Below are 142,895 nucleotides of genomic sequence, written 5' to 3'. Positions count from 1 at the left end.
ATAGAACTCTGGATGCTCTCCTTCAAACTAAAGCTCAACCCGGACAAAACAAAATTCTTTCTAGCCACCCCCAAAGACAAAATCAAAGACACCACAATCCAAGTGAAAGGATTGGTTTTCCCACTCGAACAAACATTAAAAATACTAGGAGTCACGCTTGACAAGCACCTATCCCTAGAAAATCACACCGACCTCACTGTCAAGAAAGGCCTTTCTGCACTCTGGAAACTCCGTACCATAAAGAAATACTTCGATGACACTGCATTCCGCCTATTAGTTCAATCCTCTATTCTCAGTATACTGGATTATTGCAATATCATCTACCTAAGCTCCACAAAGAAAATCACCAGAAGACTAAAACTGATTCAAAATACAGCTGTCCGCCTCATTTTCGGCCTGAACAAATGGGAACACATCACTCCCTTCTACCACCAACTGCACTGGCTACCTTTCGAATCCCGAGTCCTTTTCAAGTTCGCCTGCATCTGCTACAAGACAGTATTTGGTCTCTCACCAAAATACCTCTCCCCACATTTCACTATGTATTGCACCAACAAGAAATTCCGCAGAATCCAGTTGTTTACCTTCCCCTCCATAAAATTATGCCAGCTCAAAAGATTCATAGACAAAACCTTCGACTTCCAGGCGGCCAAGCTGAACCCTTGGCTAGCCCAAATGATGCTAGAGGCCCCGACCTACCTCGACTTCAGAAAACTTCTCAAAACACACCTCTTCCGCGAACAAGACCCTTAACCCTTGCTCCCCGCATACATTCCAACCACCCCCCTTCCTCTCCCCCCCCTCTCTTGGTTTCCCACCCCCTCCATTGTATCTTCCAACCCAACTATGATAAACATGTGCTAAAACTACATTGATTCCTTCCGCGCTACTTGCTATTCCGACAACATTTTTGTAAATCCGTGTTCAGACCGGATCCCAATGTAAATGATGTGAACCGCCTAGAACTCTTTGGGTATGGCGGGATATAAGAACCTAATAATAATAATAATAAAATACAAAAATAGAGTAAAAATCAATTATCGAAAATACATCAATAAGAAAACATTGAACACTTTGAAAAATAATTCTGAACTACTAGCCCAGCCCTGTCTTTCACTCGCCTTTCATGTGACGTTATCCTCCATTGTCTGCTTTGTTATTGTAATGAAAACTGAATTTCAGATTGTGTTTATTGGCCTTTCTTTCCATGCGTTGAAGTGAATTAATACAGCAGTCGCAGTTGTCTGCGATACCTTAGTATTTGCACAAAATCCTGAATTTTCTTTGCCCCAAATGATTAAACAGACACAAGGGCTCATTTACTAAATCATTAATTGTATATTAAAGACAGTTTTTAGCAGTGGGGGGGGGGAAGGAAACAGCTGCAATGTTAATGGCCATTAATGCAGTGACTTATAAAGCAAGTCCACCGATATATCGTATCTTTGGAAGCATACGGTAGTTTGTTTCCCCAGTAAAAACCTGTGTTGATGTGGATTATCGGGGCCTTGGCCTCGATCCCTGACCCTTTCTTAACTCCATTCTTGTGATTAGTTAGTTATTCAATTTTCTATACTGTTCTCCCAGGGGAGTTCAGAACAGTTTACATTCAGCGCACTTCTCTGCACTAAAACCCGCTATCACAGTTTTGTAAAAGAGGGGGATAGTTAAAGCATGGTAAAACGACAAAACATGGGTGGTTTAAAGTGGATTTTACACTTCTTGGCAATTTTGGAATGCATTTACCATAATAACATGCACTAAAGCCTAGTTAAACCTAGGACACAGTTTAGCAAACAGGCCCCTGATTAACTTTCTTTCTTTTTCCCAATGTCGGTGACGATCTTGTAGGACAGCTTAAATAACTGCTAGAATAAATGTGATAAAAAAAAGTCATTGTTCCTCCCACATTGTGCCTTTATCCAAATACAGTACTGTGAAGATTCTTGAGAATCTCTTTCAAGTTACGCAGGTAGGGTTGATCTCAGTTAGGGCTCTAGTCTTTGACCTGGGGGCCGCCACGGGAGCGGACTGCTGGGCACGATGGACCACTGGACTGACCCAGCAGCGGCAATTCTTATGTTCTTATGGATGGGATTATCTATAAATTTACTGAACTAATTACAAAGACTAAGGGGACACTTGATGAAGTTACAGGGAAATACTTTTAAAACCAATAGGGGGAAATATTTTTTCACTCTGAGAATAGTTAAGCTCTGGAACGCATTGCCAGGGGTTGTGGTAAGAGCAGATGGCGTAGCTGGTTTTAAGAAAGGTTTGGACAAGTTCCTGGAGGAAAAGTCCATAGTCTGTTATTGAGAGAGACATGGGGGAGGCCACTGCTTGCCCTGGATCGGTAGCATGGAATGTTGCTACTTTTGGGGTTTTTACCAGGTACTTGAGACGTGGATTGGCCACCGTGAAAAGGCGGGCTACTGGGCTAGAAACAGAGTGGCATCATCTTGACCAGCCTACTGGTTAGCCAAGGTTCAAAGTCCACTGCAACACCTTGTGTGCCCACCTTTTAAAATGGTCTTTAATAAAAGAAATATTCTTTTTAATATACCACCTTTCGGTGGTACAGTCAGAATGGGTTACAATTAAATGCAGGTGCTTTCTATCCCTACTGGGATCACAATATAAGTTTTATACCTGGGGGCAGAAACACGATTAGACAAATTCAAAAGTTTCCTTTTTAAAGACGCATTTGGGAGTTAAAGTCAGAGATAAACTTCAGATCCTTAAATTATACAACCAGCCTTTCTTAAGCCACCACTTAACCCTCCCTTACATTTTTACCCATTGTATGTTACTTTCCTATCACATTTGTAGTTCTACCTGCCTTCCTTTTTTTCCTGCAAGTGACTGACTTGGTTTTTGTTTGGTATGATTTAAGTGCGTGTTTGTTTTTATAAGCGTTTGATCAAATTTTCAATAAAACTTGGAGGGTTAAGTGACCTTCCCAAGGTCAGAAGGATTTGCAGAGGGTTTTGAGCTCAGTTCCCCTGGTTCTTAACCCGCTGCTGTAACCACCAGGCTACTCCGCCACACCAATTATGACTTAGTCTGTTCCCCCTACATCCCATCCTATGAGACAGAGCACAAAAGCCCCCTCTGCCGCCCTTGAAGAGGTGACAGTAGATTACATGCACTCCAAGAAACACATTTACCAGTCAAATCATAGTTCATAAATAAAAATTACATTACTAAAGGGAGCTCTGTGTAGGCTCAGCTCATTTGCATTTCCTGGAGGTTATCTATATCTAAACAAAAGTGTCAATTTTTCCACCATCCAGCTTCTCCCTAATGCATTTTTTATCTCCTATGGTAAAGGAAAAGTTGGGGGAGGGGTTGGGGGTCAGGTCACCTCTTCCCCTCCTCCAGAGTCCGTTTGTAATGCACCGTTTTTCTGTCACAGTAAAGCCCGATGTGACGGTGTCGCCCATGAAAACTGGGAGCTCCGGTGAACAGCACAGGCTGGCCTGCTACGTGAATGGTTTCTACCCCTCCGCAATCAAGGTGAAGTGGCTGCGGAACCAGGTGGAGGAGACCAGCAGCGTGGTATCCACTGAGCTCCTGCAGAACGGAGACTGGACCTCCCAGATCCTGGTGATCCTGGAGACGGAACTCCAGCGCGGAGACACCTACACGTGTGAGGTGGAGCACAGCAGCCTAAAGGAACCCCTCAAGGTGGATTGGGGTAAGAGGCTCCCTGCTCTTTACCTCATTAATTCCCCTATAGGAGAAATGGGAGGAGAAGTTAAGGGTGAGGCTCCTGCCCTCTGGTGTCAGAACTGACCCTGCTTCTCTTCTCGCTGTCAGGACAATGTAAGGATTGCTTTTTAGACATTCAGGGCTGGATTTTCTAACATGCCAATTTTTTTAGGTGCTGATAGGCACTCAAACTCAGTAAAAAATGCTAATGAAATAATGTTTTTAACACAGTTTCAAAGCACCTAAAAAAAACTGGGGCCGGAATTGCACTTATGGAGGCACAATTCACATTATAGGTAGGCGCCGGAAATGTAGACCAGAAAAACCCTGGTATAGAGCACTGGATCCCAACCCTGTCTTGAAAACCCAATTGCCTGGTGGTCCTGATGTGGATTGGGATACACTTACCTCTGCTTCCGGCAGCAGCAGGAGGCTATTAAACTCTATGAAAGGAGCTGGTCTCAAGCAACTGGTGTTGGACCCAACAAGGGATCAGGCAATACTGGACCTACTACTTACCAATGGAGAAAGTGTCACAGAGGTCTCGGTGGGCGACACATTGGCCTCCAGCAGTGGCGTACCTAGGGTATGTGGCACCCGGGGCCCATCATTTTTTGACACCCCCCCCCATCTATATGAAAAATATGATTTTTAGTACCAATCTACATATCGCACCACAAGAGTGTACCTAGGAAAAGGCTGCATCTTAAACACTGCAGTGAGCACTAGAACACCAACACATACATTGTAAAACTAAACAAGCCAGATCCCACACAGTCAATTGGTCCTGTAGTCAATGCCAACTGAAAACTATGTCTTTTTCATACACACAGAACAGAGATACACCCTCGCCCAAAATGGAATAATCACAAACTAAAAATAGAAATATGTAGACAAAAGTTAAACTGATCCGCCAAGAAACCAGACCCTGGATACAATGCAACACCACAAAAAACAGTAACACATGTCCTCTAATACAGTGCAAAATATAAAGACAGTAGATGTAAATTTGAAAAAACTGATACATAACAATCACCACTTTATAAATTAACAAATAAAAATAAAACAAATAATGAGAAATAAAAAAATACCATTTTATTGGACTAATCCCCGTAAGCTCGGTCCCCATCCCCGCAAACCACCTGATTCCATCCACACAAGCCTTGAATTGTTTATATTAAAGTATAAAAAGAAACAATATTCTGTACAATTGTCAATTTATAAATCAGCGTCTTCTCCCCACTCTCTTCCCCATTTCCCTTCAGCATCCTCAGCCCACTCTCTCTCCACTTTCCTTCAGCGCTCGCACATAAAAACAAGCAAGTAATTTTATATCATTTTCATTCTATTCATTCATAGAAATTAAAGTCTAGATAATGCCAGTCACATAACAAAACATGATTTTACAAAAATAATTCCCTGCAGTCAAGCCTGCAAGGATTACTAGATGTCTTTCAGCAGTTCCCCTCCCTCCCTCCCCCTTACCTTTGTGGCCAAGTCAAAATGATCTACCAACAATAAAATTTTAAAAACACAAAGCACGCTGTACGCAGAGAAAATGTTAATTATCATTTATATTCCGCGGGTTTTCAAAGAGGTCAAGGCAGATGACTTTATGCAATGTCACCTCAGTAACAACTATACAAAAATAGACAAATATTCCCCCTCCCTTTTTACTAAACTGCGATAGCGGTTTTTAGCGTAGGGAGCTGCGCTGAATGCCCCACGCTGCTCTCGACGCTCATAGGCTCCCTGCGCTAAAAAACTCTATTGCGGTTTAGTAAAAGGGGGCCATAGTGCAAAATATAGACAGCAGATATAAATTTTCAAAACGGACACATTTTGATCACTAAGTTGAAAATAAAATAATTTTTCCTACTTTTTTGTCTGGTGATTTCATGAGTCTCTGGTCCTTCTTCTGGTCCTTCTTCTTTCTCTCTCCCCCTCGCTCCCCTCTTTATTTCTGCCTTTCTTTCTCTCCCCTTGGTCCCCCTCTTTCTTTCTGCCTTTCTTTCTCTCTCCCCCTGACCCCTCTTTATTTCTGCATTTCTTTTTCTCTCCTCCTGGCCCCCCCTCTTTATTTTTTCCTTTCTTTCTCTCTCCCCCTAGCCCGCACAAAGCCATCGTGCCGATTTCTCCACTTCCACGATTCTTTCCCTACCCTCACCCCCAAGCCAGCAGCCGATTTCTCCCTGCTCCTTCTCCGATGTCCTGAACTTCATCGGGCAGCAGCAGCATTCACAATTCACTGCTGTTGCCCGCTTCAGGCCTTGTTCTCTGTCGGGTCCTGTCTTCATGAAAACTGGAAGTAGGCAGGACCCGGCAGAGAACAAGGCCTGAAGCCGGCAACAGCAGCGAATTGTAAACGCTGCTGCTGCCCGAAGAAGGTAATGGAGCACCGAGGCAGTCCGCTTCTCCCCCCTCCCAGCCGAACCCCCGCTGACCCTCCTATCTCCCCCCCCCCCCGTGAACCTTTCCGACCTTCCCAGCGAGAGCAGCAAACCTCCTTCGCGGCTTTCTCCTCTCTCTGCCGCGTTACTGATTACATCATCAGTGATGCGGCAGAGGGAGGATAAAGCCGACGCTACTGGAGGGAGGTTTGCTGCTTTCGCTGGGAGGGTCGGAAAGGTTCACTTGGGGGGGGGGAGAGATAGGAGGGTCAGCGGGGTTTCGGCTGGGAGGGGGGAGAAGCGGTCTGCCTTGGTGCTCCAAGGCCTAGCGCCATTACCTTTTTCGATAATGGCGCCGATGCTGCTTTCGCTGGGAGGGTAGAAGCGCGATAGGGACCGGGCCAGCTGTGCACCCCCCCCCCACTAAGGCGGCACCCGGGATGGACCTCCCCCTCGCCCCCCTTGGTACGCTACTGCCCTGGGGAAACAGCCTGCAACAAGATCGCGCGATGCCAGAGATCTTTGCCTGCTTCGGCTGTTTCCTCCGCCGCGGTCCCGCCCCTCCTCTGACATCAGAGGAGGGGCAGGACCGTGGCGGAGGAAACAGTCGAAGCAGGCAAAGATCTCTGGCATCGCGATCTTGCTGCAGGCTGTTTCCAGACGCGACACCCGGCGCAGGGGGGGGGAACTGGACCGGACCGGGAGCACCCCCTCAGGGCTTGGTACCCGGGGCGGACCGCCCCCCCGCCCCCCCCTTGGTACGCCACTGGCCTCCAGTGACCACAACATGGTATGGTTCAATCTTAGGAAAGGTTTCACTAAATCTACCACACTGACCAAGGTCCTCCAATTCAAGGATACAAACTTCAAAGAAATGGGAGACTTCGTTCACCAGGCGCTACAAGGACAAGCAGAAACCGATAGTGTGGAAGAAATGTGGTCGACTTTGAAAACCACCATACAGGAAGCGACAAACCGCTATGTTAAATTAGTAAGTAAACGGCGAAGGAACAATAAGCCGAAGTGGTTCACTGCGGAGATCTCAGCCCTTATCAAGGAGAAGAAAAAAGCATTCATCTCTTACAAACAATCAGGGAAACAGGTCTCTAGAGCAGACTACTTGACCAAATCAAAAGCCATCAAAACGGCAGTCAGGGAGGCTAAGTTTCACATGGAGGAGTCTCTGGCAAAAAACATCAAGAAGGGAGATAAATCCTTCTTTAGGTATATCAGTGACAGAAGTAAAAACTCAGGCGGGATTGTACGTCTTAGGAAACCAGATGGAGACTATGTGGAAAAGGATTCGGAAAAGCCTAACTATTAAATGAATACTTCAGCTCAGTCTTCACCCGAGAAGCGCCGGGACTTGGCCCTCAGCTACAGACAAGGGTTGGCTCAGTTGACCCGTTTAGTAACTTCGAGTTTATGCCCAGCAGTGTCTACAGTGAGCTATCAAGGCTCAAGGTTAACAAGGCAATGGGGCCTGACAACCTACACCCCAGGGTGCTAAGGGAGCTGTGTGATGTCCTGGCGGAGCCACTGTCCAAGCTCTTCAACCTCTTCCTTAGGAAAGGCTGCGTCCCGTCGGACTGGAGGACGGCTAACGTCATTCCACTCCACAAGAAAGGCTCCAAGATGGAGACAGCAAACTACAGACCGGTGAGTCTAACATCGATAGTGAGCAAACTAATGGAAACTCTAATAAAACACCAATTGGATAAGATCCTGGATGAGGAGAATCTATGGGATCCCCGTCAACATGGATTTACAAAAGGGAGATCGTGCCAATCCAACCTGATCAGCTTCTTTGACTGGATGACGGGGAAGCTAGATATTGGGGAGACCCTGGACATCGTGTACCTGGACTTTAGCAAAGCATTCGATAGCGTACCACACCGCAGGTTGCTGAGCAAGATGAGTTCTATAGGATTAGGTGACACATTGACGAAATGGGTTGGGAACTGGCTTGGAGGTAGACTTCAAAGGGTGGTGGTGAACGGCACACCCTCTGAAATGACGGAGGTGATCAGTGGGGTACCGCAGGGCTCGGTCTTGGGCCCAATCCTATTCAACATCTTTATAAGGGACTTGGCAGAAGGGCTTCGGGGTAAAATAACATTATTCGCCGATGACGCCAAACTAAGTAATGTAGTGGGCAAATGCACAATAGATGATGTTTCAATGCCCGACAACATGATGCACGACCTACTCCTACTGGAGCACTGGTCTAGGTCCTGGCAACTCAACTTCAATGCCAAAAAATGCAAAGTTATGCACCTGGGCAACCAAAATCCATGCAAGACTTACACCCTAAATGGAGAGATCCTAACAAGAACTGAAGCAGAACGTGACCTAGGGGTGATCGTCAGTGAGGACATGAAGGCTGCCAATCAAGTGGAGCAAGCTTCATCCAAAGCAAGACAAGTCATAGGTTGCATACGCAGGGGTTTCGTCAGCCGAAAGCCGGAAGTCATTATGCCGCTGTATAGATCCATGGTGAGGCCCCATCTGGAATACTGTGTGCAATTCTGGAGGCCGCATTATCGCAAGGATGTGCTGAGACTGGAGTCGGTTCAGAGAATGGCTACCCGGATGGTCTCGGGACTCAAGGATCTCCCATACGAAGAACGGCTAAACAAATTGCAGCTATACTCACTAGAGGAGCGCAGAGAGAGGGGGGACATGATCGAGACGTTCAAGTATCTCTCAGGCCGCATAGAGACGGAGGAAGATATCTTCCTTTTCAAGGGTCCCATGACAACAAGAGGGCATCCGTGGAAAATTAGGGGAGGGAAACTACGAGCTGACACCAGGAAATTCTTTTTCACAGAAAGGGTGGTTGATCGCTGGAATAGTCTTCCAATGCATGTGATCAAGGCCAGCAGTGTGCCTGAATTTAAGGCCAAATGGGATCGTCACATGGGATCTATTCACAGGGCGAAGGTAGGGGAGGGATCTATTTATAGGGCGAAGGTAGGGGAGGGACATTAAGGTGGGCAGACTAGATGGGCCTTGGCCCTTATCTGCCGTCTATTTCTATGTTTCTATGTCCTCCAGGACAGGGTTGGGACCCACTGCTCTCTATAAGTGTCCAATCTCGGCCCTCGACAGGTTGGATTTTCAGGATTTCCTAAGGTAAAGAGAACGAGAGGGCACTCTCTAAAGTTAAAAGGGGATCGATTCCGGACAATTGTAAGGAAATTCTTCTTCACCCAAAGAGTGGTAGAAACCTGGAACGCTCTTCCGGAGGCTGTTATAAGGGAAAACCCCCTCCAGGGATTCAAGACAAAGTTAGACAAGTTCCTGCTGAACCAGAACGTACACAGGTAAGGCTAGTCTCAGTTAGGGCGCTGGTCTTTGACCTAAGGGCCGCTGCGTGAGCAATTCTTATGTTCTTATGAATATGCATGAGATTTTTTTCCATACAATGGAAGCAGTGCATACAACTAGATCTCGTGCAAATTCATGGGGGAAATCCTGAAAACCCGACTGGATTGTGGCCCTCGAGGAGTGACGTTGGACAACCCTGCTCTGGATTGCATCATAGGTCAAACCTCAGATTCTTGGTATTTAGGTGTCTTAAGTGTTCATAAGCGTTTGCATCATTTCAAATACTCATTAACAATTTTTAAAAAATTAACAGTTCAAAAATTGTGCAGTTCTCTACAGTTTTCTTTTTATTATTTACTATGTATGTTACTATATTTGTCTAGATCAGTCTGTTTACTCCTCATTGGGAATTTTTTTCAGCTGAACTTCTTTGTCAAATAGCCACAATATATTCACCTATGTGTATTTGCTTCTCTTTATATCCTCTTGAAAAATGATCCTGTGTTGCTGGTGATTCCTGTACACACGTTTCACCACCAAAATCAGTAATAAAAGCCTTCCCTGCTGTTATCACTGTATCTGCTCTGATACCTTCATTACTCTAAGCGAAATACGCTTCCTTTTTATTGTGGACATTTTGGAAAATCATACTAGACCTCTCAATTTATATAAATTTTTTATTTTCTAAGAAACTTTTTTTGTAATCCAAACCAAATACATACCAACAAGACATCGTCATAAGCATAAAAGTAACTCAAATGCCTCAAAATCCACTTAATTTACATCAGTGGTTCCAAACCCTGTCCTGGGGAACCACTAGCCAGTGTGGTTTTCAGGCTATGCCTAATGAATATGCATGAGAGAGAGTTGCGTATAATGGAAGTGACAGGTATGCAAATCTGTCATATGCATATTCATCCTATATAATAAAACCCTAGCCGCGCATGCGCACTCCTATCTGCGTGCTTCCATGATCCGTAGGTCTGTGGCCGCAAGTCCCCAGCCTTACACCTACCTACACTCACCAGCAGGATTCGCCACCAGCGCTGGATTCCCTGCTTTACAAAGACGGGGGTCGTAGGAGGCCCGAAATCGCCCAAACTCACAGCCACATACCGGCACAAACCTCCCTCCAGCGTTGGCAGCCGCAGCACGCTAAACAGACTGCTTCGCGGCTTTTTCCTGCCGGTGAGTTTCCTGCTGGTGACGGCATCAGTGACGCGACAGAGGGACTCAACTGCAGGAGAAAGCTCCAAAGCAGCCTGTTAGCGTGCTGGAGGGAGGTTTGTTAAGGTCATGTCGCATGGAAGGGAGACATAAGAGAGTCTGCTTTAATTGAGGTTCCCTATCTGCTGCGCATTCCTCGCATTCCACAGCCTGGGCCCCCCTGTTAACGAGCCCACGTGCCCCCCCCCCCCCGAGTAGGCGGCTACTGTGATACTCGCAAGAGCCGGCTACTGCAGCTGAGCCGCCACATGCAGCTGGCCCGGGGACGCAGTTCCGCTGTCCTTGTTGCAAGGCTCTGGCTTTTCGGAGCTCGCTTCCCCAATCGCTCAAGTGGGACTGTGGGCCACCTTCTTATCGTAGGTGCAGTTCTGCCTGTAACCGTGGGGGGAGGAGGGCATTCCTCTACTCTGATTATGGCAATTGCAGCCTCTGGCCTAGGGTTGAAAGGCGTCTTTAAGATGTGATCCAAAGATACACCAATTACCTGTTTTATTTAAAAAGAAACATTAGAAATACCTCATAGAAATGATGAAACAGAGATGACTTTAGCTTATTTTTTAAAACCAATTTTAACAATTTGTGGAGAGAGACAGACAGAAAGACATACAGACAAAGGGGGCTAGGGAGAGAGACAGACAGACAGCGGCCAAGGAGAGCGAGAGACAGAAAGACAGACAGACAGCCAGCGGCCAAGGAGAGCGAGAGACAGAAAGACAGAGAGACAGCGGCCAAGGAGAGAGAGAGACAGAAAGACAGACAGACAGCGGCCAAATAGAGAGACAGAAAGAAAGACAGACAGCGGCCAAGGAGAGAGACATACAGAAAGAAAGACAGACAGCGGCCAAGGAGAGTGAGAGACATAAAGAAAGAAAGATAGACAGACAGCGGCCAAGGAGAGAGACAGAAAGAAAGACAGACAGCGGCCAAAGAGAGAGACAGAAAGAAAGAAAGAAAGACAGACAGACACATATATTCTAGCACCCGTTAATGTAATGGGCTTAAACACTAGTTAGGAATATCCTGAAAACCCGACTTGCTGATGGTTCCCCAGGACAGGGTTGTGAACCACTGATTTACACACTGACTTTCAGAGGTGAATGAGTGTGAGCTCTGGATGTTAGATGCCCACATAACAAATTCTCGGATTTTTCGGAGATGGCATCAGTTCATTGGTTTGTTGTCACACATTCTTGGCTACTGAACACGGGAACCCGCTTCTCAGTCTGCACAAATCCTGAAGGTTAGCCTGGTATGTGTCCCCCCTTGCTATACTGTATTTGTTACATCTCCAGTCTGTAAATGTTTACTCCTGGTGTTGTGGGGTTTGTTTTTTTGTTTTTGCAGAGCTTCAAACCTCAAAGTCTGCGAAGAACAAGCAGCTGACGGGAATAGTGGGGTTCGTGCTGGGGGCCGTGTTTATCATTGTGGGATTGATCATTTTCCTGAAGAATAATAAAGGTAACCCACACTCACAGCCACGTAATGTCACCGGTGAAGAATGGAGTAATTTAATAGTTTGAAGACACTGGGTTACAAGATCCTAGTCAAGATATATAGATATTTGGTTTTCATAGGAAAAGGCTCTTGCCAGACACTCCTGGTTTATTTAATATGTCATTAGTTTGAGGGGGTGCAGCAAATCTGGCTTATTTGTATTTGTGGAGAGTAACTTCAGAAAAGAAATAAAATACATACTTTTCAAGAAATTCCTGAAGCAGCAATAACATCACGACCTCTTAGTAACTCTAAAACTGACATTACCGCACTAACAATAACAAAAGAACCTCCACTGTGACCACCTATTAATTCTTTTACAAACCACCTCACCCACAACAACACGTTAAATGTTTATAAGATCTACAACTTACCTCTCTAGCTAATCATTGTAACTCTACTTTTTTAATTAACCTTTTGTAATCCGCCTTGAACCGCAAGGTAATGGCGGAATAGAAATCCCTAATGTAATGTAATGTAATGTAACTTCAAACCAAAAATATCCCATTGTTTTGACTAATATGCTGTCGGGTCAGGTTATGTTTCTGATTCCTTGGCCTCAAGTAATAGACAAATGGCATCTGAAGACTGTTTGTTTGCAAACGTAACAAGTTACATTTCACCCATCTCCCCCCCCCCAAATGCCTCCAATATTCAGTATATGCAGCAGCAACCAGGAAGAGATACTTCAGGCAGGACTTCAGACAAATGCGTTCACTAAATATGTGCACAATTAGTGAATGACACGGGGAAAAATTTTGTCCCCATCCCCATGAGCTTGGTTCCCGTTCCGTCCGTGCAAACCATCTGATCCCATCTTCACAAACCATCTCCCTTCTGTGTTCCTATCTTCCCCATTTCTAATATCTCCCCTCTGTATACTCCCTCCTGTGTCCTGCATTGCCCCCCCTGTATCCCTATACCATCCCCATGTATCTTCCCTTTATGTCTATGTCCCCATGCACAAATTTCCCCTCTGTTTCTGTTACCTTCCTGTGTTCAGATTTCCCCTCTCCTCTTCTACACCAATGTCTCTTTCTCTTCTCCAACCCCATCTAGCTTCTTTCCCTCTTTCTTCCCCCCCCCCTTTGCTTCCAGCATCTGGCTCACCTGCCTGTCCTCCCCTTTCGCTTTCCTGCTGTGGGTTCAATATTTGTCTCCTTCATCCACATGGCCCAGCATCTCTTTCCCTTTCACTTCCTCCTTCCTACTGTGAGGGAACACGTGCAGTCACAGATTGCACGGTCCAGCAGCCCCCTCCCGTCCGATCACTGCGTCCCACCATCTCCATCCCTCCCTCCCTTCCCCTAATCTTATGTGTGAATTTAATTGTTCTTCTTCCAGCAGCATGCTTTTCTTCAGTTGAATCTTCTCCTTTGACGCAACTTCCTGTTTCCGGTTGCGTCAGAGGAGAAGATTCAACTGAAACAGCCGCGTCCGCTCGCGACTTGTTGAAAGTGTGCCGCTGGGAGAACAATTAAATTCAGCACATAAGCTGAGGGTGAGGGAGGGAGGGAGATGGCCGGACGCAGCGATCGGGTGGGAGGGGGCTCCTGAATCGCACAATCCGTGACCGTATATGTTCCCTTCACTGCGGAGACAAGACCTTTCACTGCTCCACGGGGCGGTGAATGGCCTTGTCCCCGTGGCGACTACTATTTTTTTTGCTCCCCGTTTCGGCGAGTTACCCGTGGCTCCCTGCAGCTCAGCAACCGTGTCATTCTCTATGCGCAATGTCATAGAATTTAGTGGAACTGCCCTTAAATTACATGCAGGGATTTGTGCCAGGTTTCAGGTAGCGTTATCCTTGCGCCCAAAGTTGGGCGTGGATCCCAGCACTACTCACTGTTCTATACACAGCACCCAGCTCGGAGCGCCGTTTATATGAGGGTGATTTGAAAAGTTTGAAAATAAAAGGAAGTTAAACAAATATTTTTTAACATTTGACAAACCTATTTTTCCAACGGGATGGAAAAACTGGACACTTGCTGAACAATATTAACCTTTTCCTATCGTGTGTCCCGGATGACGGGACATTCCAAAAATGTCGTTGCCATCGTATGTCCCTTGGCATACAGTACACGACAGGAACACAAAATATTTGAATTTACAGACTTATGACTTATTTACGTTAAGTTTACAATAGCCGTAAATGATAACGGTGAATAATACAAAACTTTGCTAAAATAATTACGATTGGAACCAGTGTAACGTAAAATTTATTATGATAAGAAAAGGTTAAGAGATATAACTTCATTTTTTTTTATATTTAATTTGTTTTTTTACTGAACTTTTCAAACCACCCTCATCGAATAGCATTTAGTGTGGATTTTTTTTTTCAGTGCCCAAATGTGGGCACCACTGACTAAATCTAATCCGAAGTGTCAAACAGTAGTAGACACTCGTCTTGGGAAAAAAGGAGAGATTTGGTTTTCCTGGATGATTAGTTAGTTATAGGAAGGACAAGTCAAGAGATGTCCCGTCTTTGGAGTCGTCTGTCCTTTTGATGCAGTACTTTTCCATACAAAATAAAAGAAGTCGTATTTGATTGCAGTCCATAGATTTCAAGAAAAGTATTTCTGCCTTAGAAAACAGCATCTCTAATACGGAGTCTTAACTTCCAGGGAAATGTTAAAGTCAATATCTGCAGTACACAACGTTCTCAGATCGTTAGGCCCTGTTTAAATTAAGGAAAAAAAATGATCTAAGTTAACGTTTGTGGTACTGGTACATGCTGTGATATTTTAAGGCTTTGTTAAAGTCTTGCTGTGATTGGTTAGAACTCCAAGATGTAGTCACACTGAGGGGAGCTTGCTAATTGGCTGAGAGCACTTCCCGGGAGTGTGCAAATCTTTACACACACACACGCACACATGTTAGCTTTTAACTTCCTTTTTAAAAGAAATAGAGCTTTTTTTTCATTACATCTGTTATAAGTCATTGCATTCAATCTTACTATATTATCTACTGTATGTTGATATATGAAAAGATATTCTCTATTTGGACTATGTCGATTTAAGTGGAATAGAAATGCTCTGATTAGATTAGATTGGACAACTAACTCAGTGACTGGATTGGTTTGTTCTTTTTTTTTTTTTTTTCAGGTGCATCCCGACTTCAAATTCCTGTGAATGAAGGTAAATAATACCTGGGTAGAGAGGGAGAGTGACTGTACCTGAAGGTTTCCTTCTGGATGCAGAGAGCTGATTCAGGGGAGGGGGGAATGGAGAGTGACCTATGCAGAATACATCCATGCGAGGCCCACTATTAACTGGGATTCACCATTTGTCTTCAGAGCTTGAAAGAGATGAAATTTTTAGGTTATTAGATTATCCCTAATGAATATATAGGAGGTGGTTCTGTGGCCGACAGGATTTACTATTTTATTTTGACTGCGGCTGCTTTTTACTGCCCCTCCTTGAAACTCATGTCCTAGGCAACCACTTTGTCTTGCCTAGCGGTTAGGCTGCCACTGACATCATGAGAAAAGACAGAGGGACTTAGATCATGAGGGAGCGATGCAAAAATAGTGACCTCACCTTGCGCTAAGAAAGGATGGAGTGGGAATAGGAGGGCTTTGTAAGCCCAGGAGCTACTGAGGTGAGGGAAGGGCGAAAGATGCCATTGGGGAGATAGGCTGTACTCTTCTCATTTACAGCTCTCCCATCTTCTCTGCAGGTCTCCTGAATTAAGCTGATCTGTGAGAGATTGGATCCTCTCTAAGTAAAAGGAAAAGCAAATATTCCTCCCTCAAGTCCCCCTCGCAGCCAAAGGATCAGTGAAATGTCTCCTGCATCAACAGGTGGGCTGCAGAGGAGCCGCTGCTGTCTATTCCAACCCCTCGGGCTTTCCACCAGCGCTGAACCCCTTCCTTGAACCCACAGGGTTCAACCCCAGCTGTAAATGGCCACTGGACTATCTCTCCTGTAGCTCAAGATCTCAGCTAAATTCTCTTATATTGCGCTGAGAATCTGCTGTCTCACTTTGCCAGTCTGAAATATACTACTCTCGTAAATAAATGTCCCACACTTGATCAAGTCCTCCTTCTCAGCTTAAGTTTTGGGTTCTTGTTTTTTGGGATTAATTTGTTTTCAGCGTTTTGATATAGTTGTGTAAACTTACATTTAACACCAGTGATGATGTAGCTCTGAGAGACATAATCTGATCACCATAAGAGCAGTGTCTGGTCGCTGTACTTCAAGAAGGACATGGCGGTACTTGAGAGAGTCCAGAGAAGAGCAACTAAGCTAATCAAGGGTAAGGAGGACCTCTCATATGCTGACAGACTGAAGAAGCTGGGGCTTTTCTCCCTGGAAAAGCGGAGACTTAGAGGGGACATGATAGAAACCTTCAAGATCATGAAGGGCATAGAAAGAGTGGTCAGGGACAGATTTTTTAAATTATGGGGAACCACAAGTACAAGGGGGCACTCGGAGAAATTGAATGGGGGAAGGTTTAGAACAAACGCCAGGAAGTTCTTTTTCACCCAGAGGGTGGTGGACACATGGAACGCGGTACCGGAGGATGTGATAAGCAGGAGCACGCTACAGGGCTTCAAAGAAGGTTTGGATAGGTACCTGGAGGACAAAGGGATAGAGGGGTACAGATAGGAGTAGAGGTAGGTTATAGGGATAGGATTAGAGGCAGTTACAAAATTAGTCAGGGGCACTGTTCAGGCAATTAAGCCTGATGGGCCGCCGTGGGTGGGGACCGCTGGGCAAGATGGACCTCTGGTCTGCCTCAGCGGAGGCAACTTTTTATGTTCTTATGTCTCTTAGACTTGAATATACACGAGACCTTTTATATCGATGACCGATTCTCTCAGACATTAACAGTACATGCGGTAGTTACTCCTGGGTGAGGTATTTATCCACAGTTAAATCATAGCCATGCAACAGTGATTCATCCCAGATAAGTCGGTATAGGAAACCCAAGAAGGCCACAGAGCCTGTCACCTCTAGTGTCCGTCCGTGGACTGGATGGCTCGAATCCTATGTTAAGGAATATGCATGGAGAAAAAAACCCCTTTCACCTGTAAATCACAGGGGATGGGCACCGGGATACAAAACCTTTCACTTCTAGGGCTCAGGGATGGATATTTTGGCAGATCTACAAACTGGAGAGCACATTGGACCAATGGGGCTGAGTGATTCAGAGCTTTAAATATTAGGGTGTCGTGAGGGCATGTCCTGAGTGTAATACTGGGGTATTCTGACTTCTGTCTATAGCTTGAACTTTTTATTTAAAAAAAAGTTTGTTGTGATTTAATTCTGCTGAGATAAAGGATGGCTATAGCTAGTTACAGTAGGATGTTTAATCTTTGAATCAGAATCGCACTGTAAATCTGTAACTGATACTTTATGTTGTACCCACTCGGTGACAATAAAATGAACATGGGACAGCCTGTTTTTATTTCTGGGGTTTTGTTTTGATCATAGTAGTTTTGAGGTGCCCGTTTGAATGGGTGTTGCACTAGTATAGCGCTCCACACGTCTGTGGGAGACTCATTGCAGTTGGGCAAGAGGCCTTGAGGGTCGATACATGCTCATGGTCTGCTGTGTCTTGGTCCCTCCAAATTTCCTGTTACAGTAGGGTTGAGATGCATCAGGTCTTGAACATGTGTGAATACTCAGGCCTCACGCTGACCATCTTGAGTCTTCTGTAGAAACGCTAACTGCTATATCCAGTTGTCCTATAAGAGGACAGGGAAGATGCTAGACAATGGGGGAGGGAGTAGGAAAGGGAAGATGGGAGAGGAGGGAGGCCTTTGAGTCACCCTTTAGTGAGGGAACGACAGAGCTGAGTTCTTTGCCTAAGATGTCAGACTCCCTCAGGCCCTCCCTCACTGCACTGGTGACCAATGAAGCTTTGGCTACTGATGGTCCAGTCACCAGATTTTTCATTCAGATTTACATGTGTTTATACAAATGTTATTCTTAATTATGTAATTACTTGATCAAACAAACAAAAAGAACTTTAATTTTTTTTACATGTATTAATGGCTGATTAAACACTGAGGGCAATTTCCTTTTGTAAGCAAAACCACTTCCTGCATTTAAAAATTGAAGCATGTGACCCCGCTTTCTTCACGACTACTGCACTGTTTCACAGTTTGACAATGGCTGGCTTTATAGAGCTTCCGAATGTGACGTTCTCTGATTGGTAGAAACGTGAGCGCTTGTTAGAAGTTGGTTCCTATTGGATGAAGGACAGAAATTCCAAATATGATTTGCTCAGCTGTGGCGGCCTGAGTAATTCACTTCATAGAGTGTCATCCAATCAGGTTTATTTGTAGGTTAATAGTGGAACGGTTCATATCTCAATAAATGTGAACTTTTATTTTTCTTGAGAAATAAAATACATTTATCAGGGCCAGTTTCCCCAAAACACTTGAAGAGGGCTCTGCCCTTGAAAGCCTGTCAAATCATGTATCATGTTAATTTAATACAAAAATGCATCCATTTATTTTCCTTGGTATTAGCTTATATTTTTATTAACCTTTATTTCTCTGTAAAGGCTTTACAGTGAAACTAATGCTTATAAAGGGGGAGAAAATACCACACCCCAAATCCCTAAGTATTCATCTCCCAACTCCATCCAAATTACTGGGCCAGAGTAACTTATGTTGTCCTCCAGTCACACCACAGATATGACTGACCGTCTCTCTGTCCCACAGGTGACTCTACAAAACTGGAGTTAGACATGGTGGTGTCAGGGTAGATATTAGGAAGGATGCCCCCACAGTGTCTTCTTCAGCTTTAGGCAGGTTTGGAGGTCTCTGTGGCTTGGCATGAGGACCCAGGTCAGTTTCTGACTACACCTTCCAATCTTGCCCAAATGCTAGATGTGGGCAGTTGGCATTGACTGCAGCCGCCTCTACACCACTGGAAAGCCCCAACCTCCTTTAACATCCCTGCTTTCCCCCTGGGGAGGAGGGATGTAATGCTTCTAATGTAGCTCCTTGAATGCCCACACAAAATCTCTCCCAAGATCCATTAGCTCCCGGACAAACACTAACAGTTACAGCATAAATGTTGGGGGAGGGGAGCATTTGATGACAATCAGTACAGCAGCACCCCTGATTTAGACTCATAACTGATTCGGTAGATCTTTCTATAGACTTGTCCTAATAGAGAAGCTGGAAAGTACCATGATTTCCCTTTACAGCTATTGGTTATTGAATGAGATTGTCTTCCTACCAACCAGTGACTGTGTGCCGTTCTCTTTTCTGATTGGTTCTCAGCTCTTCCTTTTGGCTCATTGTCGCGTCCCATTTATTTCTGTTTGCTGCTGTTATGTAATCTCTCTGCAGCCTGCAGTTCATGTTTCAAATGAATCAAAGAGCCTGAAAACAAAACATGCTTCTCTCGCGCTCACAGAAATTGATTCCACGGCTTGTGTCCCTTTGGCAACCCCCATACAGGGGTCCAAGTCCCATTGGTTTGTCTTTGGCTTCTAAGCTGCTCTAAGTATCCCATCTCTAGAAGTAGCAGTGACATATCCTAATGACTGAATAAATGTGTTATTTTTCTGTCTTTGGGAGCTCCTTTCTGTTTACAAATATAATTTATTGATCTGTCTGGACCTGCAATGCAAATGAGACTATATATAACATTTTAATCAATGATATAGCAAATAGCATTAGATAATCATTTTAACACATCTTGAACTTCATACTCTATGAACTCTCTGCAGTGACTCAAGTGTAATAAGATGTATTGGGGGGGGGGGGAGGCAGCTGATTCTTTTTTTCCTATTTCTCAGTTAAACATTGATCTGGGATCTTGGGTCAGGATAACTTGATTTAATGTCTGTAATGGTTTCTGGTGCGTGCAGATCTGTTCCAATGGGAATTCAAAGTCCTGTCATATCACGATAGCCACCCCTGCCATCCTCTACCCAGTCTTAGTGACATTCTGAAATATTTGCTCTCTTTTCTGTGCTGCAGCAGTCTCGCATCTCTTGTCCTCAGATGCATCTCTTCAAAAAAAGGGAGGATGGATTGAGACATCCGGGTTTTACTTTCAGTGGCAATAAAACCCAGATTTCTCAATCCACCCTCCTTTTTCTGGAGCCATACATAAGGTGACCATACGTCCCGTTTTCAATGGGACAGTCCCGTTATGGGACTGACCGTCCCTTTGTCCCGACTCACCGCTTTGGGATGCCGAAATGTCACGTTTTCAGGGACAGCGTCCCGAAGCTGTGTGTGGGGACAACGGACCGGCGATCACTTCCCCTCCTGCGCTAAAGCCTGCCTCCCTCCCTCCTTCCCTCCCTACAGCGCCAAAATGGTCAGGGGGGCTTCCAGGTCCGAAATCACCCTCCCTTTTCTCAGGGCTGGCATTAGGGGGATGGCAAGGGGGCCCTGCGATCCAGGGAGCTCACTTAGCTGCCATCAGCCCTGCCTTCGGCTGCGCCGGTAATGCTAAACTGCACGGTAAAACCAAAGAGAGAAGCCGCGGGACTTTCCCACTTGCCTGCATCGCTCGAAGTTCTGCCGCTCTCGATCCTGCCCCCTCAAAAACAGGAAGTCACTTCAAAGGGGGGCGGGATCAAGAGTGGCAGAACTTCGAGCGATGCAGGCAAGTGGGAAAGTCCCGCGGCGTCTCTCTTTGCTTTTACCGTCCAGTTTAGCATTACCGGCGCAGCTGAAGGCAGGGCTGATGGCAGCTAAGAATCGCCTCCAGTCTCGCAGCAGCACTAGAACACTCGCCTCTAAATTAAGCTAAGGGCTGATTCCCTGTGGGTAAAGAGGGGAAGAACTGGAATGTGTATGTGGGAAGATGATGGGTTGGCTGGGTCAGGAAAGGGGAGAAAGCTGCTAAATCAGATAAGGAAGCAAAAAAAGGAACACAGGAAGATGCTGGACATGAAGGTTTTAGGGTGAAGGAAAAATTATCTAGTAAAGCAGCATAGGAGTACCGCCGCTTTGAGCCCCAACGGGAACCCGTTTTGCCGCTAGCAAGCGTTAAAACCCGTATCTCTCATAAATCCTGAGGAAGCTGCTTGCTAGCGGCAAAACGGGTTCTCGTTGAATGCAATACATGGGGCTCAAAGCGGCGGTACTCCTATGCTGCTTTACTAGCTAATGTCAAGCTGAAAGATAAGTGCTTTGCTAAGGTTGTAAAGTTTTTTACATAAGTTATATTGCCTTTTGCACAGCTATTTTACACAATTTTGCATTTTTGCACTAATGTTATTGCTATTTGCACAGTTTTGAATTTAAAGGCTAAAAAAAAGCAAAAAAAGTTAAAAATAAGCTTAAAAATCAAATCTAAATTATTGAGTAGTGAAGTTATAAATTTATTATTGAATGACGGAGTAAGTCAAGTTAATATATGAAGGTTTTGGATCAATGAAAGAAACCCTAGCCACAATTCCTTATATGGATGATAGTATTATGATCCTTGGAGTGGCAATTCTGAGATTCTTTCCTTCATTTTGGTAGTAATTAAACCATTTATTTATATGGTTTTTTTCTCTCTCTCTATTTTGATTAACCTTTTGTGGATCTGACTAATAATTACGCCAGGTGTACACCTGGCGGGGCCTCCGCGTGTGCGGATCGCCGGACTTGATGGACCATGGGTCTGATCCGGAGATGGCGCTTCTTATGTAAGCTTGATTATATTTGCATACAAAAATAGATATGCTTGTTACTTACATCATTATGAATATCCTGGAATCCTGGCTAGTTTACTGCCTTCCAGGACTGCAATTTGACACTCCTAAAATCTCACCTTGGCTTCCAGGGCCAGGTTAACTGTTAATCAGCCTGGGCAATCAGGGCTCCTGAAAGCTCCACAGGTGAAACATGGAGCAGGAAGGAAGTGCTTCTGTCCTAGTGACTGCTCCCACCTCCCTTTATAGCCTGTTGACTGGAATAGCTGACCAGTAGGATACAGGAGGAAGAGAGAGCTACTGGAAGCAAGGATAAGCCATATCCTGCCTGCAGCTGTCAATGGGGGTAAGTGAATCGCAAGAGGTTATTTCCCAGGACAGAGAAGTCTTCAAGAAAAGAAGATGTGAGAGGTGATGAAGTGGAGCTGGGGGAGAGAGATAGAGGGGTTAAGAAGGGATTAAGGAACCATAAGGGGAGAAGGGCTGGGTGATGGGGACAGAGGCTGGGGGTGCAATAGGAAGGGGTAAGTGAATTGCAAGAGATTATTTCCCAGGAGAGAGAAGTCTGCAAAGAAGAAGAGGTGAGGGGTGATGAAGGCAGGGACAGAGGGGTTAGGAAGGAATGCTGCAAGAAAAAGAATGGGGAGAAGGGTGACTTCTCTATCTATGTCTGAGTCCCTTTGAAGTTATAGCTGAATGTTTTTGCTTTTCTTTCCTATAGTTATGGAATTCTTTTTCTTATCTTTATAAATGCTAAAACTGTAAACTGACCAAGACATTTGCTGGGATTGGAGGGAGAAGATTAGGAAGGGTTTACTGGCTGGGAAAAGGAAGGCAGGAGTTGGCAGAAAGGACATAAGAATTTGCCTCCACCGGGTCAGACCAGAGGTCCATCGCGCCCGGCAGTCCGCTCCCGTGGTGGCCCATCAGGTCTATGACCTGTAAGTGATCCCTTATATCCTTCAATTCCTTTTATCCTTCCTTATCTATATCCTTCTAACTGTACCCTTCTTCATCCTATATCTTCCATATCTATATCCTTCAATAACTTCTTTCAAGAATTTATCCAATTTCTCTTTGAAACCCTTTAAAGTACTCTGTCCTATCACACCCTCTGGAAGCGCATTCCAGGTATCCACCACCCTCTGAGTGAAGAAGTACTTCCTGGCATTGGTTCTAAACTTGTCCCCTTTTAGTTTCTCCGAGTTCCCTCTTGTTCTTGTAGTTCCCCACAGGCTGAAGAATCTGTCCCTCTCCACATTCTCAATGCCCTTCATGATCTTATATGTCTCTATCATGTCTCCTCTGAGTCTCTGCTTTTCCAGGGAGAAGAGCCCCAGTTTCTCTAGCCTGTTGCGTATGAAAGATTTTCCATACCCTTTATCATACGTTTAGCTCTTCTCTGGACCCTCTCAAGTATCGCCATATCCTTCTTCAGGTACGGCGACCAGTACTGAACACAGTACTCCAGATGCGGTCGCACCATCGCTCGATACTGTGGCAGGATGACTTCCTTCGTTCTTGTTGTAATACCCTTCTTGACGATACCCAACATTCTGTTTGTTTTCCTTGAGGCTGCTGCGCATTGTGCCGTTGGCTTCATTGTGATGTCCACCAAGCACTCCCAAGTCCTTTTCAAGGTTACTTTCCCCTAGTACCAACCCCCCCTTTTTGTAGCTGAACCTCGGGTTCTTTGTCCCTACATGCATGACCTTGCATTTCTCCACATTGAAGCTCATCTGCCATTTATTTGCCCACTCCTCCAGCTTGTTCAGATCCCTTTGTAATTCTTCGCATTCCTCTACTGTTCTTACCCTGCTAGAGTTTGGTGTCATCCGCAAATTTTATAACTTCACACTTCGTCCCTGTTTCTAGGTCATTAATAAATACATTGAACAGCAGCGGTCCAAGTACTGACCCCTGCGGAACACCGCTTGTGACCTCTCTCCAGTCTGAGTAGTGGCCCTTCACTCCCACCCTCTGCTTCCTGCCTGCCAACCAGTGCTTAACCCATCTGTGTATGTCGCCTTCCACCCCGTGGTTCCACAGCTTCCTAAGCAGCCGCTCGTGGGGTACCTTGTCAAAGGCTTTTTGGAAGTCAAGATAAATGATGTCCATGGGATCTAAGATGTAAGAAATGTAAGAGAAGCTGGGTGATGGGGTCAGAGAATGGGAGCTGTGAGTTAGAGATAGAGGGAGCAAAAAAGGGGTAAAGGGACCTGAAAGGGATCATTGCTCAGGAGCCAGAATGTTGCTGTAAAGAGCTGGAAGTGTCTATAAGTTTAGGAATAAAGAAGGTTCTACTACTATTAATTATTTCTATAGTGCTACCAGACACACGCAGCCCTGCATAGAATCACAAAGAGTAAAAAAACAGTCCCTGATCCAAAGAGCTTACAATCTAAACAGGCAAGACAGACAAACAGGATGTCATGGATACAGTTAAGGCAAATAGTTGGAGGGCAGCCTCTTGCTCCAAAAGCATGAACACTTTCCTCTAGGCCACCACTTACCCAGTGACTTTTGCATTGACTTTTCTCTCCCTTATACCTTTCTCTCTCTGATTTGATTTTAAAAATAGATAAAAGACATTTATTCACTGAGATTTGAACCCTTCACCCCTTGTTCCAAAAACTGTACCACCTTCCACCACTTACCTAGTGATATTTGGGTTGACTTTTCTCTCCCTTATACTTTTCTCTCTCTGATTCGCTTTTAAAAATACATTTATTCATTAAAGGAGTTGAACCCTCACCCTCTTGCTCCAAAAACAGGAGCCACAAGGCCACTACTTACATTTGTCTTGCGTGGATTTGACTTGCCACCCAGCATTACATGTGCTTGGGGGAAGGAAGCGTTTGATGACAATCAGTACAGCAGCACCCCTGATTTACTTAGATTCATAACTGTGATTCGGTAGAATGGCAGTTTCATAAAACTCTGTGTAAACTTATCCTCTTAAAGAAATTGGAAAGTACCATAATTTCCCTTTAGAGCTTCCAGTTTCTGTATGAGGCTGTCTGCTTTTGTTATTCTTCCCAACAACCAATGGCTCTGGGCTGCTTTCTTTTCTGATTGGTTTTTAGCTCCTTTCTTTGGCTCAATTTCCCTGAGCATCGCGTCCCATTTGTTTTTTCTGTTTGTTGCTGTTATTTAATCTCAGTGCAGCCGGGAGCTCACATTTCAAATGAATCAAAAAGCCAGAAAACAAAACGTTTCTGTCTTGCTCACAAAAATGCCTCCCATGGCTTGTGTCTGTTTTGTGATCCCTGTGCAGAGCATCTGATTCTCACTGGACAGGCTTTGGCTTCTAAATTGCTTTAAATATCCCATCTTTGAGAGTAGCAGTGATGTGAGGCTTTAATAGCTGAGCATGGCCTTTGCTTCATTATATGCTATTTGCTGGAACACATCCTGAACTTAATACTCCATTGTCTCCTTGCAGTAGCTGAATGCAATAGTGTGTAGGGAGGAGCAGGTGATTTTTTCCCCTCTTTAGGTTTTCAGCTCAGTTGAATTTTGAGCTAGAATCCTAATCCATCTGCCTTTCCCAAATGGCTGGTACCGCACTTGGATTCCTTCCAGAACTCTGCCATATATCCACTAGATGTCGCTATTGCACCACAATTAACTCCCTCTGGCCTCAACAAAGCAGAATTGAAACCCTGAGCTAGAGAATGACATGGGGACAAATTTTTCCCTGCCCCTGTGAGTTCTTTTCCTGTCCCTGCCCCATTCCTGCAAGCTCCGTCCTTATCTGCACAAGCCTCAAAAACTTAAAATCATAAGCGGTCAAAGGCATGTGCACTTAAGGCAGAGCTTACAGGAATGGGACAGGGACAGCGGCAAAACTCATGGGGGATGAGAAAATGAGTTTCCGCGGGGACGGGACAAGTATATCCCCACCCAACCAGTCTCATCCCATCATCCTTTTAAAAATAAGATTCACAGAACTAGTGTTTAGAGCACCCCTCGCTCATGACCGTGGAGAAGTCTCATGTTGCCCTTTGGATTGTAAGCTCTTTGGGGAAGGGGCTTATCACCATTGTACAGAGCTGTGTATGTCCAGTGGGTCTATAAAAATAAGGATTATTATTATTAACTTTGATGCATATTTTAAAAAATCTGAGGTACACTTGTACATATACTTATTGGGGTACACTGGGAATCAACAATTTTGTCCATAATTAATGAATTCCAATAATCTCTGGCCTTAAAGTCATGTGATGACAAAGCTAGACCCAATCAGAGGGATAAATTTCTGCTGCTGGTGAGTCTCTATGTGGGGCAATTTCTCCAAATGGGTTAGTTTTGCACATACGGCAGAACAGAGTAAGGTTTAAAAAAAAAAAAATAGATGACTCTTTGCCAGGGGATACATCTAGTGGCGTAGCGAGGATGAGAGGCGCCTCTCCCCCACACTTGGCTCCGCCCCCGCTCCCCCCTGCCACATACACCCTCTTTCCCTTCCCCGTACCTCTGATTGTTCACCACCGTGAGCAACGACGTCAACATGGTCCTCGCGACCCTGTCAGATCAACTTCTGATGTCACTTCCTAGGCGTGGCACCTAGAAGAGACATCAGCGGGAGAGCCGGCGCGGTTGCGAGGAGCACATTGCAGGGAGGGATGTGATGCGGTGGTTGAAGCTACAGCCTCAGCACCCTGGGGTTGTGGGTTCAAACCCCGTGCTGCTCCTTGTGACCTTGGGCAAGTCACTTAATCCTCCATGGCCCCAGGTACGTTAGATAGATTGTGAGCCCACCGGGACAGAGAGGGAAAAATGCTTGAGCACCTGATTGTAAAACCGCTTAGATAACCTTGATAGGCGGTATATAAAATCCTAATAAACTAAACTTATGGGGGAAGGGGGGGGCACACATGTGGCAAGAGAAGGCGTGGGATGAGGTGGGGCAGAGAGGAGGAGAGGTGCTGGTGCCCCCGCCACCATAGTGCCCGGGGGCAGACTGCCCCTCCTTACTATGCCACTGGATACATCTTGAAGAAAACTTTATTGAATTTCCGAAGAACCCAACATGGAAGACTTCATCAACAATAATATATAGACTGGAAAAGGTCAAGGAAATCAGAGTGTGGTATATCATTAGAAATAGCACATAACCACCCCCTCCCCACTTTTACAGAGATGCGTTAGGTTTTTTATATCGCCGGCCATGGAGGTTAAAGCTCCAATGCTCATAGAATTCCTATGAGCATTGGAACTCTTACCACCACTGCCGGCGATTAAAAAAAAGCCTAAACGGCTTCGTAAAAGGGGGAGAAAGTGTTGAAATGTATTATTATTTGTTACCACCTGTCAATGGAGGTTGTCTACGCAGTTGACATTCAGGTACTCAAGCATTTTATCCTATCTGTTCCGGCGGGCTCACAATCTATCTAACGTACCTATCCCCTGAAAAAGTGTGCCACAGATTGGGAGACGCTGGTGAAGATGATATGTTTCAACATGTTCCCCCCCCCCCTCTTTTACAAAAGCCGGCAGCGAGGGAAGGTACGGAAAATGCGATGACGCTCATAGGAAAAGAATGGGTGTGAGAGCATTTGCCGTGAGTCACTCGGCTGCGTGGCTTTGTAAAAGGGGGCCTTTATGTGCCGTTTCTGATCATATACCACACTCTGGTTTCCATGACCTTTTTCAGTGTATGTATTATTGACTCCTGATGAAGGCATCATTTTTTCCGAAACGTGGATCCATGTTGAGTTCTTTGGAAATTCAATAAAGTTTTCTTGAAGACGTATTCCCAGGCAAAGAGTCACCTTTTTATTATTATTTATTAGTAAAAGTGGGTTCAGGGGCTACAGCAGATCCCAGGGATAGTCAAATATTCAGGATACTCATGACATAAATGAGCATATCTTGAAAACCTGACTGGCTGTAGGGCTTCCAGGACAGGTTGAGGAAGTCCTTCTTGGTGTCCTAGTGCTGCCTTTGTCCCTTGGCAGAGCAGGTGACAGAACATCAGCTCTCTGGACAGGGCAGCCTCGGAGCACAGCTTATATCAGGAGTCAGCAAGCTCTGGCAGCCTCAAACGATCAGATGTTATTGCATACCTGGCTGCATTTGTGGCTTTGTTCCAAACGCGATCGATTGCCTCTGGACCTGGTTCAGGAAATGACAGGGGGGAAACCTCAGAAAATAGCTGGTCAGCAGTGCAGATTCTACTTTTGAAGGTAATATATAGCAATAATAGTCCACTTTTGAAGGTAATACAGGGTGCCCCCCAAAACACTCCTTGATTTTAAATGATTACAAAACCAAAACTTATTGGAATATGTTTATAAATAAGATGACAGCAAATACAAGTCCTTAAAAGCATGGGTTAGCAAGATCTTACACAATCGCTTGCACTTTCACCCTTATAATCTGCAATTAATGCAGAAGTTATAACCTTCAGACAATGCGATGTTCCTCAAGTGGCCCCCGAGATCACTGGACATTACTGTTTGTGACTTTTTCCTTTGGGGGTACGTACCTCCACTACCCGCAACTATGGATGATCTGCAGGAACGCATCACTGAAGCTATAAACGCGATCACGCCGGATATGCTTCGGAGAGTCTGGTCCGAACTCAATTATCGCGTCGATGTTTGCCGAGTAACAGGTGGGGCGCACATCGAGTGTATTTAATCCTCAGATGCCATATGAAACAGTAGCCTTAAAGGTGAAAGAATATTCCAATAAATGTTGGCTTTGTAACCATTTAAAAATCAAGGAGGGTTTTTGTGGGCACCCTGTATATAGAAATTTAAAAAAACCAAACCCATAAAGGAAATGAGATGATACCTTTGATTTTATTTGCTTTGACTAGCTTTTTTTTTTTTGAGAAACCAGATGTATGAAGTTTAGGCACACAAGCTGCTAGTTCTGATATATTACCTCAGATTGTATTTATAATTTGATAACTTTTTATGCAGAATGTGCAATTCTTTGTAACATATTTAACTCTACACAAAATTCTATGTAACAATATGCCACCTGTAACCCACCTAGAACTCTAATTAATGAGGATTTGGTGGGATATAAGATTGCACATATAATATAACCTAACATCTGGATTTCCCTATCAACAGGCACTCGACATCTGGTGGAACGTAGGGCGACAGAAAGATCTCTTCTACTTGACAACAAATTAGCAAGCAGTAAGGAATATTCCTATTGGCTCTGTGATGTCGGTTGGGTATCTGTTCACCAGTCAAATGCCAGCTAGAGTTAACAGTAAGGAGTTTGTCAGGCTGGCTTAGAGACGACTCAGTGCGGGTCTGCATGTTGAACTGGGCTGTATAGTGTGAGTGACTGTGCATAGGGGAGGCTCCAGCTGCATTTATATAGGGGATATTGTGGTCTGTGTATGCAAGTGACGCTGTAATTGAGTGCATGTGGGTGATACTCTTGGGTGTCTGTAGGTGACTCTGTCTGCAACTGAGTGTGGACAGGTGGGACTGCATCTGCACCGTTCCCCCAGATTCTCTCGGTCCCCGAAAGGAAGACCCCGACGCAGAGGATGGAGGTCTGCTTGTGGGTCCTGGCTCTGTCAGTCCTGACCCTGCCTCAGGGACAGGCTTTAGGAAAAGGTAGGTAAATATTTCCCTTCCCCCTTTACAGATAATACATGAAATAGAGCATGGCAGACTGGCACTTGGCTAATGTTCTAAAAGGGTTAAGTGACAGTCCACAAAGATAGAGAGTATCCACAGTGGTCTAATTCCAAATATTCCACCCAGGTTGCAATTTAAATCAATTCTCCTCTATGTAATCATGAGCCATTTATATACTCAATGGTATAACCAATGTCTTCATAGGATCACATTTGGACTGTCCCATGATCTTTGTTTTCTTATTTAAATCAGTATAATAAACTTATTAATGATGTATCTGATCTTTAGATCGTTGCAAGGGTCGCCTCTCCCGACACGACCGCATTATCTAGAAAATAGCACTTCTCTCCTTTAAATCTCTAGTTACTAAAGAACCGGCATAAGAATTGCCGCTGCTGGGTCAGACCAGTGGTCCATCCTGCCAAACAGTCCGCTCACACGGCGGCCCCCAGGTCAAAGTCCAGTACTCTAAATGAGTCCAGTCTCACCTGTGTATGTCCCAGTTTAGCAGGAACTTGTCCAGCTTAGTCTTGAAACCCTGGAGGGTGTTTTCCCCTACGACAGACTCCGGAAGAGCGTTCCAGTTTTCTGCCACTCTCTGGGTGAAGAAGAACTTCCTTACGTTTGTACGGAATCTATCCCCTTTCAACTTTAGAGAGTGCCCTCTCGTTCTCCCTACCTTGGAGAGGGTGAACAGCCTGTCCTTATCTACTAAGTCTATTCCCTTCAGTATTTTGAATGTTTCGATCATGTCCTCTCAGTCTCCTCTTTTCAAGGGAGAAAAGGCCCAGTTTCTCTAATCTTTCACTGTACGGCAAATCCTCCAGCCCCTTAACCCTTTTAGTCGCTCTTCTCTGGACCCTTTCAAGTAGTACCGTGTCCTTCTTCATGTAGGGCAACCAGTGCTGGACGCAGTACTCCTGGTGAGGGCGCACCATGGCCCAATACAGCAGCATGATAACCTTCTCTGATCTGTTCGTGATCCCCTTCTTTATCATTCCTAGCATTCTGTTCGCCCTTTTCACCGCTGATGCGCATTGCGCGGATGGCTTCATCGACTTGTCAATCAGAACTCCCAAATCTCTTTCCTGGGAAGTCTCTCCAAGTACCGCCCTGGACTTCCTATATTCATGCATGAGATTTTTGTTACCGACATTCATCACTTTGCACTTGCCATGTCGGAGCTTGATTATGCCACTTTGCAGATCTTCGCAATCCCCCTGCGTCTTTACTACTCTGAATAACTTCTTATCCTGCATGATCAGACATGAATCCTAAGATCTTCCTCGCAAAACCTTCTCCATATACCTTCATTGAAAATTATTGGCTTACGTTGGGCCACTTCTTTCGCAGTAACTAGAGAATGACAAGGTGGATGTTACACAATGCGGGTAACCCGCCAAAACGGTGGAGGGGAGAAAGGTGCTCACTGCAGATATGGGGACAAGGCCATCCACTGCCCCATGGAGTGGTGAATGGCCTTGCCCCCGCATTTAAGGGAGGGAACACGTCGGTCACCGATTGCGCACGGCCCACTCCCTTTTTCCTACCTACCCACCTGAATCTATTTATCTCCCTCCCTCCCCCTTACCTTCGCGGCGCATTTTAAGGTTTCAGTCTTGTTGAAAGCCACCGGAGCGTATGTGCAGTCACGCGTGTGTGAGCGGAAGCTTCTCTTCTGATGCAACGTCCGCCCATATACGCACGCGACTGCACGAACACTCCGGCGGCTTTCAACAAGACTGAAATCTTAAAACGTGCCACGAAGGTAAGGGGGAGGGAGATGCATGGACCGTGCGAGGGGTGCCGAAGGGCAGTGAGGTGCTGAGAGGGAAGGGTGGATGCGGGGACAGGGCGGCGAAGGGGACAGTGGGGACGGGGATGGGGCGGTGAAGGGGACGGTGGGGACGGGGATGGGGCGGCGAAGAGGACGGTGGGGACGGGGAAGGGGCGGCGAAGGGGACGGTGGGGACGGGGATGGGGCGGCGAAGAGGACGGTGGGGACGAGGATGGGGCGGCGAAGGGGATGGTGGGGACGGGGATGGGGCGGCGAAGGGGACGGTGGGGACGGGGCTGGGGCGGTGAAGGGGATGGTGGTCCGGTGATGTGGTAGTGACGGGGACAGATTTTTCCCCCCCTTTCATTCTCTAGCAGTTACAGTCCTCACGATATAGAACTCTTTACTTTTGTATATCAGGACGGAAAAAAACTTATCGAAATTTAAGGGATTATTAAAGACTTACTTTTTCCAAGAGGTGTATAACATCTAAAATTTTTTTTTACACATAGAGCCGCTCAATATTTATGATTGCCTCCCCTTCCTACTGTGGTCTTCCCTTTTTGTACACTTTACTTTTAATTTGCAGTTCTCCCAACTTTCCTAACTGTGTCTTGTCAGCCATGTCTTCTTAAGTGATTCTTTGTTAAATTTTTTCTCCCTTTATTATTATAAATTGTAAAACACGTAGAAATTCTGATTTGCGTTCAATCAAATTTTTAATAAACTTGATCTTCCGCAGAGTCGAGGTTCCTCACTAATTATAAAATTCTGCAAAAAAAAAAAAAAAAGGAATCCATTTTTAAAATATAATCATCCGAAGAGAACCACAGCAGAACAGAGAGAAACACTGTAACGCTGTAAATCTCACTTCCTTTTAGCCGGCATCTGAGCTCGTGTTAACGCCATCTTACAAAAGCTTCACTCTCCTTAAAAGGGTTAAGGGCAGGGGCGGGCACAGGAAGGCAAAGCCCTGAGCTATTAATTCTGCTATCAGGGTTTCTCTGAGCAGTATTTTCGAGAGGAGAATTTTTATCGCCTGTGTTTCAAGAACGTTCCGTTCAATAAGTGCACTGAACATCATGGACCCCTGAGGAAGAAGGGTTTTTCGAAACACGGACCGTGTCGGGTGCGTACCATTTAATATCAAGGACTTATTTTGGATATAAAACTTTTTATTTTATTGTCTCAAATAAAATTCCTGTACCTTGTACATGTCCTGCAGATCTTTTTTCTACTGAGCACCCCGGCCTTGAACCTTTGTAAAAGGCTAAACTGCATTGTTTATGGGGCACAGGAGAACTGGGAATTATAGAGCTGCCCAGTTACCCTCCAAACAGGGAACATCTAGACCAGTTCTGCTGTATTATAGAACCAGTAACATGTATTTTAATAGATACATCTTCACTGCTTTGGAAATAAAACACTAATTTAAAAAAAAGAAGCTTTTTTTTAAAAGAAATCAGTTACACCTCTTGCACTCATTTTGCTGTGGGAGTTACTGGAAGCAAGCAACATATCTGGAAAGGATTCTGACAGATAAAATCTGAGAGGATCGGAGAATTGATAATGGGGTGCAGCTTTAGAACAGCCTGTCGAATCCCAACCATAAAGGGATTTTAATAAATCAGCACGTGTAGAAGTTGAAACACAGACCCCCCCACAGAACTAAATGCACGTGGCCTTAAAAAGAAAGCGGCCGTGGTGTGGGGTCCCCAGGCAGTGGCCTAGTAAGGGTGAGCAGCGCCCTTCCCTGCCGCAAGTGCATAGGAAGTGACGTCGGAGGGAGAGCCGACTCTGGGATCGCACTTCATAGGATACAGCACAGACACATAAAGAGCGATAAAGAAGATATGTAAAGAGTTAAATAAGGTATCGTTGTATCTTTGGGATGGGAGAAAGGGCAGGCATTCATTTGTCAAGGGAAAAAGTGTCTTGATCCTGCATCTCATCTCTAGAGGGTCTTTTAGCCCAAGTGGGTTTCCGCATGCAACAAGTGCCAGCCATTTACATATATAAATATGTTTTTCCCTCAAGGACTCTCTCTTCTCTTTGGCTGTTTTTTTCCTCCACTGGTAATTAGCAATTTCTAGTTTGACCCCCCCCCCCCCAAAAAAAAAAAAAAATAAAATCTTGCATCCATTTCTGTTAACACCATCTCTTCTTCCTCCTTCTCCTCAGTGGAGCATATCATGGATCAAGTGGTGTTCTGCCAGACGCAGAGCCCGAAAGGGGAGTACACCCAGAATTACGACGACGAGGAGATGTTCCACGTGGATCTGGAAAAGCAAGAATCTGTCTTTAGACTCGCTGATTTCACCAAATATACCTCCTTTGATGCGCAGGGAGCCCTGGGGATAATGTCGACCTGTTACTACAATCTAAAGATTCTCATGGAGAGCTGGAACATCTCAGCTGGTGAAAACGGTAATGGCATCTTTTGTTTTTAACAAGTACCAGCGCAACTTGTGCGCGTTATAAATGTATCTTATAACAGGGCTGAGACACAGATAAATAATATGCAGTTCTGAAGCCAGACTACATTTCGTTGGTATTTATGGATCACTAATATTCCCCTTAAGGAGTCCTTTGCAATTTACATGAAGAAAAGATATTGGCCGTATCCAGGAGATTACACAGTTACATTCAGTGCTTTCTTAGGGGTTACAATCTTTGCATGGGGGTCGTGACATCTTGATATGTGGGAACGGAGTTTAATGTTTCTGTGTTAAAGCTGGTTTTTTCCTTGTGTTAGCTATTTTGTTAGGTTTTCAGTGCCTGCAAAAACAAGTCCATTTTCCTTTTCTCCTGTATGGGTAGAGTGTAGACAAGGTACGGCTGCGTTTGTGGACCCACCCTGATTTCCATTTATAAAAAAGCTTCTCTATCTCCAGCCCTTTAAAAACTGTAGGATGGGCTCCAGTTGGGATATTCTGCTGCAAAAAGTCACCGATCTCCAAAGACTTCTCTTTCTCATGTCTAACAATCCCCAAGACTAGCCAGGCTGAGCGCAAACATTGGTGAATAACTCTTCTTGTTTTCCTCTCTGCAGTGGCCCCCGAGGTTATGGTGTACCCTGAGGACCCCGTGCTGCTGGGGGAACCCAACACGCTGATTTGTCTCATGAACAAATTTTTCCCACCCGTGATCAACGTCACCTGGCTGAAGAATGGAAAGCGTGTGGTAGAAGGGGTCGGGGAGACGGATTTCTACCCCGTAAGGGATCAGACTTTCCGGAAGTTTCACTACCTGACCTTCGTTCCAGATGTGAAGGACGAATACGCCTGCTCCGTGGAACATTACGGGCTGGACAACAGTCCTCTGGTGAAGCTTTGGAGTAAGTGAAAAGCACCCTAAGGGACAGCGTTGTCTCACATACTACCCTTTCTTCCTTCCCCTATCAGACTCTGCACTCGCCCTTCCAGGCTCTGCCCTCCCTGCCCTATCTTCATACCTCTGCAGATCTGGTGGAGGTGCAGCGGGCTGGAGCAAGCTTTCCAAACTCCTGCCCTGCTGCTAACCGGCTGCGTGATCTAATTCCTTCATATGAGCAGCAGCGTGATTTGGTGTTGCTTCTCGGCGCTGAGCCAGTAAGGAAGTTGCTCAGCGCCGAGAAGCAGCGCCAAATTGCTCAGATGCAGAAATTGGATCACGCAGCCGGTTAGCAGCAGGGCAGGAGTTTGGAAAGCTTGCTCCTGCAAGCTGCACCTCCACCAGCGATTGGCAGAGGACCCGCTGCACCTCCACCAGATCTGCAGAGATATGAAGATAGGGCAGGGAGGGGGGACAGAGGGCAGAGTCTGATAGCGGAAGGAAGGAAGGAAGGGTGCAGAGCCTGACAGGGGAGGGGAGGATGGAAAGGTGCTGGGTGTAGTGTCTGACAGGGGAGGGAAGGGGGCTGGGTGCGGAGCTTAGCAGGGAGGGGGCTGGTGCAGAGCCTGACACTTGAATATTAAGTCACCCGACTTATATTCGAGTCAACCATTTTTCCTCCTTTTTGGGGGGGGAAGGGGGTGTCGACTTATATTCAGATCGACTTATATTCAAGTATATACGGTAATTATTGTACTATAATGCCAATATACCGCACATTATAAAACATCTTATATAGACAGCTTAGGGTGAAGGTGGAGGTGGAACGTAGACAGATAAGATAGAGAAATAGGAGTTAGAGATAAGGGGACTAACGAGTAAAAATTGCACGTCAAGTCAGAAATGGTGCATGAAAATGGTCTCAGCTAGGGAAGGAATGCTTGTGTGTGTGGCTAGATGCTTATCTGCTTCTTCCATTAAAGGCTAGTGGGGACGGGGAATGTAAACAGGGGTCCACTAAAGAGCCTTATTCTCTGGCTGAATCGCATCTCTACTGTTTATATACCACGTAGCTGGACTTCCTTTCATCTCAAGCCTATTCTTGATCCACTTCAACTTGGCTTTCGCCCACTCCATTCCACGGAATCTGCCCTTGCTAAAGTCTCTAAAGGCCTGTTCCTGACCAGATCCAACAGCCTCTCCTCTCTCCTCATCCTTCTCGATACATTTGCAGTTTTGAATACTGTTGATCACCACCTACTCCTCGAAATGCTGTCCTCGCTGGGATTCCAGCTTTCCTGGTTTTCTTCCTATCTCTCCCATCGCACTTTCAGTGTATGTAATGGGGAATCCTCCTCCACTGCTGTCCCGCTGTCAATTGGTGCTCCTCAAGGCTCTATCTTGGGCCCTCTCTTTTTCTCCATCTATACCCACTCCCTCGGTGCACTGATCTTTTATCATGGTTTTCAATATCACCTCTATGTTGATGACTCCCAAATATCTCCAAAGGAATCCAGGTCCGAATCTCAGCCTGCCTGGATGTCTACCTGGATGTCTCAGCCTACTGGATGTCTCATCACCACCTAAAACTGAATACGGCTAAGACTGAGCTCCTTATCTTTCCGCCCCTCCCCCCAACCTCTATTTCTGTGGCCAACACTCTCCTCCTCCATGTCCTCTCCGCTCACAACCTTGGGGGTCTTCTCTCTCCTTCTCCATTCAGATCCAACAAACTGCTAAAGCCTGTTGCTTCTTCCTCTCAGTGGTGTAGAGGGGGTGGCACCCCTCTCCCACTCTCTTGCCGCACGTGTGCGCATGCATCTTCCTCGTACCTTTTTATCTTTGGCATGAGCAGCCATGAACTTGCCGCTTGGGTCAGCTTTGGCACACTCTCTGATGCCACTTTCTAGGCGTGGGTCCTGGAAGTGATGTCAGAGAGTGCACTGAAGCCGACACGAGCAGCCAAAGTTAAAAAGGTATAGGGGAAGGGTCATGCGCACATGGCAGGGGGAGGAGTGGGAAGGGGGGGCAGAGAGCAAGGGGTTCAAACGCCCCGAGGAAGACCATGCCCAGGGTGGACCGCCCCTCTACTCCCCAGCCCCCTGTTTCCTCTATAATATTACCAAAATCTAACCTCTCCTTTCCGAGCACACTACCAGAACCCTTATCCCACTTTCATCACCTCATGCTTAGACTATAGCCAAGGTCCAAACCTGTCCTTAGAATCTGTGTTCTTGTGTTATTTTCTCTAAAACTGCTGCTGAGATTCCTGTGTAATGACTCGGACAAGAATGTGGGATTCCTGCATCTTTATGTCTTGTCACTCTACTTCTACAGATGCTGAGGTCCCCTCTCCTCCCTCTGAAATGACTCAGACAGTGGCTTGTGCCCTGGGAATGGCTGTTGGGATCATCGGGATAATTGTGGGGACCATCCTTATAATCAAAGGGATGAAACATAACAGACAGCACAGGAGAGGCATCAACTGAGTGAGCGTAAGTAGAAAGAGGGGGGCGTGTCATAATCAAACCATGCCCCCAACTCCAGCTCCGCCCACTTTCAGCACTTTAGCCATGTTGAAAAGGAAGCAGTTCGCAAACACTGTGTTTCCACAATTAAACACTTGTTAACCCAGGTAAAAGTTTTCACAATGTCCCCCATAAACACTTAGGGCCGGATTCTGCAACTGGCGTCGGTATCAGCCGGCACCTCCAAAACCAGCACTGGTCAGACCAATGGTTCATCTAGCCCAGCATCCTATCTTTACGGAAGCCAATCCAGGTCCCAAGTACCTGGCAGAAACCCAAAGAGTAGCAACATTCCAGAGCTGAGATTGTGATGTCATAATGCCTCATTCCACCAATACCTAAGAGCCAACCTCATCAGTGATGTCACAATAGCTTGATTGTCCTATAATTGGCTCACATAAGAATAGCCTTACTGGGTCAGACCATCTAGCCCAGTATCCTGTCTTCACGGAGGCCAATCCCCCCAAAAACCCACAACATTCCTGTGGCAAGCGTCACTACAAACCAAATAAGTGCTTTTTGAATATCGGACCCTAAGGATCTAAATTGCAGTGGTCTCAGTCTGTTTGTTGTGGGGGGGTGGGGGGAGGCGGCACCTTTGCATCCACCAGGGGAATATTCTTTTAGTCACTGGGTTTTCTCCTGCAGCCAAAATATGAATTCTCTGTTTAAAAAACTCCTGGTGGCTTACTGGCTAGTAAGAGTCTAATATAAACCCTAACATTTCCTTTTTTAATTTTTTTTTCAGATTGAACCTTCCAGAGAAGATTTCCTGTGAACTTTGCCTGAAACTCAGCCCTGCTTGAGGAACCGTTTCCTCCAACATCATCCGAGCTGCTTTTTCCTCCCTACGCTGCGTTTTGATCTATTGTGTGACCGCTTCAGAGCGAATGCAGATGTAAAAGTGTGAACAATAAAAACTTGCCTTGCGAATTCCCAGAGGCGGCCGCAGCTGGATTAGTTTAGAATTTTGGGATTCCTCGGGATAAAGCCTTAACCTCGGCTCTGTCTTTATATGATTTGTGGGGTGCAGCTTAGCATCCTGTCAGTGAGGTGATGCAACTCTCTCAGATTCCTTCTGCCCTTTTGAGGGGGCTCCTGCGGCATTTCTTATTGGGGTGCAGTTTGGAATCCTGCCCCTTGTGATGTCAGTGAGGTGACAAGGTGATTAGAGAGTTGCGCGGGGACAGAAATCCCACCCATCCCCGCCCGTCCCCAACAGGATCCTCTCCGTCCCCGCCAGGATCCTCTCCATCCCCACTCATCCCCGCAAGGAATTACCTCCATCCCTGCCCGTCCCCATAAAAAGCAGCAATTACTTCTGACAGGATCATCAATTCCACAGTTAAGCACAGTTACTTACCGTAACAGGTGTTATCCAGGGACAGCAGGCAGATATTCTTGACTGATGGGTGACGGCACCGACGGAGCCCCGGTACGGACAATTTTAGAGTGATTGCACTCTAAGAACTTTTTAGAAAGTTCTAGCTCGGCCGCACCGCGCACGCGCGAGTGCCTTCCCGCCCGACAGAGGCGCGCGGTCCCTCAGTTAGTATAAGCCAGCTAAGAAGCCAACCCGGGGAGGTGGGTGGGACGCAAGAATATCTGCCTGCTGTCCCTGGATAACACCTGTTACGGTAAGTAACTGTGCTTTATCCCAGGACAAGCAGGCAGCATATTCTTGACTGATGGGTGACCTCTAAGCTAACAAAAAGAGGGATGGAGGGAAGGTTGGCCATTAAGAAAACAAATTTTGTAAAGCAGATTGGCCGAAGTGACCATCCCTTCTGGAGAATGCATCCAGACAATAATGAGATGTAAAAGTGTGAACTGAGGACCAAGTAGCAGCTTTGCAGATTTCCTCAATAGGAGTGGAACGGAGGAAAGCTACAGATGCTGCCATTGCTCTGACTCTATGGGCCGTGACAGAACCTTCCAGTGTCAGTCCGGTCTGAGCATAACAGAATGAAATGCACGCTGCTAGCCAATTAGACAACGTACGTTTAGAAACAGGACGTCCCAATTTATTCGGATCAAAGGACAGAAAAAGCTGGGGAACTGATCTGTGGGGTTTCGTACGCTCCAGATAGTAAGCAAGAGCCCTTTTACAATCCAAAGTATGCAGAGCTTGTTCCCCAGAATGAGAATGAGGTTTTGGAAAGAAAACCGGTAGAACAATGGATTGGTTGAGATGAAATTCAGAAACAACCTTGGGGAGAAACTTTGGATGTGTACGCAGAACCACCTTGTCATGGTGAAAAACCGTAAAAGGTGGATCTGCAACCAGTGCATGAAGCTCACTGACTCTCCTGGCAGAGGTAAGAGCAATAAGGAAAAGTACTTTCCAAGTGAGAAATTTGAAAGGAGAAGTAGCTAAAGGTTCAAATGGAGGTTTCATTAAAGCTGAAAGAACCACATTGAGATCCCAGATAACCGGAGGGGCTTTAAGAGGTGGTTTCACATTGAAAAGCCCATGCATGAACCTGGACACCAGGGGATGAGCTGAAAGAAGTTTTCCATGGACTGGCTCATGAAAAGCTGCAATGGCACTGAGGTGGACCCTGATGGAAGAGGACTTCAGGCCAGAGTCAGACAAAGAAAGAAGATAATCCAACAACGTCTCCACTGCTAGGGAAGTGGGATCAAAATGATGAAGAAGACACCAGGAAGAAAATCTCGTCCACTTTTGATGGTAACATTGTAGAGTGGCTGGTTTCCTGGAGGCATCCAGAATGGAACGAACGGGCTGAGACAAAAGAGTATCAGTCGAGTTCAGCCCGAGAGATACCAAGCCATCAGGTGTAGAGACTGGAGGTTGGGATGCAGAAGGGTTCCCTGCTGTTGGGTAAGCAGAGAAGGAAACAGAGGAAGAAGAAAAGGTTCCCTGGAACTGAGTTGAAGTAGAAGGGAGAACCAATGTTGCCTGGGCCACCTCGGAGCAATCAGAATCATGGTGGCTCGTTCCCTCTTGAGCTTGAACAAGGTTCTCAACATGAGAGGCAGAGGAGGGAAGGCGTACAGGAACAGATTCGACCAGTCGAGGAGAAAAGCATCTGCTGTTAGACGGTGTGGAGAGTAAAGTCTGGAGCAGAATAGGGGCAGCTGATGATTGTGAGGAGCTGCAAAGAGGTCTATCTGAGGAGTGCCCCATTGATCGAAGATAGACTGCAGAGTCACGGGATCGAGTGTCCACTCGTGAGGTTGGAGAATTCTGCTGAGTTTGTCCGCTAAGGAATTCTGTTTCCCCTGAATGTATATAGCTTTCAGGAAGAGATGGTGATCTATGGCCCAAGTCCAGATCTTCTGGGCTTCCTGGCATAAAAGGCGAGAGCCTGTCCCACCCTGTTTGTTGATGTAGTACATCGCAACCTGATTGTCTGTGCACAACAGAAGGACCTGAGGAAAGAGAAGGTGTTGGAAGGCCTTGAGGGCGTAAAACATCGCTCTGAGTTCCAGGAAATTGATTTGATGCTTCCTTTCCTGGGCTGACCAAAGACCTTGAGTCTGGAACTCGTTCAAGTGAGCTCCCCATGCGTACAAAGAGGCGTCGGTGGTGATGACTAGTTGATGAGGAGGCTGATGGAACAGAAGACCTCTGGATAGATTTGAGGATACCAACCACCATTGAAGAGACTGACGAAGAGATGATGTCACAGATATGTGTCGTGAGCAAGGATCCGACGCTTGGGACCACTGGGTAGCAAGGGTCCATTGAGGAGTGCGCAGGTGAAGACGGGCATGAGGTGTGACATGAACTGTGGATGCCATGTGCCCCAAGAGTACCATCATTTGTCTTGCTGAGATGGACGGCAGAGGAAGCACCTGGTGACATAGAGACTGAAGAGTCTGGAGACGATTGGATGGTAGGAAAGCTCTCATTTGGAGTGTATCTAGGATCGCTCCAATGAATTGAAGCCTCTGAGTGGGAATGATATGAGATTTGGGTAGATTGATCTCGAATCCCAGAAGTTGTAGAAACTGGATGGTTTGGTTGGTGGCCAGAAGGACTGCTTGAGCGGAAGTGTCTTTGATCAACCAATCGTCCAGGTAAGGAAATACATGCAGGTGGTGAGAGCGTAGAAATGCCGCTACCACAATGAGACATTTGGTGAATACCCTTGGAGATGAGGCAAGACCGAAGGGCAGCACCTTGTACTGGTAATGACAATGATTGATCATGAATCGGAGATATGGTCTTGAGGTTACATTGATCGGTATGTGAGTGTAAGCCTCTTTGAGATCGAGGGAGCATAGCCAGTCGTTTTGATTTAGAAGGGGATAAAGGATGGCTAAAGAAAGCATCTTGAATTTTTCTTTTACTAGATGAATGTTGAGATCGCGAAGATCCAGGATAGGTCTGAGATCTCCTGTCTTTTTGGGAACTAGAAAGTAACGGGAGTAGAATCCCTGCCCCTTTTGATCTAGAGGAACTTCCTCTATAGCGTTCAGAAGGAGGAGGGATTGGACCTCCTGAATAAGGAGGGCCGATTGAGGACTGTTCAAAGCAGACTCTTTTGGCAGGCTTTGAGGTGGAAGAGTCTGAAAGTTGAGAGAGTAGCCGTGGCGGATGATGTTGAGGACCCATTGGTCCGATGTGATTACCTCCCACCGGCTGAGGAACAGAGAAAGTCGACCTCCTATAGGCTGAGGCAGGAGAGCAGGAATAGGGATACTGGCTATACTGTGGAGAATGAAGTCAAAAGGGCTGTGACTTCTGCTGAGGAGGTTGTTTTACAGCTTGTTGCTGCTGCTGCTGTCTGGGAGGCTGACGTTGTTGTTGCCTCTGACGCCTAGGTTGCTGAGCAGTGGTAGTCAATGGACGAGCTGTGAAGCGGCGTTGATAGGCCGATGGCTGCCTGTATGGTCTTGGCGGAGGAGGCTTCTTTTTATTCTTGAGCAGGGTATCCCAGCGCGTCTCATGAGCAGAGAGCTTCTGTGTGGTTGAGTCCATGGAATCCCCAAACAGCTCATCCCCTAGGCATGGGGCATTGGCTAACCGATCTTGATGGTTAACATCTAGCTCGGATACCCGAAGCCAGGCCAAATGACGCATAGCTACTGACATTGCTGTCGCTCTGGATGTAAGTTCAAAGGTGTCATATATGGATCTAACCATAAACTTACGTAATTGTAGAAGAGACGACAAGCATGTGTGAAAAGCGGGATGCTTTCGTGAAGGAAGATATTTTTCGAAAGAAGCCATGGTGGTAAGGAGATGCTTTAAATAAAAAGAAAAATGAAAAGCATAATTACTAGCCCTATTTGCTAACATAGCATTTTGGTAGAGCCTCTTACCAAATTTATCCATGGCCCTTCCTTCTCTGCCAGGAGGGACAGATGCATATACACTGGCTCCTGAAGTCTTTTTAAGGGTGGATTCGACAAATAAGGATTCATGTGGAAGTTGAGGTTTGTCGAACCCAGGAATGGGAATTACCTTATATAGAGAATCCAGTTTACGTGGGGCCCCTGGGACAGTTAAAGGAGTCTCTAAATTCTTATAGAAAGTTTCCCTCAAGATGTCATGAAGGGGAAGTTTCAAAAATTCCTTTGGAGGCTGGTCAAAATCAAGGGCATCCAAAAAAGCTTTAGACTTTTTGGATTCAGCCTCCAAAGGAATGGACAAGGACTCACACATCTCTTTCAAAAAACTAGAGAAAGAGGAAGTGGCCTGTTTGGAGGATGGGTCAGGGATAGCCGAATCCTCCTCCTCTGAGGAACATTCGCCTTCAGAAAGAAAGGGTTCCTCTGAGTCTCCCCACAGATCAGGGTCCCTGACATGGGAAGAATGGTCCCGAGACTCAGGTGTCGACGTTTGCATGTGTCGGGTTTTGCGCACCGACTTACCCGACCTCATCGATACCGAGTCAGGAGAAGTTAGCGGTCGCACTGGTGCCGAAGTCTGCACCGATTGATGGTGAGCTCTCGGCTCCGGTGCAAGGACTGGCATTGATACCGATGAGGTTAGGTGAAGCGGTACCGAGACAGTGGAAGCGGGTAACACGGGTTCCACAATCGGTATCGATACGGGTTGATCCACAACCGGTACCGGTGGCTCGGTGCGGACTGGCACCGGAAGGTTCGGTGTCATGATAGCAGGAAGGAGTCGTTCTAATTGCTCCTTAAGCTGCACCTGAAGGATGGCCGTAATGCGGTCATCGAGGGATGGCACCGGTACCGCTTTTTTCTTCTGCGGTACCTGCGGTGCCGCTCGACGCCCCGGAGATGAGGAGCCCGATGTCGAGGGACTCACCTCTATAGGGGCGGAGCGCTTCCGCTGGCGTCTTACAGGCGGCAGGATTGGACTCACTGCACTCGAGGCCGGAAGACGTTCCAGCGGGGAAGGCTTCTTAGCCGGCTTACCTGACTGTTGAGATGCCGGTGTGGAATCACGCGGCGTCGAAGACGAGGGTGCCGACTGAATCGGTGCCGAAGCCGGAGTCGAAGGAACGGGGTCGGACATCTCGGCACCGAATAACAATCGCTGCTGAATTTGGCGATTTTTCAATGTCCGTTTTTTTAAAGTAGCACAGCGGGTGCAAGAAGAGGCCTGATGCTCAGGACCCAAACACTGTAAACACCAGTTGTGTGGGTCCGTGAGAGATATAGGCCTAGCACACCGCTGGCACTTTTTAAAACCCGGTTGAGGGGGCATGAAAGTAAAAACGGCTTCCGCCAAATCGAAGGCCGAGGCTTCGATGGTGGCAGAAGGCCCCGCCGGGGAAAACCGAAAACTGAAGAATAAAAATAAAAGTTTTTTTTTTTTTTTTTTTTTTACAAATGAAAAGATAAGAAAAAAGGCAATTTAAGCCAAAACGTTTACGCGAGCGGGAAGGCAAGTTAGGAGAAAATTTCAACAGCCGTTGAAAACGCGTCTTCTTAGCTCCGCGGAAACTAAGAAACTGAGGGACCGCGCGCCTCTGTCGGGCGGGAAGGCACTCGCGCGTGCGCGGTGCGGCCGAGCTAGAACTTTCTAAAAAGTTCTTAGAGTGCAATCACTCTAAAATTGTCCGTACCGGGGCTCCGTCGGTGCCGTCACCCATCAGTCAAGAATATGCTGCCTGCTTGTCCTGGGATAACTTTTGTGTTTGCGCTGCTGTTTTCCTTGTGGAATCTCTTTGGTGGAACCCTTTTTGTTTTCTGTTCATGTAATTAACTTATAAATCCCCTCTTTTACTAAGGCTGACGTGTCCATTATATTATATGGACAAAACCTGCTTCCAAAGCCTTCCATCCCTGTGGGAGTCCCGTGGGTTAGGGGGATTCCCGCGATCCCCATTCCCGTGCAGACCTCTAAAGGTGATGCTCCTCTGGCGCTCCCTCTCTGAGGGGCAGATTGTGGGGTGAGGGGGGGGGGGGTTGGGTGCTTTCATAGCAGTGCTTAGCACTTCTTCAATGTATTTCTTGCTCCACTCTTTACCTTAAGCCAATCCATAGGTTTTACACCCTATGTAGATGACATCCAGCTATTGCACCAAATAGATACAGGAAATCCAAACCAAATTTAAGAAATAAGCGAGAAAATGGAAAAAAAATCAACCTGTGGCTGAGGGAAAATATGTTGACACTAAACATAGCAAAATCCAAAACCCTGCTATTTACCTGGAAGGAAGGAATATCTCTACTGACACAAATTCAAATTGACAGTATTCCCTTAGAAATGGTCCACAACATTAAGGGCTCCTTTTACGAAGGTGTGTTAGGGCCCTAACATAGAAACATAGAAATAGATGGCAGATAAGGGCCATGGCCCATCCAGTCTGCCCACCCTAATGACCCTCCCCTACCTTTACCTTGTGAATAGATCCCACGTGTCGATCCCATTTGGCCTTAAAATCAGGCACGCAGCTGGCCTCAATCACCTGAAGTGGAAGACTATTCTAGCGATCAACTACCCTTTCAGTAAAAAAGAACTTCCTGGTGTCACCTCGCAGTTTCCCGCCTCTGATTTTCCACGGATGTCCTCTTGTTGCCGAGGGACCCTTGAAAAAGAAGACATCTTCCTCTGTCTCGACGCGGCCCGTGAGATATTTGAACGTCTCGATCATGTCTCCCCTCTCTCTGCGCTCCTCGAGTGAGTATAGCTGTAATTTTTCTAACCGTTCCTCGTACGGGAGATCCTTGAGTCCCGAGACCATCCGGGTGGCCATTGTCTGGACCGACTCCATCCTCAGCACATCCTTACGATAATGCGGCCTCCAGAATTGCACACAACGGAATAGCAAGCAAGCGCTAAAACGCCCCACGCGCTAGCTGCTACCGTCTCCTCTTGAGCAGGCGGTAGTTTTTCAGCGAGCACGCGCTAACCCGGTGCGTGCGCTAAAAACGCTAACGCACCTTCGTCAAAGGAGCCCTAAAATTCTCGGCATTATTTTAGATAAAAAAAACTATCATACTGTGATCAGATAAGCTCGGTGGTAAGAAACTGCTTTTACAAGCTTCGAATGATAAGATCAGTTGCGAAGGTCTTAGAACCAACTGCACTGAACACCCGCATTCACTCGCTCTTCATCTCCAGATTGGATTACTGTAACTCATTATATATAAACTAGTGTTTAAGCCCATTACAATAACGGGTGCTAAAATATATGTCTGTCTGTCTTTCTTTCTTAGTTTCTGTGTCTCTCCCTGCCCCTGTCTCTCTCTTCCTTTCTTTCTGTCTTTCTCCCTCCCACTGTCTGTCCTTCTTTCTTTCTGGTTCTCTCTCTGGCACCCTGTCTATCTGTCTTTCTTTCTTTCTGTCTCTCTTCCTGCCTGCTGTCTTTCTGTGTGCCTGTCTTTCGTTCTAATCCGTTGCCTGCCTGCCTGTCTCTCCATGGCCCCCTTCTGTCTCCCCTCCCCAAAGCAAACCAAGATTGCTCCCAGGCCCCCGTCCCCTCCACGTCCCTTTGCAGCAGCAGCAGTAGCAGCAGCAGCATTTCCCTCCCACCCTTCCCTGTGCAGCAGCAGCAGCATTTCCTGCCCTTCCCTGTGCAGCTAACAAATAAAGAACCTCCCTCACCCCAAGAAGTCTACAAAGATTAGGGAAAAGAGATGAAGACCAACTCCAAACTAAGTAAAAAATAAGGAGTAATCTATAATTTAAGAGTATTAAACGGACAAGCCCTCAGTCACACAGCAACCTCTGGAATCTCCAGGGAAAAGCTGTCGCGGGTTTACACCCAGAAAGGTGTTAACTGCGAAACATCCCCGGGCTTGCTCCGGATAATATTTCTAGTGCCTAAATAGTGCAAATGTGCAATGTGTGAAAAAACTCAAATGAAAAAAACACACATTATCAAAATAAAGAAGGAATTCATCTCTTACCCCTAAGCTGGGGGCCAAGCTGGAAAGTTAGTGTCCAAATCCAACCAAACTCAAAAATACACAGCCTGAAAGAACTTAGCTTCTCCGTGTGTAGTGGAGGTAGTGATCCACAAGCAGTAAGTAAAGTAAAGGACAGAAGCAGCATTTCCCGGCCTTCCCTGTGCAGAAGCAGCATTTCCCCCACACAGCAGCATTTCCCCCACACACACACTTCTCTGTGCAACAGCAGCATTTCCTGGCCTTCCCTATGCAGAAGCAGCATTTCCCCCACACAGCAGCATTTTCCCCCCCCCCCACACTTCCCTGTGCAACAGCAGCATTTCCTGGACTTCCCTGTGCAGAAGCAGCATTTCCCCCCCCACACACACACTTCCCCTGTGCAGAAGCAGCCCCTTTCCCAGCCACCGCGTTTAAATTGAGAGAAAAGCGCTGCACCGCGCTACCACTGGTTTCGGCATCTTCTATCCACTGCAGCCAACCCTAGCGGAAACAGGAAGTAGTCAGAGAGGGCGGGCCGTAGTGGACAGAAGATGGCAAAGCCAGCGTTAGCGCGGTGTAGCGCTTTTCTCAATTTAAACGCGGGTGAGCCGGCGAGAAGGAGGAAGTTTTGGCGGTGGTGGTTTTGGCGGTGAGTGAGGGTGGGAGGGGGGAATCGCCGGCTGTGCTGTGCTTTCCCGATTTGTCTGGCCGCTCATACGCACTCTGACCATGGACCTACGGATCACAGATCAGGGATTACAGATCACGCAGGTCTGAGTGCGCATGTGCGGCTAGCTTTTTATTATATAGGATATCACCCAGATTCAACTTACAGTTAATCCAGAATGCATCTATAAAGCTCATCACTAACTCCAAAAAATTTGACCACGTGACGCCCCTTTTACAAAACGCTCACTGGTTGCCAATTTCTCATCGGATTACATATGAAATAATTTTGCTCCGTTTTAAAACACGACAATCAAACTTACCAGCATTCCTCGATAAATTCTTAATCCCATACACACCTCTTAGGGCCTTACGATCTGCATACCAAAATTTGCTCGTAATCCCCTCCTTAAAAATAATTAACCCTCGAAGAAACAAAATTTTTACAATTTACGTTCCGCAGCTATGGAATGCATTACCCTCCTATCTCAGAGAAGAACAAAACCTCGATCGCTTTAAGAGCTCCCTGAAGTCCTTTTTATATAGAGATGCTTTTCAAACTTAGTATGATATTTCTTTTTACGGGAGGCGTCAGGCATTCTCCCTGTTAGCCCTTTCTGTGCTTCCCTGGTTTGCTTTCTTTCCTATAACTACTATAATTCAACCCCTATTGTATCATGTTGGTCCTTATTTGGTTTGGTATATGTTCGTAATTTGTAATAATGTATCCCTACTTTTAAATTGCACATCGCTTAGAAGTATTATAAGCAATCCAATCAAATTTTAAATAAACCTGAAACTTTCGAGAGCCAAAGAATGTAATATACAGAAATATCCATGTGTGGTTCAGAGTAAAACTTACAAAGGCAAATGCAGCAAATAAAAAAAATATGCATGGTAATATTCAGACGCTTGTCTGGTTAACATTGTCTACCAAGCGGATAAGTGGTACAGAAGGAATGTTCTGTAGCATTATATAAATAGTAGCGTGGAATATCCTCTTTGATTGCCTCAGCACTATAGGGTAATTCTATAAAGGGTGTATATTGGAGCATATGCTATGAGAGAAACTAGGGTAGGTGCCTAATTTCCTTTATAAAATACTAGCGCAGGAGAGAAGCTACACGTGCATATTTCAGGTATCGCCGCTTACCAGTCGTAGAGCTGGTGGAAATGTTTTCTTCAGGACTGCGAAAAACCATTTTTAAATGATAATATTCTATAATTTGCTTGTGTAAATGTGTGCTTCAACCATACACACACGCCTTTCTGTAAATTATGCACTATTACATCTAGGCGTGGCGCAGTGGTTCCCAAACCCGTCCTGGGGGGAGCCCCAACCAGACAGGTTTTCAGGATATGTGCAATGAATATTCATGAGACTGATTTGCATGCCCTGCTTCCGTCACATGCAGATTTCTCTCTGTGACAGATCCAGTCCGGGTCCTTCTGGACTCCCGTACACACCCAGGCAGACACGTTTGGAAGGCACAATGAACATTCTTACTCTTTTAAGACCTGAGCCTGTTCCCTCACAGGCCCAGAGAAGGCAAAAGTTTCTTAATTCATGGCGCATTAATTCAGTTCCACACTTCAGTCTTCAGGACTTTATCCTAACACTGAGTTCCACAATATACTCAATGTATGAGGTTGGCTTACCATAGCCCAGCAGAGACCAGTCATCTCCTTGATATTCACATACACTCTCCAGTCCTTTACAGGACTCCTTCTCAGCCTACAGCTAGGAAAGGTGGAAGTCTCTCTCTTTCTGCTCCCTGAATGATTTCCTTTCATGCTTCTACGCTATCTAATCAGCTTTGCATGTGAAAGGTGATTCTCTGGCAACAAAACTGACACTGGGCACAAAAGATGCTCTGGGCACCATTCTACAGGAGGGGGGGGGGGGTTGTGAGTGCTAAAACACAGAAATATATGGGGGGTGACCTCCAAGTCATGCGTGTTACATGCTTAACCACATTCAGGTGTCAGCAGTTTCTTCAGCTCTGTGGCTGATGTGGCTGCCAACACTCCCTGTAGCATCTATTCCTTCTAGAATATTCTATAATGCATCTTGGCACCCAGATGCCATTATAGAAATGGAACAGAGAAAAATGAAGGCAGATAAAGACCATATGGCCTATCTCGTCTAGATTGCTAAAAACCGTTTGTGAACATTGTAGACTAGATTCTCCCAGCATGGCATTGGCACACCTAAGAAATGCGCATTTGTAGAACCACCCCATAGCATTCCTAAAAATCATATCTAGATGGATATCTTGCAGTTCTGCCTCATTCCATAAGAACATAAGAATAGCCTTACTGGGCCAGACCAAAGATCTGTTTAGCCCAGTATCTCATCTTCACGGTGGCCAATCCAGGTCACCAGTACCTGGCAAAAATCCAAAGAGTAGCAACATTCCATTCAGAATCCTAAAGAATAGCAAGATTTTGGAATCCCAAAGAGTAACAAAAGATTCCGGAATCCCAAGTAGTAGCAACTAGAGAATGACACAGAGACAAATTTGTCCCCGTCTCCGCAGGAACTCAATTTCCCCGTCCTGTCCCCGTGAGTTTTTTCGCTGTCCCTGTCCCCGCCACATTCCTGCAAGCTCTGCATAACTGCACAAGCCTTGAACACTTATACATAGTAACATAGTAGATGACGGCAGATAAAGACCCGAATGGTCCATCCAGTCTGCCCAACCTGATTCAATTTAAATTTTTTATTTTTTTTTTAATTTTTTTCTTCTTAGCTATTTCTGGGCAAGAATCCAAAGCTTTACCCGGTACTGTGCTTGGGTTCCAACTGCCGAAAACTCTGTTAAGACTTACTCCAGCCCATCTACACCCTCCCAGCCACTGAAGCCCTCCCCTGCCCATCCTCCACCAAACGGCCATACACAGACACAGACCGTACAAGTCTGCCCAGTAACTGGCCTAGTTCAATATTTAATATTATTTTCTGATTCTAAATCTTCTGTGTTCATCCCACACTTCTTTGAACTCAGTCACAGTTTTACTCTCCACCACCTCTCTCGGGAGCGCATTCCAGGCATCCACCACCCTCTCCGTAAAGTAGAATTTCCTAACATTGCCCCTGAATCTACCACCCCTCAACCTCAAATTATGTCCTCTGGTTTTACCATTTTCCTTTCTCTGGAAAAGATTTTGTTCTACGTTAATACCCTTTAAGTATTTGAACGTCTGAATCATATCTCCCCTGTCTCTCCTTTCCTCTAGGGTATAAAAATTCAGGGCTTCCAGTCTCTCCTCATACGTCTTCTGGCGCAAGCCTCCTATAATTTTCGTCGCCCTCCTCTGGACCGCCTCAAGTCTTCTTACGTCTTTCACCAGATACGGTCTCCAAAACTGAACACAATACTCCAAGTGGGGCCTCACCAATGACCTATACAGGGGCATCAACACCCTCATCCTTCTACTGACTACGCCTCTATTTATACAGCCCAGCATCCTTCTGGCAGCTTTTTACATTTTTTCCATTGACATGAATGAGTGAAATCTGATTTTCTGTTTGTAGCTCCGCCCACGTGTGCAGGTGGGCCGCGAGACCCCCAGAACATATCACCCCAGGTAGTGAGGGATCTGCATACCAAGTTTCGTTCAAATCGGTCAAGCCGTTTTTGCGTGATCGCAGCACATACACACACACATACACACACACATACATACCTCCGATTTTATATATATAGATACCTGTGTGAGTTCTCCCTCTGATATCTATCGTTTTGAACCATAAAAAAAACAAAAAACAATCAATCCCACATCCAAATGAAAAATGTACAAAACAAACCTTTGGGATGTAGGAAGGGCCAGCATTTATACTAGACTGACCACACAGACATTCCAGCTGAGCGGTGGGGACATTGCAGTGAACTTCACATAACAGGTCTCAGGTACACATCTCATCATAACCCACTTAGAGTGTACGGCAAGCCCTCCAAAACCCACCCAAAACCCACTGGACCCAACTGTATACCACACCAATAGCCTTTATACTAGAGAATGACACGGTGACAAAATTCATCACCGTTCCCGTCTCCGCGGATAACCGCGGGAAATAATCCCATGTCATTTTCTAGTGTCTATTTCAACCTCGGTCCTTCTACACCAGCATTCTTCAAAGCAAAGCTTGCGGGTCAGTGGTTGTGCCCAATTATACTCTGATTCTTCCCTCTCTCCTTAAAGAATGACATGAAGATGGTTTCCCACGGTTATCCGCGGGGACGGGAACAGCGATGAATTTTGTCACCATGTCATTCTCTACTTTATACCTGCAGGTATACATAGGTACAGAGGGATTTGGGTGTCCTTTGGAAGGCTCACATATTCCACCATAAGTGTGGTAGTTAGAGTGGGATATGGACCTCCTAAGTTCTCATCTCTATGGTTGACTGCGTCACCTGTTTCATTCACCTCTTTGGGGGATGTGAGCGGCTCAGTGATCAATGGGGGAATGTGGAGGGGTCTTTCTTACATCCCTCCAGTGGTCGTCTGGTCTGCTAGGACACCTTATTGGTATTTATTCATTATTAAAACAGGTCTAGCCCCAAACGTCTTCTCGTGCCCTAGACGTGTTCTTAAAATGTTTGATAATTGCAGATAAATATCCATATCATAAGCCCATCCTAGTCTCACCCAAACCAAGCCTCTAACACACCCCCTTGAGATTTAGACAAACTACAGATGAACAGCGTAGATATCAGTCTAGGTTTTAAAAGTAGCGAATTGGAAGGGTTGGCCAAGAAAAACGTCTGTCTACCCCTGTATGCCACTTTTTGGATATTTATCCTTTTTGAAAATGAGCCCCAGAGTACTGAGGAAAAAGAAACTTTTAAAGATTTCACTTGAGTGAGGAAGAAACTGAATAAAAGAAACATTTAAACACTCACACTTAGCTGGAGCAGGTTTCTTGACCCAGGTGAGAGAGACTGTACACCTGAAATTACAATTCATAGCAATAATCAGAATTTGAACGTAATAACACAGGCTGTATTAAAAAGGGTCATTATACGTATCTGATGTTTTAAACTAAAGTCTTCCTGATAACAGTTTTTAAAGTAACATCAAAGTATTTGGTCACATTGTTTGCTGGGGTTCACATATGAAAAAGTAACTGTATCTAGTTAGTGTAAGACATCAGCTGAAATTTATTCACAAACTAAGGGAAAGGGAAACATTTTCCATCTTTAAGAATCGATGGCTAATATTCTTAGTTTTGAAATACGTTCATTACTTGAAAGTAAAATTTTGTATCAGCTTCAGAAAAAATTTCCTTGAGAAATAAAATCTTTTAATACCATATTTAATTAATCGGTGACTTTTCTTACAAAGAAATCATGTACATACCACAAATCTTATAAGCACAGAAAGATGTTACACTCTGGTTGTATTACCTACATAAGCAAACGATTATTGCTCCTTTCTTTGAGAGAGGGAAGAGGTTTATTTTAAAATGTAATGTCCCACCTCATGATTGGAATAAAACAGGAAATATCTAGGATCACTCTGACATCCATCTTCTTGAGTCCTAAATTGGTCATCAGTAAAGTAAGGTCTGCTCTTTGGGGATGGGACCTCTTGCAATATAAACACAGTAACAGGTCAGTCACCACAAAATCCTGAAAGCCAAGTGGAAGTAACTGCAGAGCTTTAGGCAAGGGAGGTTTGTTTCTTATGAAACCAGGTGCTGTGGCTTTGCAAATGGGGTCAGACTGAACAAAACACTTCTGATAAGTTGGGACAGTCAAACAGGGCTTGTGAGTCCAGAGGTCCCCCCCTCCCCCGTTGAGATTTTCCTAATTAAACTCAACAATTCTGATGGTCCCAACATCCCTTAACATCCTGAAAAAATGCAGAGATGGATTCACAGTTTGAATATTAAACTTTATTGGGTAGGTGATGTGTAATGAGGGCAATTTCTAAAGACCATTCGCCGGGAACGTGGCTAATAACCCAGGTAAATGGGCTACTTGGAAATTATGCTGTATAATTTAATTTGCTTAATACATTGCCCTTAACAGATAAGTTTACAAGATAAACACAAAACTAAGAGAAGTAGAGGAAATGACCCTCCTTGTGAGTAAATTTCACTCTGATGGCTCCTCGAGTGTCTCCGCCTCTCTGGGTTTTTTTGCAGAGGTTGCTGCTGTAGGCAACTGCCTAATTTGTCTACTGCTTAATATAAAGCAGAACAAAAGGCTACTTAAAGCTGCAGAGGTGCCCACAAATCTCAGTTAAGGGGATCCGGGTTTTACCTCTTCCCACGAGAATCAGATCCATTTAAGGACCAGTGAGGAGCTGCAGTGTCTCAGGATCAGCAGAGCAGATCAGTTGTGATCCAGAGGAGTCGCTGGACATCTCCCCACCACTTGTTCCCTCTAAGATGAGCAGGAGACCTCCAACTGAACTACTACCAGTAGGAGGTGCTACTTCATTATTGTGTTTTCAGTTGCTTGAGAGAGGCAGGTTCTCTGAAATCCTGCAGAACTTGTCCAATAATATTGAAAATGTGATAGCACCCCCTACTTCCAGGACTGGAGGCAGAGGACCCCCGCTCAGCTTAGATTGAACAGTGTGTTCCCCACAACCTAAAGATCAACCCAAAGCTTCCTGCAGTAGCTAAGATCCAGAGCATTCACTGCTGTCTGTACCACCATCACCTTAAAAGTTTTACTAGTTTAACCAGTAGAGAAAAGGAAATGATACTGTCTCTGCAGAAGCCCAGCTTCTCCAGGAGCCAGCTGCTGAAGATTTGGTATAAATCGCCATCTTTAACACACTCAGACAGACCCACTAAATGTAAGTTATTATACCGAGTTCTGTTTTCCTGCTCCTCAATCTTATCTTACGATTCAGAGGTTTCCTTCCTCAGTGCAGTGATCTGATTTGCCATATTGGCGCTATTATCCTCCTGCATGGATAACCACTGCTCCACCTCTAAGAATTGCCAATTTTGAGAGTTGACTTTTTCATTCATTTTGTCCACTGTAGTTGGTTTGCTAATGCAGCTGATATATAGCACAGTTACTTACCGTAACAGGTGTTATCCAGGGACAGCAGGCAGATATTCTTGACTGATGGGTGACGGCACCGACGGAGCCCCGGTACGGACACTTTTAGAGTGATTGCACTCTAAGAACTTGGAAAGTTCTAGAGACCGCACCGCGCATGCGCGAGTGCCTTCCCGCCCGACCCCGACGCGCGGTCCCTCAGTTAAGATAAGCCAGCTAAGAAGCCAACCCGGGGAGGTGGGTGGGACGCAAGAATATCTGCCTGCTGTCCCTGGATAACACCTGTTACGGTAAGTAACTGTGCTTTATCCCAGGACAAGCAGGCAGCATATTCTTGACTGATGGGTGACCTCCAAGCTAACAAAAAGAGGGATGGAGGGAAGGTTGGCCATTAGGAAAACAAATTTTGTAAAACAGATTGGCCGAAATGTCCATCCCGTCTGGAGAAAGCATCCAGACAATAATGAGATGTAAAAGTATGGACTGAGGACCACGTAGCAGCTTTGCAGATTTCCTCAATGGGCGTGGAACGGAGGAAAGCTACAGATGCTGCCATAGCTCTAATTCTATGTGCCGTGACAGAACCTTCCAGTGTCAGTCCGGACTGAGCATAGCAGAATGAAATGCACGCAGCAAGCCAATTAGATAGTGTGCGCTTAGAAACAGGACGTCCCAATTTATTCGGGTCAAAGGACAGAAAAAGTTGGGGAGATGATCTGTGGGGCTTAGTACGGTCTAAATAGTAAGCTAAAGCCCGCTTACAGTCCAAAGTATGAAGAGCCTGTTCCCCGGAATGGGAGTGAGGTTTAGGGAAAAAAACAGGTAGTACAATAGATTGGTTGAGATGGAACTCAGAAACAACCTTAGGGAGAAACTTTGGATGTGTACGTAGAACCACCTTGTCGTGATGAAAGACAGTGAAAGGTGGATCAGAAACTAGTGCATGTAGCTCACTGACCCTCCTGGCAGAGGTGAGAGCAATAAGAAAAAGTACCTTCCAAGTGAGAAACTTGAAAGAGGTAGTAGCCAATGGTTCGAATGGAGGCTTCATCAAGGCGGAGAGAACCACGTTTAGATCCCAGATCACCGGAGGTGCTTTGAGAGGTGGTTTCAGATTGAAAAGACCTCGCATGAATCTGGAGACCAGGGGATGAGCTGAAAGGAGTTTCCCTTGGACCGGCTCATGAAAGGCCGTAATGGCACTGAGATGAACTCTGATGGAAGTAGACTTGAGACCAGAAGTAGATAGAGAAAGCAGATAATCCAATAGGGGTTCCACTGCAAGAGACTTGGGGTCATGATGATGTAGGAGACACCAAGAAGAAAACCTCGTCCACTTTTGATGATAACATTGAAGAGTGGCTGGTTTCCTGGAGGCGTCCAGGATGGAGCGAACAGGCTGAGATAGCAAAAGATCAGTTGAAGTCAGCCCGAGAGATACCAAGCTGTCAGGTGTAGAGACTGCAGGTTGGGATGGAGGAGGGTTTCCTGATCCTGTGTAAGCAGAGATGGAAACAGTGGAAGTAGAAATGGATCCCTGGAACTGAGTTGAAGTAGAAGGGAGAACCAATGTTGTCTGGGCCACCGTGGAGCAATCAGGATCATGGTGGCCCGTTCCCTCTTTAGTTTGAACAAGGTCCGAAGCATGAGAGGCAGAGGAGGGAAAGCATAAAGGAACAGATTGGACCAATCCAGAAGAAATGCATCCGCTGCCAGACGGTGAGGAGAGTAAAGTCTGGAGCAGAATTGGGGCAACTGATGATTGTGAGGAGCTGCAAAAAGGTCCACCTGAGGAGTGCCCCATTGTGCAAAGATGGACTGTAGAGTCGATGGGTCGAGAGTCCATTCGTGGGGTTGGAGAACTCTGCTGAGCTTGTCCGCTAAGAAGTTCTGTTCTCCTTGAATATAAATCGCTTTCAGGAATAAGCGGCGCGAGGATGCCCAAGACCAGATTCTCTGGGCTTCCTGGCATAAGAGGCGAGAGCCCGTTCCCCCTTGCTTGTTGATGTAGTACATGGCCACCTGGTTGTCTGTGCAAATGAGAAGGACTTGAGGAAATAGAAGGTGTTGGAAGGCTTTGAGGGCATAGAACATTGCCCTGAGTTCCAGGAAATTGATGTGATGCTTCTTTTCCTGAGGAGTCCAAAGGCCCTGAGTTTGAAACTCGTTCAGATGGGCTCCCCATGCATAAGGGGAGGCGTCGGTGGTGATGACCAGATGATGAGGAGGCAGATGGAACAGAAGGCCCCTGGAGAGATTTGAGGATATCAACCACCATTGCAGAGACTGACGAAGAGACGATGTCACAGATATGTGTCGTGAGCAAGAGTCTGTCGCTTGAGACCACTGGAGAGCCAGGGTCCATTGAGGAGTGCGCAGGTGAAGCCGTGCCAGTGGTGTGACATGAACTGTGGAGGCCATGTGACCCAAGAGAATCATCATCTGCTTTGCAGAAATGGAGTGCTGGGACAGCACCTGCTGACAGAGCGATTGGAGGTTGTGAAGACGGTTGTCCGGCAAGAAGGCTCTCATCTGGACCGTGTCCAGTATCGCTCCAATGAATTGAAGTCTCCGCGTAGGAAGAAGGTGAGACTTGGGTATATTGATTTCGAACCCCAGGAGTTGGAGAAAAAAGATGGTCTGGTTGGTGGCCAGAAGAACAGTCTGAGATGAAATGGCCTTGATTAACCAGTCGTCCAGGTAGGGAAAAACCTGAAGGTGGTGGGAGCGCAGAAAAGCTGCCACCACTACCAGACATTTGGTGAACACTCTTGGAGAGGAGGCAAGACCGAAGGGGAGCACTCTGTATTGGTAATGACAGTGATTGATCATGAAGCGCAGGTACTGTCTGGAGGCCGGATGAATTGGAATGTGAGTGTAGGCCTCTTTGAGATCGAGAGAGCATAGCCAGTCGTTGTGATCGAGGAGAGGATAAAGCGTAGCTAGAGATAGCATTTTGAATTTTTCTTTGACCAAACATTTGTTGAGATCTCGCAGATCTAGAATTGGTCTGAGGTCTCCTGTTTTCTTGGGGACTAGAAAATACCGGGAGTAGAACCCGTGCCCTCTTTGGTCCAGAGGAACTTCCTCTATGGCGTTCAGAAGCAGGAGGGACTGAACCTCCTGACAAAGGAGGGCAGATTGAGGAGTGTGCAAAGCAGACTCTTTTGGTAGACTTTGGCCCGGGAGGGTGTGAAAGTTGAGAGAGTAGCCGTGGCGGATGATGTTGAGGACCCACTGGTCCGAAGTGATAACTTCCCACCGGCTGAGAAAGAAAGACAGACGTCCTCCTATCGGTTGAGGGAGGAGAGGAGAAGGTTGAACGCTGGCTATGCCCTCGAGGATCAAGTCAAAAGGGCTGAGTCGATTTTTGTGGAGGAGGCTGCTTAGCTGGTTGTTGCTGCTGAGGTCTAGGTGCTTGCCGCTGCTGTTGACGCTGCCTCCTAGGTTGCTGAGTGGAAGGCTGCAAGGGGCGAGCCGCAAAACGCCGCTGATAGGCCGTTTGCTGTCTGAATGGCCGGGAAGGTGGAGGTTTCTTCTTGGTCTTAAGAAGGGTATCCCAGCGGGTTTCATGAGCCGAGAGCTTCTGGGTCGTTGAGTCCATAGAATCTCCAAACAGCTCATCCCCTAAACATGGGGCATTAGCCAACCGGTCTTGATGATTAACATCAAGCTCAGAGACTCTGAGCCAAGCCAAACGGCGCATGGCTACAGATATGGCAGTTGCTCTAGAGGTAAGCTCAAAAGTGTCATATATAGACCTTACCATGAATTTCCTGAGCTGGAAAAGAGCTGAAGAGCACTGATGGAAAGCCTCACGATTCCCCACAGGAAGGTACTGCTCAAAGGAAGCCATGGTGGTAAGGAGATGCTTTAAATAAAACGAAAAATGAAAAGCATAGTTACCAGAACGATTAGCAAGCATCGCATTCTGGTAAAGTCGCTTACCGAATTTATCCATGGCTTTACCCTCTCTGCCAGGAGGGACAGAGGCATAGACACTAGCTCCTAAGGACTTCTTGAGGGTGGATTCTACAAGAAGAGACTCATGAGAGAGCTGTGGTTTATCAAAACCAGGGATAGGAATTACTTTATAAAGGGAATCCAATTTGCGGGGAGCTCCCGGGATAGTAAGAGGAGTCTCCAGATTCTTGTAAAATGTCTCCCTCAGGATGTCATGTAAAGGGAGTTTCAAGAATTCCTTTGGAGGCTGGTCAAAATCAAGAGCGTCCAAAAAAGCTTTGGACTTTTTAGACTCAGCCTCCAAAGGAATGGAAAGAGATTCACACATATCTCTTAAAAAAGAAGAGAAAGAGGTGGAATCAGGTTTGGAGGAAATATCCTGCAGAACAGGCTCGTCTTCCTCTGATGAACACTCCCCTTCTGACTGAAGAGGTTCTTCAGAGTCGCCCCACAGATCAGGGTCTCGAACATGGGGACCACGGTCCCGAGACTCAGGGGTGGATGGATCTCGGTGTCGGGACTTCTGTACCGACTTACCCGACCTCACCGACGCGGTACCGGGCGATGTTATCGGTCGCACCGGAGCCGATGTCTGTACCGATTGGTGATGAGACCTGGGCTCCGGTGCGAGGACAGGCATCGATGCCGATGAGGCCGAGTGGACCGGTACCGAAGGAGTGGATGGTGATAATACGGACTGTTCCACGATCGGTACCGGTTGCTCAGTGGGGACCGATACCGGAGGGCTCGGTGTCAGGAGAGCTGGAAGGAGTTGTTTGAGCTGTTCCTTCAGCTGTACCTGCAAGATGGCCGCAATGCGATCATCAAGGGAGGGCACCGGTACCGCTTTTTTCTTCTGCGGTACCTGCGGTGCCGCTCGACGCCCCGGAGATGAGGAGCCCGATGTCGAGGGACTCACCTCAATAGGGGCGGAGCGCTTCCGCTGGCGCCTCACGGTCGGCAGGATTGGACTCTCTGCAATGGAGACCGGAGGACGTTCCAGCGGGGAAGGCTTCTTAGCCGGCTTACCTGCATGCTGCGACGCCGACGCGGTATCGCGTGGCGTCGATGAGGTGGGTGCCGACGAAACAGGTACCGAGACCGGCGCCGAAGACGCGGGGTCGGACATGTCGGTGCCGAAAAGCAGTCTTTGCTGTATCTCTCGATTTTTGAGAGTCCGCTTTTTCAAAGTGGCACAGCGGGTGCAGGTAGAGGCCTGATGTTCCGGACCCAGACACTGAAGGCACCAGTTGTGCGGGTCTGTCAGGGAAATAGGCCGTGCACACCGCTGGCACTTCTTGAACCCAGGCTGGGGGGGCATGAACGTAAAAACGGCTTCTGCCAAATCGAAGGCCGAGGCCTCGATGATGGCAGTAGGCCCCGCCGGGTCAAATCAAGAAAACTCGACAAAAACAAAAGGAATTTTTTTTTTTTTTTTTTAAAGAAAGAAAAAAGAAAGGGCAAAAAGAACCCGAAAAAGTTTACGCGAGCGGGAAGGCGAATGAAAAAAATCTTTCAACAGCCGTTGAAAATGCGACTTCTTAGCTCCGCGGAAACTAAGAAACTGAGGGACCGCGCGTCGGGGTCGGGCGGGAAGGCACTCGCGCATGCGCGGTGCGGTCTCTAGAACTTTCCAAGTTCTTAGAGTGCAATCACTCTAAAAGTGTCCGTACCGGGGCTCCGTCGGTGCCGTCACCCATCAGTCAAGAATATGCTGCCTGCTTGTCCTGGGATAAATATAGTTATCTTTTGAGTCCACTCTCCAGCTTAGGGGTTACCAGATTTTGTCTGTAAAAAGAAGAGCACATATAGCCCCTACCTGCTGCATCCGCAGCCCCATCCTATTCTGTCTCTGCCCCCAGCCTTGCCTCGCTAAACCCCCATGCCCACCTCCACTTGAATTTTATCTCTTCTTCCCTGAGTTCGGGGCCACATCTGGAGGTCCTCCGAACATGCGTGGAAGGGACATGATTATAATCTATGCATGCGCGTATGCATGCAACATCATCACATCTACGCATGCTTATAGGCTCTCCAGATGTGGCCCTGTGCAAAGGGCCCACCAAAACCTAGACAAAGTCAAGGTTTTGGAAATCCCCCACCCCTCCCTCTCCTTGGACACCTGAAAAGTCCTGTAAAAAGAGGACATGTTTGGGATTTCCCAGATATCTGGTAACTGTACTCCAGCAGGAATGGTGAATGAAGTGGGATCCTCCGCCATCTTGGATGGTGATAGCTTTGGCTTCTCTTTAGGAGTTTTCAAGGTTCTTATGATACTCCGTGATCCTGGTCCCAGTTCTTTTCTGCTTATTTGGTGTCGTCTGTGACTACTTACCACCAAGAGTGCAATGTTCTTATGGCCGATTTTATCGGGGTTAACATGGAGCACCCCTCTCCCCCATCCACTCAGGCAAACTCCACCTTTTTAAGTCTTCAATACCAACATCTTCTTTTCTAACTTGTTAAAAGAGACTAACAAAGTAGCCCTTTTAACAATATTCTCTTGAGAGGATTCCAAGAACTTAGACCTAGACAAAAGGTCTTCTTTCTGTGACACCTAAGCGTCCGTCCGAAGCACACACTCCAGGCTCTCAGTAACCCTGGCACTTCTCTCTGCCTGGTAACCAATGATGCAGCTGAGCCTCAGAACATGATTGGCTCACACACTTCTCTCTGGTGTTTCAGGGGAGGAGATTTACTGGTGTGCTGGTGTCAGTGGGGGCTGAGTGCCAGTCTCACCCAGGAAAAGCGTTCTGCTGGCTTCAGTCACTTCTTTGAGATCATGATGGTCTCTGTCCGAGCGCCTGGAGCTAGAAGCTGCAGTCTGGCACTTCTAATAGTGATTCTGACTGTGCTGAGAACCCACATAATTCATTGCGGGGACCCTCCAGGTAAGGATCCGAGAGGGGTTTGGGGTCAGGATATTTCTAGATGTGACAGCGCAGAGAACCCACCACCATCAGATAAAGATCATTTTGGGGCTCTAAGATCAGAGGTCAGGAAACATCTGATGGTGATAGTCCCGAGACCTGACATTGCTCATTACAGGACTCTCCACTTAAAAATTGAGGAGGGGGTGATATGTGGGGCTGGAAGAGACTGTATTTGTGTGTTGGGGGGGATGTGTAAGTAATATATTACTGAGTTACATCTTATGGTTTATGAGGAGATAACAAAGACAATAATTCAGAATCTGAAAGGAAAGAAATTGAAAGAAAGTTTTAGAAAAGTAATAGTAACAGTAATATATTAGTGGCAACATATCACTAGTAATATATTACTTTCAAAAGTAATGAATAACCAGTGTTGGGTACGTTATTTTCCAATATTAAAAGAAAACTGCCACTAGTTTCATTAGGAAACAGGAATAAGTTACAAGTACTTACTAGTCTAGGTAGGTTATTGTGAAAAATAATGCCTTACTTAAAAAGTGATTTATTAGCAGTAAAATATTACTAAGCAACTCTACTGTCTTGGAATGATGTGCATGGGATGTGTGTATGCTTTGCGTGTGTGGTGTGTAAGGGAGAAGCTCAATGTTTTGGTTGGATTTGTGAGTTTCTGGGTCTCTCTGTCTGTCTGTCTTTCTCTACCTGCCTTGCCTCTTGTGATTATTCTCAGCCTGGGAGTCTCTCTTCTCTGAAAACAGGAACATGAGCTCCATAAAAATGACAATACTGACACTTTGTGGCCATTGGAGAAAGTGCAGCATCTCCCATTTTTATGCTTTTAATAAAGGAAATATTGTCCTTGTACAAAAAGGGATCCGGGTCTGTTTATCTGGGCAACAAGGTAGAATCAGGTTAAAAAGTTTTATTAATGCTTCCTGGGTCAGACCAATGGGCCACCAAGCCCAGTAGCCCGTTCTCACAGTGGCCAATCCAGGGAGAGGGTTTAGGAGGAAAGAGGAGCAGCTCAATCTTAGACATGTTTAGTTTCAGATGACGGCAGCAATGTCAGCACACAAAAGCTCACATGAAAGTCAATCCTGTCAGCTGATAAAGGCCTAAAGTGCGGTAGAGGTTTCTACTCCGCTAAATGCTCTGATGGTGCTCCGATGCAGTAGAAATCTCTACCATAGCTTGGTAGAAGGGGGGGAGGGAGGGGGTTGAATATTGCACTTAACCAGCTGACTCTATAAACCTAGAAATTCAATGCTGAAGGCCAGACGTGGCCCATCATTGCAACTGGCTATATAAAGACGTCACCCAGATCCAACGAAGACGTTTACAGTTAATCCAGAATGCAGCTATAAAACTCTTCACTAATTCCAACAAATTTGATCATCTGATGCCCTTCTACAGAATGCCCACTGGGTGCCATTTAAATAATTTTGCTTTGCTTTAAAATACGACTATCAAAGTTACAGCATTCCTAGATAAACTCTTAATGCCATATACACCATTGAGAACTTTACGATCTGCAGAGCACAATTTACTTGTAATTCCCTCCTTCAAAGTCATAAATACGCGAAGAAACGAAATATTCACCATTTCTGCTCCGCAGCTATGGCGTACTCTACCCTCTGATCTAAAGAGTAACTACACCAAACACTAAATCCAATTCTATTACTTGAAATATGTCCACTGTTGCGTATAAGGTTGTAATTTTAATAAACTGTACATTGTAATTTGCTGTATTTTAAGATTCTGCATATTGTAACTCACTGATTGTCCAACTCTCTTCAATGGGAACTGCCTGGAAGTCACACGATTATGGCGGAAAAAAGAATAAAGTTATTATTATTATTAGAGAAGAACAAAAACTTGACTGCTTTAAGAGCAGCTTAAAGTCTTTTTTTATTTAAAGATGCTTTTCACAACTTAAATACCAAATGTATGATGCTTCTTTTTAAAGAAATATACAACTCAGGAGACATCAGAGATTCCCCCTGTCAATCCTTTATAAGCTTCTCTTCCTTTATTTATTGAAGTTCAACCCGCACCCTTTTGTATCATGTTGGTCCTGTATGGTTTGATATGCATCCTTATTTTATAATAATGTACCCCGTTTTAAGGTGTATTGTGAGCAATATAATCACATTTTAAATAAACCTGAAATTCACAAGTGGTGAATCTAAGGCCTGTGGCAATTTCTAAAAGCATTTTCTGATTTGGTTCATTAATAAGAGACGACTGCAAATTCCTTTTTCTCAGAGACCAGCTAAATTTCCTCCTGTCCCCATGTCTAATCGTTTGGGGTAAAGAAATTTGGTCTGTTTGTTTGTTCATAATAACATACAAAATCAGGTACAAATCACCTCAAAAACACACTAGAAAACAAATTGCACAATTACATAATAAAATCAAATTGCATCTGGCCTAAGGCCAAACCCTAAAATAGATCAAAATATAAATGTCAAACAGAACAGATGGGACTCGACAGTCGCCACTCCTTCTCTCTTTAGGTCTGTCTGGAGGTGTCTCTTTTCTCTAGTCGTCAGGGTGTGTCTCTCTCTCTCTCAGGATGTTAACATGTGGCCTCTTGCTGTCTCTCGGGGTGAGTCTCTTTTCTCTCTCCGAAACTGTGCTGGGTCGGTCGGCGTCTCTTTCTTTTGCTTTCTAAGTCTCTCAGGGTGTTACAGTCTCTCTCTCTCTCTTTCCTGCAGCGGTTTTCCTCTTTCAGGAGAAGGCCGAGTGTCACTTCGGAGACGGCGGCCAGGGGATGCGCTACCTGCAGCGGGACTTCATTAACCGGGAGGAGGTCGCGTACTTCGACAGCGACATCGGGCACTTTGTGGGCAGGACGGAGTTGGGGGTGGTGCAGGCGGATCAGTGGAACAACGACACAGCGATACTGGAGGACAGACGGGCTGAGGTGGAGAGATTCTGCAAATACAACTACGGGGTGTTTAAACCCTTCACCGAGGAGCGGAGAGGTGAGAGCAGTGACAGCCCAGGAGAGAGACAGGCAGGGCCGAGACCCCCCTCCCCCGACCCATCTAGAGACAGCTCCGAGGTCAGCCGGAAAGAAAAGCCGTGCAAAGCCCCTCCTCACTCCAAGGGAGGGGGGGACCTAAAATGGGGAGAGTATGAAACAAAAGAGACTGATAGACAGCACCCCCCCCCAGAGAGAGAGACAGCCCCCTCCCACCAGGAAGTGAAAGAGATTCCCAGAGCTTTAATTTCTAGCAAGCGCAGTTAGGGGGTTCAGGGCCTGGGGTCTCTTCTGCCCCTGGTGGTCAAAGGGGAACTCTGTTCAAGGGCATTCCCTCACTAATCAAATGGAAAAGCCAAAAAACATTCTCCCTCTTAAATGCTCCACCTCTCACCCCTCCCTTCCTAAAGACAGGTACGGTACCATTGTGCCCCTCTGCCACTGCACCTGTCACCCTGTACCCCTCTGGCCACCGCCATTCCCCTTTACTTCTTTACCCTGCTCAATTATGGCCTATAGCTCAATTACAGCCAGGGTTGCATCAGACACCTTCAACCCTTCATTTCAACCTCCTCCCTCCCCCCTCTTTTTCTACTCTGGTCACTTTGTCAGCCTATTCCAGCCTCAGTCTGGAGCTCACCATTAACTGGCAAACCCAGATAGCCAGTTTTGAGTAAGCCTGAGCCCAAAGTGGGCAGATATCTCTCTCTCTTTCCCCTTCTTCTCCACAGCCTATGCAGCAGACTCCTTCCTTCCTTTCCACTCCCAACATATGCAATACATTCTCCTTCCCTCTCCAACCCCCAGCCTATGTGAAAAATTTTCTCTCTCCCTCCCTCCCCACCCCCCATATACCATTTCTTTACATACATGCTGCGGATGGCTGCCTCAGAAGCATTGACTCAGGGACTCAGTTTTCCATCTCATCCCTGCAAATTCTGTCCCTGTCCTTGTCCAATTCCTGCAAGCTCTGTCCTTATCTGCACAAGCCTCGAACACTTTAAAATCATAAGTGTTCGACGCTTGTGCAGTTAATGCAAATCTTGCAAGAATGGGGCAAAGACTGGGGCAGTGAAAAAATTTTGTCTCCGTGTCAGCTCTGATGCAAATATGTCAGAGGGAAGGCTTCCGGATCAACTGCCGGCAGCATATAGGACCCCCTGCTGTTGGCCTGTGGTTGCTGGGAGGAAAGGTCTGAACCCAAACTGGGCAGGCAGAAACATCTAGGCCCATCTAAGGTACTGTGAAAGCAACCCTGGATCCACCCAGCTCAGGCATTAAACCAGGATTCTTCCAGGATTTCTTTCTCTGTTATGAATTTCTGTGGAGTCCCAGACCATATCTGCCTCTCCCCATGCCGGTATGTCTGTCTTACAGTCCCTCCCAAAGTTAAAATCACCCCTACGAAGTCCTTCGGTCTGGAGCACCAGAGCCTCCTGGTCTGCATCGTCAGCGGATTCTTCCCCTCCGAGATTCAGGTGAAGTGGATGAGGAATGGGGTGGAAGAGAGCAGCGTGGTGTATGCGGAGCTCTTACAGAACGGAGACTGGACCTATCGGGTGGATGCGATACTGGAGACGGTCCCGGAGCACGGAGACACCTACACGTGTGAGGTGGAGCACAGCAGCCTGCAGCAGCCTCTCAGGATGGAGTGGGGTAAGAGACCCTCCCCCCTTCTCTATATTTGGGTTATAACTTTATAGCAGGTCCCCTAGGTTGGGAGATTATTTTAAAGGTTTCGTGGAAGTGAGTCTTTATCAACTGACAGTGGCCCACCTAGTTGCTGAAGACGTATGATGTCACTTTCAGGGATCCCCAAGTCACACCAGTTGAGAAGTTCCCCTCGCCTACTTTTTAATACCACTTCTCCTGCAGTGACTTAGGCCCATCTATGCTGAAACAGGAAATTACATCAGAGAGAAGGCTGTGAGCTGATGCTGAGCAGCTACCATCATACACTGCTCACTACTGGCAAAGTGGTGTTTGTAAGGTACAATTATGGCGGGGGGGGGAATTGAAATCTGGATTATCTTGGGAGGAGGGGTGGTAGTTGACAGCTGAATCACATGGGGTAGATGTTCTGCACCCAGATCGAATGCAGGGCAGGGGAAGAGATGCCAGGCAGAGAGCGGTGGTTGGGGTTCCTTTGCCCACCCACCTTGGCCCCTTCCAAATTAGGTGTCTGCCAACTCCCCTGACTCCACCACTTTGGCCAAACTAAGCCCCTGAACACACAGAATGTCAGGTCGTGTAAAAGTTTGAGTAAAAGTTACTAGGTGCACTTGTAGGAGTGGGAGAAATTCATGAGGTCTTTTGTATAAAGAAAATCATTTATAAAATTATCCCCCCAGTGTCCTATTAGGAGTGTAGCCTCCTATCCCCCATTCTCAGCAGCACGGAGGGTTCTGGGTCTTCTCTCACGAGGAGAGGGATGTGAACGTTTATGTCCTTAGGACTGAACATAATGAACTCGGACCCTCACTCTTCACTTTCATATTGTGGTTCCAAACAGAGAAAATATCCTGAGGCCTCTGTATCACCCTCTGGTGCAACCATATCTTGAACACCATGTATGGTTCTGATCTCTGGATCTTAAAACGGATACAGATGAATTAGAAGTGATTCAGAGAAGGGAGAGACCAAAAGGATTAAGGGGACGTAACGAGTCTCAAAAGAGGAAAGGGTAACGAGGTTAGGGCTCTTCCATGTGGAGAAGAGAAGGTTTATAAAATCCTGAATGAAGTGAAATGGGGAAATGCAAATCAATTATTTACATTGAAATGCGCAATTCCTTAAAGAAAAGAGGCTGATTGGAAATTTAATGCCAGATCTGGGTAGCATTGGAAGAGTTCATGGAGAGGTGCCTAGAGGTGCTTTTCTTCTAACAACCCAACCACCCTGCTCCAGTTTCCCCCAAAATACCCCCTCCCACCGAGCATTAGCCCAACCCATGGTGGTCCGGTGGCTCTCCCAACCACCACAGTGGCCCCTGAATCTCCCTCCCCAAGTCACACGAGGGTGGTTTGAATATTTTGGTAGACATAAATAAGTGAAACAAATATTTTTTTAAATTTCACAAAAACTTATTTTTCTGATGGGATGGAAAAATTGGACAAAGTGTACAGCCCTTAATGGAGACTATGTTGAGAAATATAACTGGGTTTTTAAAAAAAATTATTTGTTTAACTTGTTTTTTTACTGTAAGTTATCACTGGTGGCCTAGCGGTGGAAGTAGGAGTGATTTCCACATCTCTGGGTGGGCCAGCCCAATGCATCCTGTTTTCCTGGACACCCCTTTTCCCTAGATTCAAGCAAATTATTTCCTGCACATACCCTAAACCCAGGTATTTCCAAAGTAAAACAATTCACCTTCTCTATGAAAATTTGTGCAGAGGTCATGGGTGAAAAGTCCCCAAAGATGCTGCTCTAATGTGGGGAGTTTCAGGCCTGCCCCCAAAGGGCACTGAGAGTGGACAATTTTCAGGAGACTAATTTATGTGAATAAAATTATTTTTATTTAAATAAATCACTGAGCGACAGATTCTGAAAACTAAAATCTGCCTTTAACGTGTTCGCTAGACCGGTACCAGCTGGATTATCGTGCTTATATATTAGTGACGGGTTATTAAAACGGCTTACGATGGTCTTTCCTGAGTTTTCTAGCACTCTCTGATACTGCCATGCAGATGTAATACAGTATCCTTTTTAACTTCCTTAAGGAATTAAGCAGCAACGAGCCCTTTCCTTTTGTTTTTTTCCTTGCCCTTTCCTTTTGTTTTTTTCCTTGTCTTTTATTCCTATCCAAATTGTATTTCCAACCCTATTTCCTTTTCTCTCCCGTCTGTCTGTCTCATTTATCCCTTTTTAATAAGCCAATTATTAGTTGATGTTTTTTTGTAATTTGTTTTTTGGGGGGTTTTTTGTAAGTATTAATGGTATTGTTAATGGCATTTTTATCAAGTTCATACTCTTTTTTATATATATTTTAGACTCGCTTAGAAATTATAGAAGCGATTAAATCAAATTTTAATAAAACCTTGAAACCTAGTACGAGGTCATTAATATTAAAATGAGCAAGCCTTATTTTATGATCAGTGCCTGGGTGCTGATTGGCTCAGGCATTGACAGGAAAGTAAGGCTTGACAGCTCAGACCTGCAGGAAACCTTTCCTGCCATTAAGTGACCCCCCCCCCCACAACATCCCACTCCCCCAGTAGCCGTGTTTCGCTGTAGAACCTTCAGTCTTCAGTCACAATGAAGTTCATATCGGATTTCTGCATCACTAGATAAGGGCAGGGCCATACCCAGTTCACTGTGACTCCTGAGGCTGAAACATGGCCCATGTCATTGAAATTTGTATTGATGCAAATAAAGTTTGTTGATTACATCTGGTTTTTTCTTATGTCTCCATTTTCCCCGCTGCTGATGCTGGGGTGATTGAACTGCGGTGGACTGTTTCTTCTGTTTTCTTATGTGTTTCATGCAGAGCCTGAGACCTCAGAGTCTGCAAGGAGCAAGCTGCTAACGGGGATCGTGGGGTTCGTGTTGGGGGCTGTGTTCATCACAGTTGGACTCATCATTTATTTGAAGAGTAAGAAAGGTAACTGCAGTCACAACCAGATAATGTCACCTCTCCTGTTACTGCCACCATCACTCCTAAAAGTAACCACGCTCACAGCCATATGATGGGAGTCAGACACTGAAGGCTTCTAGACTCCTATCACTGTCCTATCAGCCCTCCAGAAATAGGTGTAAGACCATTGCATTAACTGGGTCCTAAACTTAGTTGCTAATCCCATGTGTATCCCATAGAATAACAGCCTTTAAACATGGATTGGCGCCAATATTTGGCATTTACTCATGTAATACTAGGAGTTGTCCTATTACATACATTTGCTCCTAAGTCACTTGGAGTGTAAATGCGAGAGGGATGTACACATGGGATGGAAGATGGATGGGCCTTGGACATTTCTCCGAAACATGTGCAACTTAGAGAATACTATCGATTCTGATCATACCTTGGCGTACTTTGTTGCTTCCACTTACACCTGCTCTTGACATAAGTTGATGCTCTTAAATGATCGTGCCACCAGTGCTCACACTCTGATCCTATATCGGCATCTTTGAACCCAGTTGCTGTTATAGATTTGGCACTATGCATGGTTCTTTGTGGTAGCTACATCTTGGTACCAGTTTATAGAATTACCCCCATACACATCAGAATCCTCTGTAAAAGGAGTGGGTAAGGTTGGGCACTTTGATGTCTTAGACAGCATCGCATTGGTTTGGGTCATCTTTCTTTGTTAAACTCTTGCAGTTATTGGTTGGAAATTCATGATGTAATAATCACTATTTGTTGTGGGTGGTTACTTAAGAGAGTTTGCTGATTGGCTGAGGCACCTATAAATCTTCACATGCTCCATTTCCAGATCTTACTCTTTGTATCTAAACTAATGAAAATGCTCTGTCAAAGTGAATAATTCTGAATTGTTTTTCTTATTTCTTTCAGGTACAACTCAGCTTAGGATTCCTCCCAATGAAGGTAAATAATCTTTGAGCAGAGATTGCGAGTGACTGTGCCTGATGGTTTCCCTTTTTTGCGACGGCTTTTTGCAGTGGTGAATTTTGACGTCGCTTATACTTTGCTGCTACTCCACAATTTTTTGTGACTTTTTTTGTTATTCCCCCCTTTTTTACCATGGACTCCTGACGAAGGTTTGTCCGAAACACGGACTGTGTCGGATCCCTTGATTGGTAAAAGGGTTTGCATATAATTATTTTTTGTCACGATAAATTTTGCCTACGTCTTGTACAGATCTGCAGTTCTGTTTTGTTTGCTCTCGGTTTCCCTCTGAATACAGAAAAATGATAGTATTTGAGCAGTCAGAGGAACAGGAACCATTCAACATATATTTAGTGTGGGACCATGTGCAGAATACGCCCAGGAGAATATCTGTCTAGAATGCACTCAGGGACTTTGTATTTAATAGCTCTGATTATGGTGGGATAACAAATCTTTAATAAACTTGGAAATTTGGATATGGTTGGGGGGAGGGGGCTTTGCAATATACCGGTATACCCAGAGTGGTTTTCTACATAGAATTCACATGGAAGCATGCCTGTGCACATCATATATCTTTGGGATTCTTTGCCCATCATACAATTGGGCAGTAAACACGGGGCGGGGGGAAGCTCTGTTTAGAATATCCCTCATCTATAAAGCAGGCTTTCCTAACACATTTTTCACAACATAAGAAGGTGATATAGAAAATCAGACCAAGAGGGAAACGAATGGACACACTGATTGGTAGATCTGGCCTGCTATGGGATGGGGTTGAGAAGAGGGGTCAGACTGCAAAATAAATCTAGATCTTATTGAGAAGTTTGAGAACTAACCTCCCATCTCTTATTTGTATCTCTCTGCTTCTTGTTCTCCTCAGGTCTCCTGAGTTAAGCTGATCTCAGAAACCTCTGCTCCATCATCTGGGACCTAAAACCTCTCATATCCTAAGGATCAGTAAAGCCTTAAGCGGAATCACTGCTGTCCATACTGACACCTACAGCTGAGACCCTTCTCTGATCCCAGGGAGGAGGTTCAGCCCCAGCTGGAGGGGGCCTCTACACTCTCTGTTTTCTAGTGCTTAGGGGTCTCGGATTTTGTCTCCTCTGTGAGAGCATGCTCACTAGCTTTGACACTGTCAGGACTCGGGAGTATTCTGTCCCACGTATTAACGTCTCCCAGAATAGATAATTTTATCCCCTTCACAGTTATTATATTTATGGTTGTGTAACCTATAGATAAATATTTTTTTCTTATTTGGGAGGTCTCTAGGTTTGAAGAGGCATCAGGAGGCGTCTGCAGTTGAGGGCCGCATGACACGAGGCTCTGTTTCCAAGCTGCTGAAGGCTCATTTAGCAGTAAGGAGGAGTGGCAGTAATGACTTTACAGGCTGTGCATATACGGAAGCCCCAAGGACAGCCCAAGTAGTAAAGGAAGCCACAGTTTGGGGTATTAGGCTCGGAGGAATGAAAATTTTAATATTACACATGGTCTGGGGGCAGGAAAGATCCAAGCAAGGATCCTTTGGTGTGCCGCGGTGGGGACGCAAACAATAGGATTGCATCCTCCTTAAGAAGGATGCACATTCTCCTTAAGAATTGGCCCAGAGAATGCTGGGAACTTTAAGGAGGCTCAGAAAGCCTAGAAAACGCCAATTTTGGTGTGATTTTTCATGTACAGTCATTAGGGCTAAAGGAGACTGGTACGGACACCTTCTGTTTATTTAAAGTATTTTAAGAGCTTGGCACAGTAGAAAAATAAAGTTTAGAGGTGTAAAGAGGTTGAGATTAAGAGGGGAGCAGTGGTGTACCTAGCATATGTGACACCCTGGTCCCATCATTTTTTTGGCACCCCCCCCCCACCCGTCTGTACAAAAAACATGATTTTTAGTAACAAGCCACACGTCACACATGAGTATCTAGGATAAGGCAGCATCTTACATACTGCAGTGAGTAGTACAACATCAATACACCTATTGTAAAACTAGACAAGCCAGACTAGTACAGATCAATCCTACACCGTAATCCCAACAGAAAACCATGTCTTTCGAACACACAGAACACAGAAAACACCTTTGCCTAGTATGAAATGTCATCACAAACTAACCCCTCCCCCTTTTACAAAACTTAAGTGTGGATTTAGCCACGGTGGTAACAGCTCTGACGCTCATGGAATTCTGAGCATCAGACCAGCTACCAACACGGCTGGTGCTAAAAAACGCTCCACAGTTTTGTAAAAGGGGGGATAAAATAGAAATACATAGACAAAGGTTAAATTGAACCAGCAAGAAGCTGGACTTTGCATACAATGCAACACCACAGAAACAGTGACACATGTCTCCTAAAGCAATAAATAAATAGAAAATTTTTGTTCTACCTTTGTCTTCTCTGGTTTCTGCTTTCCTCATCTTCTTGTTACTCTCTTCCTTCCATCCACTGTCTGCCATCTCTCTGCCCCTATATGGCATCTTCTCTCCTTCTATGCCCCTTCCAGAAACTGTATGCCTCCCCCTTCCATCTCTCCTTTCACCCCCATTGGTCTGGCATCTCTCTCCTCTCCTTCCCTCTCCCACACTTCTCTTCTACAATCCCTTTCTTCCCTCATTTTCCTTTTCAATTTATTTTCTGCATCCATCTAGATTACGTTCTTACTACTCTCTCATCAATTTCCTTTTTTACTGTCTACCTACAGCTCGCCACCTCTTTCCCTCAACCCTTCCAGTATCTAACTCTATCCTCTTCCCTCAATCTAGCATGTGCCCTTTTTTCTTTCTCCTCCACACTTCCTTCCAGCGTGTGCTCCCCCTCTCCCTCCACTTCCATTCAGTCTGCCCCCCTCCCCCCACACTTTCATTTAGTGTCTGTCCCTCCTCTCCCCTCACTTCCATTCAGCGTCTGTCTCTCCTATCCCCCACACTTCCATTCAGCATCTGTCCTTCCTATCCCCCACTCTTCCATTCAGCGTCTGTCCCTCCTCTCCCCCACACTTCCAGTGTCTGTCCCTCTCTCTACCCCTTCCATCTACTGTTCATCCTCTGTCTCGTCCCTTCCATTCTCCGCCCTTTCTGTCCTTTCCATCCAGTGTCCCTGCCCACTCTCTGTTCCATATGGTATCTTCCCTCTTTCTATGCTCCTTCCATAAACTGTCTCCTTTGTACATGATTCATTTCAGCTTCACCCCCTCTCTATTTTTCTGTCTCCTGGAATCTGGAATCTCTCTCTTCTCCTTTCCTTCCTTCCCACTCCACCCCATGGTCTGGCATCTCTATCTCCTTCCCTCTCCCATGCCCAGGCATCTCTTTCTCTCCATGCCCTGGCATATTTTTCCTCTCCTTCCAACTCCCCCTCCCCTCCATTATCTGGCATCTCCTCTCCTTCCTTTCTCTCCCTCCCTCCTTCCTTCCTTTCCCATGGTCTGGACGGTAAAAGCAAAGACAGACGCCGCGGGACTTTTCCACTTGCCTGCATTGCTCGAAGTTCTGCCACTCTAGATCCCATCCCTTCTGAAGTGACTTCCTGTTTTTAAGGGGCGGGATCGAGAGCGGCAGAACTTCGAGCGATGCAGGCAAGTGGAAAAGTCCCGCGGCGTCTCTCTTTGCTTTTACCGTCCAGTTTAGCTTTACCGGCGCAGACGAAGGCAGGGCTGATGGCAGCTAAGAGAGCTGCCTAATTCGCGGGGCCCCCTTGCCATCCCCTAATGCCGGCCCTGAGAATAGGGAGGGTGATTCCGGACCTAGCGGCCCCCCATGACCATTTCGGCGCTGTAGGGAGGGAAGGAGGGAGGTAGGCTTTAGCGCGGGAGGGGAAGCGATCGATGATCCCTTGTCCCCTCGCACAGCTTCGGGATGCTGTCCCTGAAAACGGGACATTTCGGCGTCCCGAAGCGGTGGGTCCGGACAACGGGACGGTCGGTCACCTTAAGTAAGAAGTGAGGCAGTAAGGAGGGAGGGAGCGTGATAGGGACCGGGCCGGCTGTGCATCCCCTCTAAGGCTGCACCCGGTGCGGTCCGCCACCCCCTTGGTACGCCACTGGAGGGGAGTTCCTGGCACTTTCCGCAATCCTTTTTAATATATACATGTCTGCTTTGGGGGCAATGTTTCAACAGTTGGGGGTAAAGTCTTTATGCTGGTGATATATGTTTTTTCTCCCAAAGTGCTGGGAGACGTTTGCAAGTATAGATGAAGAGGATTGTGAAGTGGATGGGTGATCATGAACTGGAATTAAATGTGAATACGACAGAGGTGATGATGGTGAAAAAATCGATGGGATAACTTTGAGATGGAAAGTGTTTTTGTGATGGAGGAGTGATTGGAGATTTACAAAACCCACGAGATGACCATTCTAGGAGTGTGTTTGGATAGATGCTTGACTGTGGAGAAAGAAGTATTGAAAACAATACAGGTGGGATATTTGCAGTTAAAGATGTTGATAGATTGTAGCCTATGTTGCCAAATTATGAATTTCAAAGTGTGCAGGCATTGATCTTAAGCAGATTACTTAAGCAGATTACTTAAGCAGAGTACTTAAGCAGATTCACTATCCCCCTCTTTTACCAGCCGATTTAGCGAGTTCTAAATATTAGCACGTGCTAAACACTAAAGCGTCGATAGAATATACTGGACGCGTTAGCATTTAGCATGCGCTTAATCGTCAAGCGCCTTAGTAAAAGACCTATATTAGGGAGCTGCAAAAGTGAAAATGGGGGCATTCCAGATGTTGATTATCTCTGCAGCTGGATTGATTGCGGGTACTTCTAGAATGACTCATAAAACACCAGTATTGAAGCAGTTGCTCTTTTACCAATACAACGAAGAGTCCAATTCAAAGTCTTTCCGTCATAATTCATCAGACTTTGTACCAAGTCTCTCCTGCTGTTTTCCAAGAGGTTTTTTGTTTTTTTTAAAAAAATTTATCAGCCTAAAAGAAGTTTAGGGTCAGAAAACAGTATGAAATTATGTTGGGAAGGTAAGATGTTAATCTCCCACATTAAGATGGGTCGACCGTGTTGTCGGTAGCGGGTGTAAAGCTGTGGAATACCCTGCCAGGAATTTTGCGTTTGTGCTGCTAGACTGAATTTTAAGAAAATGTTAAAAAGGCTTTTTCGAGTTGAAATTTTATATTCACACTGGATTTGAACATTTTTGATGCTTATTAACCATTTTTAGGAGTGTTATGTATATTTGTCATGTTATGTCTGTATAGGTAATATACGGTATATACATTTTTAAATAAATAATAATAAATACTTCCGTTAAGGTAGTTTTATGTGCAAATGGTTATTGTTCTGTTTTGGGTATAAACGTGTATAAAAGAAGTTTTATATAAAACATCTAGTTTTATCCCTTACTAGCTGATGCCCGGCGTTGCACGGGTATTTAATTATAGCAATAACACTGTAAATGGATTGAAATAAAGATACTTTATAGTGGTGAATGAAATTATTTTTTAACAGCTTTATAAAAAGTACAATATTCAAATTATAATGTGAAATATTTGACAAAATGAATACAATACAACTAACGCAAAACTTGATTATAAACAACATTTTTAGTTTCACCTCCAGGAGCAAGAACATATAAATTCTTGGGTGAACCCACCCTTGAGCAAGCAACATAGAGTTGTCCATGGGAAAATCAGGGGGATCTTAAATCCACTCCACAGTATGTAATAGTCTGTCCCTGTGATTTGTTGATTGTGATAGAGAATGCAAGTCTCAGTGGAATTTGCAATCTCTTAAACTGAAAAGGAAGATCTGTTGGAATAAGTGGCATCCAAAAGTTTCAGTATTGATTTAAACAACTCAATATGTGGAAACTCAGGTTGAAAAGAAACTCCATGCAGTTTTTCCCGGTTCAGAATGGAACCTGTGTTCCTAGTTCAGCATATGTGAGTACTCATGTAATGTAATAACATTATGAACTGGGGTGCATGAAGGAAACAGTTACAAACACAGTTAGAACATACAAACTCTATATGTATGGTGTCCGTGGTAGAATAGAAACGATGTCCCTAGTGGTTATAGTGTCATAGAAAGTGTTTTATAGTGGGAATTACTGTGAGATTGGCAGCTTTTTACATTTTTTCCATTGACATGAATGGGTGAAATCTGATTTTCTGTTTGTAGCTCCGCCCACGTGTGCAGGTGGGCCGCGAGACCCCCAAAACATATCACCCCAGGTAGTGAGGGATCTGCATACCAAGTTTCGTTCAAATCGGTCAAGCCGTTTTTGAATTACTGTGAGAATGGCAGCTGTTTACATTTTTTCCATTTTCTAAATCCAGTGGCTGAAAGATAAACTGTATAGTATAACCCAGACCGGTAATATATGATGTCACCAGAATATGTCCAGATGTGGTTAAATATTAAATTCCCTAAAAACCTGACGCCTCAGCCCCACCACTCCTCCGCATAGTTTGATTCAAAAAGCGGGAAGTTTTAATGTGGGAGCTTCATCATCGGCTGTCTGGTTTATTTATAATTTTCACTTGCTTCTTTGTTTTACTGTTCGTTTATTTTACTATTCGTTAATAAAACAGCAATGTTTTAAAGGTCATAGTGTGAAATTTAAGAATTGTTTATATAACTTTGAGCTCATAAATATGAACTTTAAGAGTTTTTCATATACTCATCTCCGTGTCCACCCAGGGAGTCAGACCCGACATGTTTCACACGAATGTGTTTTATCAAGGGTCTCCCTGTCGAGTATAAAGAAAGAGAAAATAATCAGTTATGGATATATAACCTCTCCCTCCCATATCTAATAAGTTGCAAAACTTTACATTCATTTTTGTGGTATGCTCACCAAGGGCACCGCTGTCATCCGACTCCACTCAATTCATGAGGAAAGATGGCGGCGGCGTCCTCGGAGTGGAATTTAAATCCCCTGTCACTAATTTCAAAAACTCCGCCCCCTGCATCCTATTGGTCCTTTCTGTGTTACAACGTGCCCCATTCAATCTCTGCATTCAATCCTTGAGGCTGTACCGTGTCTAAAGAAAAAATGAATCTCTGTTCTATCTCATTCAGTTTCAACCGATCAACCTCCCCCTCCCCCTCCCGCCCTCCTACTTTCCTGATGACCCGCCATCGTAAGTCTGTCACAGTGTGGTTAAATCTTCCCCAATGCTCAACCAGCGGCGCTTGTGCGATCTTGTTTACAATTCTTGATTTATGCTCCGTTAACCTAATCTTAATTTTCCTACTTGTGCGCCCCACATATATAAGGTCGCACGGGCATGTTATAACATATATCACCCCTTGGGAGTCACAGTTAGTAATGCTAGAAGCTGTTAAAGTAACAGGGCGTCCCGGTACTTGCCAGGATGTGCCCTGAATAGCAGAAGGGCACCACTGGCATCTTCCACATGTGCCGTGGTGGCCTATCCTGTGTTCTTCTTCAAAACGAGTACCATATTTTTGGAAATTCACTTGTTGTCCTAGCGTGCTCCCACGGGTATAAGCAATTCTTGGAAAAGAACTCAACTCTATGTGAGGTTGAACTATACACCAATATTTCCTGAATATTTTTATTACCGCTTTTACCACTCTAGAGAAAGGTAAAACGCAGGTAAGCCTATCAGCTTCCTCTTGAATAGTGGTGGGTTCTTGCAGTAAAAGTTCTCTTTGGGCATACTTGCCCCTATAAAAGGCCTGCTTTATAGAGCGTAAAGGGTAGCCCCTATTTAAGAGGCGCGTTTTCAGATCTTTAGCCTGTCGATGGTATTCCTCTATAGTAGAGGAAACCCTACGTAACCGCAAGAACTGCCCCACAGGTAGGTTGAAACGTAATTTAAATGGGTGGAAGCTACTGAAATGTAAAATCGTATTTCGTGTGACAGGTTTACGATATAAAGACGTATAAATTTTGCCCCCTTGTATTCGTACTGTGATGTCTAAAAAATCGATTTCAGTCCTATGGTAAGTCATCGTAAATTTTATATTGGGGTCCACTGAGTTCAAAAAATCTACAAATAAATGTAGGTCATGTGCGGTACTTCGCCAAATGAAAAAAATGTCGTCTAGAAATCTACCCCAAGATTCTATATATGTCATCCATGGTGATGTGTAGACCCAAGTCTCCTCGAATCTAGCCATATACAAGGCTGCCACAGAAGGGGCGAGGGTTGCGCCCATAGCCACCCCCTGTATCTGTTGGTAAAACGCCTGTTGATGTTTAAAGTAGTTATTCTTGATGACCCAAGTGGCTAACTGCATCAGGAATTCGGTTGGGATCCGGTGGGGTTCACGTCTTTGGAGGGACTCTCTGATCACGCCTAAAGCTTCATCTTGAGGGATCTGTGTATATAACGACACAACGTCCAGAGTGACTAACCATGTTTCTGTTGTGTTAATTTGGGTATTTTCTAAACTTCTCAAAAAGTGAGAAGAATCCTTAATATAGGATTTTATCTTTGGTACTTCTTCCCTCAGAAAAAAATCTACCACTTTTGAAAGAGGTTCCAGAATAGAAGAACGGGTATTGACGATGGGTCTCCCCGGTGGATTGTCTAAGGACTTATGAATTTTCGGTAGAAATGAGATCCTCGGAATTCTCGGGTTTTTTTCAAATAGAAAGGAGTATTCTTTCTTAGTGATTATCTCTCGCTCACGATAGTCATTCAAAAACTCAAGAATATCTTCTCCCAGCTTTACCGTGGGGTCCGCGTGTAAAAGTTTGTATGCTCGAGTATCCGCTAGTTGGCGTGCTGCTTCATATTCATATTTAGCCCTATCCTGGATAACCGTGGCACCCCCTTTGTCAGCCTTAATGATGATAATGTCTTTATTTGCCAATATTTTCAGGAGTTATTGGCAAATAAAGACATTATCATCATTAAGGCTGACAAAGGGGGTGCCACGGTTATCCAGGATAGGGCTAAATATGAATATGAAGCAGCACGCCAACTAGCGGATACTCGAGCATACAAACTTTTACACGCGGACCCCACGGTAAAGCTGGGAGAAGATATTCTTGAGTTTTTGAATGACTATCGTGAGCGAGAGATAATCACTAAGAAAGAATACTCCTTTCTATTTGAAAAAAACCCGAGAATTCCGAGGATCTCATTTCTACCGAAAATTCATAAGTCCTTAGACAATCCACCGGGGAGACCCATCGTCAATACCCGTTCTTCTATTCTGGAACCTCTTTCAAAAGTGGTAGATTTTTTTCTGAGGGAAGAAGTACCAAAGATAAAATCCTATATTAAGGATTCTTCTCACTTTTTGAGAAGTTTAGAAAATACCCAAATTAACACAACAGAAACATGGTTAGTCACTCTGGACGTTGTGTCGTTATATACACAGATCCCTCAAGATGAAGCTTTAGGCGTGATCAGAGAGTCCCTCCAAAGACGTGAACCCCACCGGATCCCAACCGAATTCCTGATGCAGTTAGCCACTTGGGTCATCAAGAATAACTACTTTAAACATCAACAGGCGTTTTACCAACAGATACAGGGGGTGGCTATGGGCGCAACCCTCGCCCCTTCTGTGGCAGCCTTGTATATGGCTAGATTCGAGGAGACTTGGGTCTACACATCACCATGGATGACATATATAGAATCTTGGGGTAGATTTCTAGACGACATTTTTTTCATTTGGCGAAGTACCGCACATGACCTACATTTATTTGTAGATTTTTTGAACTCAGTGGACCCCAATATAAAATTTACGATGACTTACCATAGGACTGAAATCGATTTTTTAGACATCACAGTACGAATACAAGGGGGCAAAATTTATACGTCTTTATATCGTAAACCTGTCACACGAAATACGATTTTACATTTCAGTAGCTTCCACCCATTTAAATTACGTTTCAACCTACCTGTGGGGCAGTTCTTGCGGTTACGTAGGGTTTCCTCTACTATAGAGGAATACCATCGACAGGCTAAAGATCTGAAAACGCGCCTCTTAAATAGGGGCTACCCTTTACGCTCTATAAAGCAGGCCTTGTATAGGGGCAAGTATGCCCAAAGAGAACTTTTACTGCAAGAACCCACCACTATTCAAGAGGAAGCTGATAGGCTTACCTGCGTTTTACCTTTCTCTAGAGTGGTAAAAGCGGTAATAAAAATATTCAGGAAATATTGGTGTATAGTTCAACCTCACATAGAGTTGAGTTCTTTTCCAAGAATTGCTTATACCCGTGGGAGCACGCTAGGACAACAAGTGAATTTCCAAAAATATGGTACTCGTTTTGAAGAAGAACACAGGATAGGCCACCACGGCACATGTGGAAGATGCCAGTGGTGCCCTTCTGCTATTCAGGGCACATCCTGGCAAGTACCGGGACGCCCTGTTACTTTAACAGCTTCTAGCATTACTAACTGTGACTCCCAAGGGGTGATATATGTTATAACATGCCCGTGCGACCTTATATATGTGGGGCGCACAAGTAGGAAAATTAAGATTAGGTTAACGGAGCATAAATCAAGAATTGTAAACAAGATCGCACAAGCGCCGCTGGTTGAGCATTGGGGAAGATTTAACCACACTGTGACAGACTTACGATGGCGGGTCATCAGGAAAGTAGGAGGGCGGGAGGGGGAGGGGGAGGTTGATCGGTTGAAACTGAATGAGATAGAACAGAGATTCATTTTTTCTTTAGACACGGTACAGCCTCAAGGATTGAATGCAGAGATTGAATGGGGCACGTTGTAACACAGAAAGGACCAATAGGATGCAGGGGGCGGAGTTTTTGAAATTAGTGACAGGGGATTTAAATTCCACTCCGAGGATGCCGCCGCCATCTTTCCTCATGAATTGAGTGGAGTCGGATGACAGCGGTGCCCTTGGTGAGCATACCACAAAAATGAATGTAAAGTTTTGCAACTTATTAGATATGGGAGGGAGAGGTTATATATCCATAACTGATTATTTTCTCTTTCTTTATACTCGACAGGGAGACCCTTGATAAAACACATTCGTGTGAAACATGTCGGGTCTGACTCCCTGGGTGGACACGGAGATGAGTATATGAAAAACTCTTAAAGTTCATATTTATGAGCTCAAAGTTATATAAACAATTCTTAAATTTCACACTATGACCTTTAAAACATTGCTGTTTTATTAACGAATAGTAAAATAAACGAACAGTAAAACAAAGAAGCAAGTGAAAATTATAAATAAACCAGACAGCCGATGATGAAGCTCCCACATTAAAACTTCCCGCTTTTTGAATCAAACTATGCGGAGGAGTGGTGGGGCTGAGGCGTCAGGTTTTTAGGGAATTTAATATTTAACCACATCTGGACATATTCTGGTGACATCATACATTTTTTCCATTGACATGAATGGGTGAAATCTGCTTTTCTGTTTGTAGCTCCGCCCATGTGTGCAGGTGGGCCGCGAGACCCCCAGAACATATCACCCCAGGTAGTGAGGGATCTGCATACCAAGTTTCGTTCAAATCGGTCAAGCCGTTTTTGAATTACTGTGAGAATGGCAGCTTTTTACATTTTTTCCATTGACATGAATGGTTGAAATCTGATTTTCTGTTTGTAGCTCCGCCCACGTGTGCAGGTGGGCCACGAGACCCCCAGAACATATCACCCCAGGTAGTGAGGGATCTGCATACCAAGTTTCGTTCAAATCGGTCAAGCTGTTTTTGAATTACTGTGAGAATGGCAGCTTTTTACATTTTTTCCATTGACATGAATGGGTGAAATCTGATTTTCTGTTTGTAGCTCCGCCCACGTGTGCAGGTGGGCCGCGAGACCCCCAGAACATATCACCCCAGGTAGTGAGGGATTTGCATACCAAGTTTCGTTCAAATCGGTCAAGCCGTTTTTGCGTGATCGCAGCACATACACACACACATACATACCTCCGATTTTATATATATAGAAGATACCTGTGTGAGTTCTCCCTCTGATATCTATCTTTTTGAACCATAAAAAAAAACCAAAACAATCAATCCCACATCCAAATGAAAAACGTACAAAACAAACCTTTGGGATGTAGGAAGGGCCAGCATTTATACTAGACTGACCACACAGACATTCCAGCTGAGCGGTGGGGACAATGTAGTGAACGTCACATAACAGGTCTCAGGTACACATCTCATCATAACCCACTTAGAGTGTATGGCAAGCCCTCCAAAACCCACCCAAAACCCACTGGACCCAACTGTATACCACACCAATAGCCTTTATACTAGAGAATGACACGGTGACAAAATTCATCACCGTTCCCGTCTCCGCGGATAACCGCGGGAAATAATCCCATGTCATTTTCTAGTGTCTATTTCAACCTCGGTCCTTCTACACCAGCATTCTTCAAAGCAAAGCTTGCGGGTCAGTGGTTGTGCCCAATTATACTCTGATTCTTCCCTCTCTCCTTAAAGAATGACATGAAGATGGTTTCCCACGGTTATCCGCGGGGACGGGAACAGCGATGAATTTTGTCACCATGTCATTCTCTACTTTATACCTGCAGGTATACGTAGGTACAGAGGGATTTGGGTGTCCTTTGGAAGGCTCACATATTCCACCATAAGTGTGGTAGTTAGAGTGGGATATGGACCTCCTAAGTTCTCATCTCTATGGTTGACTGCGTCACCTGTTTCATTCACCTCTTTGGGGGATGTGAGCGGCTCAGTGATCAATGGGGGAATGTGGAGGGGTCTTTCTTACATCCCTCCAGTGGTCGTCTGGTCTGCTAAGACACCTTATTGGTATTTATTCATTATTAAAACAGGTCTAGCCCCAAACGTCTTCTCGTGCCCTAGACGTGTTCTTAAAATGTTTGATAATTGCAGATAAATATCCATATCATAAGCCCATCCTAGTCTCGCCCAAACCAAGCCTCTAACACACCCCTTTGAGATTTAGACAAACTACAGATGAACAGCGTAGATATCAGTCTAGGTTTTAAAAGTAGCAAATTGGAAGGGTTGGCCAAGAAAAACATCTGTCTACCCCTGTATGCCACTTTTTGGATATTTATCCTTTTGAAAATGAGCCCCAGAGTACTAAGGAAAAAGAAACTTTTAAAGATTTCACTTGAGTGAGGAAGAAACTGAGTAAAAGAAACATTTAAACACTTACACTTAGCTGGAGCAGGTTTCTTGACCCAGGTAAGGGAGACTTTACACCTGAAATTACAATTCATAGCAATAATCAGAATTTGAACGTAATAACACAGGCTGTATTAAAAAGGGTCATTATACGTATCTGATGTTTTAAACTAAAGTCTTCCTGATAACAGTTTTTAAAGTAACATCAAAGTATTTGGTCACATTGTTTGCTGGGGTTCACATATGAAAAAGTAACTATCTAGTTAGTGTAAGACATCAGCTGAATTTATTCACAAACTAAGGGAAAGGGAAACATTTTCCATCTTTAAGAATCGATGGCTAATATTCTTAGTTTTGAAATACGTTCATTACTTGAAAGTAAAATTTTGTATCAGCTTCAGAAAAAATTTCCTTGAGAAATAAAATCTTTTAATACCATATTTAATTAATCGGTGACTTTTCTTACAAAGAAATCATGTACATACCACAAATCTTATAAGCACAGAAAGATGTTACACTCTGGTTGTATTACCTACATAAGCAAACGATTATTGCTCCTTTCTTTGAGAGAGGGAAGAGGTTTATTTTAAAATGTAAAGTCCCACCTCATGATTGGAATAAAACAGGAAATATCTAGGATCACTCTGACATCCATCTTCTTGAGTCCTAAATTGGTCATCAGTAAAGTAAGGTCTGCTCTTTGGGGATGGGACCTCTTGCAATATAAACACAGTAACAGGTCAGTCACCACAAAATCCTGAAAGCCAAGTGGAAGTAACTGCAGAGCTTTAGGCAAGGGAGGTTTGTTTCTTATGAAACCAGGTGCTGTGGCTTTGCAAATGGGGCCAGACTGAACAAAACACTTCTGATAAGTTGGGACAGTCAAACAGGGCTTGTGAGTCCAGAGGTCCCCCCCTCCCCCGTTGAGATTTTCCTAATTAAACTCAACAATTCTGATGGTCCCAACATCCTTTAACATCCTGAAAAAATGCAGAGATGGATTCACAGTTTGAATATTAAACTTTATTGGGTAGGTGATGTGTAATGAGGGCAATTTCTAAAGACCATTCGCCGGGAACGTGGCTAATAACCCAGGTAAATGGGCTACTTGGAAATTATGCTGTAGAATTTAATTTGCTTAATACATTGCCCTTAACAGATAAGTTTACAAGATAAACACAAAACTAAGAGAAGTAGAGGAAATGACCCTCCTTGTGAGTAAATTTCACTCTGATGGCTCCTCGAGTGTCTCCGCCTCTCTGGTTTTTTTTGCAGAGGTTGCTGCTCTAGGCAACTGCCTAATTTGTCTACTGCTTAATATAAAGCAGAACAAAAGGCTACTTAAAGCTGCAGAGGTGCCCACAAATCTCAGTTAAGGGGATCCGGGTTTTACCTCTTCCCACGAGAATCAGATCCATTTAAGGACCAGTGAGGAGCTGCAGTGTCTCAGGATCAGCAGAGCAGATCAGTTGTGATCCAGAGGAGTTGCTGGACATCTCCCCACCACTTGTTCCCTCTAAGATGAGCAGGAGTCCTCCAACTGAACTACTACCAGTAGGAGGTGCTACTTCATTATTGTGTTTTCAGTTGCTTGAGAGAGGCAGGTTCTCTGAAGTCCTGCAGAACTTGTCCAATAATATTGAAAATGTGATAGCACCCCCTACTTCCAGGACTGGAGGCAGAGGACCCCCGCTCAGCTTAGATTGAACAGTGTGTTCCCCACAACCTAAAGATCAACCCAAAGCTTCCTGCAGTAGCTAAGATCCAGAGCATTCACTGCTGTCTGTACCACCATCACCTTAAAAGTTTTACCAGTTTAACCAGTAGATAAAAGGAAATGATACTGTCTCTGCAGAAGCCCAGCTTCTCCAGGAGCCAGCTGCTGAAGATTTGGTATAAATCACCATCTTTAACACACTCAGACAGACCCACTAAATGTAAGTTATTATACCGAGTTCTGTTTTCTTGCTCCTCAATCTTATCTTATGATTCAGAGGTTTCCTTCCTCAGTGCAGTGATCTGATTTGCCATATTGGCGCTATTATCCTCCTGCATGGATAACCACTGCTCCACCTCTGAGAATTGCCAATTTTGAGAGTTGACTTTTTCATTCATTTTGTCCACTGTAGTTGGTTTGCTAATGCAGCTGATATATATATAGTTATCTTTTGAGTCCACTCTCCAGCTTAGGGGTTACCAGATTTTGTCTGTAAAAAGAAGAGCACATATAGCCCCTACCTGCTGCATCCGCAGCCCCATCCTATTCTGTCTCTGCCCCCAGCCTTGCCTCGCTAAACCCCCATGCCCACCTCCACTTGAATTTTATCTCTTCTTCCCTGAGTTCGGGGCCACATCTGGAGGTCCTCCGAACATGCGTGGAAGGGACATGATTATAATCTATGCATGCGCGTATGCATGCAACATCATCACATCTACGCATGCTTATAGGCTCTCCAGATGTGGCCCTGTGCAAAGGGCCCACCAAAACCTAGACAAAGTCAAGGTTTTGGAAATCCACCCCTCCCTCTCCTTGGTCACCTGAAAAGTCCTGTAAAAAGAGGACATGTTTGGGATTTCCCAGATATCTGGTAACTGTACTCCAGCGGGAATGGTGAATGAAGTGGGATGCTCCGCCATCTTGGCTGGTGATAGCTTTGGCTTCTCTTTAGGAGTTTTCGAGGTTCTTATGCTACTCCGTGATCCTGGTCCCAGTTCTTTTCTGCTTATTTGGTGTCATCTGTGACAACCACCAAGAGTGCAATGTTCTTATGGCCGATTTTATCGGGGTTAACATGGAGCACCCCTCTCCCCCATCTACTCAGGCAAACTCCACCTTTTGAAGTCTTCAATGCCAATATCTTCTTTTCTAACTTGTTAAAAGTTAGAAAAGAAGCCCTTTTAACAATATTCTCTAGAGAGGATTCCAAGAACTTAGATCTAGACAAAAGGTCTTTTTTGTGTGACACCTAAGCATCCGTCCAAAGCACACACTCCAGGCTCTCAGTAACCCTGGCACTTCTCTCTGCCTGGTAACCAATGATGCAGCTGAGCCTCAGAACATGATTGGCTCACACACTTCTCTCCGGTGTTTCAGGGGAGGAGATTTACTGGTGTGCTGGTGTCAGTGGGGGCTGAGTGCCAGTCTCACCCAGGAAAAGCGTTCTGCTGGCTTCAGTCACTTCTTTGAGATCATGATGGTCTCTGTCCGAGCGCCTGGAGCTGGAAGCTGCAGTCTGGCACTTCTAATAGTGATCCTGACTGTGCTGAGAACCCACATAATTCATTGCGGGGACCCTCCAGGTAAGGATCCGAGAGGGGTTTGGGGTCAGGATATTTCTAGACGTGACAGCGCAGAGAACCCACCACCATCAGATAAAGATCATTTCGGGGCTCTAAGATCAGAGGTCAGGAAACATCTGATGGTGATAGTCCCGAGACCTGACATTGCTCATTACAGGACTCTCCACTTAAAAATTGAGGAGGGGGGTGATATGTGGGGCTGGAAGAGACTGTATTTGTGTGTTGGGGGGGGATGTGTAAGTAATATATTACTGAGTTACATCTTATGGTTTATGAGGAGATAACAAAGACAATAATTCAGAATCTGAAAGGAAAGAAATTGAAAGAAAGTTTTAGAAAAGTAATAGTAACAGTAATATATTAGTGGCAACATATCACTAGTAATATATTACTTTCAAAAGTAATGAATAACCAGTGTTGGGTAAGTTATTTTCCAATATTAAAAGAAAACTGCCACTAGTTTCATTAGGAAACAGGAATAAGTTACAAGTACTTACTAGTCTAGGTAGGTTATTGTGAAAAATAATGCCTTACTTAAAAAGTGATTTATTAGCAGTAAAATATTACTAAGCAACTCTACTGTCTTGGAATGATGTGCATGGGATGTGTGTATGCTTTGCGTGTGTGGTGTGTAAGGGAGAAGCTCAATGTTTTGGTTGGATTTGTGAGTTTCTGGGTCTCTCTGTCTGTCTGTCTTTCTCTACCTGCCTTGCCTCTTGTGATTATTCTCAGCCTGGGAGTCTCTCTTTTCTGAAAACAGGAACCTGAGCTCCATAAAAATGACAATACTGACACTTTGTGGCCATTGGAGAAAGTGCAGCATCTCCCATTTTTATGCTTTTAATAAAGGAAATATTGTCCTTGTACAAAAAGGGATCCGGGTCTGTTTATCTGTGCAACAAGGTAGAATCAGGTTAAAAAGTTTTATTAATGCTTCCTGGGTCAGACCAATGGGCCACCAAGCCCAGTAGCCCGTTCTCACAGTGGCCAATCCAGGGAGAGGGTTTAGGAGGAAAGAGGAGCAGCTCAATCTTAGACATGTTTAGTTTCAGATGACGGCAGCAATGTCAGCACACAAAAGCTCACATGAAAGTCAATCCTGTCAGCTGATAAAGGCCTTCTTTTACTAAAGTGCGGTAGAGGTTTCTACTCCGCTAAATGCTCTGATGGTGCTCCGATGCGGTAGAAAGGGGGGGGAGGGGTTGAATATTGCACTTAACCAGCTGACTCTATAAACCTAGAAATTCAATGCTGAAGGCCAGACGTGGCCCATCATTGCAACTGGCTATATAAAGACGTCACCCAGATCCAACGAAGACGTTTACAGTTAATCAAGAATGCTGCTATAAAACTCATCACTAATTCCAACAAATTTGATCATCTGATGCCCTTCTACAGAATGCCCACTGGTTGCCATTTAAATAATTTTGCTTTGCTTTAAAATACGACTATCAAAGTTACAGCATTCCTAGATAAACTCTTAATGCCATATACACCATTGAGAACTTTATGATCTGCAGAGCACAATTTACTTGTAATTCCCTCCTTCAAAGTCATAAATACGCGAAGAAACGAAATATTCACCATTTGTGCTCCGCAGCTATGGCATACTCTACCCTCTCATCTAAACAGTAACTACACCAAACACTAAATCCAATTCTATTACTTCAAATATGTCCACTCTTGCGTATAAGGTTGTAATTTTAATAAACTGTACATTGTAATTTGCTGTATTTTAAGATTCTGCATATTGTAACTCACTGATTGTCCAACTCTCTTCAATGGGAACCGCCTGGAAGTCACACGATTATGGTGGAAAAAAGAATAAAGTTATTATTATTATTAGAGAAAAACAAAAACTTGACTGCTTTAAGAGCAGCTTAAAGTCTTTTTTATTTAAAGATGCTTTTCACAACTTAAATACCAAATGTATGATGCTTCTTTTTAAAGAAATATCCAACTCAGGAGACATCAGAGATTCCCCCTGTCAATCCTTTATAAGCTTCTCTTCCTTTATTTATTGATGTTCAACCCGCACCCTTTTGTATGATGTTGGTCCTGTATGGTTTGATATGCATCCTTATTTTATAATAATGTACTCTGTTTTAAGGTGTATTGTGAGCAATATAATCACATTTTAAATAAACCTGAAATTCACAAGTGGTGAATCTAAGGCCTGTGGCAATTTCTAAAAGCATTTTCTGATTTGGTTCATTAATGAGAGACGACTGCAAATTCCTTTTTCTCAGAGACCAGCTAAATTTCCTCCTGTCCCCATGTCTGATCGTTTGGGGTAAAGAAATTTGGTCTGTTTGTTTGTTCATCCAGGGCAAGTTACATAATAACATCCAAAATCAGACATAATATTTTTCGTAGAAATCAATCCAAAATCACACTAGGAAACGAATTGCACAATTACATAATAAAATCAAATTGCATCTGGCCTAAGGCCAAACCCTAAAATAGATCAAAATATCAAATTGCCTCAATGTCAAACAGAACAGAATGAGACTCGACAGTCGCCACTCCTTCTCGCTTTAAGTCTGTCTGGAGGTGTCTCTTCATGTGTCTCTAGTCATCGGAGTGTGTGGCAGTCTCTCTCTCTCAGGATGTTAACATGTGGCCTCTTGCTGTCTCTCGGGGTGAGTCTCTTTTCTCTCTCCGAAACTGTACTGGGTGGGTCGGTGGCCTCTTGGCGTCTCTTTCTTTTGCTTTGTAAGTCTCTCAGGGTGTTACAGTCTCTCTCTCTTTCCTGCAGCAGTTTTCCTCTATCAGTCGAAGGCCGAGTGTCACTTCGGAGACGGCGGGCAGGGGATGCGCTACCTGCAGCGGGAGTTCATTAACCGGGAGGAGTACGCTTACTTCGACAGCGACATCGGGCACTATGTGGGCAGGACGGAGCGCGGGGTGTTTGCGGCGGATTATTGGAACAACGACACAGCGATCCTGGAGGACAGACGGGCTGCGGTGGAGAGATTCTGCAAACACAACTACGGGGTGTTTAAACCCTTCATCATTGAACGGAGAGGTGAGAGCACAGGAGAGAGACAGGCAGGGCCGAGACCCCCCTCCCCCGACCCATCTAGAGACAGCTCCGAGGTCAGCCTGAAAGAAAAGCCGTGCAAAGCCCCTCCTCACTCCTAGGGGGGGAATATAAAATCAGGAGTATGAAACAAGAGACTGATAGACAGCACCTCCCCCCCCTCAGAGAGAGAGACAGCCCCCTCCCACCAGGAAGTAAAAGAGATTCCCAGAGCTTTAATTTCTAGCAAGCGCAGTTAGGAGATTCAGGGCCTGGGGTCTCTTCTGCCCCTGGTGGTCAAAGGGGGAACTCTGTTCAAGGGCATTCCCTCACTAATCAAATGGAAAAGCCAAAAAACATTCTCCCTCAGGCACTCTCTCTTAAATGCTCCACCTCTCACCCCTCCCTTCCCATGTTCTCTCCCTCCCTCCCTTCCTAAAGACAGGTACGGTACCATTGTGCCCCTCTGCCACTGCACCTGTCACCCTGTACCCCTCTGGCCACCGCCATTCCCCTTTACTTCTTTACCCTGCTCAATTATGGCCTATAGCTCAATTACAGCCAGGCTGGATCCACCTTCAACCCTTCATTTCAACCTCCTCCCTGCCCCCCCCCCCCCTCTTTTTCTACTCTGGTCACTTTGTCAGCCTATTCCAGCCTCAGTCTGGAGCTCACCATTAACTGGCAAACCCAGATAGCCAGTTTTGAGTAAGCCTGAGCCCAAAGTGGGCAGATATCTCTCTCTCTTTCCCCTTCTTCTCCACAGCCTATGCAGCAGACTCCTTCCTTCCTTTCCACTCCCAACATATGCAATACATTCTCCTTCCCTCTCCAACCCCCAGCCTATGTGACAAATTTTCTCTCTCCCTCCCTCCCCACCCCCCATATACCATTTCTTTACATACATGCTGCGGATGGCTGCCTCAGAAGCATTGACTCAGGGACTCAATTTTCCATCTCATCCCTGCAAATTCTGTCCCTGTCCTTGTCCAATTCCTGCAAGCTCTGTCCTTATTTGCACAAGCCTCGAACACTTTAAAATCATAAGTGTTCGACGCTAGTGCAGTTAATGCAAATCTTGCAAGAATGGGGCAAAGACTGGGGCAGTGAAAAAATTTTGTCTCCGTGTCAGCTCTGATGCAAATATGTCAGAGGGAAGGCTTCCGGATCAACTGCCGGCAGCATATAGGACCCCCTGCTGTTGGCCTGTGGTTGCTGGGAGGAATGGTCTGAACCCAAACTGGGCAGGCAGAAACATCTAGGCCCATCTAAGGGACTGTGAAAGCAACCCTGGATCCACCCAGCTCAGGCATTAAACCAGGATTCTTCCAGGATTTCTCTCTCTCTGTTATGAATTTCTGTGGAGTCCCAGACCATATCTGCCTCTCCCCATGCCGGTATGTCTGTCTTACAGTCCCTCCCAAAGTTAAAATCACCCCTACGAAGTCCTTCGGTCTGGAGCACCAGAGCCTCCTGGTCTGCATCGTCAGCGGATTCTTCCCCTCCGAGATTCAGGTGAAGTGGCTGAGGAATGGGGTGGAAGAGAGCAGCGTGGTATATGCGGAGCTCTTACAGAACGGAGACTGGACCTATCGGGTGGATGCGATACTGGAGACGGTCCCGGAACACGGAGACACCTACACGTGTGAGGTGGAGCACAGCAGCCTGCAGCAGCCTCTCAGGATGGAGTGGGGTAAGAGACCCTCCCCCCTTCTCTATATTTGGGTTATAACTTTATAGCGGGTCCCCTAGGTTGGGAGATTATTTTAAAGGTTTCGTGGAAGTGAGTCTTTATCAAGTGACAGTGGCCCACCTAGTTGCTGAAGACGTATGATGTCACTTTCAGGGATCCCCAAGTCACACCAGTTGAGAAGTTCCCCTCGCCTACTTTTTAATACCACTTCTCCTGCAGTGACTTAGGCCCATCTATGCTGAAACAGGAAATTACATCAGAGAGAAGGCTGTGAGCTGATGCTGAGCAGCTACCATCATACACTGCTCACAACTGGCAAAGTGGTGTTTGTAAGGTACAATTATGGCGGGGGGGAATTGAAATCTGGATTATCTTGGGAGGAGGGGTGGTAGTTGACAGCTGAATCACATGGGGTAGATGTTCTGCACCCAGATCAAATGCAGGGCAGGGGAAGAGATGCCAGGCAGAGAGCGGTGGTTGGGGTTCCTTTGCCCACCCACCTTGGCCCCTTCCAAATTAGGTGTCTGCCAACTCCCCTGACTCCACCACTTTGGCCAAACTAAGCCCCTGAACACACAGAATGTCAGGTCGTGTAAAAGTTTGAGTAAAAGTTACTAGGTGCACTTGTAGGAGTGGGAGAAATTCATGAGGTCTTTTATATGTTCACTACAAGCTTTGTATAAAGAAAATCATTTATAAAATTATCCCCCCAGTGTCCTATTAGGAGTGTAGCCTCCTATCCCCCATTCTCAGCAGCACGGAGGGTTCTGGGTCTTCTCTCACGAGGAGAGGGATGTGAACGTTTATGTCCTTAGGACTGAACATAATGAACTCGGACCCTCACTCTTCACTTTCATATTGTGGTTCCAAACAGAGAAAATATCCTGAGGCCTCTGTATCACCCTCTGGTGCAACTGTATCTTGAACACCATGTATGGTTCTGATCTCTGGATCTTAAAACGGATACAGATGAATTAGAAGTGATTCAGAGAAGGGAGAGACCAAAAGGATTAAGGGGACGTAACGAGTCTCAAAAGAGGAAAGGGTAACGAGATTAGGGCTCTTCCATGTGGAGAAGAGACGGTTTATAAAATCCTGAATGAAGTGAAATGGGGAAATGCAAATCAATTATTTACATTGAAATGCGCAATTCCTTAAAGAAAAGAGGCTGATTGGAAATTTAATGCCAGATCTGGGTAGCATTGGAAGAGTTCATGGAGAGGTGCCTAGAGTTGCTTCTCTTCCAACAACCCAACCACCCTGCTCCAGTTTCCCCCAAAATACCCCCTCCCACCGAGCATTAGCCCAACCCATGGTGGTCTGGTGGCTCTCCCAACCACCACAGTGGCCCCTGAATCTCCCTCCCCAAGTCACACGAGGGTGGTTTGAATATTTTGGTAGACATAAATAAGTGAAACAAATATTTTTTTAAATTTGACAAAAACTTATTTTTCTGATGGGATGGAAAAATTGGACAAAGTGTACAGCCCTTAATGGAGACTATGTTGAGAAATATAACTGGGTTTAAAAAAAAAATTATTTGTTTAACTTGTTTTTTTACTGTAAGTTTTTTTACTGTAAGTTATCACTGGTGGCCTAGCGGTGGAAGTAGGAGTGATTTCCACATCTCTGGGGTGGCCCATCCCAATGCCTCCTGTTTTCCTGGACACCCCTTTTCCCTAGATTCAAGCAAATTATTTCCTGCACAAAGCAGATGCACATACCCTAAACCCAGGTATTTCCAAAGTAAAACAATTCACCTTCTCTATGAAAATTTGTGCAGAGGTCATGGGTGAAAAGTCCCCAAAGATGCTGCTCTAATGTGGGGAGTTTCAGGCCTGCCCCCAAAGGGCACTGAGAGTGGACAATTTTCAGGAGACTAATTTATGTGAATAAAATTATTTTTATTTAAATAAATCACTGAGCGACAGATTCTGAAAACTAAAATCTGCCTTTAACGTGTTCGCTAGACCGGTACCAGCTGGATTATCGTGCTTATATATTAGTGACGGGTTATTAAAACGGCTTACGATGGTCTTTCCTGAGTTTTCTAGCACTCTCTGATACTGCCATGCAGATGTAATACAGTATCCTTTTTAACTTCCTTAAGGAATTAAGCAGCAACGAGCCCTTTCCTTTTGTTTTTTTCCTTGTCTTTTATTCCTATCCAAATTGTATTTCCAACCCTATTTCCTTTTCTCTCCCGTCCGTCTGTCTCATTTATCCCTTTTTAATAAGCCAATTATTAGTTGATGTTTTTTTGTAATTTGTTTTTTGGGGTTTTTTTTGTAAGTATTAATGGTATTGTTAATGGCATTTTTATCAAGTTCATACTCTTTTTTATATATATTGTAGACTCGCTTAGAAATTATAGAAGCGATTAAATCAAATTTTAATAAAACCTTGAAACCTAGTACGAGGTCATTAATATTAAAATGAGCAAACCTTGCGATTCTCTATAATCACCGAGTGACTCTCTAACCTCATTGTGCCACATTTGCTGTCAAAATTTGCCAACAGGTCTGAGTTGTCATTGCCTTATTTTCTGATCAGTGCCTGAGTGCTGATTGGCTCAGGCATTGACAGGAAAGTAAGTCTTGACAGCTCAGACCTGCAGGAAACTTTTCCTGCCATTAAGTGACTCCCCACCACCTGGTTGCGGGAAAGATGCCTGTCAATCCAATCCTGCCAATCCAACCTGATCAGCTTCTTTGACTGGGTAACGGGGAAGCTGGATATTGGGGAGTCCCTGGACATCGTGTACCTGGACTTTAGCAAAGCATTCGACAACGTACCACACCGCAGGTTACTGAGCAAGATGAGTTCTATAGGATTAGGTGACACATTGACGAAATGGGTTGGGAGCTGGCTTGGAGGTAGGCTCCAAAGGGTGGTGGTGAACGGCACCCCCTCCGAAATGACGGAGGTGATTAGTGGAGTACCACAGGGCTCAGTCTTGGGCCCAATCCTATTCAACATCTTTATAAGAGACTTGGCAGAAGGGCTTCTAGGTAAAATAACATTATTCGCCGATGACGCCAAACTGAGTAATGTAGTGGGCAAATGCACAACAGACGAAGATTCAGTGCCCGACAACATGATGCACGACCTACTCCTACTGGAGCGATGGTCTAGGACATGGCAACTCAACTTCAATGCCAAAAAATGCAAAGTTATGCACCTGGGCAGCCAGAATCCATGCAAGTCTTATACCCTTAATGGCGAGATCCTAGCAAAAACGGTAGCAGAACGAGACTTGGGGGTAATCGTCAGTGAGGACATGAAGTCTGCCAATCAAGTGGAGCAGGCTTCGTCCAAGGCAAGACAAATCATGGGCTGCATACGAAGGGGTTTCGTCAGTCGTAAGGCGGAAGTCATTATGCCATTGTATAGATCCATGGTGAGGCCCCACCTGGAATACTGTGTGCAATTCTGGAGGCCGCATTATCGCAAGGATGTGCTGAGACTGGAGTCGGTGCAAAGAATGGCCACCCGGATGGTCTCGGGACTCAAGGATCTACCATACGAAAAACGGCTTGACAAATTACAGCTATACTCGCTCGAGGAGCGCAGAGAGAGGGGGGACATGATCGAGACGTTCAAGTATCTTACGGGCCGCATCGAGGCGGAGGAAGATATCTTCTTTTTCAAGGGTCCCACGACAACAAGAGGGCATCTGTTGAAAATCAGGGGCGGGAAACTACGAGGTGACACCAGGAAATTCTTTTTCACTGAAAGAGTGGTTGATCGCTGGAATAGTCTTCCACTACAGGTGATTGAGGCCAGCAGCGTGCCTGATTTTAAGGCCAAATGGGATCGGCACATGGGATCTATTCACAGGGCAAAGGTAGGGGAGGGACATTAAGGTGGGCAGACTAGATGGGCCGTGGGCCCTTATCTGCCGTCTATTTCTATGTTTCTTTGTTTCTATGTTTCCCTATCAGCCATTGCCAGGCAGCACCCCCCCTAAAATCCCACTCCCCCAGTAGCCGTGTTTCGGCTGAAGAACCTGCCTCATCAGTCACAATGAAGTTCATATCGGATTTCTGCATCACTAGATAAGGGCAGGGCCATACCCAGTTCACTGTGACTCCTGAGGCTGAAACATGGCCCATGTCATTGAAATTTGTGTTGATGCAAATAAAGTTTGTTGATTACATCTGGTTTTTTCTTATGTCTCCATTTTCCCCGCTGCTGATGCTGGGGTGATTGAACTGCGGTGGACTGTTTCTTCTGTTTTCTTATGTGTTTCATGCAGAGCCTGAGACCTCAGAGTCTGCAAGGAGCAAGCTGCTAACGGGGATCGTGGGGTTCGTGTTGGGGGCTGTGTTCATCACAGTTGGACTCATCATTTATTTGAAGAGTAAGAAAGGTAACTGCAGTCACAACCAGATAATGTCACCTCTCCTGTTACTGCCACCATCACTCCTAAAGGTAACCATGCTCACAGCCATATGATGGGAGTCAGACACTGCAGGCTTCTAGACTCCTATCACTGTCCTATCAGCCCTCCAGAAATAGGTGTAAGACCATTGCATTAACTGGGTCCTAAACTTAGTTGCTAATCCCATGTGTATCCCATAGAATGACAGCCTTTAAACATGGATTGGCGCCAATATTTGGCATTTACTCATGTAATACTAGGAGTTGTCCTATTACATACATTTGCTCCTAAGTCACTTGGAGTGTAAATGCGAGAGGGATGTACACATGGGATGGAAGATGGATGGGCCTTGGACATTTCTCCAAAACATGTGCAACTTAGAGAATACTATCGATTCTGATCATACCTTGGCGTACTTTGTTGCTTCCACTTACACCTGCTCTTGACATAAGTTGATGCTCTTAAATGATCGTGCCACCAGTGCTCACACTCTGATCCTATATCGGCATCTTTGAACCCAGTTGCTGTTATAGATTTGGCACTATGCATGGTTCTTTGTGGTAGCTACATCTTGGTACCAGTTTATAGAATTATCCCCATACACATCAGAATCCTCTGTAAAAGGAGTGGGTAAGGTTGGGCACTTTGATGTCTTAGACAGCATCGCATTGGTTTGGGTCATCTGTCTTTGTTAAACTCTTGCAGTTATTGGTTGGAACTTCATGATGTAATAATCACTATTTGTTATGGGTGGTGACTTAGAGAGTTTGCTGATTGGCTAAGGCGCCTCCTTGTCATGGGTATAAATCTTCACATGCTCCATTTCCAGATCTTACTCTTTGTATCTAAACTAATGAAAATGCTCTGTCAAAGTGAATAATTCTGAATTGGTTTTCTTATTTCTTTCAGGTACAACTCAGCTTAGGATTCCTCCCAATGAAGGTAAATAATCTTTGAGCAGAGACTGCGAGTGACTGTGCCTGATGGTTTCCCTTTTTTGCGACGGCTTTTTGCAGTGGTGAATTTCGACGTCGCTTATACTTTGCTGCTACTCCACAATTTTTTGTGACTTTTTTTGTTATTCCCCCCTTTTTTACCATGGACCCCTGACGAAGGTTTGTCCGAAACACGGACTGTGTCGGGTCCCTTGATTGGTAAAAGGGTTTGCAAATAATTATTTTTTGTCACGATAAATTTTGCCTACGTCTTGTACAGATCTGCAGTTCTGTTTTGTTTGCTCTCGGTTTCCCTCTGAATACAGAAAAATGATAGTATTTGAGCAGTCAGAGGAACAGGAACCATTCAACATATATTTAGTGTGGGACCATGTGCAGAATATGCTCAGGAGAATCTCTGTCTAGAATGCACCCAGGGACTTTGTATTTAATAGCCCGGTTTATGGGTGGGATAACAAATCTTTAATAAACTTGGAAACTTGGATATGGTTGGGGGGTTGGGTGCTTTGCAATATACCGGTATACCCAGAGTGGTTTTCTACATAGAATTCACATGGAAGCATGCCTGTGCACATCATATATCTTTGGCATTCTTTGCCCATCATACAATTGGGCAGTAAACATGGGGAGGGGGGAAGCTCTGTTTAGAATATCCCTCATCTATAAAGCAGGCTTTCCTAACACATTTTTCACAACATAAGAAGGTGATATAGAAAATCAGACCAAGAGGGAAACAAATGGACACACTGATTGGTAGATCTGGCCTGCTATGGGATGGGGTTGAGAAGAGGGGTCAGACTGCAAAATAAATCTAGATCTTATTGAGAAGTTTGAGAACTAACCTCCCATCTCTTATTTGTATCTCTCTGCTTCTTGTTCTCCTCAGGTCTCCTGAGTTAAGCTGATCTCAGAAACCTCTGCTCCATCATCTGGGACCTAAAACCTCTCATATCCTAAGGATCAGTAAAGCCTTAAGCGGAATCACTGCTGTCCATACTGACACCTACAGCTGAGACCCTTCTCTGATCCCAGGGAGGAGGTTCAGCCCCAGCTGGAGGGGGCCACTACACTCTCTGTTTTCTAGTGCTTAGGGGTCTCGGATTTTGTCTCCTCTGTGAGAGCATGCTCACTAGCTTTGACACTGTCAGGACTCGGGAGTATTCTGTCCCACGTATTAACGTCTCCCAGACTAGATAATTTTATCCCCTTCACAGTTATTATATTTATGGTTGTGTAACCTATAGTTAAATATTTTTTTCTTACTTGGGAGGTCTCTAGGTTTGAAGAGGCATCAGGAGGCGTCTGCAGTTGAGGGCCGCATGACACGAGGCTCTGTTTCCAAGCTGCTGAAGGCTCATTTAGCAGTAAGGAGGAGTGGCAGGAATGACTTCACAGGCTGTGCATATACGGAAGCCCCAAGGACAGCCCAAGTAGTAAAGGAAGCCACAGTTTGGGGTATTAGGCTCGGAGGAATGAAAATTTTAATATTACACATGGTCTGGGGGCAGGAAAGACCCAAGCAAGGATCCTTTGGTGTGCCGCGGTGGGGACGCAAACAATAGGATTGCATCCTCCTTAAGAAGGATGCACATTCTCCTTAAGAACTGGCCCAGAGAATGCTGGGAACTTTAAGGAGGCTCAGAAAGCCTAGAAAACGCCAATTTTGGTGTGATTTTTCATGCACAGTCATTAGGGCTAAAGGAGACTGGTACGGACACCTTCTGTTTATTTAAAGTATTTTAAGAGCTTGACACAGTAGAAAAATAAAGTTTAGAGGTATAAAGAGGTTGAGATTAAGAGGGGAGCAGTGGTGTACCTAGCATATGTGACACCCTGGTCCCATCATTTTTTGGCACCCCCCCCCCCCCCCGTCTGTACAAAAAACATGATTTTTAGTAACAAGCCACACGTCACACATGAGTATCTAGGAAAAGGCAGCATCTTACATACTGCAGTGAGTAGTACAACATCAATACATCTATTGTAAAACTAGACAAGCCAGACTAGTACAGATCAATCCTACACCGTTAATCCCAACAGAAAACCATGTCTTTCAAACACACAGAACACAGAAAACACCTTTGCCTAGTATGAAATGTCATCACAAACTAACCCCTCCCCCTTTTACAAAACTTAAGTGTGGATTTTAGCCACGGTGGTAACAGCTCTGACGCTCATGGAATTCTGAGCATCAGACCAGCTACCACCACGGCTGGCGCTAAAAAACGCTCCACAGTTTTGTAAAAGGGGGGATAAAATAGAAATACATAGACAAAGGTTAAATTGAACCAGCAAGAAGCTGGACTTTGCATACAATGCAACACCACAGAAACAGTGACACATGTCTCCTAAAGCAATAAATAAATAGAAAATTTTTGTTCTACCTTTGTCTTCTCTGGTTTCTGATTTCCTCATCTTCTTGTTACTCTCTTCCTTCCATCCACTGTCTGCCATCTCTCTGCCCCTATATGGCATCTTCTCTCCTTCTATGCCCCTTCCAGAAACTGTATGCCTCCCCCTTCCATCTCTCCTTTCACCCCCATTGGTCTGGCATCTCTCTCCTCTCTTTCCCTCTCCCACACTTCTCTTCTGCAATCCCTTTCTTCCCTCATTTTCCTTTTCAATTTATTTTCTGCATCCATCTAGATTACGTTCTTACTACTCTCTCATCAATTTCCTTTTTTACTGTCTACCTACAGCTCGCCACCTCTTTCCCTCAACCCTTCCAGCATGTGCCCTTTTTTCTTTCTCCTCCACACTTCCTTCCAGCGTCTGCTCCCCCTCTCCCTCCACTTCCATTCAGTCTGCCCCCCTCTCCCCCACACTTTCATTTAGTGTCTGTCCCTCCTCTCCTCTCACTTCCATTCAGCGTCTGTCCCTCCTATCCCCCACACTTCCATTCAGCATCTGTCCTTCCTATCCCCCACTCTTCCATTCAGCGTCTGTCCCTCCTCTCCCCCACACTTCCAGTGTCTGTCTCTCTCTCTACCCCTTCCATCTACTGTTCATCCTCTGTCTCGTCCCTTCCATTCTCTGCCCTTTCTGTCCTTTCCATCCAGTGTCCCTGCCCACTCTCTGTTCCATATGGTATCTTCCCTCTTTCTATGCTCCTTCCATAAACTGTCTCCTTTGTATATGATTCATTTCAGCTTCACCCCCTCTCTATTTTTCTGTCTCCTGGAATCTCTCTCTTCTCCTTTCCTTCCTTCCCACTCCACCCCATGGTCTGGCATCTCTATCTCCTTCCCTCTCCCATGCCCAGGCATCTCTTTCTCTCCATGCCCTGGCATATTTTTCCTCTCCTTCCAACTCCCCCTCCCCTCCATTATCTGGCATCTCCTCTCCTTCCTTTCTCTCCCTCCCTCCTTCCTTCCTTTCCCATGGTCTGGACGGTAAAAGCAAAGACAGACGCCGCGGGACTTTTCCACTTGCCTGCATTGCTCGAAGTTCTGCCGCTCTAGATCCCACCCCTTCTGAAGTGACTTCCTGTTTTTAAGGGGCGGGATCGAGAGCGGCAGAACTTTGAGCGATGCAGGCAAGTGGAAAAGTCCCGTGGCGTATCTCATTGCTTTTACCGTCCAGTTTAGCTTTACCAGCGCAGACGAAGGCAGGGCTGATGGCAGCTAAGAGAGCTGCCTAATTCGCGGGGCCCCCTTGCCATCCTCTAATGCCGGCCCTGAGAATAGGGAGGGTGATTCCGGACCTAGCGGCCCCCCCCCTGACCATTTCGGCGCTGTAGGGAGGGAAGGAGGGAGGTAGGCTTTAGCGCGGGAGGGGAAGCGATCGATGATCCCTTGTCCCCTCGCACAGCTTCGGGATGCTGTCCCTGAAAACGGGACATTTCGGCGTCCCGAAGCGGTGGGTCCGGACAACGGGACGGTCGGTCACCTTAAGTAAGAAGTGAGGCAGTAAGGAGGGAGGGAGCGTGATAGGGACCGGGCCGGCTGTGCATCCCCTCTAAGGCTGCACCCGGTGCGGTCCGCCACCCCCTTGGTACGCCACTGGAGGGGAGTTCCTGGCACTTTCCGCAATCCTTTTTAATATATACATGTCTGCTTTGGGGGCAATGTTTCAACAGTTGGGGGTAAAGTCTTTATGCTGGTGATATATGTTTTTTCTCCCAAAGTGCTGGGAGACGTTTGCAAGTATAGATGAAGAGGATTGTGAAGTGGATGGGTGATCATGAACTGGAATTAAATGTGAATAAGACAGAGGTGATGATGGTGAAAAATCGATGGGATAACTTTGAGATGGAAAGTGTTTTTGTGATGGAGGAGTGATTGGAGATTTACAAAACCCACGAGATGACCATTCTAGGAGTGTGTTTGGATAGATGCTTGACTGTGGAGAAAGAAGTATTGAAAACAATACAGGTGGGATATTTGCAGTTAAAGATGTTGATAGATTGTAGCCTATGTTGCCAAATTATGAATTTCAAAGTGTGCAGGCATTGATCTTAAGCAGATTACTTAAGCAGAGTACTTAAGCAGATTCACTATCCCCCTCTTTTACCAGCCGATTTAGCGAGTTCTAAATATTAGCACGTGCTAAACACTAAAGCGTCGATAGAATATACTGGACGCGTTAGCATTTAGCATACGCTTAATCGTCAAGCGCCTTAGTAAAAGACCTATATTAGGGAGCTGCAAAAGTGAAAATGGGGGCATTCCAGATGTTGATTATCTCTGCAGCTGGATTGATTGCGGGTACTTCTAGAATGACTCATAAAACACCAGTATTGAAGCAGTTGCTCTTTTACCAATACAACGAAGAGTCCAATTCAAAGTCTTTCCGTCATAATTCATCAGACTTTGTACCAAGTCTCTCCTGCTGTTTTCCAAGAGGTTTTTTGTTTTTTTATAAACAAATTTATCAACTGAAAAGAAGTTTAGGGTCAGAAAACAGTATGAAATTATGTTGGGAAGGTAAGATGTTAATCTCCCACATTAAGATGGGTCGACCGTGTTGTCGGTAGCGGGTGTAAAGCTGTGGAATACCCTGCCAGGAATTTTGCATTTGTGCTGCTAGACTGAATTTTAAGAAAATGTTAAAAAGGCTTTTTCGAGTTGAAATTTTATATTCCCACTGGATTTGAACATTTTTGATGCTTATTAACCATTTTTAGGAGTGTTATGTATGTTTGTCATGTTATGCCTGTATAGGTAATATACGGTATATACATTTTTAAATAAATAATAATAAATACTTCCGTTAAGGTAGTTTTATGTGCAAATGGTTATTGTTCTGTTTTGGGTATGAACGTGTATAAAAGAAGTTTTACATAAAACATCTAGTTTTATCCCTTACTAGCTGATGCCCCGGCGTTGCACGGGTATTTAATTATAGCAATAACACTGTAAATGGATTCAAATAAAGATACTTTATAGTGGTGAATGAAATTATTTTTTAACAGCTTTATAAAAAGTACAATATTCAAATTACAATGTGAAATATTTGACAAAATGAATACAATACAACTAACACAAAACTTGATTAGAAACAACATTTTTAGTTTCACCTCCAGGAGCCAGAACATATAAATTCTTGGGTGAACCCACCCTTGAGCAAGCAACATAGAGTTGTCCATGGGAAAAACAGGGGGATCCTAAATCCACTCCACAGTATGTAATAGTCTGTCCATGTGATTTGTTGATTGTGATAGAGAATGCAAGTCTCACTGGAATTTGCAATCTCTTAAACTGAAAAGGAAGATCTGTTGGAATAAGTGGCATCCAAAAGTTTCAGTATTGATTTAAACAACTCAATATGTGGAAACTCAGGTTGAAAAGAAACTCCATGCAGTTTTTTCCCGGTTCAGAATGGAACCTGTGTTCCTAGTTCAGCATATGTGAGTACTCATGTAATGTAATAACATTATGAACTGGGGTGCATGAAGGAAACAGTTACAAACACAGTTAGAACATACAAACTCTATATGTATGGTGTCCGTGGTAGAATAGAAACGATGTCCCTAGTGGTTATAGTGTCATAGAAAGTGTTTTATAGTTGGAATTACTGTGAGAATGGCAGCTTTTTACATCCTTTCCATTGACATGAATGGGTGAAATATGATTTTCTGTTTGTAGCTCCGCCCACGTGTGCAGGTGGGCCGCGAGACCCCCAGAACATATCACCCCAGGTAGTGAGGGATCTGCATACCAAGTTTCGTTCAAATCGGTCAAGCCGTTTTTGCGTGATCGCGGCACATACACACACACATACATACCTCCGATTTTATATATATAGAAGATACCTGTGTGAGTTCTCCCTCTGATATCTATCGTTTTGAACCATAAAAAAAAACCAAAACAATCAATCCCACATCCAAATGAAAAACGTACAAAACAAACCTTTGGGATGTAGGAAGGGCCAGCATTTATACTAGACTGACCACACAGACATTCCAGCTGAGCGGTGGGGACATTGCAGTGAACGTCACATAACAGGTCTCAGGAACACATCTCATCATAACCCACTTAGAGTGTATGGCAAGCCCTCCAAAACCCACCCAAAACCCACTGGACCCAACTGTATACCACACCAATAGCCTTTATACTAGAGAATGACACGGTGACAAAATTCATCACCGTCTCCGCGGATAACCGCGGGAAATAATCCCATGTCATTTTCTAGTGTCTATTTCAACCTCGGTCCTTCTACACCAGCATTCTTCAAAGCAAAGCTTGCGGGTCAGTGATTGTGCCCAATTATACTCTGATTCTTCCCTCTCTCCTTAAAGAATGACATGAAGATGGTTTCCCACGGTTATCCGCGGGGACGGGAACAGTGATGAATTTTGTCACCATGTCATTCTCTACTTTATACCTGCAGGTATACGTAGGTACAGAGGGATTTGGGTGTCCTTTGGAAGGCTCACATATTCCACCATAAGTGTGGTAGTTAGAGTGGGATATGGACCTCCTAAGTTCTCATCTCTATGGTTGACTGCGTCACCTGTTTCATTCACCTCTTTGGGGGATGTGAGCGGCTCAGTGATCAATGGGGGAATGTGGAGGGGTCTTTCTTACATCCCTCCAGTGGTCGTCTGGTCTGCTAGGACACCTTATTGGTATTTATTCATTATTAAAACAGGTCTAGCCCCAAACGTCTTCTCGTGCCCTAGACGTGTTCTTAAAATGTTTGATAATTGCAGATAAATATCCATATCATAAGCCCATCCTAGTCTCGCCCAAACCAAGCCTCTAACACACCCCCTTGAGATTTAGACAAACTACAGATGAACAGCGTAGATATCAGTCTAGGTTTTAAAAGTAGCGAATTGGAAGGGTTGGCCAAGAAAAACATCTGTCTACCCCTGTATGCCACTTTTTGGATATTTATCCTTTTTGAAAATGAGCCCCAGAGTACTGAGGAAAAAGAAACTTTTAAAGATTTCACTTGAGCGAGGAAGAAACTGAATAAAAGAAACATTTAAACACTCACACTTAGCTGGAGCAGGTTTCTTGACCCAGGTAAGGGAGACTTTACACCTGAAATTACAATTCATAGCAATAATCAGAATTTGAACGTAATAACACAGGCTGTATTAAAAAGGGTCATTATACGTATCTGATGTTTTAAACTAAAGTCTTCCTGATAACAGTTTTTAAAGTAACATCAAAGTATTTGGTCACATTGTTTGCTGGGGTTCACATATGAAAAAGTACCTGTATCTAGTTAGTGTAAGACATCAGCTTAATTTATTCACAAACTAAGGGAAAGGGAAACATTTTCCATCTTTAAGAATCGATGGCTAATATTCTTAGTTTTGAAATACGTTCATTACTTAAAAGTAAAATTTTGTATCAGCTTCAGAAAAAATTTCCTTGAGAAATAAAATCTTTTAATACCATATTTAATTAATCGGTGACTTTTCTTACAAAGAAATCATGTACATACCACAAATCTTATAAGCACAGAAAGATGTTACACTCTGGTTGTATTACCTACATAAGCAAACGATTATTGCTTCTTTCTTTGAGAGAGAGGGAAGAGGTTTATTTTAAAATGTAAAGTCCCACCTCATGATTGGAATAAAACAGGAACTATCTAGGATCACTCTGACATCCATCTTCTTGAGTCCTAAATTGGTCATCAGTAAAGTAAGGTCTGCTCTTTGGGGATGGGACCTCTTGCAATATAAACACAGTAACAGGTCAGTCACCACAAAATCCTGAAAGCCAAGTGGAAGTAACTGCAGAGCTTTAGGCAAGGGAGGTTTGTTTCTTATGAAACCAGGTGCTGTGGCTTTGCAAATGGGGTCAGACTGAACAAAACACTTCTGATAAGTTGGGACAGTCAAACAGGGCTCGTGAGTCCAGAGGTCCCCCCCTCCCCCGTTGAGATTTTCCTAATTAAACTCAACAATTCTGATGGTCCCAACATCCCTTAACATCCTGAAAAAATGCAGAGATGGATTCACAGTTTGAATATTAAACTTTATTGGGTAGGTGATGTGTAATGAGGGCAATTTCTAAAGACCATTCGCCGGGAACGTGGCTAATAACCCAGGTAAATGGGCTACTTGGAAATTATGCTGCATAATTTAATTTGCTTAATACATTGCCCTTAACAGATAAGTTTACAAGATAAACACAAAACTAAGAGAAGTAGAGGAAATGACCTTCCTTGTGAGTAAATTTCACTCTGATGGCTCCTCGAGTGTCTCCGCCTCTCTGGGTTTTTTTGCAGAGGTTGCTGCTGTAGGCAACTGCCTAATTTGTCTACTGCTTAATATTAAGCAGAACAAAAGGCTACTTAAAGCTGCAGAGGTGCCCACAAATCTCAGTTAAGGGGATCCGGGTTTTACCTCTTCCCCACGAGAATCAGATCCATTTAAGGACCAGTGAGGAGCTGCAGTGTCTCAGGATCAGCAGAGCAGATCAGTTGTGATCCAGAGGAGTTGCTGGACATCTCCCCACCACTTGTTCCCTCTAAGCTGAGCAGGAGTCCTGCAACTGAACTACTACCAGTAGGAGGTGCTACTTCATTATTGTGTTTTCAGTTGCTTGAGAGAGGCAGGTTCTCTGAAGTCCTGCAGAACTTGTCCAATAATATTGAAAATGTGATAGCACCCCCTACTTCCAGGACTGGAGGCAGAGGACCCCCGCTCAGCTTAGATTGAACAGTGTTTTCCCCACAACCTAAAGATCAACCCAAAGCTTCCTGCAGTAGCTAAGATCCAGAGCATTCACTGCTGTCTGTACCACCATCACTTTAAAAGTTTTACCAGTTTAACCAGTAGATAAAAGGAAATGATACTGTCTCTGCAGAAGCCCAGCTTCTCCAGGAGCCAGCTGCTGAAGATTTGGTATAAATCACCATCTTTAACACACTCAGACAGACCCACTAAATGTAAGTTATTATACCGAGTTCTGTTTTCCTGCTCCTCAATCTTATCTTACGATTCAGAGGTTTCCTTCCTCAGTGCAGTGATCTGATTTGCCATATTGGCGCTATTATCCTCCTGCATGGATAACCACTGCTCCACCTCTGAGAATTGCCAATTTTGAGAGTTGACTTTTTCATTCATTTTGTCCACTGTAGTTGGTTTGCTAATGCAGCTGATATATATATAGTTATCTTTTGAGTCCACTCTCCAGCTTAGGGGTTACCAGATTTTGTCTGTAAAAAGAAGAGCACATATAGCCCCTACCTGCTGCATCCGCAGCCCCATCCTATTCTGTCTCTGCCCCCAGCCTTGCCTCGCTAAACCCCCATGCCCACCTCCACTTGAATTTTATCTCTTCTTCCCTGAGTTCGGGGCCACATCTGGAGGTCCTCCGCACATGCGTGGAAGGGACATGATTATAATCTATGCATGCGCGTATGCATGCAACATCATCACATCTACGCATGCTTATAGGCTCTCCAGATGTGGCCCTGTGCAAAGGGCCCACCAAAACCTAGACAAAGTCAAGGTTTTGGAAATCCCCCCCTCCCTCTCCTTGGTCACCTGAAAAGTCCTGTAAAAAGAGGACATGTTTGGGATTTCCCAGATATCTGGTAACTGTACTCCAGCGGGAATGGTGAATGAAGTGGGATGCTCCGCCATCTTGGCTGGTGATAGCTTTGGCTTCTCTTTAGGAGTTTTCGAGGTTCTTATGCTACTCCGTGATCCTGGTCCCAGTTCTTTTCTGCTTATTTGGTGTCATCTGTGACTACCACCAAGAGTGCAATGTTCTTATGGCCGATTTTATCGGGGTTAACATGGAGCACCCCTCTCCCCCATCTACTCAGGCAAACTCCACCTTTTGAACTCTTCAATGCCAATATCTTCTTTTCTAACTTGTTAAAAGAGACTAACAAAGTAGCCCTTTTAACAATATTCTCTAGAGAGGATTCCAAGAACTTAGATCTAGACAAAAGGTCTTCTTTGTGTGACACCTAAGTGTCCGTCCAAAGCACACACTCCAGGCTCTCAGTAACCCTGGCACTTCTCTCTGCCTGGTAACCGATGATGTAGCTGAGGCTCAGAACATGATTGGCTCACACACTTCTCTCCGGTGTTTCAGGGGAGGAGATTTACTGGTGTGCTGGTGTCAGTGGGGGCTGAGTGCTAGTCTCACCCAGGAAAAGCGTTCTGCTGGCTTCAGTCACTTCTTTGAGATCATGATGGTCTCTGTCCGAGCGCCTGGAGCTGGAAGCTGCAGTCTGGCACTTCTTATAGTGATCCTGACTGTGCTGAGAACCCACATAATTCATTGCTGGGACCCTCCAGGTAAGGATCCGAGAGGGGTTTGGGGTCATGATATTTCTAGACGTGACAGCGCAGAGAACCCACCACCATCAGATAAAGATCATTTTGGGGCTCTAAGATAAGAGGTCAGGAAACATCTGATGGTGATAGTGCCGAGACCTGACATTGCTCATTACAGGACTCTCCACTTAAAAATCGAGGAGGGGGGTGATATGTGGGGCTGGAAGAGACTGTATTTGTGTGTTGGGGGGGATGTGTAAGTAATATATTACTGAGTTACATCTTATGGTTTATGAGGAGATAACAAAGACAATAATTCAGAATCTGAAAGGAAAGAAATTGAAAGAAAGTTTTAGAAAAGTAATAGTAACAGTAATATATTAGTGGCAACATATCACTAGTAATATATTACTTTCAAAAGTAATGAATAACCAGTGTTGGGTAAGTTATTTTCCAATATTAAAAGAAAACTGCCACTAGTTTCATTAGGAAACAGGAATAAGTTACAAGTACTTACTAGTCTAGGTAGGTTATTGTGAAAAATAATGCCTTACTTAAAAAGTGATTTATTAGCAGTAAAATATTACTAAGCAACTCTACTGTCTTGGAATGATGTGCATGGGATGTGTGTATGCTTTGCGTGTGTGGTGTGTAAGGGAGAAGCTCAATGTTTTGGTTGGATTTGTGAGTTTCTGGGTCTCTCTGTCTGTCTGTCTTTCTCTACCTGCCTTGCCTCTTGTGATTATTCTCAGCCTGGGAGTCTCTCTTCTCTGAAAACAGGAACCTGAGCTCCATAAAAATGACAATACTGACACTTTGTGGCCATTGGAGAAAGTGCAGCATCTCCCATTTTTATGCTTTTAATAAAGGAAATATTGTCCTTGTACAAAAAGGGATCCGGGTCTGTTTATCTGTGCAACAAGGTAGAATCAGGTTAAAAAGTAATGCTTCCTGGGTCAGACCAATGGGCCACCAAGCCCAGTAGCCCGTTCTCACAGTGGCCAATCCAGGGAGAGGGTTTAGGAGGAAAGAGGAGCAGCTCAATCTTAGACATGTTTAGTTTCAGATGATGGCAGCAATGTCAGCACACAAAAGCTCACATGAAAGTCAATCCTGTCAGCTGATAAAAGCCTTCTTTTACTAAAGTGCGGTAGAGGTTTCTACTCCGCTAAATGCTCTGATGGTGCTCCGATGCGGTAGAAAGGGGGGGGAGGGGTTGAATATTGCACTTAACCAGCTGACTCTATAAACCTAGAAATTCAATGCTGAAGGCCAGATGTGGCCCATCATTGCAACTGGCTATATAAAGACGTCACCCAGATCCAACGAAGACGTTTACAGTTAATCAAGAATGCAGCTATAAAACTCTTCACTAATTCCAACACATTTGATCATCTGATGCCCCTTCTACAGAATGCCCACTGGTTGCCATTTAAATAATTTTGCTTTGCTTTAAAATACGACTATCAAAGTTACAGCATTAATGCCATATACACCATTGAGAACTTTACGATCTGCAGAGCACAATTTACTTGTAATTCCCTCCTTCAAAGTCATAAATACGCGAAGAAACGAAATATTCACCATTTCTGCTCTGCAGCTATGGCATACTCTACCCTTTCATCTAAAGAGTAACTACACCAAACACTAAATCCAATTCTATTACTTCAAATATGTCCACTGTTGCGTATAAGGTTGTAATTTTAATAAACTGTACATTGTAATTTGCTGTATTTTAAGATTCTGCATATTGTAACTCACTGATTGTCCAGCTCTCTTCAATGGGAACCGCCTGGAAGTCACACGATTATGGCGGTAAAGAAGAACAAAAACTTTTTAAAGAAATATACAACTCAGGAGACATCAGAGATTCCCCCTGTCAATCCTTTATAAGCTTCTCTTCCTTTATTTATTGACATTCAACCCACACCCTATTGTATCATGTTGGTCCTTGTATGGGTTGATATGCATCCTTATTTTATAATAATGTACCCCGTTTTAAGGTGTATTGTAAGCAATATAATCACATTTTAAATAAACCTGAAATTCACAAGTGGTGAATCTAAGGCCTGTGGCAATTTCTAAAAGCATTTTCTGATTTGGTTCATTAATAAGAGACGACTGCAAATTCCTTTTTCTCAGAGACCAGCTAAATTTCCTCCTGTCCCCATGTCTGATCGTTTGGGGTAAAGAAATTTGGTCTGTTTGTTTGTTCATCCAGGGCAAGTTACATAATAACATACAAAATCAGACATAATATTTTTCGTAGAAATCAATCCAAAAATACACTAGAAAACAAATTGCACAATTACATAATAAAATCAAATTGCATCTGGCCTAAGGCCAAACCCTAAAATAGATCAAAATATAAATGTCAAACAGAACAGATGGGACTCCTTCTCTCTTTAGGTCTGTCTGGAGGTGTCTCTTTTCTCTCTTCCTCTAGTCGTCGGAGTGTGTGGCAGTCTCTCTCTCTCTCTCTCAGGATGTTAACATGTGGCCTCTTGCTGTCTCTCGGGGTGAGTCTCTTTTCTCTCTCCGAAACTGTGCTGGGTCGGTCGGCGTCTCTTTCTTTTGCTTTCTAAGTCTCTCAGGGTGTTACAGTCTCTCTCTCTCTCTTTCCTGCAGCGGTTTTCCTCTATCAGTGGAAGGCCGAGTGTCACTTCGGAGACGGCGGGCAGGGGATGCGCTTCCTGCATCGGGAGTTCATTAACCGGGAGGAGTTTGTGTACTTCGACAGCGACATCGGGCACTTTGTGGGCAGGACGGAGCGGGGGGTGTGGCAGGCGGATCAGTGGAACAACGACACAGCGTACCTGGAGGACAGACGGGCTATGGTGGAGACATTCTGCAAACCCAACTACGAGGATAAACCCGTCCCTGTGGATTGGAGAGGTGAGAGCAGTGACAGCACAGGAGAGACAGGCAGGGCCGAGACCCCCCTCCCTCGACCCATCTAGAGACAGCTCCGAGGTCAGCCGGAAAGAAAAGCCGTGCAAAGCCCCTCCTCACACCTAGGGGTGGGAATATAAAATCAGGAGTATGAAACAAAAGAGACTGATAGACAGCACTCCCCCCCCAAGAGAAAGAGACAGCCCCCTCCCACCAGGAAGTGAAAGAGATTCCCAGAGCTTTAATTTCTAGCAAGCGCAGTTAGGGGGTTCAGGGCCTGGGGTCTCTTCTGCCCCTGGTGGTCAAAGGGGAACTCTGTTCAAGGGCATTCCCTCACTAATCAAATGGAAAAGCCAAAAAACATTCTCCCTCTTAAATGCTCCACCTCTCACCCCTCCCTTCCTAAAGACAGGTACGGTACCATTGTGCCCCTCTGCCACTGCACCTGTCACCCTGTACCCCTCTGGCCACCGCCATTCCCCTTTACTTCTTTACCCTGCTCAATTATGGCCTGTAGCTGAATTACAGCCAGGGTTGCATCAGGCACCTTCAACCCTTCATTTCAACCTCCTCCCTCCCCCCCCCCCTTTTTCTACTCTGGTCACTTTGTCAGCCTATCAAACCTTGCAGTCATTAAACCCTATTCCAGCCTCACTCTGGAGCTCACCATTAACTGATAACAGTGGCAAACCCAGATAGCCAGTTTTGAGCCAGTCTAAGCCCAAAGTGGGCAGACATCTCTCTCTCTTTCCCCTTCTTCTCCACAGCCTGTGCAGCAGACTCCTTCCTTCCTTTCCACCCCCCAACACATGCAATACATTCTCCCTCCCTCCCCCACCCCCCAGCCTGATGGCTGCCTCAGAAGCATTGACTCAGGGACTCAATTTTCCATCTCATCCCTGCAAATTCTGTCCCTGTCCTTGTCCAATTCCTGCAAGCTCTGTCCTTATCTGCACAAGCCTCGAACACTTTAAAATCATAAGTGTTCGACGCTTGTGCAGTTAATGCAGATCTTGCAAGAATGGGACAAAGACTGGGGCAGTGAAAAAATTTTGTCTCCGTGTCAGCTCTGATGCAAATATGTCAGAGGGAAGGCTTCCGGATCAACTGCCGGCAGCATATAGGACCCCTTGCTGTTGGCCTGTGGTTGCTGGGAGGAAAGGTCTGAACCCAAACTGGGCAGGCAGAAACATCTAGGCCCATCTAAGGTACTGTGAAAGCAACCCTGGATCCACCCAGCTCAGGCATTCAACCAGGATTCTTCCAGGATTTCTCTCTCTATTATGAATTTCTGTGGAGTCCCAGACCATATCTGCCTCTCCCCATGCCGGTATGTCTGTCTTACAGTCCCTCCCAAAGTTAAAATCACCCCTACGAAGTCCTTCGGTCTGGAGCACCAGAGCCTCCTGGTCTGCATCGTCAGCGGATTCTTCCCCTCCGAGATTCAGGTGAAGTGGCTGAGGAATGGGGTGGAAGAGAGCAGCGTGGTATATGCGGAGCTCTTACAGAACGGAGACTGGACCTATCGGGTGGATGCGATACTGGAGACGGTCCCGGAACACGGAGACACCTACACGTGTGAGGTGGAGCACAGCAGCCTGCAGCAGCCTCTCAGGATGGAGTGGGGTAAGAGACCCTCCCCCCTTCTCTATATTTGGGTTATAACTTTATAGCGGGTCCCCTAGGTTGGGAGATTATTTTAAAGGTTTCGTGGAAGTGAGTCTTTATCAACTGACAGTGGCCCACCTAGTTGCTGAAGACGTATGATGTCATTTTCAGGGATCCCCAAGTCACACCAGTTGAGAAGTTCCCCTCGCCTACTTTTTAATACCACTTCTCCTGCAGTGACTTAGGCCCATCTATGCTGAAACAGGAAATTACATCAGAGAGAAGGCTGTGAGCTGATGCTGAGCAGCTACCATCATACACTGCTCACTACTGGCAAAGTGGTGTTTATAAGGTACAATTATGGCGGGGGGGAATTGAAATCTGGATTATCTTGGGAGGAGGGGTGGTAGTTGACAGCTGAATCACATGGGGTAGATGTTCTGCACCCAGATCGAATGCAGGGCAGGGGAAGAGATGCCAGGCAGAGAGCGGTGGTTGGGGTTCCTTTGCCCACCCACCTTGGCCCCTTCCAAATTAGGTGTCTGCCAACTCCCCTGACTCCACCACTTTGGCCAAACTAAGCTCCTGAACACACAGAATGTCAGGTCGTGTAAAAGTTTGAGTAAAAGTTACTAGGTGCACTTGTAGGAGTGGGAGAAATTCATGAGGTCTTTTATATGTTCACTACAAGCTTTGTATAAAGAAAATCATTTATAAAATTATCCCCCCAGTGTCCTATTAGGAGTGTAGCCTCCTATCCCCCATTCTCAGCAGCACGGAGGGTTCTGGGTCTTCTCTCACGAGGAGAGGGATGTGAACGTTTATGTCCTTAGGACTGAACATAATGAACTCGGACCCTCACTCTTCACTTTCATATTGTGGTTCCAAACAGAGAAAATATCCTGAGGCCTCTGTATCACCCTCTGGTGCAACCGTATCTTGAACACCATGTATAGTTCTGATCTCTGGATCTTAAAACGGATACAGATGAATTAGAAGTGATTCAGAGAAGGGAGAGACCAAAAGGATTAAGGGGACGTAACGAGTCTCAAAAGAGGAAAGGGTAACGAGATTAGGGCTCTTCCATGTGGAGAAGAGACGGTTTATAAAATCCTGAATGAAGTGAAATGGGGAAATGCAAATCAATTATTTACATTGAAATGCGCAATTCCTTAAAGAAAAGAGGCTGATTGGAAATTTAATGCCAGGTCTGGGTAGCATTGGAAGAGTTCATGGAGAGGTGCCTAGAGGTGCTTCTCTTCCAACAACCCAACCACCCTGCTCCAGTTTCCCCCAAAATACCCCCTCCCACCGAGCATTAGCCCAACCCATGGTGGTCTGGTGGCTCTCCCAACCACCACAGTGGCCCCTGAATCTCCCTCCCCAAGTCACACGAGGGTGGTTTGAATATTTTGGTAGACATAAATAAGTGAAACAAATATTTTTTTAAATTTGACAAAAACTTATTTTTCTGATGGGATGGAAAAATTGGACAAAGTGTACAGCCCTTAATGGAGACTATGTTGAGAAATATAACTGGGTTTTTTTTTTTTTTTTTTTTTTTTTTTTTTTTTTTTTCATTCTTAACAGCAGGAACACATTGCTGCAAGTTTAATATAAAGGTATGCTCTTACCTACATTTGCTAATATATAGGCTGCAATAACTTGTTTTTTTACTGTAAGTTTTTTTACTGTAAGTTATCACTGGTGGCCTAGCGGTGGAAGTAGGAGTGATTTCCACATCTCTGGGTGGTCCAGCCCAATGCATCCTGTTTTCCTGGACACCCCTTTTCCCTAGATTCAAGCAAATTATTTCCTGCACATACCCTAAACCCAGGTATTTCCAAAGTAAAACAATTCACCTTCTCTATGAAAATTTGTGCAGAGGTCATGGGTGAAAAGTCCCCAAAGATGCTGCTCTAATGTGGGGAGTTTCAGGCCTGCCCCCAAAGGGCACTGAGAGTGGACAATTTTCAGGAGACTAATTTATGTGAATAAAATTATTTTTATTTAAATAAATCACTGAGCGACAGATTCTGAAAACTAAAATCTGCCTTTAACGTGTTCGCTAGACCGGTACCAGCTGGATTATCGTGCTTATATATTAGTGACGGGTTATTAAAACGGCTTACCATGGTCTTTCCTGAGCTTTTCTAGCACTCTCTGATACTGCCATGCAGATGTAATACAGTATCCTTTTTAACTCCCTTAAGGAATTAAGGAGCAACGAGCCCTTTCCTTTTGATTTTTTCCTTATTTGTCTTTCATTCCTATCCAAATTGTATTTCCAACCCTATTTCCTTTTCTCTCCCGTCTGTCTGTCTCATTTATTCCCTTTTTAATATGCCAATTATTAGTTGATGTTTTTTTGTAATTTGTTTTTTGGGTTTTTTTTTGTAAGTATTAATGGTATTGTTAATGGCATTTTTATCATGTTCATACTCTTTTTTATATATATTGTAGACTCGCTTAGAAATTATATAAGCGATTAAATCAAATTTTAATAAAACCTTGAAACCTAGTACGAGGTCATTAATATTAAAATGAGCAAATCTTGTGATTCTCTATAATCACCGAGTGACTCTCTAACCTCATTGTGCCACATTTGCTGTCAAAATTTGCCAACAGGTCTGAGTTGTCATTGCCTTATTTTCTGATCAGTGCCTGAGTGCTGATTGGCTCAGGCATTGACAGGAAAGTAAGGCTTGACAGCTCAGACCTGCAGGAAACCTTTCCTGCCATTAAGTGACCCCCCCCCCCCCACAACATCCCACTCCCCCAGTAGCCGTGTTTCGCTGTAGAACCTGCCTCTTCAGTCACAATGAAGTTCATATCGGATTTCTGCATCACTAGATAAGGGCAGGGCCATACCCAGTTCACTGTGACTCCTGAGGCTGAAACATGGCCCATGTCATTGAAATTTGTATTGATGCAAATAAAGTTTGTTGATTACATTTGATTTTTTCTTGTGTCTCCATTGTCCCCGCTGCTGATGCTGGGGTGATTGAACTGCGGTGGACTGTTTCTTCTGTTTTCTTGTGTGTTTTATACAGAGCCTGAGACCTCAGAGTCTGCAAGGAGCAAGCTGCTAACGGGGATCGTGGGGTTCGTGTTGGGGGCTGTGTTCATCACAGTTGGACTCATCATTTATTTGAAGAGTAAGAAAGGTAACTGCAGTCACAACCAGATAATGTCACCTCTCCTGTTACTGCCACCATCACTCCTAAAGGTAACCACGCTCACAGCCATATGATGGGAGTCAGACACTGAAGGCTTCTAGACTCCTATCACTGTCCTATCAGCCCTCCAGAAATAGGTGTAAGACAATTGCATTAACTGGGTCCTAAACTTAGTTGCTAATCCCATGTGTATCCCATAGAATGACAGCCTTTAAACATGGATTGGCGCCGATATTTGGCATTTACTCATGTAATACTAGGAGTTGTCCTATTACAGTACATTTGCTCCTAAGTCACTTGGAGTGTAAATGTGAGAGGGATGTACACATGGGATGGAAGATGGATGGGCCTTGGACGTCTCTGAAACATGTGCAACTTAGAGAATACTATCGATTCTGATCATACCTTGGCGTACTTTGTTGCTTCCACTTACACCTGCTCTTGACATAAGTTGATGCTCTTAAATGATCGTGCCACCAGTGCTCACACTCTGATCCTATATCGGCATCTTTGAACCCAGTTGCTGTTATAGATTTGGCACTATGCATGGTTCTTTGTGGTAGCTACATCTTGGTACCAGTTTATAGAATTACCCCCATACACATCAGAATCCTCTGTAAAAGGAGTGGGTAAGGTCGGGCACTTTGATGTCTTAGACAGCATCGCATTGGTTTGGGTCATCTGTCTTTGTTAAACTCTTGCAGTTATTGGTTGGAACTTCATGATGTAATAATCACTATTTGTTATGGGTGGTGACTTAGAGAGTTTGCTGATTGGCTGAGGCGCCTCCTGGTCATGGGTATAAATCTTCACATGCTCCATTTCCAGATCTTACTCTTTGTATCTAAACTAATGAAAATGCTCTGTCAAAGTGAATAATTCTGAATTGTTTTTCTTATTTCTTTCAGGTACAACTCAGCTTAGGATTCCTCCCAATGAAGGTAAATAATCTTTGAGCAGAGATTGCGAGTGACTGTGCCTGATGGTTTCCCTTTTTTGCGACGGCTTTTTGCAGTGGTGAATTTTGACGTCGCTTATACTTTGCTGCTACTCCACAATTTTTTGTGACTTTTTTTGTTATTCCCCCCTTTTTTACCATGGACCCCTGACGAAGGTTTGTCCGAAACACGGACTGTGTCGGGTCCCTTGATTGGTAAAAGGGTTTGCAAATAATTATTTTTTGTCACGATAAATTTTGCCTACGTCTTGTACAGATCTGCAGTTCTGTTTTGTTTGCTCTCGGTTTCCCTCTGAATACAGAAAAATGATAGTATTTGAGCAGTCAGAGGAACAGGAACCATTCAACATATATTTAGTGTGGGACCATGTGCAGAATACGCCCAGGAGAATATCTGTCTAGAATGCACCCAGGGACTTTGTATTTAATAGCTCTGATTATGGTGGGATAACAAATCTTTAATAAACTTGGAAATTTGGATATGGTTGGGGGGGGGGGGGGCTTTGCAATATACCGGTATACCCAGAGTGGTTTTCTACATAGAATTCACATGGAAGCATGCCTGTGCACATCATATATCTTTGGCATTCTTTGCCCATCATACAATTGGGCAGTAAACATGGGGAGGGGGGAAGCTCTGTTTAGAATATCCCTCATCTATAAAGCAGGCTTTCCTAACACATTTTTCACAACATAAGAAGGTGATATAGAAAATCAGACCAAGAGGGAAACGAATGGACACACTGATTGGTAGATCTGGCCTGCTATGGGATGGGGTTGAGAAGAGGGGTCAGACTGTGCAAAATAAATCTAGATCTTATTGAGAAGTTTGAGAACTAACCTCCCATCTCTTATTTGTTCTCCTCAGGTCTCCTGAGTTAAGCTGATCTCAGAAACCTCTGCTCCATCATCTGGGACCTAAAACCTCTCATATCCTAAGGATCAGTAAAGCCTTAAGCGGAATCACTGCTGTCCATACTGACACCTACAGCTGAGACCCTTCTCTGATCCCAGGGAGGAGGTTCAGCCCCAGCTGGAGGGGGCCACTACACTCTCTGTTTTCTAGTGCTTAGGGGTCTCGGATTTTGTCTCCTCTGTGAGAGCATGCTCACTAGCTTTGACACTGTCAGGACTCGGGAGTATTCTGTCCCACGTATTAACGACTCCCAGACTAGATAATTTTATCCCCTTCACAGTTATTATATTTATGGTTGTGTAACCTATAGGTAAATATTTTTTTCTTACTTGGGAGGTCTCTAGGTTTGAAGAGGCATCAGGAGGCGTCTGCAGATGAGGGCCGCATGACACGAGGCTCTGTTTCCAAGCTGCTGAAGGCTCATTTAGCAGTAAGGAGGAGTGGTAGGAATGACTTTACAGGCTGTGCATATACGGAAGCCCCAAGGACAGCCCAAGTAGTAAAGGAAGCCACAGTTTGGGGTATTAGGCTCGGAGGAATGAAAATTTTAATATTACACATGGTCTGGGGGCAGGAAAGACCCAAGCAAGGATCCTTTGGTGTGCCGCGGTGGGGACGCAAACAATAGGATTGCATCCTCCTTAAGAAGGATGTACATTCTCCTTAAGAACTGGCCCAGAGAATGCTGGGAACTTTAAGGAGACTCAGAAAGCCTAGAAAACGCCAATTTTGGTGTGATTTTTCATGCACAGTCATTAGGGCTAAAGGAGACTGGTACGGACACCTTCTGTTTATTTAAAGTATTTTAAGAGCTTGACACAGTAGAAAAATAAAGTTTAGAGGTGTAAAGAGGTTGAGATTAAGAGGGGAGCAGTGGTGTACCTAGCATATGTGACACCCTGGTCCCATCATTTTTAGGCACCCCCCCTCCCCCCGTCTGTACAAAAAACATGATTTTTAGTAACAAGCCACACGTCACACATGAGTATCTAGGAAAAGGCAGCATCTTACATACTGCAGTGAGTAGTACAACATCAATACACCTATTGTAAAACTAGACAAGCCAGACTAGTACAGATCAATCCTACACCGTAATCCCAACAGAAAACCATGTCTTTCGAACACACAGAACACAGAAAACACCTTTGCCTAGTATGAAATGTCATCACAAACTAACCCCTCCCCCTTTTACAAAACTTAAGTGTGGATTTTAGCCACGGTGGTAACAGCTCTGACGCTCATGGAATTCTGAGCATCAGACCAGCTACCACCACGGCTGGCGCTAAAAAACGCTCCACAGTTTTGTAAAAGGGGGGATAAAATAGAAATACATAGACAATGGTTAAATTGAACCAGCAAGAAGCTGGACTTTGCATACAATGCAACACCACAGAAACAGTGACACATGTCTCCTAAAGCAATAAATAAATAGAAAATTTTTGTTCTACCTTTGTCTTCTCTGGTTTCTGCTTTCCTCATCTTCTTGTTACTCTCTTCCTTCCATCCATGTCTGCCATCTCTCTGCCCCTATATGGCATCTTCTCTCCTTCTATGCCCCTTCCAGAAACTGTATGCCTCCCCCTTCCATCTCTCATTTCACCCCCATTGGTCTGGCATCTCTCTCCTCTCCTTCCCTCTCCCACATTTCTCTTCTGCAATCCCTTTCTTCCCTCATTTTCCTTTTCAATTTATTTTCTGCATCCATCTAGATTACGTTCTTACTACTCTTTCATCAATTTCCTTTTTTACTGTCTACCTACAGCTCGCCACCTTTTTCCCTCAACCCTTCCAGTATCTAACTCTATCCTCTTCCCTCAATCCAGCATGTGCCCTTTTTTCTTTCTCCTCCACACTTCCTTCCAGCGTCTGCTCCCCCTCTCCCTCCACTTCCATTCAGTCTGCCCCCCTCTCCCCCTCACTTTCATTCAGCGTCTGTCCCTCCTATCCCCCACACTTCCATTCAGCATCTGTCCTTCCTATCCCCCACTCTTCCATTCAGCGTCTGTCCCTCCTCTCCCCCACACTTCCAGTGTCTGTCTCTCTCTCTACCCCTTCCATCTACTGTTCATCCTCTGTCTCGTCCCTTCTATTCTCTGCCCTTTCTGTCCTTTCCATCCAGTGTCCCTGCCCACTCTCTGTTCCATATGGTATCTTTCCTCTTTCTATGCTCCTTCCATAAACTGTCTCCTTTGTACATGATTCATTTCAGTTTCACCCCCTCTCTATTTTTCTGTCTCCTGGAATCTCTCTCTTCTCCTTTCCTTCCTTCCCACTCCACCCCATGGTCTGGCATCTCTATCTCCTTCCCTCTCCCATGCCCAGGCATCTCTTTCTCTCCATGCCCTGGCATATTTTTCCTCTCCTTCCAACTCCCCCTCCCCTCCATTATCTGGCATCTCCTCTCCTTCCTTTCTCTCCCTCCCTCCTTCCTTCCTTTCCCATGGTCTGGACGGTAAAAGCAAAGACAGACGCCGCGGGACTTTTCCACTTGCCTGCATTGCTCGAAGTTCTGCCGCTCTAGATCCCACCCCTTCTGAAGTGACTTCCTGTTTTTAAGGGGCGGGATCGAGAGCGGCAGAACTTCGAGCGATGCAGGCAAGTGGAAAAGTCCCGCGGCGTATCTCTTTGCTTTTACCGTCCAGTTTAGCTTTACAAAGGCAGGGCTGATGGCAGCTAAGAGAGCTGCCTAATTCGCGGGGCCCCCTTGCCATCCCCTAATGCCGGCCCTGAGAATAGGGAGGGTGATTCCGGACCTAGCGGCCCCCCCTGACCATTTTGGCGCTGTAGGGAGGGAAGGAGGGAGGTAGGCTTTAGCGCGGGAGGGGAAGCGATCGATGATCCCTTGTCCCCTCACACAGCTTCGGGATGCTGTCCCTGAAAACGGGACATTTCGGCGTCCCGAAGCGGTGGGTCCGAACAACAGGACGGTCGGTCACCTTAAGTAAGAAGTGAGGCAGTAAGGAGGGAGGGAGCGTGATAGGGACCGGGCCGGCTGTGCATCCCCTCTAAGGCTGCACCCGGTGCGGTCCGCCACCCCCCTTGGTACGCCACTGGAGGGGAGTTCCTGGCACTTTCCGCAATCCTTTTTAATATATACATGTCTGCTTTGGGGGCAATGTTTCAACAGTTGGGGGTAAAGTCTTTATGCTGGTGATATATGTTTTTTCTCCCAAAGTGCTGGGAGACGTTTGCAAGTATAGATGAAGAGGATTGTGAAGTGGATGGGTGATCATGAACTGGAATTAAATGTGAATAAGACAGAGGTGATGATGGTGAAAAATCGATGGGATAACTTTGAGATGGAAAGTGTTTTTGTGATGGAGGAGTGATTGGAGATTTACAAAACCCACGAGATGACCATTCTAGGAGTGTGTTTGGATAGATGCTTGACTGTGGAGAAAGAAGTATTGAAAACAATACAGGTGGGATATTTGTAGTTAAAGATGTTGATAGATTGTAGCCTATGTTGCCAAATTATGAATTTCAAAGTGTGCAGGCATTGATCTTAAGCAGATTACTTAAGCAGAGTACTTAAGCAGATTACTTAAGCAGAGTACTTAAGCAGAGTACTTAAGCAGATTCACTATCCCCCTCTTTTACCAGCCGATTTAGCGAGTTCTAAATATTAGCACGTGCTAAACACTAAAGCGTCGATAGAATATACTGGACGCGTTAGCATATAGCATGCGCTTAATCGTCAAGCGCCTTAGTAAAAGACCTATATTAGGGAGCTGCAAAAGTGAAAATGGGGGCATTCCAGATGTTGATTATCTCTGCAGCTGGATTGATTGCGGGTACTTCTAGAATGACTCATAAAACACCAGTATTGAAGCAGTTGCACTTTTACCAATACAACGAAGTGTCCAATTCAAAGTCTTTCCGTCATAATTCATCAGACTTTGTACCAAGTCTCTCCTGCTGTTTTCCAAGAGGTTTTTTAAAAAAAAATTTATCAGCCTAAAAGAAGTTTAGGGTCAGAAAACAGTATGAAATTATGTTGGGAAGGTAAGATGTTAATCTCCCACATTAAGATGGGTCGACCGTGTTGTCGGTAGCGGGTGTAAAGCTGTGGAATACCCTGCCAGGAATTTTGCGTTTGTGCTGCTAGACTGAATTTTAAGAAAATGTTAAAAAGGCTTTTTCGAGTTGAAATTTTATATTCACACTGGATTTGAACATTTTTGATGCTTATTAACCATTTTTAGGAGTGTTATGTATGTTTGTCATGTTATGCCTGTATAGGTAATATACGGTATATACATTTTTAAATAAATAATAATAAATACTTCCGTTAAGGTAGTTTTATGTGCAAATGGTTATTGTTCTGTTTTGGGTATAAACGTGTATAAAAGAAGTTTTACATAAAACATCTAGTTTTATCCCTTACTAGCTGATGCCCCGGCGTTGCACGGGTATTTAATTATAGCAATAACACTGTAAATGGATTCAAATAAAGATACTTTATAGTGGTGAATGAAATTATTTTTTAACAGCTTTATAAAAAGTACAATATTCAAATTACAATGTGAAATATTTGACAAAATGAATACAATACAACTAACACAAAACTTGATTAGAAACAACATTTTTAGTTTCACCTCCAGGAGCAAGAACATATAAATTCTTGGGTGAACCCACCCTTGAGCAAGCAACATAGAGTTGTCCATGGGAAAAACAGGGGGATCCTAAATCCACTCCACAGTATGTAATAGTCTGTCCCTGTGATTTGTTGATTGTGATAGAGAATGCAAGTCTCAGTGGAATTTGCAATCTCTTAAACTGAAAAGGAAGATCTGTTGGAATAAGTGGCATCCAAAAGTTTCAGTATTGATTTAAACAACTCAATATGTGGAAACTCAGGTTGAAAAGAAACTCCATGCAGTTTTTTCCCGGTTCAGAATGGAACCTGTGTTCCTAGTTCAGCATATGTGAGTACTCATGTAATGTAATAACATTATGAACTGGGGTGCATGAAGGAAACAGTTACAAACACAGTTAGAACATACAAACTCTATATGTATGGTGTCCGTGGTAGAATAGAAACGATGTCCCTAGTGGTTATAGTGTCATAGAAAGTGTTTTATAGTTGGAATTACTGTGAGAATGGCAGCTTTTTACATTTTTTCCATTGACATGAATGGGTGAAAACTGATTTTCTGTTTGTAGCTCCGCCCACGTGTGCAGGTGGGCCGCGAGACCCCCAGAACATATCACCCCAGGTAGTGAGGGATCTGCATACCAAGTTTCGTTCAAATCGGTCAAGCCGTTTTTGAATTACTGTGAGAATGGCAGCTGTTTACATTTTTTCCATTGACATGAATGGGTGAAATCTGCTTTTCTGTTTGTAGCTCCGCCCACTTGTGCAGCTGGGCCGCGAGACCCCCAGAACATATCACCACAGGTAGTGAGGGATCTGCATACCAAGTTTCGTTCAAATCGGTCAAGCCGTTTTTGCGTGATCGCAGCACATACACACACACATACATATACACATACATACCTCCGATTTTATATATATAGAAGATACCTGTGTGAGTTCTCCCTCTGATATCTATCGTTTTGAACCATAAAAAAAAACCAAAACAATCAATCCCACATCCAAATGAAAAACGTACAAAACAAACCTTTGGGATGTAGGAAGGGCCAGCATTTATACTAGACTGACCACACAGACATTCCAGCTGAGCGGTGGGGACATTGCAGTGAACTTCACATAACAGGTCTCAGGTACACATCTCATCATAACCCACTTAGAGTGTATGGCAAGCCCTCCAAAACCCACTGGACCCAACTGTATACCACACCAATAGCCTTTATACTAGAGAATGACACGGTGACAAAATTCATCACCGTTCCCGTCTCCGCGGATAACCGCGGGAAATAATCCCATGTCATTTTCTAGTGTCTATTTCAACCTCGGTCCTTCTACACCAGCATTCTTCAAAGCAAAGCTTGCGGGTCAGTGGTTGTGCCCAATTATACTCTGATTCTTCCCTCTCTCCTTAAAGAATGACATGAAGATGGTTTCCCACGGTTATCCGCGGGGACGGGAACAGCGATGAATTTTGTCACCATGTCATTCTCTACTTTATACCTGCAGGTATACATAGGTACAGAGGGATTTGGGTGTCCTTTGGAAGGCTCACATATTCCACCATAAGTGTGGTAGTTAGAGTGGGATATGGACCTCCTAAGTTCTCATCTCTATGGTTGACTGCGTCACCTGTTTCATTCACCTCTTTGGGGGATGTGAGCGGCTCAGTGATCAATGGGGGAATGTGGAGGGGTCTTTCTTACATCCCTCCAGTGGTCGTCTGGTCTGCTAGGACACCTTATTGGTATTTATTCATTATTAAAACAGGTCTAGCCCCAAACGTCTTCTCGTGCCCTAGACGTGTTCTTAAAATGTTTGATAATTGCAGATAAATATCCATATCATAAGCCCATCCTAGTCTCGCCCAAACCAAGCCTCTAACACACCCCCTTGAGATTTAGACAAACTACAGATGAACAGCGTAGATATCAGTCTAGGTTTTAAAAGTAGCGAATTGGAAGGGTTGGCCAAGAAAAACGTCTGTCTACCGCTGTATGCCACTTTTTGGATATTTATCCTTTTGAAAATGAGCCCCAGAGTACTAAGGAAAAAGAAACTTTTAAAGATTTCACTTGAGTGAGGAAGAAACTGAGTAAAAGAAACATTTAAACACTCACACTTAGCTGGAGCAGGTTTCTTGACCCAGGTGAGGGAGACTGTACACCTGAAATTACAATTCATAGCAATAATCAGAATTTGAACGTAATAACACAGGCTGTATTAAAAAGGGTCATTATACGTATCTGATGTTTTAAACTAAAGTCTTCCTGATAACAGTTTTTAAAGTAACATCAAAGTATTTGGTCACATTGTTTGCTGGGGTTCACATATGAAAAAGTACCTGTATCTAGTTAGTGTAAGACATCAGCTTAATTTATTCACAAACTAAGGGAAAGGGAAACATTTTCCATCTTTAAGAATCGATGGCTAATATTCTTAGTTTTGAAATACGTTCATTACTTAAAAGTAAAATTTTGTATCAGCTTCAGAAAAAATTTCCTTGAGAAATAAAATCTTTTAATACCATATTTAATTAATCGGTGACTTTTCTTACAAAGAAATCATGTACATACCACAAATCTTATAAGCACAGAAAGATGTTACACTCTGGTTGTATTACCTACATAAGCAAACGATTATTGCTTCTTTCTTTGAGAGAGAGGGAAGAGGTTTATTTTAAAATGTAAAGTCCCACCTCATGATTGGAATAAAACAGGAAATATCTAGGATCACTCTGACATCCATCTTCTTGAGTCCTAAATTGGTCATCAGTAAAGTAAGGTCTGCTCTTTGGGGATGGGACCTCTTGCAATATAAACACAGTAACAGGTCAGTCACCACAAAATCCTGAAAGCCAAGTGGAAGTAACTGCAGAGCTTTAGGCAAGGGAGGTTTGTTTCTTATGAAACCAGGTGCTGTGGCTTTGCAAATGGGGCCAGACTGAACAAAACACTTCTGATAAGTTGGGACAGTCAAACAGGGCTTGTGAGTCCAGAGGTCCCCCCCTCCCCCGTTGAGATTTTCCTAATTAAACTCAACAATTCTGATGGTCCCAACATCCCTTAACATCCTGAAAAAATGCAGAGATGGATTCACAGTTTGAATATTAAACTTTATTGGGTAGGTGATGTGTAATGAGGGCAATTTCTAAAGACCATTCGCCGGGAACGTGGCTAATAACCCAGGTAAATGGGCTACTTGGAAATTATGCTGCATAATTTAATTTGCTTAATACATTGCCCTTAACAGATAAGTTTACAAGATAAACACAAAACTAAGAGAAGTAGAGGAAATGACCCTTCCTTGTGAGTAAATTTCACTCTGATGGCTCCTCGAGTGTCTCCGCCTCTCTGGGTTTTTTTGCAGAGGTTGCTGCTGTAGGCAACTGCCTAATTTGTCTACTGCTTAATATTAAGCAGAACAAAAGGCTACTTAAAGCTGCAGAGGTGCCCACAAATCTCAGTTAAGGGGATCCGGGTTTTACCTCTTCCCCACGAGAATCAGATCCATTTAAGGACCAGTGAGGAGCTGCAGTGTCTCAGGATCAGCAGAGCAGATCAGTTGTGATCCAGAGGAGTTGCTGGACATCTCCCCACCACTTGTTCCCTCTAAGCTGAGCAGGAGTCCTGCAACTGAACTACTACCAGTAGGAGGTGCTACTTCATTATTGTGTTTTCAGTTGCTTGAGAGAGGCAGGTTCTCTGAAGTCCTGCAGAACTTGTCCAATAATATTGAAAATGTGATAGCACCCCCTACTTCCAGGACTGGAGGCAGAGGACCCCCGCTCAGCTTAGATTGAACAGTGTTTTCCCCACAACCTAAAGATCAACCCAAAGCTTCCTGCAGTAGCTAAGATCCAGAGCATTCACTGCTGTCTGTACCACCATCACTTTAAAAGTTTTACCAGTTTAACCAGTAGATAAAAGGAAATGATACTGTCTCTGCAGAAGCCCAGCTTCTCCAGGAGCCAGCTGCTGAAGATTTGGTATAAATCACCATCTTTAACACACTCAGACAGACCCACTAAATGTAAGTTATTATACCGAGTTCTGTTTTCCTGCTCCTCAATCTTATCTTACGATTCAGAGGTTTCCTTCCTCAGTGCAGTGATCTGATTTGCCATATTGGCGCTATTATCCTCCTGCATGGATAACCACTGCTCCACCTCTGAGAATTGCCAATTTTGAGAGTTGACTTTTTCATTCATTTTGTCCACTGTAGTTGGTTTGCTAATGCAGCTGATATATATATAGTTATCTTTTGAGTCCACTCTCCAGCTTAGGGGTTACCAGATTTTGTCTGTAAAAAGAAGAGCACATATAGCCCCTACCTGCTGCATCCGCAGCCCCATCCTATTCTGTCTCTGCCCCCAGCCTTGCCTCGCTAAACCCCCATGCCCACCTCCACTTGAATTTTATCTCTTCTTCCCTGAGTTCGGGGCCACATCTGGAGGTCCTCCGAACATGCGTGGAAGGGACATGATTATAATCTATGCATGCGCGTATGCATGCAACATCATCACATCTACGCATGCTTATAGGCTCTCCAGATGTGGCCCTGTGCAAAGGGCCCACCAAAACCTAGACAAAGTCAAGGTTTTGGAAATCCCCCCCTCCCTCTCCTTGGTCACCTAAAAAGTCCTGTAAAAAGAGGACATGTTTGGGATTTCCCAGATATCTGGTAACTGTACTCCAGCGGGAATGGTGAATGAAGTGGGATGCTCCGCCATCTTGGCTGGTGATAGCTTTGGCTTCTCTTTAGGAGTTTTCGAGGTTCTTATGCTACTCCGTGATCCTGGTCCCAGTTCTTTTCTGCTTATTTGGTGTCATCTGTGACAACCACCAAGAGTGCAATGTTCTTATGGCCGATTTTATCGGGGTTAACATGGAGCACCCCTCTCCCCCATCTACTCAGGCAAACTCCACCTTTTGAACTCTTCAATGCCAATATCTTCTTTTCTAACTTGTTAAAAGTTAGAAAAGAAGCCCTTTTAACAATATTCTCTAGAGAGGATTCCAAGAACTTAGATCTAGACAAAAGGTCTTTTTTGTGTGACACCTAAGCATCCGTCCAAAGCACACACTCCAGGCTCTCAGTAACCCTGGCACTTCTCTCTGCCTGGAAACCAATTATGCAGCTGAGCCTCAGAACATGATTGGCTCACACACTTCTCTCCGGTGTTTCAGGGGAGGAGATTTACTGGTGTGCTGGTGTCAGTGGGGGCTGAGTGCCAGTCTCACCCAGGAAAAGCGTTCTGCTGGCTTCAGTCACTTCTTTGAGATCATGATGGTCTCTGTCCGAGCGCCTGGAGCTGGAAGCTGCAGTCTGGCACTTCTAATAGTGATCCTGATTGTGCTGAGAACCCACATAATTCACTGCGGGGACCCTCCAGGTAAGGATCCGAGAGGGGTTTGGGGTCAGGATATTTCTAGACGTGACAGCGCAGAGAACCCACCACCATCAGATAAAGATCATTTCGGGGCTCTAAGATCAGAGGTCAGGAAACATCTGATGGTGATAGTCCCGAGACCTGACATTGCTCATTACAGGACTCTCCACTTAAAAATTGAGGAGGGGGTGATATGTGGGGCTGGAAGAGACTGTATTTGTGTGTTGGGGGGATGTGTAAGTAATATATTACTGAGTTACATCTTATGGTTTATGAGGAGATAACAAAGACAATAATTCAGAATCTGAAAGGAAAGAAATTGAAAGAAAGTTTTAGAAAAGTAATAGTAACAGTGGCAACATATCACTAGTAATATATTACTTTCAAAAGTAATGAATAACCAGTGTTGGGTAAGTTATTTTCCAATATTAAAAGAAAACTGCCACTAGTTTCATTAGGAAACAGGAATAAGTTACAAGTACTTACTAGTCTAGGTAGGTTATTGTGAAAAATAATGCCTTACTTAAAAAGTGATTTATTAGCAGTAAAATATTACTAAGCAACTCTACTGTCTTGGAATGATGTGCATGGGATGTGTGTATGCTTTGCGTGTGTGGTGTGTAAGGGAGAAGCTCAATGTTTTGGTTGGATTTGTGAGTTTCTGGGTCTCTCTGTCTGTCTGTCTTTCTCTACCTGCCTTGCCTCTTGTGATTATTCTCAGCCTGGGAGTCTCTCTTCTCTGAAAACAGGAACCTGAGCTCCATAAAAATGACAATACTGACCCTTTGTGGCCATTGGAGAAAGTGCAGCATCTCCCATTTTTATGCTTTTAATAAAGGAAATATTGTCCTTGTACAAAAAGGGATCCAGGTCTGTTTATCTGTGCAACAAGGTAGAATCAGGTTAAAAAGTTTTATTAATGCTTCCTGGGTCAGACCAATGGGCCACCAAGCCCAGTAGCCCGTTCTCACAGTGGCCAATCCAGGGAGAGGGTTTAGGAGGAAAGAGGAGCAGCTCAATCTTAGACATGTTTAGTTTCAGATGACGGCAGCAATGTCAGCACACAAAAGCTCACATGAAAGTCAATCCTGTCAGCTGATAAAGGCCTAAAGTGCGGTAGAGGTTTCTACTCCGCTAAATGCTCTGAAGGTGCTCCGATGCAGTAGAAATCTCTACCATAGCTTGGTAGAAGGGGGGGAGGGAGGGGGTTGAATATTGCACTTAACCAGCTGACTCTATAAACCTAGAAATTCAATGCTGAAGGCCAGACGTGGCCCATCATTGCAACTGGCTATATAAAGACGTCACCCAGATCCAACGAAGACGTTTACAGTTAATGAAGAATGCAGCTATAAAACTCTTCACTAATTACAGAAAATTTGATCATCTGATGCCCTTCTACAGAATGCCCACTGGTTGCCATTTAAATAATTTTGCTTTGCTTTAAAATACGACTATCAAAGTTACAGCATTAATGCCATATACACCATTGAGAACTTTACGATCTGCAGAGCACAATTTACTTGTAATTCCCTCCTTCAAAGTCATAAATACTCGAAGAAACGAAATATTCACCATTTCTGCTCTGCAGCTATGGCATACTCTACCCTTTCATCTAAAGAGTAACTACACCAAACACTAAATCCAATTCTATTACTTCAAATATGTCCACTGTTGCGTATAAGGTTGTAATTTTAATAAACTGTACATTGTAATTTGCTGTATTTTAAGATTCTGCATATTGTAACTCACTGATTGTCCAACTCTCTTCAATGGGAACCGCCTGGAAGTCACACGATTATGGCGGAAAAAAGAATAAAGTTATTATTATTATTAGAGAAGAACAAAAACTTGACTGCTTTAAGAGCAGCTTAAAGTCTTTTTTTATTTAAAGATGCTTTTCACAACTTAAATACCAAATGTATGATGCTTCTTTTTAAAGAAATATACAACTCAGGAGACATCAGAGATTCCCCCTGTCAATCCTTTATAAGCTTCTCTTCCTTTATTTATTGAAGTTCAACCCGCACCCTTTTGTATCATGTTGGTCCTTGTATGGGTTGATATGCATCCTTATTTTATAATAATGTACTCTGTTTTAAGGTGTATTGTAAGCGATATAATCACATTTCAAATAAACCTGAAATTCACAAGTGGTGAATCTAAGGCCTGTGGCAATTTCTAAAAGCATTTTCTGATTTGGTTCATTAATAAGAGACGACTGCAAATTCCTTTTTCTCAGAGACCAGCTAAATTTCCTCCTGTCCCCATGTCTGATCGTTTGGGGTAAAGAAATTTGGTCTGTTTGTTTGTTCATCCAGGGCAAGTTACATAATAACATACAAAATCAGACATAATATTTTTCGTAGAAATCAATCCAAAAACACACTAGAAAACAAATTGCACAATTACATAATAAAATCAAATTGCATCTGGCCTAAGGCCAAACCCTAAAATAGATCAAAATATCAAATTGCCTCAATGTCAAACAGAACAGAATGAGACTCGACAGTCGCCACTCCTTCTCGCTTTAGGTCTGTCTGGAGGTGTCTCTTCATGTGTCTCTAGTCATCGGAGTGTGTGGCAGTCTCTCTCTCTCAGGATGTTAACATGTGGCCTCTTGCTGTCTCTCGGGGTGAGTCTCTTTTCTGTCTCCGAAACTGTACTGGGTGGGTCGGCGTCTCTTTCTTTTGCTTTCTAAGTCTCTCAGGGTGTTACAACAGTCTCTCTCTCTCTCTCTTTCCTGCAGCGGTTTTCCTCTATCAGTGGAAGGCCGAGTGTCACTTCGGAGCCGGCGGGCAGGGGATGCGCTTCCTGCAGCGGCACTTCACTAACCGGGAGGAGTACGTTTATTTCGACAGCGACATCGGGCACTATGTGGGCAGGAACGAGTTGGGGGTGGTGCAGGCGGATTATTGGAACAACGACACAGCGATCCTGGAGCAGAAACGGGCTGCGGTGGAGAGATTCTGCAAACACAACTACGGGGTATTTAAACCCTTCATCATTGAACGGAGAGGTGAGAGCACAGGAGAGAGACAGGCAGGGCCGAGACCCCCCTCCCCCGACCCATCTAGAGACAGCTCCGAGGTCAGCCTGAAAGAAAAGCCGTGCAAAGCCCCTCCTCACTCCAAGGGAGGGGGGGACCTAAAATGGGGAGAGTATGAAACAAAAGAGACTGATAGACAGCACCTCCCCCCCAAGAGAAAGAGACAGCCCCCTCCCACCAGGAAGTAAAAGAGATTCCCAGAGCTTTAATTTCTAGCAAGCGCAGTTAGGGGGTTCAGGGCCTGGGGTCTCTTCTGCCCCTGGTGGTCAAAGGGGAACTCTGTTCAAGGGCATTCCCTCACTAATCAAATGGAAAAGCCCAAAAACATTCTCCCTCTTAAATGCTCCACCTCTCACCCCTCCCTTCCTAAAGACAGGTACGGTACCACTGTGCCCCTCTGCCGCTGCACCTGTCACCCTGTACCCCTCTGGCCACCGCCATTCCCCTTTACTTCTTTACCCTGCTCAATTATGGCCTGTAGCTGAATTACATCCAGGGTTACATCAGGCACCTTCAACCCTTCATTTCAACCTCCTCCCTCCCCCCCCCCCCCCTCTTTTTCTACTCTGGTCACTTTGTCAGCCTATTCCAGCCTCAGTCTGGAGCTCACCATTAAGTGATAACAGTGGCAAACCCAGATAGCCAGTTTTGAGCAAGCCTAAGCCCAAAGTGGGCAGACATCTCTCTCTCTCTCTTTCCCCTTCTTCTCCACAGCCTATGCAGCAGACTCCTTCCTTCCTTTCCACCCCCAACATATGCAATACATTCTCCTTCCCTCTCCAACCCCCAGCCTATGTGACAAATTTTCTCTCTCCCTCCCTCCCCACCCCCCATATACCATTTCTTTACATACATGCTGCGGATGGCTGCCTCAGAAGCATTGACTCAGGGACTCAATTTTCCATCTCATCCCTGCAAATTCTGTCCCTGTCCTTGTCCAATTCCTGCAAGCTCTGTCCTTATCTGCACAAGCCTCGAACACTTTAAAATCATAAGTGTTGGACGCTTGTGCAGTTAATGCAGATCTTTCAGGAATGGGGCAAAGACTGGGGCAGTGAAAAAATTTTGTCTCCGTGTCATCTCTGACGCAAATATATCAGAGGGAAGGCTTCCAGATCAACTGCCGGCAGCATATAGGACCCCCTGCTATTGGCCTGTGGTTGCTGGGAGGAAAGGTCTGAACCCAAACTGGGCAGGCAGAAACATCTAGACCAGTGGTCTCAAACTCAAACCCTTTGCAGGGCCACATTTTGGATTTGTAGCTACTTGGAGGGCCTCAGAAAAAAAAATAGTTAATGTCTTATTAAAGAAATGACAATTTTGCATGAGGTAAAATGTAAGTCTCCCTCCAATTTAGGAATCAAGGAAACTCTTATATCTTGGCATCCCAAGTCCTTTAAATTTTCTTCACACTTCTACCTCTAACCCTCTGTTGTAGTTCCTTCCTATTTCTCCTACTGTAAATCACGTTGAGCTCTATGAACGTGGAGATGATGCGTTATACAAACCTAAGGATTAGATTAGATTAGGTAAAACTCTTATAGTTTATAGATCTTTCCTTTTGGCTAAGTCTTAATAATAATTTTGAAATTTATAGCTAGAGAGACATATGATCAAGAAACTGTTTTATTTTACTTTTGTGATTATGATAAACATACAGAGGGCCTCAAAATAGTACCTGGCGGGCCGCATGTGGCCCCTGGGCCACGAGTTTGAGACCACTAATCTAAACCCATCTAAGGGACTGTGAAAACAACCCTGGATCCACCCAGCTCAGGCATTAAACCAGGATTCTTCCAGGATTTCTTTCTCTGTTATGAATTTCTGTGGAGTCCCAGACCATATCTGCCTCTCCCCATGCCGGTATGTCTGTCTTACAGTCCCTCCCAAAGTTAAAATCACCCCTACAAAGTCCTTCAGTCTGGAGCACCAGAGCCTCCTGGTCTGCATCGTCAGCGGATTCTTCCCCTCCGAGATTCAGGTGAAGTGGCTGAGGAACGGGGTGGAAGAGAGCAGCGTGGTATATGCGGAGCTCTTACAGAACGGAGACTGGACCTATCGGCTGGATGCGATACTGGAGACGGTCCCGGAGCACGGAGACACCTACACGTGTGAGGTGGAGCACAGCAGCCTGCAGCAGCCTCTCAGGATGGAGTGGGGTAAGAGACCCTCCCCCCTTCTCTTTATTTGGGTTATAACTTTATAGCAGGTCCCCTAGGTTGGGAGATTATTTTAAAGGTTTCGTGGAAGTGAGTCTTTATCAACTGACAGTGGCCCACCTAGTTGCTGAAGACGTATGATGTCACTTTCAGGGATCCCCAAGCCACACCAGTTGAGAAGTTCCCCTCGCCTACTTTTTAATACCACTTCTCCTGCAGTGACTTAGGCCCATCTATGCTGAAACAGGAAATTACATCAGAGAGAAGGCTGTGAGCTGATGCTGAGCAGCTACCATCATACACTGCTCACTACTGGCAAAGTGGTGTTTATAAGGTACAATTATGGCGGGGGGGGGGGAATTGAAATCTGGATTATCTTGGGAGGAGGGATGGTAGTTGACAGCTGAATCACATGGGGTAGATGTTCTGCACCCAGATCGAATGCAGGGCAGGGGAAAAGATATCAGGCAGAGAGCGGTGGTTAGGGTTCCTTTGCCCACCCACCTTGGGTCCAGGCCCCTTCCAAATTAGATGTCTGCCAACTCCCCTGACTCCACCACTTTGGCCAAACTAAGCCTCTGAACACACAGAATATCAGGTCGTGTAAATGTAAAAGTTTGAGCTATCTTGTTACTCAGGTGCACTTTTAGGAGTGGGAGAAATTAATGAGGTCTTTTATATGTTCACTACAAGCTTTGTATAAAGAAAATCATTTATAAAATTATCCCCCCAGTGTCCTATTAGGAGTGTAGCCTCCCTTCCCCCATTCTCATCAGGATGGAGGGTTCTGGGTCTTCTCTCACGAGGAGAGGGATGTGAACGTTTAGGTCCTTAGGACTGAACATAATGAACTCGGACCCTCACTCTTCACTTTCATATTGTGGTTCCAAACAGAGAGAATATCTTGAGGCCTCTGTATCACCCCCTGGTGCAACCGTATCTTGAACACCATGTGTGGTTCTGGTCTCCGGATCTTAAAACGGATACAGACGAATTAGAAGTGATTCAGAGAAGGGAGACACCAAAAGGATTAAGGGGACGTAACGAGTCTCATAAGAGAAAAGGTTATAGAGATTAGGGCTCTTCCGTGTGGAGAAGAGACGGTTTATAAAATCCTGAATGAAGTGAAATGGGGAAATGCAAATCGATTATTTACATTGAAATGCGCAATTCCTTAAAGAAAAGAGGCTGATTGGAAATTTAATGCCAGATCTGGGTAGCATTGGAAGAGTTCATGGAGAGGTGCCTAGAGGTGCTTCTCTTCCTACAACCCAACCACCCTTCTCCGGTTTCCCCCAAAATACTCCCTCCCACCGAGCATTAGCCCAACCCATGGTGGTCTGGTGGCTCTCCCAACCACCACAGTGGCCCCTAGATCTCCCTCCCCAAGTCACATGAGGGTGGTATGAATATTTTGGTAGACATAAATAAGTGAAACAAATATTTTTTTAAATTTGACAAAAACTTATTTTTCTGATGGGATGGAAAAATTGGACAAAGTGTACAGCCCTTAATGGAGACTATGTTGAGAAATATAACTGGGTTTTTAAAAAAAATTATTTGTTTAACTTGTTTTTTTACTGTAAGTTTTCACTGGTGGCCTAGCGGTGGAAGTAGGAGTGATTTCCACATCTCTGGGTGGCCCAGCCCAATGCATCCTGTTTTCCTGGACACCCCTTTTCCCTAGATTCAAGCAAATTATTTCCTGCACATACCCTAAACCCAGGTATTTCCAAAGTAAAACAATTCACCTTCTCTATGAAAATTTGTGCAGAGGTCATGGGTGAAAAGTCCCCAAAGATGCTGCTCTAATGTGGGGAGTTTCAGGCCTGCCCCCAAAGGGCACTGAGAGTGGACAATTTTCAGGAGACTAATTTATGTGAATAAAATTATTTTTATTTAAATAAATCACTGAGCGACAGATTCTCAAAACTAAAATCTGCCTTTAACGTGATCACTAGACCGGTACCAGCTGGATTATCGTGCTTATTATATTAGTGACAGATTATTAAAACGGCTTACGATGGTCTTTCCTGAGTTTTCTAGCACTCTCTGATACTGCCATGCAGATGTAATACAGTATCCTTTTTAACTTCCTTAAGGAATTAAGCAGCAACGAGCCCTTTCCTTTTGTTTTTTTCCTTGTCTTTTATTCCTATCCAAATTGTATTTCCAACCCTATTTCCTTTTCTCTCCCGTCTGTCTGTCTCATTTATCCCTTTTTAATAAGCCAATTATTAGTTGATGTTTTTTTGTAATTTGTTTTTTGGGGTTTTTTTTGTAAGTATTAATGGTATTGTTAATGGCATTTTTATCAAGTTCATACTCTTTTTTATATATATTGTAGACTCGCTTAGAAATTATATAAGCGATTAAATCACATTTTAATAAAACCTTGAAACCTAGTACGAGGTCATTAATATTAAAATGAGCACTCCGTGTGATTCTCTATAATCACCGAGTGACTCTCTAACCTCATTGTGCCACATTTGCTGTCAAAATTTGCCAACAGGTCTGAGTTGTCATTGCCTTATTTTCTGATCAGTGCCTGAGTGCTGATTGGCTCAGGCATTGACAGGAAAGTAAGGCTTGACAGCTCAGACCTGCAGGAAACCTTTCCTGCCATTAAGTGACCCCCCACCACGGCTGCGGGAAAGATGCCTGTCAATCCAATCCTGCCAATCCAACCTGATCAGCTTCTTTGACTGGGTAACGGGGAAGCTGGATATTGGGGAGTCCCTGGACATCGTGTACCTGGACTTTAGCAAAGCATTCGACAACGTACCACACCGCAGGTTACTGAGCAAGATGAGTTCTATAGGATTAGGTGACACATTGACGAAATGGGTTGGGAGCTGGCTTGGAGGTAGGCTCCAAAGGGTGGTGGTGAACGGCACCCCCTCCGAAATGACGGAGGTGATTAGTGGAGTACCACAGGGCTCAGTCTTGGGCCCAATCCTATTCAACATCTTTATAAGAGACTTGGCAGAAGGGCTTCTAGGTAAAATAACATTATTCGCCGATGACGCCAAACTGAGTAATGTAGTGGGCAAATGCACAACAGACGAAGATTCAGTGCCCGACAACATGATGCACGACCTACTCCTACTGGAGCGATGGTCTAGGACATGGCAACTCAACTTCAATGCCAAAAAATGCAAAGTTATGCACCGGGCAGCCAGAATCCATGCAAGTCTTATACCCTTAATGGCGAGATCCTAGCAAAAACGGTAGCAGAACGAGACTTGGGGGTAATCGTCAGTGAGGACATGAAGTCTGCCAATCAAGTGGAGCAGGCTTCGTCCAAGCAAGACAAATCATGGGCTGCATACGAAGGGGTTTCGTCAGTCGTAAGGCGGAAGTCATTATGCCATTGTATAGATCCATGGTGAGGCCCCACCTGGAATACTGTGTGCAATTCTGGAGGCCGCATTATCGCAAGGATGTGCTGAGACTGGAGTCGGTGCAAAGAATGGCCACCCGGATGGTCTCGGACTCAAGGATCTACCATACGAAAAACGGCTTGACAAATTACAGCTATACTCGCTCGAGGAGCGCAGAGAGAGGGGGACATGATCGAGACGTTCAAGTATCTTACGGGCCGCATCGAGGCGGAGGAAGATATCTTCTTTTTCAAGGGTCCCACGACAACAAGAGGGCATCTGTTGAAAATCAGGGGCGGGAAACTACGAGGTGACACCAGGAAATTCTTTTTCACTGAAAGAGTGGTTGATCGCTGGAATAGTCTTCCACTACAGGTGATTGAGGCCAGCAGCGTGCCTGATTTTAAGGCCAAATGGGATCGGCACATGGGATCTATTCACAGGGCAAAGGTAGGGGAGGGACATTAAGGTGGGCAGACTAGATGGGCCGTGGGCCCTTATCTGCCGTCTATTTCTATGTTTCTTTGTTTCTATGTTTCCCTATCAGCCATTGCCAGGCAGCACCCCCCCTAAAATCCCACTCCCCCAGTAGCCGTGTTTCGGCTGAAGAACCTGCCTCATCAGTCACAATGAAGTTCATATCGGATTTCTGCATCACTAGATAAGGGCAGGGCCATACCCAGTTCACTGTGACTCCTGAGGCTGAAACATGGCCCATGTCATTGAAATTTGTGTTGATGCAAATAAAGTTTGTTGATTACATCTGGTTTTTTCTTATGTCTCCATTTTCCCCGCTGCTGATGCTGGGGTGATTGAACTGCGGTGGACTGTTTCTTCTGTTTTCTTATGTGTTTCATGCAGAGCCTGAGACCTCAGAGTCTGCAAGGAGCAAGCTGCTAACGGGGATCGTGGGGTTCGTGTTGGGGGCTGTGTTCATCACAGTTGGACTCATCATTTATTTGAAGAGTAAGAAAGGTAACTGCAGTCACAACCAGATAATGTCACCTCTCCTGTTACTGCCACCATCACTCCTAAAGGTAACCATGCTCACAGCCATATGATGGGAGTCAGACACTGCAGGCTTCTAGACTCCTATCACTGTCCTATCAGCCCTCCAGAAATAGGTGTAAGACCATTGCATTAACTGGGTCCTAAACTTAGTTGCTAATCCCATGTGTATCCCATAGAATGACAGCCTTTAAACATGGATTGGCGCCGATATTTGGCATTTACTCATGTAATACTAGGAGTTGTCCTATTACATACATTTGCTCCTAAGTCACTTGGAGTGTAAATGCGAGAGGGATGTACACATGGGATGGAAGATGGATGGGCCTTGGACATTTCTCCGAAACATGTGCAACTTAGAGAATACTATCGATTCTGATCATACCTTGGCGTACTTTGTTGCTTCCACTTACACCGGCTCTTGACATAAGTTGATGCTCTTAAATGATCGTGCCACCAGTGCTCACACTCTGATCCTATATCGGCATCTTTGAACCCAGTTGCTGTTATAGATTTGGCACTATGCATGGTTCTTTGTGGTAGCTACATCTTGGTACCAGTTTATAGAATTACCCCCATACACATCAGAATCCTCTGTAAAAGGAGTGGGTAAGGTTGGGCACTTTGATGTCTTAGACAGCATCGCATTGGTTTGGGTCATCTGTCTTTGTTAAACTCTTGCAGTTATTGGTTGGAACTTCATGATGTAATAATCACTATTTGTTATGGGTGGTGACTTAGAGAGTTTGCTGATTGGCTAAGGCGCCTCCTTGTCATGGGTATAAATCTTCACATGCTCCATTTCCAGATCTTACTCTTTGTATCTAAACTAATGAAAATGCTCTGTCAAAGTGAATAATTCTGAATTGTTTTTCTTATTTCTTTCAGGTACAACTCAGCTTAGGATTCCTCCCAATGAAGGTAAATAATCTTTGAGCAGAGATTGCGAGTGACTGTGCCTGATGGTTTCCCTTTTTTGCGACGGCTTTTTGCAGTGGTGAATTTCGACGTCGCTTATACTTTGCTGCTACTCCACAATTTTTTGTGACTTTTTTTGTTATTCCCCCCTTTTTTACCATGGACCCCTGACGAAGGTTTGTCCGAAACACGGACTGTGTCGGGTCCCTTGATTGGTAAAAGGGTTTGCATATAATTATTTTTTGTCACGATAAATTTTGCCTACGTCTTGTACAGATCTGCAGTTCTGTTTTGTTTGCTCTCGGTTTCCCTCTGAATACAGAAAAATGATAGTATTTGAGCAGTCAGAGGAACAGGAACCATTCAACATATATTTAGTGTGGGACCATGTGCAGAATACGCCCAGGAGAATATCTGTCTAGAATGCACCCAGGGACTTTGTATTTAATAGCTCTGATTATGGTGGGATAACAAATCTTTAATAAACTTGGAAACTTGGATATGGTTGGGGGGTTGGGTGCTTTGCAATATACCGATATACCCAGAGTGGTTTTCTACATAGAATTCACATGGAAGCATGCCTGTGCACATCATATATCTTTGGCATTCTTTGCCCATTATACAATTGGGCAGTAAACATGGGGAGAGGGGAAGCTCTGTTTAGAATATCCCTCATCTATAAAGCAGGCTTTCCTAACACATTTTTCACAACATAAGAAGGTGATATAGAAAATCAGACCAAGAGGGAAACGCATGGACACACTGATTGATAGATCTGGCCTGCAGTGGGATGGGGTTGAGAAGAGGGGTCAGACTGCAAAATAAATCTAGATCTTATTGAGAAGTTTGAGAACTAACCTCCCATCTCTTATTTGTATCTCTCTGCTTCTTGTTCTCCTCAGGTCTCCTGAGTTAAGCTGATCTCAGAAACCTCTGCTCCATCATCTGGGACCTAAAACCTCTCATATCCTAAGGATCAGTAAAGCCTTAAGCGGAATCACTGCTGTCCATACTGACACCTACAGCTGAGACCCTTCTCTGATCCCAGGGAGGAGGTTCAGCCCCAGCTGGAGGGGGCCACTACACACTCTCTGTTTTCTAGTGCTTAGGGGTCTCGGATTTTGTCTCCTCTGTGAGAGCATGCTCACTAGCTTTGACACTGTCAGGACTCGGGAGTATTCTGTCCCACGTATTAACGTCTCCCAGACTAGATAATTTTAGCTCCCCCTTCCCACGTCTTCCCCTGCCATGCATATGCACCTTCCCTTCCCCCGTATCTTTTTAACTTCGGTGCGAGCAGCCACCAACTTGCCTACGTTGGCTTTGGTTCTCTCTCTGACATCACTTCTAGGACCCGCGCCTAAGAAGTGACGTCGGAGAGAGCAACGAAGCCAAGCAAGGTGGTGGCTTCTTGCACCAAAGTTAAAAAGGTAGGGGGCTGGGGGAAGAGGGCACGAGAGGGGTACCACCATCCCGGGCTATGCCACTGGTTGGAGCCCCCCTCCCCAAAAAATTCTGAACTTTTGTGAGCCCCCCTGCAGATTGTGAGGCTCGAGCTGTAGCTTATAGGTAAATCTGGCACTGGCCTCACCTAGAAGCAGATGGAATACCCTGCACTCCCTGTCTTAATGCTGAACCACACCGTCCAGTGACCGCTGGATGCCAGATGATCACCCACTATAGCTTTTCATTCTTAAGCACTAAGTCCAGTATGGCCCCCTCCCTCATGGGTTCCATTATCAACATCTGGAATAATTCACCCTGTAGAGAATCCAGGATCTCCCTGCTTCTAGAAGACCCCCTCGAAAGGGATACCCCAATCAACATATGGCATATTAAAATCACCTTTCAAAGCTATATTGCAAATGTCATTAAATCTCTGTCCACCTTTTCTGTCTGTTTTGAGTTTTATTTAAAATTTGATTAATCACTTAATCCAACTTCTAAGCAATGAACATGGATAAAAAATTTACAACGTTCAGGGGAACAATATATGTGACAGACTGGACATACAGTACAAATAGGAAAAAGGGTAGCAAATACAATAATTGATAGAAAATGGGACAAAAGGTTGAGAGGAGCGGAAGGAAAAAAGAAGAGAGTAAAAATTAGATTGAACATGAGATAAGAATATGAATGAGGGGAAAAAATATGGCTTATAACTTTGTTAGAGAGATCAGAGGTTAGAATTTAAGGGCGCAATCCTAACTTGGGGAGCTATCAGTCAAAAGCATCTTTAAAAAGAAAATATTTTAACGTGCTTTTAAATCTGTCTATAAGACGCTTATGTAAATGGGGAGGGAATTCCATGTTTGTGGTGCTGTAACAAAGAAAATGTATTATCGTTGTGTGTTAAAAATTTAAAGGGAGGGGACAGTCAGTAAATGTTGGTGAAGGAGGCCTGCACGTCACTCCAAAGAGAATGTCCATTGCTGCGTGTGTCAGAAATAATAAACAGTAGTAGTCTTGTGATCCCTCGGACCTTTAGACATTAGAAAGCAGAGATTCCAGATCCAATGAAATAGCCTGACCTCAATGTCTGATCTCAGTGTTTGTAAGTTCTATGGAGCTGTACAGTGCAGTGTACACCTGGTAGTGCTTTATAAATGTTTAACAGTGGTAGCGGTGAAAGCGGCCCTTTCACAGCTGCTTTCGCTTTCCTTTCACTGTTTATATGTCTTGGGGTTTTCCCACTGTACCCTGCCAGCAGACGCCTGAGACCAACGTGTTCCTTTGCCTGACCTGATCACATACCACCTCCACAAACAACTCTCTCCACCCTCCCCTCAGCCCTGTGAATCATTTGGCTCTCCTGCCCTGCAAGCACAGACAAGCTTACGTCCTCAGAGACTCAGAGCAGAGTACAGGGAGGTTTTATATTGTATGCTGGGTTTTCCCCCTCACCTAAGGCTGAAAACAGGATCCAGATATGCAGGACAGGATTGATCCAAACCTGAGTTAGCTTGTTGCACGCAGGGACTTGTAGTTCTGTTCCCCATTGTCATCCCTACAAGTCCCAGCAAACACGGGATCAACCCTGTCTTGTGAATCTGGATCCAGTTGGCAACCTCACTAGGACTGCCAGATGTCTGGGAAAACCCAGACATGTCCTCTTTTTAGAGGACTGTCTAGGTGCCCGGAGGGATTTCCAAAAGGTGGCAGTTTTGTCACACATGTATAGAGGTCCTCTAGACGCAGCCACGAGCTCGGGGAAGGAGAAACGAGGTTCACATAGGGGCAGAATGGAGCGGGGCCTGTGGCTAGGTGTCCTCTTTTTTTTTAAAAACCCTCTAAACCTCACCCTTACCCCAAGTCAACCAAACAGGCTGATCCGGTCCTGGGTTTGCCCTATTGCATGAACACATTTGGAAATGTGATGTTTTTAGGGAATCTGGTCGATAAACTAGATTTGAAGACTAGATTAATCCCTTATGATCCCCCTAGACTGCCTTAAGATCAGCCTCCCAGCATACCCTCAATATCCCATCTCTGAAGATAATAAAGATGGTAAAGGGGATGGAACTCTTCTTGTAAGAGGAAAGACTAAAATGGTTAGGGCTCTTCGGCTTGGAAAAGAGACCGCTGAGGGGAGATATGATGTCTACAAAATCCTGAGTGGAGTAGAATGGGTACAAGTGGATCGATTTTTCGCTCCGTCAAAAATTACAAAGACTAGGGGACACTTGAAGTTACAGGGAAATACTTTTAAAACCAATAGGAGGAAATTTTTTTCACTCAGAGAATAATTAAGCTCTGGAACGTGGATGCCAGAGGATGTGGTAAGAGCTGGTTTTAAGACAGGTTTGGACAAGTTCCTGGAGGAAAAGTCCATAGTCTGTTATTGAGAAAGACACCGGGGAAGCCACAGCTTGTCCTGTATCGGTAGCATGGTATATTGCTACCCCTTGGGGTTTGGCCAGTTACTAGTGACCTGGATTGGCCACTGTGAGAACAGGCTACTGGGCTTGTTGGACCATTGGTCTGACCCAGTAAGGCTATTCTTATGTTCTTAATCCTCAGCTCCTGCTCCCACCTCCTGCTGCATCCTATTGGCTGGCTAAGGAATCTAGGACCAATGGACAAAGGAGCAGAGAAGAGCAGCAGTGTAGGATGGACTTGATAGAGGGGCAGGAGAAGGAAAGGGTAGCAAAGGTTGGAAGGAAGGAGCTGAAGTGAAGGCAAGCTTGGGGGGTGCTAAAATATAAGTAGAGAAGGAAAAGGTTTACAAGAACTTATATGTAGAAGGGAAGAAAAAGGGGGGAGGATAGCATTACAATTTGGTGAAAAGCCAAGTTTTCAGTTTGCGGAATAATTGGAGGGAGCCCAGGTTCTGCAGCGGGATGGTGAGGTCGTTCCAAAGTATAATGGAATAATATTCTTATTTTTGTGAGGAATAGGAACAATGTTACTCCAGAATCCATTTCAAATGTTCCTGCCTGGCTTTTAAGATCATTCACGGCATCCTTCCTTCCCTTATCCCACTATCTTACAACTCCTCAAGTTCCGACTCCTCCAGAGCCACCCAAAGGTATAAACTAGCCTTCCTCTCTCTACTCGGCATTCACTATGCAGGTAAATTGGGAAAATCCCTTCTCTTCAAAATCACAGGACTTTGGAACGACCTCACCATCCCGCTGCGGAACCTGGGCTCCCTCCAATTATTCCGCAAACAACTGAAAACTTGGCAAATTATTCCCCCATTATATCCCACAGGAGGTAGACATGGTGGGGGCACTGAAGCAGCAGCAGCAAGAGGTGACAGAAGACAATTGGCAGAGTTGGGGGGGGGGGAGAGGATTATCTCACAAATTCTGTCTACAGTTTTCTGGTTTGGCTGCCTGGTTTTCCTCCTGCTTAATTGCCGAATCTTTGCCCCCCTCTTTGTTCTTGGAAAAAAACTGCGGTCACTTCACAGGTCTCAACTTGGCTTCTTGAGCTGGATGTTTGTTCCTTGACCATTGGACCAATATCACACAGGCAGGCCTGAACACATATGCTGGACATGTTCTCTCACTTGGCATGTAATCTCTGAGGTTTCAAACTGTGATCTTACTGGGCTTCCAGGGCTCTGAGTGAGAGCGTTTGTTTATTTAGTCTGTCTTCCCAATTAAGCCCAAAACAGGTTACAAAAAACCCCATATGCTATCAATAACACAAAATAAAGCTAAAAAAAACCCCCACAGTCCTTAAAGGAAAAACTACCACATTACAAAAAAAAAATAAAAAATTATTATGTGGACTCTGCAGGGGAGTGAATCTGCGAATACAAGGGGAAGTGCAGAAGGGGTTGGGGAACCAGTCCCAGAAAACAGAGATGTGTCCGGAGCCAGGTTGAGCAGAACAGGGAAATGATCTAAAGCTGTGGTCAGTGGGGAGTCAGAAACTGAACACGAGTTAAACCTACCAAGCAAAGCAAGTCTCATCTGTAGAGAAGAGTGAGAAGTGGTTAGCAGGGAAGGGATGGGTGAGCCAAATCTGCTTGGAACAGCAACCGGTTAGGAAAAAGTGCTTAGGAGCTTGCTGGGGAGCAGAGGGAAACAGAAGGTTGGGACAAGGGAAAATGAGAAGCAGAAGAGGCTAAAATGATTTAGGGAGTGGTCAGGCAAAGAAACTCCCTGCTCCCAAACATAAAACATCAAATTATGCCTGTGCAGGAGGAGAAAATTAAAAAGTGCAGAGAAAGTAGAGAGGGGGAAAAGAGATAAAGCAGGAACGAGGAAGAAGAACAAAGTAAGGGAAAAGCGTGTGTAGATGGACTCAGGGCTGGTTTTAGACATACTGGGGCCCAGGGCAGAAATTAAGGAGGTGGTCCCTGATCCCTTATCCTCTCTGCACCCTCCCCCTGATATCCCTCCCATTAATGCTCGGCCCAACATTAGATCATTTACCCACCTCCATCCCATTACCTTCTGGACCCACTCTTCAGCTTGAGTTTTCAAGCAAAGTCCTAGGCATCATCATTGACTCCTCTCTCTCCTTCAATGATCACCTTAACTCTTTGTTAAAAAAATGCTTCTTCTGCCTTCATATGTTGAGGAAGGTGAGATCCTGCTTTCATCATTCCCACTTTACCGTCCTCGTTCAATCTACTATCCTCTCTAGACTGGATTACTGCAATTCCATCTATATAAGCCTAACTAAGAAAAACCTCCATAGACTTCAGCTAATTCAGAACGTCGCGGCTAAGCTTATTTTCGCAAAAGGCAAGTTCAATCATGTCTCCCCACTCCTCTCCAAGCTTCACTGGCTCCCAGTATACTCCAGAGTCCTCTTTAAATGTGCCTGCTTAGCCTTCAAGATCCTACATGGCGTCCTTCCTCCCGTTATCCCACTCTTTTGGAATTCCTCAAAACCACTCTCCACTAGATCCTC

General features: G+C 44.9%; 6 protein-coding genes and 1 long non-coding RNA gene across 8 annotated transcripts in view; all 7 read left to right on the top strand.

The window, feature by feature from the left end:
- The window catches only part of LOC117350051 (DLA class II histocompatibility antigen, DR-1 beta chain-like), a 24,751-nt gene extending 8,399 nt beyond the window's left edge, over positions 1 to 16,352 (top strand). The window contains exons 3-6 of the mRNA XM_033923971.1: positions 3,419 to 3,700; positions 12,006 to 12,119; positions 15,260 to 15,292; positions 15,834 to 16,352. Of these exons, the coding sequence (XP_033779862.1) occupies positions 3,419 to 3,700; positions 12,006 to 12,119; positions 15,260 to 15,292; positions 15,834 to 15,847 (443 nt within the window). The 3' untranslated portion in view covers positions 15,848 to 16,352. The remainder of the gene's footprint in view (positions 1 to 3,418; positions 3,701 to 12,005; positions 12,120 to 15,259; positions 15,293 to 15,833) is intronic.
- Positions 16,353 to 29,024: 12,672 nt separating this feature from the next.
- LOC117350052 (H-2 class II histocompatibility antigen, A-Q alpha chain-like) lies at positions 29,025 to 38,014 on the top strand. Its single transcript, XM_033923972.1, has 5 exons — positions 29,025 to 29,371; positions 33,354 to 33,599; positions 34,225 to 34,509; positions 36,822 to 36,979; positions 37,761 to 38,014. Exons 1-4 carry the CDS (start codon positions 29,302 to 29,304, stop codon positions 36,971 to 36,973), a joined length of 753 nt encoding a protein of 250 aa, XP_033779863.1. The 5' UTR covers positions 29,025 to 29,301; the 3' UTR covers positions 36,974 to 36,979; positions 37,761 to 38,014.
- A 22,661-nt stretch (positions 38,015 to 60,675) lies between these two features.
- On the top strand, positions 60,676 to 70,324 carry LOC117350540 (H-2 class II histocompatibility antigen, E-S beta chain-like). The gene is made up of 6 exons (XM_033924852.1): positions 60,676 to 60,848; positions 63,566 to 63,835; positions 65,212 to 65,490; positions 68,321 to 68,434; positions 69,344 to 69,376; positions 70,275 to 70,324. The coding sequence occupies exons 1-6, from the start codon at positions 60,740 to 60,742 to the stop codon at positions 70,286 to 70,288; spliced, it is 819 nt and encodes a 272-aa protein (XP_033780743.1). The 5' UTR covers positions 60,676 to 60,739; the 3' UTR covers positions 70,289 to 70,324.
- Positions 70,325 to 85,537: 15,213 nt separating this feature from the next.
- Positions 85,538 to 97,290, top strand: LOC117350539 (H-2 class II histocompatibility antigen, E-S beta chain-like). 2 transcript variants are annotated; one of them, XM_033924851.1, is made up of 6 exons: positions 85,538 to 85,716; positions 88,478 to 88,744; positions 90,153 to 90,431; positions 94,690 to 94,803; positions 95,725 to 95,757; positions 96,658 to 97,290. In XM_033924851.1, exons 1-6 carry the CDS (start codon positions 85,608 to 85,610, stop codon positions 96,669 to 96,671), a joined length of 816 nt encoding a protein of 271 aa, XP_033780742.1. In that variant the 5' UTR covers positions 85,538 to 85,607; the 3' UTR covers positions 96,672 to 97,290. The 2 variants fall into 2 exon arrangements, with proteins under 2 accessions (XP_033780742.1, XP_033780741.1); XM_033924850.1 differs by having other exon boundaries at positions 85,539 to 85,716; positions 88,475 to 88,744.
- Positions 97,291 to 99,636: 2,346 nt separating this feature from the next.
- On the top strand, positions 99,637 to 120,497 carry LOC117350542. Its single transcript, XR_004537270.1, has 2 exons — positions 99,637 to 100,622; positions 119,956 to 120,497. It is a non-coding gene; the product is annotated as an uncharacterized LOC117350542 (long non-coding RNA).
- On the top strand, positions 106,350 to 116,987 carry LOC117350541 (H-2 class II histocompatibility antigen, E-S beta chain-like). Its single transcript, XM_033924854.1, has 6 exons — positions 106,350 to 106,491; positions 109,099 to 109,365; positions 110,710 to 110,988; positions 114,024 to 114,137; positions 115,058 to 115,090; positions 115,976 to 116,987. Exons 1-6 carry the CDS (start codon positions 106,383 to 106,385, stop codon positions 115,987 to 115,989), a joined length of 816 nt encoding a protein of 271 aa, XP_033780745.1. The 5' UTR covers positions 106,350 to 106,382; the 3' UTR covers positions 115,990 to 116,987.
- Positions 120,498 to 125,810: 5,313 nt separating the features above from the next.
- Positions 125,811 to 137,475, top strand: LOC117350713 (HLA class II histocompatibility antigen, DRB1 beta chain-like). Its single transcript, XM_033925224.1, has 6 exons — positions 125,811 to 126,009; positions 128,756 to 129,025; positions 130,936 to 131,214; positions 135,459 to 135,572; positions 136,494 to 136,526; positions 137,426 to 137,475. The coding sequence occupies exons 1-6, from the start codon at positions 125,901 to 125,903 to the stop codon at positions 137,437 to 137,439; spliced, it is 819 nt and encodes a 272-aa protein (XP_033781115.1). The 5' UTR covers positions 125,811 to 125,900; the 3' UTR covers positions 137,440 to 137,475.
- The last annotated feature ends 5,420 nt before the right edge of the window (positions 137,476 to 142,895 follow it).

Source organism: Geotrypetes seraphini, chromosome 16 (assembly GCF_902459505.1).
Source record: "Geotrypetes seraphini chromosome 16, aGeoSer1.1, whole genome shotgun sequence".
NCBI lineage: Eukaryota > Metazoa > Chordata > Amphibia > Gymnophiona > Dermophiidae > Geotrypetes > Geotrypetes seraphini.
This window is presented reverse-complemented; position numbering and strand designations above follow the sequence as displayed.

Coding starts and splice junctions, on each gene's coding strand:
- LOC117350539 (XM_033924850.1), top strand. CDS start 85,608: ATGATGGTCTCTGTCCGAGCGCCTGGAGCTGGAAGCTGCAGTCTGGCA. Junction 88,745..90,152: donor CTTCATCATTGAACGGAGAG/GTGAGAGCACAG, acceptor TCTGTCTTACAG/TCCCTCCCAAAGTTAAAATC. Junction 90,432..94,689: donor GCCTCTCAGGATGGAGTGGG/GTAAGAGACCCT, acceptor TGTTTCATGCAG/AGCCTGAGACCTCAGAGTCT.
- LOC117350713 (XM_033925224.1), top strand. CDS start 125,901: ATGATGGTCTCTGTCCGAGCGCCTGGAGCTGGAAGCTGCAGTCTGGCA. Junction 129,026..130,935: donor CTTCATCATTGAACGGAGAG/GTGAGAGCACAG, acceptor TCTGTCTTACAG/TCCCTCCCAAAGTTAAAATC. Junction 135,573..136,493: donor TTATTTGAAGAGTAAGAAAG/GTAACTGCAGTC, acceptor TATTTCTTTCAG/GTACAACTCAGCTTAGGATT.
- LOC117350540 (XM_033924852.1), top strand. CDS start 60,740: ATGATGGTCTCTGTCCGAGCGCCTGGAGCTAGAAGCTGCAGTCTGGCA. Junction 60,849..63,565: donor TCATTGCGGGGACCCTCCAG/GTAAGGATCCGA, acceptor TCTTTCCTGCAG/CGGTTTTCCTCTTTCAGGAG. Junction 65,491..68,320: donor GCCTCTCAGGATGGAGTGGG/GTAAGAGACCCT, acceptor TGTTTCATGCAG/AGCCTGAGACCTCAGAGTCT.
- LOC117350052 (XM_033923972.1), top strand. CDS start 29,302: ATGGAGGTCTGCTTGTGGGTCCTGGCTCTGTCAGTCCTGACCCTGCCT. Junction 29,372..33,353: donor GGGACAGGCTTTAGGAAAAG/GTAGGTAAATAT, acceptor CCTTCTCCTCAG/TGGAGCATATCATGGATCAA. Junction 33,600..34,224: donor CATCTCAGCTGGTGAAAACG/GTAATGGCATCT, acceptor TCCTCTCTGCAG/TGGCCCCCGAGGTTATGGTG.
- LOC117350541 (XM_033924854.1), top strand. CDS start 106,383: ATGATGGTCTCTGTCCGAGCGCCTGGAGCTGGAAGCTGCAGTCTGGCA. Junction 106,492..109,098: donor TCATTGCTGGGACCCTCCAG/GTAAGGATCCGA, acceptor TCTTTCCTGCAG/CGGTTTTCCTCTATCAGTGG. Junction 110,989..114,023: donor GCCTCTCAGGATGGAGTGGG/GTAAGAGACCCT, acceptor TGTTTTATACAG/AGCCTGAGACCTCAGAGTCT.